The 144,179-nt window shown below is 42.7% G+C and overlaps 1 non-coding gene and 1 pseudogene across 1 annotated transcript; both read right to left on the reverse strand.

Moving 5' to 3' along the window:
- Positions 1 to 30,801: 30,801 nt before the first annotated feature.
- LOC133759081 (S-phase kinase-associated protein 1-like) lies at positions 30,802 to 113,391 on the reverse strand (annotated as a pseudogene).
- An 8,701-nt stretch (positions 113,392 to 122,092) lies between these two features.
- LOC133761313 (small nucleolar RNA SNORA68) lies at positions 122,093 to 122,220 on the reverse strand. The gene has a single exon (XR_009866116.1). It is a non-coding gene; the product is annotated as a small nucleolar RNA SNORA68 (small nucleolar RNA).
- Between the last annotated feature and the right edge of the window lie 21,959 nt (positions 122,221 to 144,179).

Here is a 144,179-nt window from a genome sequence, read left to right on the forward strand (position 1 = left end):
AGACCTGAGTTCTCATCCCGACCCCTCTGCCCTGGGGCAGGGTCCTCTGCTCTTCCCATCTGCGCTGTGAGGGTCATAACCCCAGTGCTGCTTCCTCGCAGGATGTGGGGAGGTGAGACCAGGACCACTCGCGGTGCAACGTCCAGAGAGGATCCGAGTGGGGGCTCCACTCGCAGGGCCAGTGGGGTCCTGCCCGGGGATTCGCTCCCCTCCTCCAGCTCGCTCGTGGGGGACTCAGAGAATGTTAACTATTAGGCCCCAGCCCACCTGCAGAGCCTCAGATGAAAGCAGGCTCAGCGTGTAAAGTCTAATCGATGCCCTGCGCCTGCCGGCGGGGCCTCGGCTCACTCTGCCTAGAGATGGATCATTAATCCAGACACTCTGGCCTGGAACACTGGGCCCAGGAAGTCCCGAGACATTCCTGACCACCCACGGCTCAGAGCATCAGCTGCATGGGGCAGCCGGCCCTGCCGCTGAGTTGCAAAGTTTTACTATCTCGAAGTTAGATGAGACTCAGAGCATCTGGGCTGGACTCCCACTCAGGGCAGAAATCCAGGCACAGTGTGTGCACTCGCGGCTGGCAGAGAGCACAGTACCCAGAAAGGTATGCTTGCCGGGCAGCCCTGCCCTTGGAGTGGGCGGAGCTGCGTGACCTGGGACCTTGCCTTCTCTTTGTAAAAGTGGGGATGTTAGGGATAAATGAATTTGCTCGAAACTTTTTACTTGGAGATTTATAAAAGTGACACTGACACGCGTGCTGTTATTTTCATTTCTAACATCATCAGCACCTATCTTGGGGCTGTTTTAATTTCTATACCCCTAAAGTCAGCTTTGGCTGATGAGATGTTGATTCTGGGAGATCGCTCTCCTTCTCTCTCCCCACCTCCTCTCTCCCTTCTTCTGCCTTTAATTATTTACTTACTTTCTACTTATTTTTAAAAAACATTTTTATATTTATTTATTTATTTTGAAAATCAGGGTTACAGAGAGAGAGAGAGAGAGAGAGAGAGAGAGAGAGAGAGAGAGAGAAGGAGAGAGGCAGAGAGGGAGAGAGAGATCTTCCATCTGCTGGTTCACTCCCGCAGCAGCCAGCAGCAGGTCAGGTTGAATCCAGGAGCCAAGACCTTCTTCTGGGTCTCCCATATGGGTGGTGGGAGCCCAAACACTTGGGTCATCTTGAGCCATTAGCAGGGAGCTGGAGCTGGAACGTGAACTAGTGCCCATATACGATGCCAGTGTTGCTGGCAGTGGTTTTACCTACTACACCACAATGCCAGCCCCACCTTCTTACTTATTATGTATTTGGAGGGCAGAGAGACCGAGACAGAGATTTTCTATCTGCTGCTTCACTCCCCAAATGCTCACAGTACTCAGGGCAGGGCCAGACCAAAGCCAGCAGACTAGAACTCATCCGGGTCTCCCTCCTAGGTGACAAGGACCCAAGTACTTGAGCCATCGTCTGCTTCCTCCTGGGATGCACATCAGCAGGCATCTGGAATTGGAAGTGGGACCCGGGCACACTGACATGGGGTGCAGGTGTCCCAAGGGGGCAGCTGAGCCACTGTGCCAAATGCCTGCCCTGTCTTTCTGCCTTTCAAATAAAGAAAGGAAAATTAAAATAAAAATAAAGTATTTGTGATCCGTGGGGCCTTAAATATAAAGACCCCTTTCTCTGTATGAGGCCCTGTGGCTCCCCCCTGCCCCCCCCAGAGGAGTCTCCTGCCTTTCCCCCAGCTCTTGCTGCCCGCCAGGTGCAGCAAACTGAGCTTCGATAGCCCCGGCTTGTTCCATGGGAGCTCCTGCCCTTCCCTCCGGGTGATTTCCCACTCACCTATCAAGGCCCTGCTCGGAAGGCCTCTCCCGAGAAGCCCTCCTAATTCCCTATGGCAATCTCTGAGGAAGTTACTTGTTACTTTGCCTGGCTTCTCCTGGCTTGTTGCAGCTTTTACTACCAAGGCGCCAAAGCATATTCTTTGGGTTTTGGCTCTTTTTCTTCTTGAATGAATAAAGACAATTACAGTGCAACCTCCCTGGGAGACCTGGCATTCTTATCCTGGCTAATTACAGCCACGACGATATTGGTCATGGGATCCTTGGCATGGCTGTTTTAAAAGCAGACAAATACCTGGATTCTAGACAAAATGACTGTGGAATCCGACAGGTCTGGGTATGAATTTATGCTCAACCACTTCAAAGCTGGGTGAGATCGGATGTGATTTCACCTTTCTCAGCCTGTTTCCTTGTTTGAACAGCGGGAATTTAGCAAAGCCTATCTCAGAGAGTTCCTGTGTGATGGTGAGCGATACTTACAGTCAATGGTAGGGCATCCTGCCCGAGGCCACGAGGACCTCTCTCTGGCTGTCCCCTCAACTGTCAGATCACAAGGCTCTGCTGTCAGCATCCTTGGTCACATGGTCCTCCCCTCCGGGGCGTGGCCTTCCAGATGGAGGCCATTCTCCCCTGTGTCACACAGTCCCCTTCTCAGTAACTTCCTACGGCGCCTGCTTTCTAAGGGCCTCTCCAGCTCTGGGTCCCTGGAAGGCCACCTTTCTCCAAGCTGGGCAGGGGACCAGGAGAAAGCTGGGATGAGGGGACAAGCGAGGTTCAGGAGGGCGAGAGCGGGTTTGCTCACGTCCTCAGCCAGGGTTTGAGGCCCCCAAGCCTGGGGGAGGTGGAGAGGGCAGGGCTTGTGTTTTGCCTGTTGGATCCCTCAGGCCTTATACAGTGTTTGTCCACGAAGAGATGCCCAGTGCGTGTCTGTTTGAATGGAGAACACAAACGTTCTCAGAATAATGCTTCAGAAGAAATAAACCGAGATGATGTCCGCACCCAGGCTTCCGCGATTGCTTTCTTGGGAAAAGGCCCATCGAATTCCCTCACACAGCAGCTCTATTTCTCAGTGGCCACCTTCCGATCGGGATTAGAACCTTCCTAGAGAGATGAGGGAGGAGGAAGGCTGTGGGAGCTCCCGGTTCAGGAAGCTGCGAAAGACAGAGGTCCTGGGACGCCACTCAGCATCTCAGAGAAGGCACCGGAAGCCCCGGAGGAGAGACGATGTTTGAGAAAGCTCTGTGAGTCCCCGAGCCTTTGTCTCATGTCCTTATTTGTTCCTGTCGCACAGGTGGGCTTTCGGAGGGACTGGCTGTCGACTCTGAAATGGAGAGGGACTTGTGAGGTCAAGTTGCCCCCAGGGACTAGGGGCTGGGAACGTCTTCCCAGAGAGGGGCCCAGGATGATCAAGGACAAGGACACAATTCCAGAGCCGAGTCGTGCAGCAGGCAGAGGTCCCGGGTTTACAGCAAGGAGGAAACACAGGGAGCCATTGGGAATAAGATAACCACCCTCGCCGCTGCCTCTCTGTGGGCTCTTGGAGGTCAGGGCTGGGTCTCAGTGTGGCTCGGAGGACAGGACATGGGGACACATCACTGCCTCTGGGGGCTCAGCTTCGAGTTCCCAAATGCTGGATGCAGGATAAAGCCCGCTTGAACTCAATTTCCCCTCTTCCATTTCACCCTTTTATTTTAAGCTCAAGGTTTCCTCCTCCAGATGGAGTTCTCTCATCTGGTTACAGAAACTGGATCAGTGGAAAGAGAAATCCTAGGATGCTGGAATTTCAGGAACGTTTCTAGGGTGCCAAGAAAAATAGCTCTGGGATGAACCAATGGCATCATGATGGCAGATCTGGAAAATTCATTCGCCTCTGTCTGAGTCACAATCTCACAGGAGCACAGAGCCCTTGAGGTCATCTGGTCTACTGCATGGTGTTGCAGATGGAGGACCAGAGGGCCGGGGAAGGGTGAAACTCCATGGTAGCAGACAGCATCGGGACAGAAGGCTGCAGCCTTTCACCTCACTCTTATCAGATGCCAGGCCTTCTAAGAGCTGTCTCACATGTGTAGCTTTGCCTTATCAGCAGGAAGAAAAGATGACAGCAGGCAGTCTTTCCTGGCCGAGCCTCCATCAGGACCCACATAAATATTTTCCCAGCGTCTGCACGGCCAGCATCTAGTTGGCCAAGTTCCAGGGACAGTAAATTATTCCGACAACTGGTTGCTTCCCGACCACTTCCTCGGGTGTGTGTTCTGACAACTGTGGTTTGTGGAGTCGGGAGATCTTGATGAGGATGGTGAGCTCCACCCTCACTGGGCTCGGAGGGCGATGTCTGGCCAGGAAGGAGGTACCCATGGGGTCTTGATGTCAATGCACTAGGGGCAGAAGATTGCTTTCGCTCAGTCTGAGAGGCCTTTCAAGTTGGGCCAGGAATCAGTTCTGGGGACTGGGATGGGGCAAGCAAAAAGCCAGAAGCAGCCAGTGCGAGTCTGGTGGACTGGGTAAGGTCAACCAAAGGATATGGGGTTGCTGGCAGAAAAACCCGTGGGGAAGAGGAGGGCGGTTTTGCAGCTGGCATGGTCTCAGGCTGTGAGTGACCAGTTTTGGAGCTCAAAGTTCAGAACGTGGGTGGGGTGCATGCGCCCCTCTGTTCTGATGCCTCTTCCAAGCCATGGGGCTGGCGGTGGGAATCCTGGCTGGATACGGCAGTCCTGGAGTTCAGGCTCTGGATGTCCTGCCTGGTTGATAGTCAGTCTTCAGTCAACAGTTAGAGGACACAGACATGGAGAGGAGGGCGGGCGACATCTAGAACGAGTAGTAGGGCTGGGGAGTCTCAGTGCAGTTGAATGTGCTGTGCCGTAGAAAACAAGAAACGTTCTAGATCCTGCCCGCTGCTGGGAGAGCTCCTTGTCACCCCCGTGTTAGATGCCAGAGGCTCAGGATCTGATGGAGTGGGTCTGATGTGCAGTGGGAAAGACCTCTGTGCCGGCAGGGTGAGAGGAACCAGGCTGGCACTGTGGCAAAGGCGCAGCCTCCTGTTGCCAAAGGAACAAGCACGCTGCATCTCCGATGGATACGGGGGCAGGGAGGACCCACGGAGACCAGGTCTTGGTGAGCCCAAGATGTCTCAGCCTCCGGCCCCCAGCCCTAGGTGGCTGTTCTCAGGAGCCCAGTGGAGAGCTCGGTTGCTCTATCCCTGAGGGAAGTAGGCTGTGGGTTTTGGGAGGCCCAATCTGACTTCTTTTATGTAGTTTTTGATAACTAGGAATGAGACTCGACTTCCCAGTATGGCTTGTCATCCAGTCTCTCTCTCTCTCTCTCTCTTCTTAAAGATTATTTATTTTTTTATTTATTTGAAAGTCAAAGTTATACAGAGAGAGGAGAGATAGAGAGAGAGAGAGTCTTCCGTCCGCTGGTTCACTCCCAAATTGGCCGTAATGGCTGGAGCTACGCTGATCTAAAACCAGGAGCCAGAGCTTCTTCTGGGTCTCCCACGTGGGTGCAGGGGCCCAAGGACTTGGGCCATCTTCTACTGCTTTCTCAGGCCGTAGCAGAGAGCCAGATCGGAAGTGGAGCAGCCAGGTCTTGAACCAGCACCCATATGGGATGCCTGCATCTCAGGCCAGGGTGTTAACCCACTGCACCACAGCACTGGCTCCTATCCAGTCTCTTGACAGCACTTTTTTAAAAAGAAAATATTTATTTATTTATTTGAAAGTCAGAGTTACACAGAGAGAGAGGAGAGGCAGAGAGAGAGAAATGTCTTCCATCTGTTGGTTCACTCCCCAGTTGGCTGCAACGGCCAGGAGCCAGGAATTTCTTCCAGGTCTCCTACGTGGGTGCAGGAGCCCAAGGACTTGGGTCATGTTCTACTGCTTTCCCAGGCCATAGGAGAGAGCTGGATCAGAAGTGGAGCAGCCGGGACTCAAACTAACGCCCACTGGCACTGCAGGCGGCGGCTTCACTCTCTTCGCACAGAGCTGGCCCGACAGCACTTTTTTGAGTCTATAACCTAAATCCTACCTTCTCCAGAGATAGGCTATTCCAATTCTTGTCCTCCTAAGCTATGCTGTAAACATATTTGTGCTGATTCTGTCTGGAAATGCAGAGTTGTCAGAAATATGGGCGCTGAAATCCGGGGACTTGGGTTCAGGAACAGGAGAACCAGATGTGTATCCTTGGCCAAATTACTTAACACCTCTGAATCTCATCTTCCTCATCTGAAAACTGCAGAGATGCTCATGGCAAGGCGGAGATGCAGAACTGTGCACCAAGCACAGTCCCTGGCACAAGGCAAAGCTTTCCTAGTGATCCTTGACTTACCCAGGTCGAAGCAAATCAGAGCAGAGTCTGGCTGTGGGCCCTGGGCAGTAGTCTCTCACTCCGAGCCATAGCTGTCTCGTTAGTGATGTGAGGAAAATAACGCCCCCCTCCAGGGCTGTGGGGAGGTTTTAAGAGATGCTTGTAAAAACTCCCAGGCTCTTACTAGGTTTGGGGGGGAAACTGCTTCATTGTGTGCAAGATTTTTTTTTTTTTAAATGAGCTTGCTCTCCTCTTTCTAATGAATGTGAAAGCTGCTGATTGCAGGCTAGGAGCATTGAAAAAATGCTCATTCCCTCCTTTCTTCTCACTCCTTAATTCAAGCCTGGTCCCCTCTCCCTGGGCTGTTATACCTGCTGCCCCCACAGATCTCTCCCCACAGTGCTGGCATCCCATATGGATGCCAGTTCGAGTCCTGGATGCTCCACTTCTGGTCCAGCTCTCTGCTGTGGCCTGGGAAAGCAGTGGAAGATGGCCCAAGTCCTTGGGCCCCTGCACCCATGTGGGAGACCCAGAAGAAGCTCCTTGCTCCTGGCTTCGCATCGGCTCAGCTCTGGGTGTTGTGGTCATTTGGGGAATGAACCAGCGGATGAAAGACCTCTCTCTCTCTCTCTCTCTCTGTCTCTCTGGTTCTACCTCTCTCTGTAACTCTGTCTTTCAAATAAATAAAAATAAATCTTTTAAAAAAAAGTCATTGCATCTCAGTGTCAATTTCACTTCTCTAGATTACCTTTCAGATGCTCTATTAGTTAATACAGATCAGGGAAAACATACGGTATTTGTCCTTTTGGGACTGGCTTATTTCACTAAGTATAATGTTTTCCAGTTGCATCTATTTTGTTGCAAATGACAGGATTTTATTTTATTTTTTACTGCTGTGTAGTATTCCATCTTTATCCAGTCTTGGTTGACAGTCATTTGGGTTGATTCCATGTTAGCTATTGAGAACTGAGCTGCAGGATACAGTGTTCTTCCTCTTGTTTGGCTGTTGGCTCACTCTCTATGTGTTGCTCCCTGTCTCTGAGCCTTAGATTTCCTGTTTGGATGTCAAGGATTGGAATAGATGATACCTCAGGGCCTGCTATGGTTTGAGTGATGGCATACACTCTTAAATTCATGTTGAAACTTAATCCCCAGTGCGAGCGTGTTAAGAGGTGTTACCTCTGGGAGATGATTAGACCATGAGTATGTATCAATGGGATTAGCATCTTTATGAAAGGACTTGTGGTTGATGGGAGCACTCTCTTGTCCTTCCGTCCTCCTCCAGGGAGGACACAACAACCTGTACATCTTGGACGCAGAGAGAAGTCCTCGCCAGACACTGTGCTGGCACCTTGATCCCCCACTTCCCAGCCTCCAGAACTGGAAGCGATACATTTCTGTCCTTTGTAAATTATCCAGCCTGTGGAGTTTTACTACAGCGGCAGCGGCGGCTCAAATGGACTAAGACTGTTTCAGCTTTAAGGTATTTTTAACAAAAACCTGATGTCCTCGGGGGGATCAGAAATTTGTTCTCTTTTTGTCTGTCTCCATACACACATAGACACATGGACACACAGATTCCCACTCACCTGCAAACTGGTGCACAAGTGCACACCTCCTCATACGCGGGGACATGCACTTTCACCACACATCCTCTCTCTCTCTCTCTCTCTCTCTCTCTCTCTCTCACACACACACACACACACACACACACAAGTACTCCTTCATGCACTTTTTCACACACATACAGACACCCTGGTCTGTCCTGCTCACCACCGAGTCCCCAGCCATATCGCTAGGCGACACGCATGCGTACAAGCGATGAGAAGCACACCCGCGAGGCCCAAGTGCCTGCCGATGCATGTTGGATGTGTCCAGCACACTCAGGCCCACCCACGTTCCCACACTTTAGATCTCTCGGGGTCCCTTCAGGAAGCTGAATGAAGGTAGATCCTTTGCTCAATGTCCCATTGAAGGATTCCTTAGAGTCAGGTTTGGCCCCAGGGACACCAAAGGTTCTTGGTCCAAGTGTCAGGGATAACTGCATAGCCTGGCGTCTTGCCAGTGCTCTGTAAGGTGAAGTCGCTTTCTCAGATGATATCCCACCGGCTCCACGCAGCAGACCTGCGCGGGCCTCTGAGCAGGAGGAAGCCTCCCAGTGGCACTGACAGCGCTCTGGAAAGGTTAGCCCATCTGCCCACGGTCAGAAGGCCAGCCAGCCAGTGAATCCCCCGGCAGCACCCGCACAGCTCCGTCCAGGACGCTCCAGTGCCTCTCCCAGCGACTGTTTTAAGAGGATTATTTAGTCTCCAGTTGTTCCCCCCTCCCTAATTTATTTCTTTCTTTATCTCATTTTTTGATCCCCTGTTTCCGCCTGCAAAGAATAGGGTTTCAGCAGGGAGTGAGGGAAGCCAAGTTCACCGTCAGAAGAAAAATCTAAAAGTTAAGTTTTCCTTGTAAAACCCAGCCAAGATTCCTGCCAAATGAAATGCGAACTTACTGCACTCACACGCATCCACCTTTGCAAAGAACTTGCAAAAGGGAAAAGAAAAGTTAATAAAGTTAATATCTGCTTCAGAGAACAGAGTGCAGCCCTCTGGCCATATAATTTGCCAACTAATTAAAACATTATTCACACTGTTTTGTGATTGTTCAGGGTTGCGTCACTTTTTGTTCCCTGGAAGGAACTGGTGAAGTGCAAGCCTATTCCAGTTGCTTTGGCTGTGGGGTGGTGAGGGAGTGTGCATGCGGGTCAGTCTGTACTGCCTCTTTTCTTTTTTAAAGGTTTATTTTATTTATTTGAAAGACAGAGTGCAGAGAGAGGTAGAGAGGGAGAGGGAGAGGGAGAGGGAGAGAGAGAGAGAGAGGTGTCTTCCATCAGCTGGTTCACTCCCCAATTAGCTGCAATGACTGGAGCTGCTGAGCCGATCCGAAGCCAGGAGCCAGGAGCTTCTTCTGGGTTTCCCTTGTGGGTGCAGGGGCCCAAGGACTTGGGCCATCTTCTACTGCTTTCCCAGGTCACAGCAGAGAGCTGGATCGGAAGAGGAGCAGCCGGGACTAGAACCGGCACCCATATGGGATGCTGGCGCTTTAGACCAGGGCGTTAACCCACTGCGCCACAGTGCCGGCCCCATACACTGCCTCTTTTCCATGAGGATGGCACTGTGGGGGGTGAGGGGCTCCCTCCAGGGCTCTGGCCCAGCTCTGAGCACAGCCCCGCTGGAGCCTGTCTCTCCTGATTCCAGGAGCCCTCAGGAGAGATGATGATGTGGTATGACAAGACCACTGCTTTGGACTAACACTGGCTGCTTTGAATCCCAGCTTTGCCCCTTGAAGGCCATGTGGCTACGGACAAGTCACTTAACCTCATGGGTCTTAGTTTTCTCATCTGAGAAAAATCTATTGATACCCCACATTGGCAAGTTGCCGCTAGAAAGAGGACCAGAATATCTAAGGAATCTGACGCATGGCATGGGCTCCATAAATGGTAGAAGCCATCAGACTAACCAGCCTGTATTGGATTTCACGAAGGAGGCAGTGTGGAGTGAGGCAGGTATGGAAGAAGGGAAAGAAAGGCCCCATAGCTGGTCCCACAGTGGAGCTGGGCAACTCTATCCCAGATGGGTATCTCTAAAGGGCTTTCCAGTCCTGGGAACTGTGTGTTGGCTGAGGGCTAAGACTGCATCTTCTCCGATCTCTATCCCTGGACTGGAGCACGGAACAGAGACACACAGCAGCTTCTCAAAGGAGTCTTAGCTGACTGGCCTTGCCCACTGCTGGCCAGCCAGGTCCAGAGAAAGCGTGGAAACAAGCTCAACGCTGTGACACGAGCGAGACGACCTCCCCGTTCTGCAGGGCCGAGTCACTCCTGTCCATTTCATGAAAACTTGTTCCACGACTCTGCTGTTTTCTTCGTGGTAACAGGAAGGTCCCGTTGACTTCAAATCACAAAACATTGCTTCTCCTCAATAATTAACATGTCTTTCCCAGGATACTACTGTTACAACTTTTTGGGTCCAGTTACTGGTTTTTGGTACTGTTACAACTTTTTGTGCTGCGATAATAGAATGCCTGGGACTGGGTAAATTACAAAGACCAGAAATGTATTTCTGACAGTGATAGAGGCTGGGAGGTCTGAGATCGGGGTGTGTGTTTGTGTGTGTGTGTGTGTGTGTAGCAGCATCTGATGAGTGCCTTCTTTCTATGTCATTCCACAGTAGAAGGGTAAAGAGAGGGTGCGGGAGGGCGAGAGGTGGAACTTACAGCCTCCTGCCCTTTGATAATCAGCCTTCATCCCCCCTGGCCTAATCACCTCTCATTAGGCCCCACCTCCCAATGCTGTTGTGTTGTAGATTCAGTTTCTAAGACACGGTTTGGGGCAGGCACATGCAAACCATAGCACTGCTATTAGTGATAATAGTGGTAATCTACTTCAGACTCTATTTAAAAAAGCATTGTTTTTCCTCTCTACCCACTTGGGTTTGGAGCAGCGGCTGGGGAGTCTCCTGCAGTGAAAACAGGGCTCAGTTTCTTCCTTCCCTTTTTTATCGAGCACATCTGCTTCTCCTACCTCTTGCTAAGGAACACGGGTCTTTGATCTTGCCCTGGTCAAGGACAGGAGGAGAGAGAGAAGGAAAGGAGGCAGGAGAGTTTTTACTTGACCAGTATAGACTCGGAGATCCAGGGCTTGTCTGAGCGTGGCAGATATTTAACCTTGTTCTTTCCATGAGTGTTCTTCTGCAGTCTTTGGAGAACAGCTCCCCACCCCCATCCAGGTAACCTCTTGATGTGGGTAAATGCATTTCTATTTTGATTGGCTGCTTTGGACTCCTCGCCAGCCCTCAGCATCTGCCAACATCACCTTGCCTCTTCCTGCTGGGTTTTTGGTCCCATGAGTTGGCCCCCTGACAGCTCCAGAATGACTGAGACCGTCTTCTGCCCGTGTGCTCCTGAGCTGGCTTTGAGAAAACACTTATGCATTTGCTGCCTTGATAAACTCTGAGAAGGTACGTTGTCCTCGGTGCAGCAAACTTCCTGGCTTTATATTTAGCAGTGGGAGTTAGATTCCAGGCCACCATTTTCCTCCAATAACGGAGGCGGGGAGGGGGAATGTCAAGTTGTCCAGTGATCCCATTAAAGGCATTTTCCCCACGCTTGAGTTAAGGGAGGGAGTGGACAAAGATGCACAATGTACTTGCACCTCTTTCCAGAAACCTACATCTAATCCCCTACTCCCACCTCTCCCACCTCTCTTATATCACAGAGGTGGGTGGTCAGCAAAGAGCTACCAAAGCACTTTTCAACACCACCTATTGCAGTCTTTGCATGGTGGTCTTGATTGCACTTGGGGATGTGTTATGTGTTATCTTGGGACCTCACACGAAATCTGGGCTAATGCAGTTAAATTTTAAGATTCCCTTTAGATTTGTTTTCAAGGCAGATATTGCTATCTCTACTTAGTGGATGGGAAAACAGGTTTAGAGAGGCTAAGAAACTAACTCTAAGTACACAATTATTTGGGGTTGAAAACCAGGTTAATCAGATTCCAAAACTCAAGTTCTTTGGATCCAATTGAGGAACAGAGGCATCCCCAATGTAGCAGCTGGAGGAAGCCATGCTACTTGAGGGCCTAACCCAGAGACAGCTTGAGCATCAGCATCAGAATCCAGCCTGATCTCCAGACGCTCATCATCACAGCAGGTTCCTACCCGTGAACCCATCTGTTGGGATGTCAGCCAGGAGAAGCGCCTCCTCAATACCCAGGGAGTCACTTTGAAAGAACCAAGCTCTCGTGCTTGACCCGAGCATTGATTTCCTTTCCCAGTTCTCCTCAAAGCTCTTATTTATGTGTTTTTCTGCTGTGTTAGTTCTGCTCATTATTGTGTTGGAGAGACACTCTAAATTAACATAGCCTTTCTTATCACTCACAACCTGTAGTTAAAAAGTGTTGTTTTTACATCTGCCTCTATCTTATTCATATCTGTGTTTGCAACAGTTCTTAGTAAATGCTGTTCAACCACAGAGGTTAGTTTAATTAATCCATTGGCCAAAGTTAATTTGAGGGTGGGTTAGGAGTTGAGGAAGAAGAAAGAGAAGGAGGGAAAGTGTACCTGTGGGAGCCGTAGCACCAAGGAACAATGGCTTATGCCCCAGAACTGCTGGGTGATCCTGGATCAGTTACCCATTGTCCCTGTCCCATCAGCCTCACCGGGGTGCAAGGGGACCCGCTGGCATGATCATATATGTAGAGAGGAATGAAAAAGTATTAAATGTATGTGTTTGGTTTGGGGAAGCAAACGTCCTGAAGCAGCCCGGGCCTCCTCAGAGAGTGGCCTAGGGGACCCAGAGGACTACCCCGGCCCATGTGAGTTGCAAACAGATCCCTTCTCCATTCTGGGATAAATTATCCACAAGGCGAAGGCGTCAGGGCTGTCTGCTCTCTGTCTGGCCTCCTTGGCCATCTCACTTTGTGAGACATAAATCCCCAAGACTCCCCAGTCACTTTTAATCTTCATCGGTGTTTACTTTTTGGTTTTGTCCCCCCTTTTTCCTGCTCACTGTTTTATAGGGCTATGGGTCAGGAGGGCAGAATCCAGACAAATCTCCCAGCTCTCCCTGCTGAGACAGTCGGACAGACACAGCGAGCTGCAGTGGCCTGGAGCGTCGGTGCCCCCAAGAAGCCTGGGCAAGGCTGGAGGGGTTGACTTGAGGGCTCTTCCTGAGGAAGTGTGTTTCTGGGATTTGATTTTCTGATGTGCCCAGGCCTCCAAGTTCAGGGTCAAGAAAGACAGAGGGGTGTATGCACATGGAGAGGATACCAGCAGAGGGACTGGAATTGTTTCCATCACCGCTAGCAGGTTGACATTGATTAGGCTACTCATCATCTCTTAGCTTCAGTTTCCTCTCTTTTTAAAAGATTTTTATTGGGGCCAGCGCTGTGGTGCAGCAGGTTAACACCCTGGCCTGAAGTGCTGGCATCCCATCTGGGCGCCGGTTCTAGTCCTGGCTGTTCCACTTCCGATCCAGTTCTCTGCTATGGCCTGGGAAAGCAGTAGAAGATGGCCCAAGTCCTTGGGCCCCTGCACCCGTGTGGGAGACCGGGAAGAAGCTCCTGGCTCCTGGCTTCAGATCGGCGCAGCTCTGGCCATTGCGGCCAATTGGGGAGTAAACTATCTGATGGAAGACTTCTCTCTCTGCCTCTCCTCTCTCTGTGTAACTCTGACTCTCAAGCAATAAATAACTAAATCTTTAAAAAACAGATTTTTTTAAATGTATTTGAATGAGTTAGAGAGAGAGAGAGAGAGAGAGAGAGAGAGATCTTCTATCTGCTGATTCACTCCCCAGATGGCTGCAGGGGCCAGGGCTGAGCCAGGCTGAAGCCAGGAGCCAGGAGCTTCTTCTGGGTCTTCCATGTGGGTGGTGGAGTCTCAAACACTTGGGCCATCTTCTACTGCTTTCCCAGGCCATTAGCATGGAGCTGGATTGGAAGCAGAGCAGCCCAGGACATGAGCTGGTGCCGATATGGGATGCTGGCGCCTCAGGGGGAGGCTTTACCTGCTCTGCCACAGCGCCTGCCGATTTTCCTCTTCTTTAATGGGAATGACAATAACTAGTTCCTCAAGTGACTGTAGGGATCACCTGGGATGCCCCTGGCCAGTGTGTCTGGCACACTGATTGGCCCATGGGAGGCTTTCAGTACATGTCTGTGACTCTCTTAAGTCACCGTTATTGGGAAGTGATGACTCCCTTGTCTAACCTTCCTCCAGACCCTCTTGGAAGTGTGGTGCTTGGGGGCAGGGCTTTGCCTGGCTTCACCAGCCCGGGAACTCTAGCACCTAGGAGAATGGCTGACATATTATCTGTGCTCGATAACTGTTGACGGAATGAAGAATGAAGCCAGGGTCTCCGTGTGACTTCTGTGGGTACTGAGGAGTCTCCACGGAAGAGAGCATTGCCCAGAGATGTAAAGACGCCAGAATCAGAATGGGCTTTAGCACAGGGGGCAAACCGCTGTCTTCATTGTCAAGAGGAAGGCACTGAGGCTCAGGGAGGGGAGGGGGCTGGTCAGGATCACCGAGACATCACGGAAGGATCTAGGACTGGACCCAGGCCTTCTTCCTCTCTACCCGATGTTCTTAATCCTGCAACATGTGATCAGCCATGTTTTTAAGATAGAACAGAGGGGCAAAGACTGAAGAGAAAGACAAATCCAAGAGAAGGAAAGTTAGGGGAATAAAAGCATTTCCTCTCAGATCAAGAGAAGGAGAGGGGAGCAGAGAGAGATGAGAGAGAGAGATGAGAGAGAGAGAGAGAAAGGGAGGGGCGAGGGAGAGAGAGAGAGAGAGAGAGAGAGAGAGAGAGAAATAGACATATGAAGAGACAGGAGACTCAGGGCTGGTGCCTATAAAATATTAAATCCAAAACAGATCAAGTCACATGAAAAATAACCTGAGTGTTTCTTTGCATAATGAGAACTCTACTCTTTTTTTTTTTAAAAAAAATATTTGAAAGTCAGAATTTCAGAGAGAGAGAGAGAGAGAGAGAGAAAGAGAAAGGAGATCTTTCATCTATTGATTAATCCCCTAGATGGCCACAATGGCCAGCACTAGGCAAGGTCAAAGCCAGGAGCCAGGAGCCTCCTCCAGGTCTCCCACGTGGGTGGCAGGGGCCCAGGTACTTGGGTCATCCTCTGCTGCTTTTCTCAGGCCATCAGCAGGAAGCTGGATTGGAAGCAGAGCAGCCTGGACTTGAACTGGTGCCCATATGGGATGCCAACAATGCAAGCAGCAACTTCTACCCACTGTCCCACAATGCTGGCCCCAAGAACTCTACTCTTACTTGGGGTCAGCAGTGCATCTGGCCCTCGTCCATGAAGGCCTTGGAATGGAGTAATATTGGTAGGTAGGAGTGTGGAAACCTTGACTTCCACTAGAAGTCAAACAATAAAAGGTATTCAAAGTGTTTGTGGAAATGCACATTAACAATTTCAAATTTTTGCCATCAATGTAAACTCACATTAACTTGTTACAATGTACTTGAATAGGATAAAATCTGAGGTATTAAGAAGATAACACATCCATTTGAATAGAACTCTCCTATCAGAGCAACACAAATCCTATTAAAACTGAAGCAAGAACAAACACCAGATTGATGGCAAAGTTTGGAGAGAAGAATGGTGACATCATCGATGGTTTACGAAAGTTTGAGAGGAAAATCCTCCAAAGAAGCCAGCAGTTTACAAGTGGGTGACTCATTCTCAGAAGGGATGGGATGATGACGCTGAAGCCTGAAGCGGTAGACCGTCCACATCTGTTGGTGAGAAAGCAATTCATCTTGTCCGTGCCCTAATTGAAGAGGACCGATGACTGACAACAGAAACAATAGCCAACATAACAGACATCTCAGTTGGTTCAGCTTGCACAATGCTATCTGAAAAGCTAAGCTTGGACAGACTTTCTGCTCACTGGCTGCCAACACTGTCGTGCCCAGATCAGTTGCAGACAGGAGCGGAGCTCTCAATGGAAACTGGAAACAAGTGGGATCAGGATTCTGAAGCATTTCTTTGAAGACGTATGACAGGAGACAAACATGGTTTTACCAGGAGGATCCTGAGGACGAAGCACCAGCAAGACTGGCTGCCGAGAGGCCGACGTGGCCAGGTCAAAGCAGACGTGGGCTGGTCAAGAGCAGAGGTCATGGCGGCAGTATCTCGGGCTGCTTGAAGGATTACCATTTGCTGACTTTCTGGAGCGTGTTTTGAGGAAGTTAGCCAAAGCTGAGGCAGAGGAGTGCCCAGCAAGTCTTCCCTGGAGAGTCCTTCACCGCCACAGTGCTCCAGCTCACTCCTCTCACCAAACAAGGGCATTTTCATGAGTGTTTCCCTTGCAAATCCGTGAGCATCCATCCTCCAGCCCTTGACGTCTCCTTGTTTCCCAATCCTTAAAAATCTTTGAAGACGCCCATTTTTCTTTAGTTAACCATGTCAAGGAAAGCACTTTGCCTTGACATGCTTAAGTTCCCAGGAGCTTCCTTAGGGATGGAGCGTTCTTAGGGATGGATTAAATGGTGGGAATCATTGCTTACACAAGTGACTTGATTTTGATGGAGTTCATGTTGAAAAATAGAGCTTACATCTTAATTTTTTATCCCATTTTCCACAGTTTTTTAAAAAGTCCTCCTGTACGTTATTATTTCAACCTCGTTAGCAAGACTTTGCTTTCCTCATAACCTATACAATGATGCTACTATAAGTACTACTATTCCATGAATGTCTCTATTACTACTACAGGAGTTAGTGACTTGTGGATGTTTGTGTTTTGTGCCAGGCACTGCTACACACATTTTACAGATGAAGAAGATGAGGTTGAGTAATCTGCCTGTGATCATCCCATTAGCAAAGGGAGGGAGCAGCAAGGCAAAGCCCAGATCACTCACCGGGGTCGGAACCCAGTGCGGTCTGTTCTCACAATCCCCTCCAGCCTTTCTCCTGCTGTTCTAGATGCCATCTTGCTCTCACTGGGTCCAAACAGGTTCCTCTAACTCCATTCAGACATGTTTTCCCCATTCATCCATGTCTGCAAGTGTCCCAAGTAAAGCTCCACCTCAGGCCCTGTGCCAGGTGCGGTCTAACGGAGGGGCTTCATCTAAATGGATCATCACAAGTTGGGGCTTCAAGTACGAAAGGGAAGTGCAACCCGACGCCAGCCTCTGGGCATTACAGTGGAGTTCCTGGAGGAGGAGAAGGCGGAATTTGGGCCACATCCTGGGGTTGAGTATGTGAGTATCAAACGTGGGAGGGATCATTGCTGCCGAGGGAACAGAGTGCAAACCAAGACGTACTGATGTGATACAGCACACTGGGGGAGGCAGCCAGACTCACAATGCAGAGGGCCAGAATGTGAGACTGAAAAGGTTCTCGGAGTCAGAATGCTGAAGACTGGCAGATCAGGCTGATGGGTGGCTTTATTATGAGACCTTCACCAACAAGACTTCGTGTTATCCTCCGTGTTGACTGGCACATGGTAGGTGCTTAGCGAAACCATCAGAATGGCTGAGAAAGGCGTTCATCAAAACCTCACCACGGCACCTGCAAACTTATGGGAGTCATTGCTACGGAAGGCCCAGGCCTGCTGTAACGGTGAAAAAAATCTTTGTGCCCTCAATTTCCTCCATGCTAGAACTTTGCTGCTTCTGGAAGCAGATGGTGCCCCTGGCTCCTGGATGTGTTGGCCAAGAATTTCTGCCAGCCCCCGGGGCTTCTTATGAAATCTGAGATCTGAGCCGGGCCCCAGTTTCCCAACACATGCCTAAATCACTTCCACTGCTCTGAAGCCTATCCCACCTTCCCACCACTCGCCACAGCCAGAGGGGTCTGCAGCCAAGTTGGGTAGGATCAAAACTGCGCGCCCTGGGAAGTGTGGAGCTGGGACCAGGCCTACAAGAGATCGAGGGTCCACCCTCAATCCTGGAGCAGCTTTAATAACTCAGGGATCTCCTTGCAGACGTAAACCCTCAGTTTTATTTTGCTATTTATAGTCACTTATAAAATAAATAACACCCTTGATTGGAGGTTGTTAAATTGGTCCTCAACTCTTGCCAAGGGCCTGGAAGCCTGCTTGGTGTGACCGCTCTGGGCATTCAACAAAGAGCTTTGATTGCTCTTCTTTCCACCCTGCGTCTGCCATGCTCTTTCCACACAGTTGCACTCACACCTGCGGCCTAGTACTCCCTCCTGCAGCTTTGCCCAGCACTGGCCTCCCTGACTTCCCTCTTCCCAGAACATCTGAGAGAGGGTAGGGTAGACAACGAAACTTTCCACTTCTTAGAATCATAGTATTTCAGAATCTAAGGCTCTTAAGCCTAGATTATTAATGTCTAAAAATATTCAGATGATACATCGCGAGACACTTGGAAATCTAAACCATCTGTAGCTTAGAAGTAAGGAGAACCAGAAGATCGAAGGATGAGAACAGCAAGTAGTGAGGAGGAGCTCAGCTCGAGTCCGGGCCTCGGTCACCGGTGGACGTAGCTGCCTAACTGATGCGGGGGTCGGTGGGGGAATGGGAAGCAGCGAAGTGACGGTTGCGGTGGATGGGTAGACCTGGCAGGGCAGTAGGGAAGGGCTGCTACTGCACAGAGGTGCTGCTGGCTAGCTGACTGTGTTCACAAAGCTGTGCAAGAAACCTACGGAGCCCCCGGAGGCAGGAACCATTGACAAATCTGAATTATTACTATTTGTAATCCCCTTCAATTCGAGTTACACTTAGGACCTTAGACTTTTTGTGGCTTTAGTATTGCAGACTTTATAAGTCTTCTAGAAATTTAGACTCCCACATATTTGGACTAGAATTGAGAATCTTAAAGATGTAGGTCATCAGAATCATAGATTCCTAAAATTTCAGGATATTATAACTTGAGGGGCCCAAGACTGTATCTAGTTTAGTCTCTGGTGGAACAGGGTGGGGTTTGGGGAGAGTCTGGGCTTAAGAAGACCCATGGAAGCCATTGCAACTTTCACAAAGTAGACCAGCATCCAAAGTATGGGCCAGCTGCCACCAGAGATGGAGGGAGAAGCAGCAGCACGTGGTTACCGTTACCAGGAGATGTATAAACAGGGTCTTAATTTAATGCATCTCAGTGCAGCTAACAGAAAATTAGAAGAGAAGCTTAATACAGTGTTCCTATTTGTCTTGGTCTGCTGTCTCTGCTACAACAGAATACTCCACACTGGCTAATTTATTAGAAACTGAAATTTATTTGGCTCATGGCTCTTGGGGTTGAGAAGTCCAAGAGTGTGGTGCTGTCATTTGACATTGTCCTGCCAGCTGCGTTGTCCCATGGCAGGAGGACAAAGGACAAGTGAGAGACAGAGACAGAGAGATAGAGGATAAGAGAGCGCTAGATGGCTTATACAGCACACCACCCTGGAGCTAACTAACCCCTCCCATGGTAATGACGTTGATTCATTCGTGAGGGCACAGCTCTCACCAGCCATTCACTTCTGATTAGACCCTATGCCCTACACTGCTGCACTGGGGACGGAGTTTCCAGCACAGGGACTTTGTGGGGCCACATTCAAACCATCGCACTACTTGATATTGAGGAAACGGAAGTCTGCAGGAGAGAAGCGATTTGTCCAATTGGAACTAATCAGTGACAGAGCTTGACTTCCTGCCGGTTATTTCCCACCCACTCCTTGTCTGCTGCTCCTGGACCGGGGGCTCTCATTTCATCCCCCTGACAGCTTTATGGGAAGCAGTCAGTATATTACCGGCTTATTTGGTAAATGGAAATACAAAGGACAATGAAGAAGTGATGGGAGCACTGGGCAAAATTTACAAGTTAATCCAGGGTGAGACTGCGCCTTACCCTTCTGTAGCCCGATTCTGTTTTTCTGTCATAGACCAACCCTTGAGCTTGGCCAAAGGCTGAACCTTGACTTAAATAATACAGTGAGATAGAGCAGTTCGTGAGAAAAGGAGAATGCAGGCTTGCTCCATGCTGAGCAAAATACAGACCTTTTTCTGCGAGGGGCCAGATTGCTTGGTGCTGGGGAGTCCGTGGGCTTTGGAGTCCCCAGAAAAGAGGCCCCTGGTTTCATGGGGAAGGATTTCTAAGAAGAAGGCTCTCCCACCAAATACATTGCATGTTTCTCTCCCCCATCGATAATACGTGGCTCTTCCGACTGGTGAATTTGGGTAGGATTTCTGGGCACAGAGCTCTGTTGTGCTACTTTATCTTAAGAGCAGTCACCCCAGAGGAAGCACACTTTGTGTAGTGGCTCCCAGGTCTCGTCCTTGCAGGCAAGCTGGGCCCCTGGCTCAGTACTGTTTCTGGGGCTGATTTAGCCACACTGTTGATCAGGACAGATCAAGAGTGAAGAAGCAGCTACCAAACCAGCTTGCAACAGAAGTCCATGTTCGGCTCCCATCACTGACCAGCGTGGAGAGGGTGCTCTGCTCCGTGCAGTCATTCAGGTCCCAGGTTCCCTTCATCGTGCAGCCCCGCTGCGTTCCAGAGCAGCACTACTCAAGCAGGCTTTGATTTTGCCTACAGGGGACTTTGGAAAGGTTTGGAGACTTTTTTGTTGTTGTCAGAAATGGGGAGTGGGGGTGCTACTGGCATCTATCACATAGAGACCAGAGGTGCTGCTAAATATCCTACAATGCACAGGGAAGCTTCCAACAAAGAATTATCTGGCTCCAAACGCCAACAAGGCTGAGGTGGGAAAATCCAGTTCTAGGGTCTTTTGGGGTCGTTCAATCAACAGATGAGGAAAAGGAAGAGGAAGAGACAATTACATGTGGGAGGAGTCTGCAGATCTTGCTGGGAGATGGTGTACACCAGCACCTCCACTCACGTTCCGTGGTTCCGTGGTCTAGATCTAGAACCAGGTTAGCCACACACAACAGGAGATCGAGGCCACGAAGAAGAGGAAGCAGGTTTGCTGAGCATCTGCCCAGTCTCTGTCGTAAGATGCGTTTGTCTCCAGCTCTAACCTATAACTGTAGTACTTTGGCCTCCATCAATATTCTCGTTTATTTATTAAATCATTTGGATTTAATCAGCGATGAGTTCAGTTACTGCCTAGGGAAAGCTGCTCCACTCTTTGGTGCAGGAGTTAATGTGTTTGGCCCAAGCTAGCTAGTGCAGGACCTGGATGTAGTGCAACTGGCCTCACGGGGCTGGCGTGAGGCTCTCCCCCACTCCATCCTTGTTACCCGCCTCCTGACAGGTGGCTCCTTGCAACCACAGGAAGACTCTGACTTGCCCCGTTCCACAAAAGCACATTTCACCCTGATCATGAGGCTCAGTTCTTTAAGAGAGGTCAGGGAAGAATTTTCCAAGAAGACATTTCCAGCCCCAAGCTTACTCAAAGCAGAGTGCTGAGCAATCTCTGGGTTCCGCAGAAATCTCCTCTGACAACAAAAGCGGCTGTGGGGAAGGAGCCCGTGTCGGAGGCGGGCACCTGACATCGCCCTGGACGCATTCCCTCTCTGACCTCAGGGCCCTTGCCATGCAGTGGGCTCCAGCGTCAATGTCCACCTATCTGCGGCTTCTCTTGGTCCTTCTCCCCCACCAAGCTCCCCCCTTTCTTGGCATCAGTATCCAGTTAAAGATCTCGTTTGTCAAGGGAGGGCCCAGGGGAGGTGGGTGGCTTAATGACCATCTCCCCTCCCAGGTATCCTGGTTGGCAGAGGGAAGTCCTTAGGAGGCTGTCATAAATAACTAGCCCTTGTCCTTACTCCCTTTGAAGGAAATCTGAGCGGTGACTGCTGTGGCTCATTTGGGCAAAGTTGGGAGCCCAGAAAAATTCTCACTGGAAGATCTGCTTGTAAAGTTTCATGTAACCCCAGCCTGGCTGGGAGCCAGGAGCTTGGATGTTCTTACAAGGCTCGCCCAAGTCTCCAAGAGGAGGCGGAGAGTTACACGCCAGGTGAGACGAGAGGGGTCGGTCTCTGGGGATGGAGAGGCAGGACGGGCTTTAGATGATGACTCTGGGAAAACCACCTAGAGTTTCGGATGGGATCCTTGTGAAAACTGTTTCCCCTCTTTCTTTCATTTCTCTTGGAATATCCAGAACAGGACTCAGCATACAGTAGGCATCACTACAACTGACTGTAACGGGCATGATATGGGTGGGATTTGAAGATTCAGATTGTTTTTGGTCAAGGATAAGCAACTGTGTGTTAAAAATTGTATTCACAATGGAAAAAAAAATCAGACATAAAAGATTGTCTGCATCTCCCAGGTCAGCAATCCTGAGCTTGAGAGGAGGAGCAGGGGAGGGAGGAAGAATGTGGGGGAAGAGGCCAAGACGAAACTCTGCTGACTTCAAGATCTGGCTGACCCAGCTTGTGAGTTCCCCGAGAGAGAAGTCAGTGAAGATTTGTTGACTTAGTTCAACGTGTGGCGTGGAGCTTTCTGGGCCCACAGCTGCCCCTACCCACTTCCCACTAACACGGTGTCCTCTTGCAGGGCCTGAGCTGCGGATCAGCAAGACTCACTCCCTCCAGCAGAGCAAGAGGTCGCCCCGCCACTGCCAGCAGTGCAGGCCAGATACCATCTGGAGGTAAATGTCTGCCGATATCTTCCCCGCAGCTTTGCAGCACCCCGGTCGGTACAGCAAGAAGCTCAGGAGAGAGGGTAATTGCCAGCATCGTTGAGGGAAGCGCAATGTTTATAGAGAGGGAAGTCCCCTAACTTAACCCACGTGAGAGAGGAGGTCCTGGGAGAGACGCCCCTAGAGACTGGGTATGCCTACAGGAAGAGGGGGCAGGGAGAAGTGTATTTCCTGGTTGGATGCTTGCTGATGTCTGCATCTACATGCCCATTCCAGACCTGCAAGGAACATAACAGACTCCGACAGGCACGTTCTAGAAAGAACTTGGTCTCTGTTCACTAAGATTTGAGGGCACATATGAAGCAATAGCATTTGCTACTGATTCTTTTTTTTTTAAAAAAACAACTTTATTGGGGCCGGCATTGTGGTGCAACCCCTGCAACTCTGGCATCCCATATTGGAGTGCTGGCTCAGGTCACGGCTTTTCTGCCTCCAATCCAGCTTCCTGTTGATGTGCCTGGGAAGGCAGTAGACGTGGCCCAAGTCCTTGGGCTCCTGTCACCCATGTGGGAGACCAAGATGGAGTTCTGGGATCCTGATTTCTGCCTGGTCCAGCCCCACCCATTGTGGCCATTTGGAGAGTGAATCAGTGGATGGAATGTCTCCCTGTGTCTTTCCTTTCTCTCTGTCACTCTGCCTTTCAAATAAATACATAAATAAATATTTTTTAAAAAGATAACTTGGGGCTGGTGCTGTGGCACAGAGTGTTAATCCATCACCTGTGATGCCAAATACCGTAGGGGTGCTGGTTCTAGTCTTGGCAGCTTCACTTCTGATCCATCTGCCTGAATACACCTGGGAAAGCAGTGAAAATGGCTCAAGTTCTTGGGCCCCTGTACCCACATGGGACACCCAGATGGAGTTCAGGCTAACTGGCTTTGGCCTGGCCCAGTTATGGCTATTGTGGCCATATAAGGAGTGAGTAAGAGGATAGAGGATCCTCTAGCCCCAGAGCCTCTATGTCTCTCTCTCTCCGTGTAACTTTGCCTTTCAAATAAATAAGTCATTTTTTTTGTTTTATTTGAAAGAGAGGAGACACAGAGAGAGATCTTCCCTCCACTTTATCACTCCCCAAATGGCCAAAACAGCTCAGGCTGGGCCAGGCCAAAGCCAGAAACCAGAAACTTTTTCTGGGTCTCCCACGTGGGTATAGGGGCCCAAGGACTTGGGCTACCTTCCATTGCTTTCCTAGGCACATTAGCAGGGAGCTGGATGGGAAGTGGAGCAGCTAGGACTCAAACTGTTGCCCATATGCGATGCCAGCATGGCAAATGGTAGCTCCACAGCATTGACCCCAATCTTTTTTTTTTTTTTTAAAGAAAACTTTATTGCAGCATAATTGAAAAATTGCATATATCTAAAGTATACATTGTCAGGGGGCCAGTGTTGTGGCATAGCAGGTAAAAGTGATGCCAGCATCCCATATGGACACCAGTTCAAGTCCTGGCTGCTCCACTCTCATCCAGCTCCCTGCCAATGGCTCAAGTGTTTGGGCCCCTGTCACCGACGTGGGAAACCTGGAAGAAGCTCCTGGATCCTGGCTTCAGCCTGGCCCAGCTCTGGCCATTGCTGCCATCTAGGGAGTGAACCAACAGATGGAAGATCTCTGTCTCTGTCTCTCCCTCTCTCTCTCTCTCTAACTCTGACTACAATGTCGTAAGTATTGATGTGTAGATATACTCCTGAAGCCACTGCAAGTTTCCTTTGAACAAATTCACCGTTTTGTGATTACTCCCCCATCCCATGTCCCACCCACACTTTCCAGGCAATCGGTGGTCTTCCTGTTGTTACAGATTAGGTTGCATTTTCTAGAGCATTATAAACACAGAATCGTGCCATATGCACTCTTTTTATTTTTTTTAAAGATTTCTTTTATTTATTTGAAAGAGTTACAGAGAGAAGTAGAGACAGAGAGAGAGAGCTCTTCCATCCGCTGGTTCACTCCCCAGATGGCCACAGTGGCCGGAGCTGCGCCAATTTGAAGCCAGGAGCCAGGAGCTTCTTCCAGGTCTCCCACGCGGGTGCAGGGTAAAACTGCTATGGTTATTCATATGCATGTCTTGTATGGACATATGTTTAACCTTCTTCCAAGGAATGGTTAGGATGTACAGTAACTAACTACCCATTCTAAGAAGCTGCCAAACTCTTTTCCGAAGGAGTTCTACCTTTTTACCATCCCATGAGTAGTGTACAGAATTTCTGTTCGTCCACATGCCTGCCAGTGCTTGGCATGATCAGTCTTTTTGATGATAGCCATTTTTACGGGTGTGTAGTGGTTTCCCACTGTGGTTTCAAAATTGCTACTAATGATGAGCACCTTTCTACATGCTTATCTATCATCCCTATCCATCCTCTGGTGAAATGTCTGTTCACACATTTTGCCCATTTTTTACTGGGTTACTTGTTTCCTTTTTATCAGGTTTGAGAGTTCTTTATAGATTCTGGATGTAAACCTCTCTAGTAAGTCTTGAAATCAGGTAGATTTATCCAACGAATGCTATTCTTTTTCAAAGTTGGGCTTCTTCTTGGTCCTTTACACTGACATGCAAATTTTGGGACCAGTTTATCAACTTACACCAAAAGCCTGCTGGGATTTTGACTGAGATTGCATGCATCTGTCGACCACTTTGGGAAGAGCTGACATGTTGAGGGTGAATCTGAATCATGAGAAGGTGTGTCTCTTTACATCTGTTTTCCCTCGGTGATATTTTGTAGTCTTCTGAACACAGGTCTTTCCTATCTTTAGCCAGATTGAACTCTAGGTGTTTAGTATTTTTTGATGGATCTTACTGTAAACTTTTTAAACATTCCATTTCTGATGGTTTGTTGATAGCATATAGAAATACAATTGTTTTCGGACATTGATCTTATATCCTGCGATCCTTCTCAATGTACATATTGGTTCCAGCTGATTTTTTGCACATCCTGAACTTGCATTGGTTTCTGAATATTAAATTCACCTACATTCCTTGAAAAAATTCCACTTGGACATGATGTATTATCCTTCTGATATTTTGGATTTTATTTGTTAAAATATAATATGGGTTTGATTTGCTAAAAGTTTGCATTTTTTTAAAAGAAATTGATTTGTAGTTTTCTGGTAACATCATTCTCTATTTTCTCTCAGAGAAACAGTAGTATAAAATGATGCCATGGGTAGCATTCACCCTTTAATTATCTGAAATAATTTGTGTGGAATTAGCATTGTTCTTTTCTTTATTATGTAAAAGAATTCACAAATGAAGAGACTGGAGTTTTCATAGAGAGGAAACTTATTTCTCCTTCTGAAAAAAATTTAAACTAAAAATTCAGTTTCATTAATATATACAGATATTAGAAAGATTATCTATTTTTTTGTGTGTGTGTAAAGATTGTTAATTTGTGTCTTTTAAGGAACTGGTCCATTTCAGCTGAGTTGTCAAATTTGTGGGTATATAATTTCTCATAATAGTCTCTTTTTTAAAACATTGTGGAATCTGTAGTTACAACACCTGTGTCATTCCTAATTTTGTAACTTGTGACTTTTATTTTCTGTTGAACCTGTCTAAAGATTGATCACTTGTATTGATCTTGAGGAATTAGCTCTTGGTTTCATTGTTGTGCTGTTTCCTGTTTCATTGGTTTCTGCCATGATATTTATTATTTCATTGTTCTTACTTTATATTTAATTTGCTGTTTTTCAAGTGTCTTCAAGTTTGTTAATCTTTTCTTCTTAGAACATTTTTTATCTAAGAACATTGTGGTTTTCATCTTTAGGTCTTATTTGAGGATTTTTTTGATGGCTTCCATGTTTCAACTTAAATTCTGAATGTAAAGAATTCAGTTACAACAGTTATGTTGGCGTCTTAGTCTTGCCAGTTTTAACCCTGTCTCGGGCCCTGGATTGTTCTGCATTGATGTGCTCCCTGTGTTTTCTTGCTCCCTTGCCTACCTGGTGCTCTCCGATCAGATGCCAGGCACTGGCATCTATTTCTATCCCCATACAAATCTCCCAAAGAAGAAGGTGCTCTGTTCTGTGTCCACCTCCCCCAACTTGACGTCAGCCCTCCTAGAGTGAGATTTTTATTTTCAGAAGTCTTCTTGAGCTTTGCTCTGGGCTGTCCTGAGTCACGTAGAAGCAGCTTGTGTTTTTGAGGCCCTGCTCTGGTGATATTTGGGGGACATTTCTGAGCAGTCTGGGGCTGTGTTCCCCACCACTGAGCAAGACCTGCTTCCACACTCCACCAGTGCCCGGAACTCTGATTTCCCCAGGCTGGCTGAGAGCAAGAAATGATGTTGGCAGCCATGTGTGAGCACCTGCTCTCTTATTTTCTCAAGCGATTTCCCCCCATTCCCGGGTTTTTCTGCACGTGCATGTGCTAGTTAGTGCTTGGCTGAGTATCAGAGTAGGGTCCTCTGCAGATCTTTCCTCTTTACTGCTCTGGCCATAAACTTGAGACCACATGATGTCTCAGCTCTCCTGAACTCAAGGAGGCTGCTGGGCTCTGCTCAGCTTTCCTTTCCCGCCCTGCGGCCTGGCGCCTCACTGAAGGCAGCCAGCTGGGACGATTGCAGGGCTGACTTCGCTGGTTTCGTGTTATCGCGTGCTTACATCTTGAAAAGTGCTTTCTAACATTTTGCCTGTTTATTGTTTGTTTGTTTTAGGTCAGATGGATGCTAACTCCAGCTCTTGTAACTTCATTGGGGTCAAAAATGCAAATCTTCTGCCATCTGCTTCTTCCTGAAGGTTTTGCTGTCTGGCAGCTTGGTGGAGCAGCCACTTGAGAAGGGAGTGCAGGGTCCCAGGGAAGTTTTCCAAGGCAGAAGAAGATGCTCTGTTCTGTGTCCACCTCCCCAACTTCACTTCAGCCCTTTGAGGGTGCAGGAGACCTCCATGTTTAATGGGGCGCAATTATCAGGAGAGAGGAGTTAAAGGAAGCCCTGATTCCTGGGGACCCTTGATACCCAGCCAGAGAGCAAGCTGGGGGCATGGTCAGCTGCTGGGACAAAGCAGGGCCATGGTTCCTCCTCTCTGTGGGGCTCTCAGTGATGGAAGGGACTGGCATAAAGATGAACATCTGCCTCCAAACCCGCATTCAAGGATGCTTCAAAAAGCTTGTGGAATAACGGGATCAAAAGAGTCTTTTATTTTGGTGCAAAACATTAAAATTCATGCATTTTTTCATAATGTGCATTTCCATGAACTTTGGAAGACCCCCTTGTAACTCTTTATGTCACATCTAATGGGGGACCAACTTGTTGGCAGAGGCCACCGACAGTGGGGGAGCAGATCAAGCCAGTGTGAGGGCAAAGAACACGGACAAGCAGACTCATCTAAGATGACCTCCGCTGTCCCTCTTATATTCCCTTCTTCCCTCAATGTGACGGCCCCTGGACCCAGTAAAGGAGGAGAAGACGAGGCCATAGCCCCTGCCTATTATTGTTGTTTGAGGTTCAGGTTCACAGACTTTACATGGAGGCCAGGAAATGCTATTGAAATTGCCTTGGGGTTAGGATTGTGAGCTGGAATGGCCTTCTGGTATCTGTTATGGATAAGAATGTGATGGCACCTGCCTGGAGATAGGAGATGGACTGAGGTGCTGGACAGTTCACGGTTAACAGGAGTAGCTGGAGAAAATGAACTGGACTACAGTCAGGCGACACACAACTTTCAATCCATGACAGACTGCATGGATGATGCTGGTCCCCAAACAGAGTGGAGCTCAAAACTTGCTGTTTGGTGTTGCTGGCAGTCATAGCAGACTATTTGAGAGTTGGTGATGATGCTCGTGTAACGCCCGCACAGTACGGAACACCTGACCATCAGCCGCTTGGTTACTGCTCACACACTTAGATACATACGCCTTTACAGCGTACTTCTGCTTACTAAAGCCGTGTGCCTTGTTCCACTGGCAGCAGCCTCACAGCTCTCCTGTTTAGGGAGAGGCCACAGGGAGGGACTGACCTGCGCCGCTGTCTTGGTGTGTGTAAGTGCACTCTGTGAACTTTGCACAACCACAAAACCACCTAACAACCCATTTCCTGGCATGTGTCTCTGCTGCCATGTGACACGTGACTGCCCCTGTCCTCCTAGGAATGGAAGCTTCTCCATAAACTGTCATGTCTGCTCTGCTGACAGCAGCTGCTGACTATGGAGAGAGGCACTGTGCTGAGTGCTGCCCAAACTTGAGCTCGATTGCTCTTTACAATCTGTGAGATGGTAACGCTTTCACACACCCATTTTACAGAGGAGGAAACTGAGGCACAGTTCCCGTGCCTAAACAAAGATGCAGACATCTCACCTGTGTCTGTCTGGTCCACAGCAAGCTCCATTCTCCTCAGTTCCCTTGCTGTCGCCCCTGACGTTTTCCCAAACACTTCTGCTTGTGTGTCCAGAGTGCTTCCCCGTTCCCTAAGAGCCTCTCCACCAACCCACTTCGTGATGGGGCCAGAACAGCTCACATCCATTTTTAAAAAAAATATTTATTTATTTATTTGAAAGTAAGGGGTACACAGAGGAGAGAGAGAGAGGTCTTCCATCCACTGGTTCACTCCCCAATTGGCCACAATGGCTGGAGCTGCGCCAATTGGAAGCCAGGAGCCAGGAGCTTCTTCCAGGTCTCCCACACAGGTGCAGGGGCCCAAGGAACTGCTATCCCAGGCCATAGCAGAGAGCTGGATTGGAAGAGGGGCAGCTGGGTCTCGAACCAACACCCATATGGGATGCCGGCACTGCAGGACGCGGCTTTACCCGCTATGCCACAGCGCCGGCCCAGCTCACATCCATTTTATGCAGATGCAGCGCTGCCTCAGAGCTCTGAGAGCCGTGTCCAGGGGAGTGGCACCAAGTACCTCTTCGCGCCGTGTGACGTTAATGGTTCCTTTCTCCGTGGCTTGGTGTATAGACAAAGCGTTAGTATAGACAAAGCGCGCCATCGTGTCCGCGCCTGGTCTGCTCGGCCAAAGGATTAGCGTCGGTGCCACCTGCTCTTTACTGCCGGGCAGGCTCTCTGGCACCTGGAAAAAAAACTCTCAATGAACGCAAACACGCCCGCTTCTCGTCTCACCCACGTCCTGCGGGCCCCCTTTCCTCACCCTGGCTCTCTGTTAACTCCGAAAACCATCTCCGCATCACACAAGGACATTCCCCCACCGACAACAGCAAAGGGGGAAGTTATTTTTGCTCTTCCTGGAGAACCCCCGCATTTGGCGCTGGATTCCTGCCCGGTCTTTGTACGCGCCCCCGGTTCCACTACCCGAGGCCGAGAGAGCCCGGCGGGCAGTCAGGCGGGTCTGAGCGGCGCGGGCCCGCGGGTCCCTGCAGTACCGTCTGTGCGCAGCAGGCGGCAGGCGCGGCCTCCGAAAAGCAGGTGACGGCTGCGCTAGCGCCCGGCTCACCGGGGAAGTTTGCCATCGTCGCCTGCGCGCAGCGGCGCCCTGGAGATTCGGAAGCGGTGGGTTTGCGGGGCGACCCAGGAGGACGCTTTTTTTTTTTTTTTTGAAAGCTCCAAGCTCCGCGAGTGACTGATTCAGGAAAAAGGCTTTGCAGCGCGTCGGTCGGGATGAAGCGGACCCGGGACTCGGGAATGAAGACCTGGCGAGGCGGAGATGCAGCCACTGCCCCGGGAGCTCTGGGAAGGGGAAGCCACGGGAAAGACCCGCTTCTTGAGGTCGCCACAACTGCAGGCCCCAAGAAGTCAAAACGTGCGGAACGCGCTGTTCCTCGAATCCAGACTGCTACCTGGGCGACCTGCTGTTCTCAGCAGCGCCCCGAGGCTGCCTCCTGCCACCCGACCGCGAGGGTGCTCTCTTGCTCCTAGCCGGCCAATCCTCCTGCCCTGTCCTGTCTGCTCGCCGTCCTTGGGCAAGTCAAAATGCCCCTGGGCCCGGGTTTCTCCTGTGTGAGCCGGGATGATCCACTGGGAGAATGAATGGTAGGCCTACGTGCAGTCGTGGAAAGAATTAGAGCTTTCTCCTGGGCGTGCTGTTTTCACACTGGAGGCCAGGGGCCTGGGGAAGCACATAGCCTGCACCCTGCCTTCCCAGAGGACACGCAGCCTAGAAGGCTCAGCAATTTCCCCAGGGAGGGCAGGGATGGAGGCCTCCTGACTGCCAGCCCAGCCCAGCCCAGCCAGTCTCACCGCCTCTCCTGACCAGCTCTGGTCTCCTTTCTTCCTCCTCTCCTTTCATCAACATCCAGCAAGCACTTGTTTTATTGGTCTATCATACAAGGGCATTAGATGAATGTTTGGTGGTGATCGGCTCCGTCACTCGTTTAGCAACAAGCACTTGCTTTGTGCCAAAGCCATCCCAGGGAGATGGTGAGGAGCCTAAGAGAAGCGGGCCGTGCACGCTGGGCAGTCAGTCGGCCCTGGGCGGAAGGCGAGGCAGGCGCCAGCAGGGCTGTGCACAGCACGGTGGCAGGCTCGGGGCTAGGAGGTCTGGGGACGCGACCTTGCCTGCTGCCTCTGTTGCCCTGCCCCGTGACCGCACTTTGTCGGCCGATTCCTCAGCGCCTCCGGCTGCGAAGCTCTGGTGTGACAGGTGCCTCCCACCTCACTCTCTTCTCACCCTGGGTCTTCCTGGAGTCGGAGCCTTTTCCCTACTTCAGCTGTCATCGATTTCGCGCTGGCGCCTACATCCCTATCTTGGGATGAAAGCGTTCCTCTGAATGTTCCCGAGAGCACAAGAGCTCCTTGTCCCAGAGTGAGTTCGTTTCTCCGCCCACCTGCTTTCCTCTGTGAGCGCCGCGCCGCTCCCTTGGCCTTGCTCCTCCAACATCCCAGGATCCCTGTGTTTTTCAGATCACAGAGTTGGGGAACGCTAAGCATCCCCGCCCCGATGCCTTTGCGCCCACGTTTTCTGCTGCTGTCGGGCTTCCGGTAGGACCAAGACTCACCTGGATTGTCACAGCGACATTTCCCTCGCTGGTCCTCTCCCTTTGGATTGTGCTCACCCCTCAGTCCTCCACGTGAGACCTAGGACAGACAAAACTCCACCAGTCACAGCCCTTCAGCGCTTCCTCTGCTTGCAGAGCCAACCTCCCCTGACAGCAGCCCCTGGGACCTCTGTTGTGGATCAGATCGTGCGCCCCCAAAACTTCGGCTGGAGAATGTGAACTGATTTGGGAATGGAGCTCTTGAGATGTGACTGGCTAAGATGAAGTCATCCCAGAGGAGGTGGGCTCTTGGCCCATCCATGTGGGTAGAGGGGACTTTGGACACAGCACAGTATCGGAGGGAGGATGCTCCTTGTGGAGTGGAGGCAGAGACTGGAGTTGTGTTGCTACAGAGGATGAAAGCTTGCAGGAGCTCCCAGAAGCTGGGAGACGCAAGGAAGGCTTCCCCGCGAGGGCTTTGGAGGAACTCGCCCCTGCTGGTGCCTTGATTCCTGACTTGCAGCCTCCAGCACTGGGAGGCAATAAGCCTCTGTTGTCCTCAGGCACTCGGTCTGTGGGACTTTAGGGCCATGCCAGCCTGTGCTGACCTAGCTATCAACCATCTTTCCAGCCGCGTCTGCAGTCACCTGCCTCAGCTCACCCTGCTCTCTCAGAGCAGTCCCCGAACTGGACGCTGGGCCGTGCACAGCCTGAGGACCTAGCACGCCCTTTCTCCACCTGCCCGCCTGCCCGCCTCCCAGCTTCTGCCCTCCTGCAGCAGGGTCTGTGGGAACGGCTACTGCTGGTCTCCTGCATGTGCTCAAGGCCTCCGGGAGAGCAAGGACTCTGCATCTGTCTTCTCTTTCCACAGGGCCTTAGCAGTGGAGGCTGATCTTGTGTAAAGCTTAAAAAAAAAAAAAAAAGTGCATCTGGTCACAGGTTCTCCTGGAGGGTATGATACCAGGGTGGCAGGATTCTAAACACTTCTCGCTACTCACTGGGCGGCCAGAGAGGGCGCTACCATGGTTTCCCCAGCTACTAATTAACCATGGGGCACGCAAGCCCCAGGGAACCCGCACCCAAACTGCCCAGTGCTGTTGCCTCGGCTCTGGTGCAGGCGTGAGGGAGATCCCTCCGAGGCCAACACCTAATCACTGTCCCTCTTCAGATGAAAAACGGGAAAATGCTGGCTAACTGTTGTTTAGTGACCCCACCCCCCCAGCCCTGTAAAATAAACACTCTTTTCAATTAGGAAGATTTGTCACCGGGGACAGTAATTCCGTGTCCTACCAAAACAAACACAGTTGTAATTAGTTTTATCCAGGAAGAAAATTAACTCTGTTTATCTTGGCATAATTAATCATTGACCTCTTTCTGTCCGGGCAGCTTGGGGGAGGGCATGGGAGTGGGGGGGGGGGGTTGTGATCTACAGCGAAAGGGATTCCGGGACCCATCTATCTCTCCCCTTGGTTACACAGCTGTCTGCGTGAGTTATTGGAGATAATATTCCTAGCCAAGGGTTGTGGAGCTGCCCTGGAGCTAGACCCAGAGAAACACCAAACAAGGCTGTGGTTGGATGGCTTCAGTCTGCAGGGAAGTCTCGATGCGTCTCAGACGGGCTTTAAGGCGCACTGCAGGAGCCAAGGTGTGCTTGGCTTCCTCTGTCCCCATCGCCCTGGCTTCCACAGACCTGGGGACGGGCAGAGGAGCAGGGTCTCAGTTATGGGACGGAGCTGCTGCTGCAGAGGAAGGGCTGGCTCGGGGGTTAGGGATTTGGGTCTTGGTCCTAAGTTGACTCTGGGCAAGACTATTACCTCCTAATAATAAAATAAAACAACAATACAATAAAACAACAACAAAACCAGGATGTAGGGGTCAGGGTTATTCATCTGCACCCACAGAGATGAAGTAAGGATTAGAAGTGAGGTATAGGTGTGCTGTGGTATAGAAGGTAAAACCCCTGCCTGCACCGCTGGCATCCCATGTGGGCCTCGGCTTGAGTCCCGGCTGCTCCACTTCCAATCCAGCTCTCTGCTATGGCCTGGGAAAGCAGTGGAAGACGGCCCAAGTCCTTGGGCTCCTGCACCCACGTGGGAGACCCGGAAGAAGCTCCCGGCTCTGTCTCGCCCCAGCCCCGGCTGTAGTAGCCATTTGGGGAGTGAACCAGCAGATGGAAAGTCTCTCACTGCCTCTGTCTTTCCTCCCTCCTCCTCCTCCTCCTCCTCCTCCTCCTCCTCCCCTCTCTCTGTAACTCTGCCTTTCAGAAAAATGAATACAAATTTTTTTTTGAAAAAGAAGTAAGGGACACCAAGCCCTCAGCACACAGGGCCTGGGACCAAGTAGTTGGTCGGTGAATGTGGGAGGTGTTGCTATGCTCCCCTGAGCTGACCAAGGGCCCAGGGTGGAAGGACACACTGACAGGCTTCTCCTGTTTCAGTAGACCTGCTCTTCACAGAGACCTTGGTGTGTGCTGGGTTCCTCTTAGGCTGTGGAAATAAAAAGAGGGGTGCTCACAGCCTGTGGGGGGGAGGCCTCCCCAGATAGCCTCAAGGTGCTGCAGCAAATGGGGGGCACACACACAGCCTAGAGAGCCTGGTCAAGATGCACGCAGAGACAAGGGGGCTCGGTGTCCCAGCTCTGGGCCATTCTGCTGAGGTTCAAGGCCTTGCTGAATCCTCACGATAACCAAGTTAAGCACAAGGTAGGAGACACAGGACAGGGTAGTGGGGACTCGCAGATGGTGAGTCGATTGGACCCCAAGTACATAGCTAGAAAATGGAGCAGCTGGGCTGGGAACCAGCGTCCTCACCCGTGGAAGCCTGTGCTTCATCAGTTTCACCTTGGGAGTCCTAGTTGAGCTGTAGTGGCTGGAGTCCCACCCCAAGGCCCCAGGGCCCAAGGCAGGGGCATCACAGCACCATGGCCTCCGGGGCCAGGCTCAGGAGCCCCCAGAGGTAGCAGTGCAGCTTGCTGGGCCCCCAGAGGTAGCAGTGCAGCTTGCTGGGGCTCACTGCGGCTCTTCTGAGTCAGGAGCTCTCCTAGGAAGATAGTTTGCACCAACCACTGAAGGTGAGTCCGATGCTCTCACCACCCCTAGAGTCGTACAAATCTACCCCTTTGCCCATTGCGTGGAGATGGCTACTCCCAGACAAGTGCTCAGGGTGGGGGTAGAGGTTGTCCTCTAGTCACAAGGCAAAGATAACCACGAAGCCCAGAAGGCCCCTGTCCTGAGCCGAGGGGAGCAGACAGGGGGGTGTGAAGTGGGCCAGGGCCCCTTAAGAGCCAGCTGAAGGGCTCACACAGGGGTGTGTCTCTGGCTGCAGGAAACCAACCAGGCACCTGCTTGGAGCACAAGGCCCCTATGAGCAGGATCCTGCAGCAGGAGAGAGCTGCCAGGTCACTTCTCGAAGCCAGAGAAAGCTCAGAGCGGGGGCAGCATCTTGTGCTCACTGCACGTGCGTGAGTGGCTGGCAGGGTGTGGAGTTTTGTCCTCTGCAAACCTAGCTGGTAGTCGGAGCCAGGAAGCCAGGACAGAGAGCAGCCACAGCTTCGGAGGATGCTGAAACTGGGCTTTGGGAGCAGTGTGATGCCTGGTCCTGCAAGAGGAACCCCGTGCGAACAGGGAAGAAGCAGAGGCTGGCGAGTCAGAGGAGTATATTCTGTGTCCAGCTTCTGCCAATGGCAAAGCTGTGCAAACTCGGGAAGCAACCTTCCCTTCTTGGTCCTGCCTCAGGTTCCTGGTCTGTAAAATGGGGATAAGAGGGTCTGCCCTGTGAGACTTGCAGAGGTAACCATGCTGTGCGCAGCACCTGATCTAATCTTCACTACAATCTTTAAAGGAGGGAGGGAACCGGGTGGCTTCCCCAGGGTCACCCAGCTTTCTTAATGGAAGAACCAAGGTCAAATCCCAGCTCTGTCTGACTTAGGAGCCTTTGCTTTGATCATCTGCTGTAATTCCTCTTGTCTAGGAACGAGCGAATGAATGAATGGCTCTATGTAGGCAGACTTCAGAAAGCTGATGGAAAATGGAATGAGAACACGAGATGAGATGCCTAGTTTTTTCATACTATTCACTGTCTACGAACTTCTTGAAGCCCCTTTGTGCAGCCACTCAGCCTCTGGGAGGTATCTACAGCCATCGTCGCCTCCCCAAGAAACTGGGCATGGCTTCGCCTTGCCACTGCCTGCCACAGTGCACACATCTGCTGTCATGGCTGGGGAGTGCCATTTCTTTCTAAGATTTATTTATTTGAAAGACAGAGTTACAGAGAGGCAGACAGAGAGAGAGAGAGAAAGAGAGAGAGAGAGACAGAGACAGAGAGAGAGACAGAGAGTTCTTCCATTCGCTGGTTCATTCCCCAGATGGCTGCAATGGCTGGAGCTGCACCAATCTGAAGCCAGGAGCTTCTTCCGGGTGTTCCACACAGGTGCAGGGGTCCAAGGACTTGGGCCATCTTCTACTGCTTTCCCAGGCCACAGCAGAAGCTGGATCGAAAGTGGAGCATCCAGGACTCGAACCAGCGCCCATATGGGATGCAGGCACTGTAGGTGGCGGCTTTACCAGCTATTCTACAGCACTGGCCCTAGTGCCATTTCCATTCGCTCGGGGAACCTGTCATTGTTGCCAGAGCTGAGGCAGGCCCAGAATCAGGCAGACCAAGCTCTGTGGGTTCTGGCTGACAGGCACCAACCTGTGTGTATGGAAGAGACAGAGGGAGCAGCAGGGGCAGCAGGTGGGGATGAGCTATCACTCCCAGCAATAAGCATCCAGTGTTAGGGAGCCCAGGCTCCTGAGCCATTCACAGAAAACAGTCTGGGAAACAAGGTGGCACCAGGTGTACAAGAAAGAGCAGGCTGACCTGCTGCTCCCAAGTTCATGCAGGCTAGGCCGCAGCAACAGGTGTAGGGAGCTCAGACTACGGCCGGAAATAGTCCCTGGCTCACCGCACTGAGCCAGGCATCTTCAGGGGTGCAACCAGGAAGTGGGAGAGCTCTCCCCAGAGGTGTCGGGGCTGCCGGTAGAAGTCTGCTGGAAAGAAGATTCAGGGCCATTTCTCTGGCTTCAGCTTTCTGCAGGGCCAGAGGCAGATGCCTTCGTGGAGAACCAGGTGTAGCTCAAAGCTGGGGCAGCCTTGTGGGGCAGCAAGTGTTCAGCAGAGGCCACAGACGGCTCATCAGTGGGGTTGGGCGCTCAGGGAGGTCTGGGGAGGGGTGAGCTGGGGCACTGCAGGTGACCCTGTACTGCTGCCCTGGCTCCCCTGCCTGGAGGGGTATCTGGTACAGGACTGGTGACGACAACACCGTTGGAGCAGTGTTCAGAGCATGTGGCGTGCAGAGTGTCTGGGGCGGGCCTGTGGCAGGGGAGGTGACGTGGTGAATTCTACCCCCAGGTGGAGTCCCTGTGACCAGGCCTCCCCTGGATGACGTGGCTTCTGGGCAAACGGCACGAGTGTAGGATGAGGATGTAAGAAGGTGGGAGAGCAGGGTAGGAGGGCATCACAAGGTGGAGTCCAAGCTGTGTCCCAGGTACACTCTCGTGCCTGGCCCCCCTCTGGGGGTGGTTTTACAGATGATGGCAGAGGGGAAGCACTGGCCAGAAAGGCTCTGGGTGTGCCGGGCGTGCACAGTAAGCCGTGTCCGCCTTCCAGTGGGCAGCCGGTCCTCAGGCTGAGAGGTTGGTCAGAGGTCTTTTTTTCTTTTAAAAAGCCATGTGTCTTCTTTATCAAATACATTCCATTATAATCCTTCTGAAATACAGAAGACAGAATAAATCATACCATAAAAGAGGGTAAGATATGATAATATGACGGTGGCCAATTAATACACGTAAATCTATTTTTTTTCTGGACAGCCATCCATTACTTAAGAAGATTAAGAGATAATTCTAGAAGTAACACGACCTGGAGGATTACTAGAGAATTAAATACTGACTTCCAAATTGCTAAATGGGCAAGTCATGCAGCATTTGTCATCAAATGCGTGTGAGACCCAACAGACACGGCTGAGTGTCACCACTGTGCCTACAACTTAAATAAAATCCATCTAGTCTAGTTGCTCTCCTGAAATGATCTTGACAAAAATTTCTAAAAGTGTGGCTTGCACTTTCCTTCTTCAGACACGCTCTGCTTCGTTTCACAGTCTTAGCAGGCAGTGCTAGGGGAGCTGAGTGGGGGTGAGGCCCTGTTGTTTCTTACATGCAGAATATGGGGTTTTTCTGTTTGGTTCCATCCGCTCCCAAGCATTTCAGGCCTAGGAAGTGAGAGTTCCTTCACTGCTGACACTTAGCTATTTCTAACTTATCATCGACCACCTTCCCAGGGGTCCTTCTTGAGCCCCCCTGAGAGCCTGCAGGGTTTGTCCACCACCTGGGTTTCTGGAGAAGAGTATGGCTGTTTGGCTCCCCCTTGTGGTTGAATTACTCAGAAGGTGTTGCTTGCAAGGGCACAATGCCTTATTTCGAGTGAAAAAGTGTGCATAGTTGGGGGCAGAGCGTGATGACTTGATACGTGCATACCCTGCGGAAGGATCAAATCTGAGTCGCCAGCATCGCCTGGTACAGCGATCATTTCCGGCTGTTGACCGTGGTCACCTGGCTATTGCTAGTACTTGTCCACCTATCTATTCCCAACACCTTTTAGGAATGCTAAGAAAACCGTGCAGGGGGGAAGGGCGTGGCAGACCTAAGACGACGGAGGATGTCCCGGGCGTGGGGTTTCCTGCCATATGGTAGGTGCTCCACACAGGGCTGATAAATCTATGGGCGAAGTCATGATCTGGAGGCAGGGATGGGCTGTTGGGGAAGAAGGAACCGAGGAGAGGAGGCCCAGGGTGTGGCGGCCTGGAGGAAAGGTGCCAGCTGTGTGTGTAGGGGTGCCATGGGGACTCAGTATCACCAGCTCCAGCCCCCCGCCCCCGGTTCTTGACGACAGGAGCAGTCACCCGGGGAGGGGAGGTTAAAAGCAGCGCCGGTGAGCGGGCCCCAGCTCGGAGAGGCCCAAGGCGGGGGTTTTAAGAGCTCCGGGGTGTGCGTCTCTGAGGCAGAGATGGCTCAGGTGCGGTTTCTGGCCCCTGGCAGCTCAGGGTACTGTGATCCAGAGATTGTTTTCCAGGCCTTTCCCTCCGTGTAATTGGTGTCCTGTGGCAGTAGATGATGTTATTGCAGCCTTAGGACGATGGCTGATGTTCATCACCAATAAACCCAGAGATAGGGCAGGACGTCTGCGTGCAAGAGGTGACCCCGACAACAAGCGAGGGGAGCGTGATTTACTCCCCGGGCCTCTAATGTAATTAAGTGTGCATTATAGAGAAAGCTGCGCTGTGCAGATGCAAATTAGCAGCGACACTTGGCCTTCCCGTGGCCATTGTGTGGAGGCGACTGCTGTTGTTCCAGCACTCAGAGTGCATTACTCCCGGAGCCAGCGCGGGAGAGCCACTGGGAGAGAGCACAGCACACTCACGGGAAGGCACGAGGCCTCTGGACTTTGTCACATCCCTGAGAACTATTACTTCATTCCCTGCCCTGCTTGTTCTCCCGTACACAGTGCAAGACATTGAACGCCAGATGGAGGAAAAGGAACAGGAGAACTTGCCTGCAGCCCGGGCAGCTCCTCTGTAGGCAGCTGTGTGGATGGAGCAAGGGCTTCCTACGGGACATGCACAAAGGGCAAGCGTTTTATTTCAAGATGCTTCTCTGCAGGGGAAGCATGTGAAGAGCATTTTAGAATTCTGAGTCGTGTCTGTGTTGGCAGCCTGGCCTGGGTCCCTGCCCTACAGTCTCTCCCTCCAGCCTGGTGGGGCTCTAGTGAACATTCACAGATGAGGCTGCTGCCAGATCCCATGAGCTTTGGACTGGATTAGCAGGAAGCCAGGTGGAACAGTAAGAGGAGCGGGGAGAGCTAGCACTGGCTGAGGGCTGCTCTCTTCCAGGTGCCCTGCTGGGCGTGTCTGCGCTGCCTTTGTACAGTTTACATGGCCCCTTCACCAGAGCCAGGTGCAGAGTAGGGTGCATCACTTTCACTTTCCATTTAATGGCTTTGGAGCTATGTTTCTTGGCTTTTCCAAGAACACTGTGTAGGATAAAGGGTTTGGTGATGTTTTGAAATGTACTCAATCCATTAGAGTACATCTTTTTTTTTTTTTTTAAGATTATTTATTTGAAAGTCAAGAGTTACACAGAGAGAGAAGGAGAGGCAGAGAGAGAGAGAGAGAGAGAGGTCTTCTATCCACTGGTTCACTCCCCAATTGGCCACAATGGCCAGAGCTGTGCCGATCTGAAGCCAGGAGCCAGGAGCTTCTTCTGGCTCTCTCACATGAGTGTAGGGGCCCAAGGACTTGGACCATCTTCTACTGCTTTTCCAGGTCATTGCAGAGAGCTGGATCGGAAGTGGAGTAGCTGGAACTAGAACTGGCACCCATATGGGACGCTGGCACTGTAGGCAGTGGCTTTACCTGCTACATCACAACACTGGCCCCAGAGTTTCCAATCTTGATGATTGCCAGAGGGAAGAAATTGGTGCAATGCTGTGAAAATTTAGCCCTTTCTCCCAATTAAGCACATCCTGGGATGTTTTGCAAAAGGCAGTTTTTTAAGTATTAAAGATTCCTGTGACAATAACTCCACATCTCAGTGTGTACCTTGTGATTTTTCATTTGCAATAACTAAGAAGCACAACTGAAGCAATCAGAGAAAAATCAAAGATGTATTTCTTTTCTTTCCCAAAGAAACCTTTTATTTAATAAGTACAAATTTCATAAGTACAACTTTAGGAATTTAGTGATTCTTCCCACCATACCCGCCATCCTGCCCCTACTCCCACCCCATTTCCTCTCTCCCATTCCCAGTCCCATTCTCCATTAAGATTCATTTTTAATTAAGTTTATACACAGAAGACCAGCTCTATACTAAGTAAAGATTTCAACAATTTGCACACACACACACACACACATACACACACACTGAGAACAAGTTTTACCATTAATTCTCATAATACAACTCATTGAAGACAGAGATCCTGCCTGGGAAGTAAGTGCACAGTGATTCCTGTTGTTAACTTAAGAATTAACACTCTTATGTATGACATCAGTGATCATCTGAGGCTCTTCACATGAGCTCCCAAGGCTATGGAAGCTTTTTGAATCCACAGTCTCTGTCAGTATCTAGATAAGATCATAAACAAAGTGGGAGTTCTCTCCTCCATTCAGAGAAAAGTACATCCTTCTTTGATGGCCCCTTCTTTCCACTGGGGTCTCACTCACAGAGATCATTCATATAGGATGTATTTTTTTTTGCCATGGTGTGTTGGCTTTCCATGCCTGAAATGCTCTCATGGGCTTTTCAGCCAGACCAGAATACCTTAAGAGTTGATTCTGAGGTCAGAGTACTATTTAGAGTGATTGTCATTCTATGAGTCTGCTGCATGAACTGCTTCCCATGTTGGAACATTCTCTCCTTTTTAATTCTATCTATTATTATTATCAGACCATTGATCTTAATTATATGATCCATTTAACTCTTAATCCTATCTATATGATCACTTTAGCACTTAATATGATCATTTTACCACTTAATATGGCATTTTTACCACCCAACTTAATGGGATTTGGGGTCCCATGGCAAGTTTTTAAACTGTATCCTTAGATGTAAATCCATAGGAATGTATACAGAACTACACAGCTTTATAGTTACAAACTTCCTCCTCCCTCTCTTATTTCCATTCTTATTTTTTACTGAGATCTATTTTCAATTAACTTTACACACATATGACTAACCATAACAAATACTAACAAATAGTATGAAGAAGATAAAGGGGAAAAAAAGGAAAAAAAAAAAAAACTGTTCTTCACAGTCCAGACAAGAGCTGCTCAAGTCATTGCTTCTCAAAGTGTCAAGTTCGCTTTTACAGATTTCCTTTTAGGTATTCTATTAGTTATCACAGATTAGAGAGAATATATGGTATTTGCTGTATTTTAGGTTGATTTCATGTCTTAACTATTGTGACTTGAGCAGCAATAAATATGAGAGTGCAGATAACTCTTTTATTTGCTGCTTTCATTTCCCTTTGGTAGATTTCCAGGAGTGGGATGGCTGGGTTATATGGTAGGTCTATATTCAGATTTCTGAGGTGTCTCCAAACTGACTTCCATAGTGGTTTTACCAGTTTGTGCATTCCCACCAACAGTGGATTAGGGTATCCTTTGTCCCACATCCTCACCAGCATTTGTTGTTTGTTGACTTCCATGTGAAAGCCATTCTAACTGGGGTAAGGTGAAACATCATTATGGTTTTGATTTGCATTTCCCTGACAGCTAGTGGTTCTGAACATTTTTTCATGTGTCTGTTGGACATTTGGATTTCATCTTTTGAAAAATGTCTGTTTAAGTCCTTGGCCCATTTCTAAACTGGGTTGTTTTTGTTTTATTGTTGTTGAGTTTCTTGATCTCTTTATATATTCTGGTTATCAATCCTTTGTCAGTTGCATAGTTTGCAAATAATTTCTCCCATTCTGTTGGTTGCCTCTTAACTTTCCTGAGTATTTCTTTCGCAGAACAGAAGCTTCTCAATTTGATGTAATTTCAATTGTGAATTTTTGCTTTGATTGCTTCTGGGGTATTTTCTAATAATTCTTTGCCTGGGCCAATGTCTTGCAGGGTTTCTCCAATGTTCTATAATAATTTGATGGTATCAGGTCATAGATTTAGGTCTTTAATCCATGTTGAGTGGATTTTTGTGTAAGGTGTAAGGTAGGAATCCTGCTTCATTCTTCTGCATGTAGAAATCCATTTTCCCAGCATCATTTGTTGAAGAGACTGTCCTTGCTCCAGGTGTTGGTTTTAGCTCCTTGGTCAACTATAAGTTGGTTGTAGATGCTTGGAATGATTGCTGGCATTTCTATTCTGTTTCATTGGACTATGCATCTGTTTTTGTACCAGTACCAGGCTGTTTTGATTGTAACTGCCTTGTAGTATGTCTTGAAATCTTGTATTGTGATGTCTCCAGCTTTTGTTTGTTGTATAAGATAGCTTTAGCTATTTGAGATCTCATGTGTTTCCATATGATTTCAGCATCATTTTTTCTAGACCTGAGAAGAATATCTTTGGTATTTGATTGGTATTGCACTGAATCTGTAAATTGCATTTGGAAGAATGGACATTTTGTGGTATTGATTCTTCCAATCCATGAACATAGAAGATTTTTCCATTTTTTTGTATCTTTTATTTATTTCTTTAATGTTTTGTAGTTCTGCTCATAGAGATCTTTGACAACCTTGGTTAAATTTATTCCAAGGTATTTGATTTTTTTTGGTAGCTATTGTGAATGGGATTGATCTTAGAACTTCTTTCTCTGCCATGGCATTGTCTGTATATACAAATGCTGTTGTTTTTTGTGTGTTTATTTTATATCCTGCTACTTTACCAAACTCTTCTATGAGTTCCAATAGTCTTTTGGTGGAGTCTTTTGGATCTCCTTATATCTAGAATCAGGTCATCTGCAAATAGGGATAGTTTGACTTCCTTTTTCCCAATTTGAATCCCTTTGATTTCTTTTTCTTGCCTAATGGCTCTGGCTAAAGCTTCCAGGACTATATTGATTAGTAATTATGAGAGTGGGCATCCTTGTCTGGTTCTGGATCTCCATGGGAATGCTTCCAACTTTTCCCCATTCAATAGGATGCTGGCTGTGGGTCTGTCATAAATTGCATTGATTGTGTTGAGGAATGTTCAATTTATACCAAATTTGCTTAGAGTTTTCCTTATGAAAGGGTGTTGTGTTTTATCAAATGCTTGCTCTGCGTCTATTGAGATAATCATATGGTTTTTTTCTTCAGTTTGTTAATGTGATGTATCACATTGATTGATTTGCAAATGTTGAACCACCCCTGCATATCAGGGGTAAATCCCACTTGGTCTAGTGAATGATCTTTCTGACATTTTGTTGGATTCGATTGGCCAGAATTTTGCTGAGGATTTTTGCAGCTATGTTTATCAAGGAAATTGATCTGTAGTTCTTCTCTGTTGCATCTTTTCTGGGTTTAGGAATTAAGGTGATGCTGGCTTCATTGAAAGAATTTGAGACAATTCCCTCCCTTTTAATTGTTTTGAGTAACTTGAGAAGAAGTGGAGTTAGCTGGTCTTTAAATGTCTGGTAGAATTCAGCAGTGAAGCCATCTAGTCCCGGGTTTTCCTTTGTTGGAAGGGCCTTTATTACTGATTCAATTTCTGTCTTGGTTATGGATCTGTTTAGTTTTTCTGTGTCTTCATGGTTCAATTTATGTAAGTTGTATGTGTCCAGGAATCTATCCATTTTTTCTAGTTTTCCCAATTTGTTAGCATACAGCTCTTCGTAGTAATTTCTGATGATTCTTTTTATTTCTGAGGTGTCTGTTGTTAAATTCCTTTTTCATCTCTAATTTTATTGATTTCCATTTTCTCTCTCCTTTTCTTTGGTTAGTTGGGCCAATGATGTGTCTCTTGTTTACTTTTTCAAAAAACCAGCTCTTCATTTTGCTGATCTTTTGTATTTTTTTTTTTTTGGTTTCCATTTTTTGATTTCTTCTCTAATTTTAATCATTTCTTTTCTTCTACTAGTTTTGGGCTTAGTTTGCTATTGTTTTTCTAGATCCTTGAGATGCATTGATAGCTCATTTATTTGGTGCCTTTTCAATTTTTTGATGTAGGCACCAATTGCTATAAACTTTCTTTCTTTCTTTCTTTCTTTTTTTTTTTTTTGACAGGCAGAGTGGGCAGTGAGAGAGAGAGACAGAGAGAAAGGTCTTCCTTTGCTGTTGGTTCACCTTCCAATGGCCGCCGGGGCCAGTGCACTGCGGCCGGCGCACCGTGCTGATCCAAAGCCAGGAGCCAGGTGCTTCTCCTGGTCTCCCATGCGGGTGCAGGGCCTAAGGACTTGGGCCATCCTCCACTGCACTCCCGGGCCATAGCAGAGAGCTGGCCTGGAAGAGGGGCAACCAGGACAGAATCTGGCGCTTCGAGTGGGACTAGAACCCAGTGTGCCAGCGCCGAAGGTGAAGGATTAGCATATTGAGCCTTGGCGCCGGCCTAAACTTTCCTCTTAACACTACTTTTGCTGTATCCCATAAGATTTACACTTGATCTTAGCCAAAAGGCTAAGAAATGATGTATCCCATAAGTTTTGATATGTTGTATTGTCATCTTCATTTGTTTCCAGATATTTTTTGATTTCTTTTTTGATTTCTTCTATGACCCACTGTTCATTCAGGAGCATGGCGTTCAGTCTCCATGTATTTACATATGCTCTAGAGATTCCTGAGTTGCTGATTTCCAGCTTCATTGCATTGTGGTCTGAGAAGATGCATGGTACGATTTTGATTTTTTTGAATTTGCTGAGACTAGCCTTATGGCCTAGCATGTGGTCAATCCTAGAGAAAGTTCAATGCAGTGGTAAGAAAAACACGGCTGTAGGGTGGAAGGCTCTGTAGAGATCTGTTAGGTCCATTTGGTCTATAGTGTCAATTAACTCTGTTATTTCCTTATTGATTTTCTGTCTGATTAATCTGTCTATTGCTGAAAGTGGGGTATTGAAATCCCCTGTTACTATTGTATTTGACTCTATCTTCCTTTAAGTCCATTAACATTTCTTTTATATAACCAGGTACCCTGGAATTAGGTGCATATATGTTTATAACAGTCACATCAAAGATGTATTCCAAGGTGATAAGATTTACACTGTTCGTCAGATGAAGTCACTGGCAGATTCTTTTAATGAAAAAAATTTAAATTCTCTCTTGCCTGGCAGTCAACCACATATATGTACATAATTTGATGCTCGTCACTATTTTGCAATGCAGATGAGTTAATCTCATAGTTAGAATTGCTGTTATTACCATAGCAATAGTAAAAAAAAATAAAAAATCAAAATTTTATTTTTTAAACAGATTAATTTATTTGAAAGGCAGAGTAACAGAGAGAGGTAAAGGCAGAGAGAGATCTTCCAGTCCCTGGTTTACTCCCCAAGTGGACACTGTGGTCCCAGGCAGACCCAGGCTAAAACAGGAAGCCTGGAAATCTATTCAGATCTCCCATATGGGTGCAGGAGCACAAGTGTTTGGGCCATCTTCTGCTTTTCCAAGCACATTAGCAGGGAACTGGGTTGGGAGTGGAGCATTTGGGCCCTAAACCACTGCTCATATGGGAAGCTGGTGCTACAGGTAGTGGCTTAACCTGCTATGCCACAATGCAGGCCCTGAAAGCGAGATTTTCTTAGCATGTTATGTGTTCCAGGAATTATGCTAGGCTGTTGTGCTAGCCAGCTTTTTATTACTATAACGAAGTAGCCAATAAAACTACCTTTATAAGAGAAGAGGCTTCTTTTGGCTCAGAATTCTGGGGGTTCACAGTCAAAGCCTGGGCAGCCCTCCTGGGTGGCCTTTCACGGGGGATGGAGGATGGCGAGGGACTTACTGAAGGAAGACGCCCTGATGAGCAGGGGAGCAGAGAGAATGGCTGGGCTCATTTCAGCCTTTTGTAATCAACCCTGAGCCAGAACTGCTGTCTGGGAGCAGGTGCCAGAGACCTAAGGCCCTCCCACCAGGCTTCACTTCCAATCACTTAGTTGGATTGTTTCTAGTTTCTACCCTCAGTCTCTCTAAGTGACTTTAGGGTTTAATGCCTGTCTGAGGTAGGGAGTCATATCCCATTCAAACCATAGCAGTTGCACATGGCTAACACATACACTGCTAATCCTTACCACAAGGCAGGCATTATCATTCCATTTAACAAACCAGGAAACCAAGTTTCAGAGAGCTCAAATACTCTCCCAAGTTTCAGTAGTTTGCACATTCTATAAATGACAGAGAGGATTCAAGGGCACATCTGCTGACTAGAAAACCTTTGCTTTCCACTACACAAAGTCATGGCTTGCAGCTGTCCACATGGCCTGGGGACGGCGGCATGTGCTCTTCCAGAGTATCTGGGTCAGCCGTGGGTAGAGAGCACATTTCAGAGATGGTGTAGGGTGCTCCTGCCAAGGGCGGGGTTGGCGGAGGTAGACAATGTCCCTTCCAGACAGGGCCTCACTCTTGAGTCAGCTGAACTGCACTGCTGACAGAGTCTGGTGTAAGGAATATGGCCGGAGAAAGATGTGCTGAAGAGACAAGGTGCTCTGATTTAGGTCTAGTAAAAAGTGGGAGTAATCACATGAAGATCTGTCGGAGGCGGGAGGTTACTGTGGTAGGTGCTGGGCAGGGAAGGTAGTGGCAGATCGTGACATGGGGGGAAAAACTTGCTCACTGCCAGTCATAGGCTGCAGGGGAAGATCCATCGGGGCTCCCAACACGTAGGGTTCCTGGAGCCCATTTCTCTGTCCTTTGTATGAGCAGCCTTTAAAAATGCTGCAATAGCAGTTTTACCTCTAGGTGGCAGTCGTGTACCTTTAGAGCTTCTGCTTAGATTTCTTAGAACACAGCGGGTTCTGTCTGAACTTTGTCCAACTTCAGTGTGTTTCTCCAGAATTGGCATCCATCCATGGTTAATAAAATACCGGAGGACAAACGCATTACTGTTTTATTTATTATTAAATCATTCACATCACTGTCTCTCCGTCTAAAAGGGACTTAGCTGCACTACCAGTCTGTCATCCTATATGTGAATCTGAGGCAGACAGCGCAGGTGCACTGAGACAGTCCTGTGGCCAGAGCAACTATCGTCCTCTCTGAATGCTTGCAAAGACTGCCGCAAGGGGAGAGGGTCCTGGCCCAGCCCTTCCCCGGGGTAAAGCACCAACCAGCCTGGTCTCAGCAACAGGTGGAGGAGACTTGTCTTTTTAGACCCGCATTTCTGACTCCTTGTTTGCTCCTCCCCTTCCTAACGTGTGGAAACTCAGAGAGGTAGACTGGGGGGAGGGGGCAAGGCAGGGTCAGGATGCAGTCATAAGCAAGCACTGTGTCTGGAGAGTGGTCCTGAAAGGGACCAAAGATCTATGACAATCACCAAACTAAGAGCATCAGAACCAGAGGTGAGGAGACGTTTGCTGAAAGACAGATTATATCATCCCAGGTTTCTGAGGTGTGGAGAGGGGTGAGTGAATTTGAGTCTTTTTAAAGATTTGTTTATTTGAAAGGCCGAGTGATACTCCTCAAATGCGCAGGGCTGGACCAAACCAAAGATAGGAGCCAGGAACTCCATCCAGGTCTTCCACATAAATGGTAGGAACCCAAGTACTTGGGCCATCATCTGCTGCCTTCAAGGCACATTAGCAGGAAGCAGGATTGGAAGAGGAGCAGCCAGGACTCAAGCAGAACTTCAATATGGGATACAGACATCGCAGGAGTTGGTTTAACTCATTGTGACACAACATATACCCCACATTTGGGTTTTGGAAGTGAAGTTCTGGGAATGGGACTAGGACTGGGCTAGTTGAAAGTTAAAAAAAAAAAGATTTATTTATTTGAAAGGGACAGTGAGGGTGGAGGTAGAGGGAAAGAGGGAGAGGGAGAGGGAGAGGGAGAGAGAGATCAAGAGAGGTTGAAAGACAGAGAGATCAATCTTCTACTTTTATACCCTGCTGGTTTACTCCCCAAATGGCTAAAACAGCCAGATCTGGGCCATGCCAGGAGACAAAAACTCCATCCTGGTGTCCCACATGAGTGGCAGGGATTCAAGCACTTGGGTCACCTTCTGTTGCCTTCCTTGGTGCATTATCAGGAAATTGGACCTGATGCAGAGCAGCCAGGAATCAAACCTGCACTCTGATATGGGATTCTGGCAGCTTAACCTGCTGTGTCACAACACCAATCCCTGGACTAGTTGAATTTTGACTTGGAGCTGAAGCATTTCTCCTCACCCACCTGCTACCCAGTGCCCATATGACCATGTCTTTATTCAATAAATATCAGCACTTCTCACATTGTAGGTGTTGGGAGAGGCACTAGGATTAAGACACACACACACAATGCTCTTGCTTAAGAGTTTACAAGTTAGTAGAGGACGTAAGTAACAACCCAATAACAATCATTTCAGATGATGGTAAATACTCTGAGGATAACATATAGTAAACCATGACAGACACTGGTTGAGGTGGGAGGTGGGGTTTATTTAGAAAGTGCTGTCATGGTAGATTTTCTGGGTGATGTTGGAGCTGAAACCTGAGCAATCAGAAGGAACTAGTTTTCTATTGACATTCTTAATTCCAAGGAAGCTTCAGCTAAAAGCAAAGACTTGGGAGTCTGCATAAGAAAAAATGGGAATTAAAAATGAGGGGAAGACAGGAGCATGAGTTGAAGTTTGCATCTGTAGCGATTGGCTTGCTCTCTTACCCTCATGCACAGAAATGTCCCTAGCCAGTACGTACACGTTGGCAGCCAATTCAACAGACCACAAACACACAAAAAGCAGAAGCTTCCTTTGAAAAATACTGAACAAGCCATTCGTGGAAATCCAGGATAGCAAGCTTAGCAGTTGTTGACCAGTACAAAGGCTTCCATATCCAGGTGCTTTTGTGGGGCAGGGGTGTTCCAGAACAAATGGCTGGCTTGCTGGTGTCTGGTAAAGTTTGAATGTCCGTAAGTCTTACTCAACTAGCAGAGCTCTGAGCTTGCCTTTCATTTTCTTCAGTCTTAAATATACTTTGGTATAAATGATTGCAGGATACTTGAGAAAAGTGCAGTGTAAAAGAGAATAAGATTAAAAGGTGTTTGGCATAGTGGTTGACACCTCCATCCCATATAGACCATGTAGAGTGTGTGACTTCCTTTTTTTTTTTTTTAAGATTTACTTATTTGAAAGTCAGAGTTATACAGAGAGAGGAAGTGATAATGGCTCAAGTGTTGGCTCTTGCCATCCACATAGGAGACTGGACTCCCTGCTTCCTGCTTTGGCCTCAGCACAGCCCTTGCCATCGTTGTGGATATCTGGGGAGTGAACCAGCAGGTGGGAACTTGTCTCTCTCTCCCTCTGCCTCTCAAATAACTAAATAAAATATTTTTAAAACAGAAAGAAACAGATAAATTTAGATAATAAGTGTACAAAATCAAATAGACACAAATATGAAATAGCCCTCCTTTCTCTGCCAATATCAGACCATGCACTGTTAAACATTAAACAATTAGAACAAATCACTGGAAATCAAGATTTGGATTTTAAAAACTTTATTAGAAAGTTAGGAAGACAAAATAAAAGTTTCTATACACAGAGAGAAGGCAGTCATCTGTAAGCCAGGGAGAGAGCCCTCACCAGAACCGGCGGGCTGGCACCCTGGTCATACCTCCCGCCTCCACTACTCTGGGAAAATGCGTTTGTGTGCTTGAGCCACAGACTCTGTGGTGTTGTGTTACAGCAGTCTGCGCCAAGGCAGATGAGTATGTGGTCGGTTCAACAGAAAACTGGAATTTAGAAAAAGAACTAAGTGGGGATTTAAAAACTGGAAATAAAATCTGAAATTAACAGTCAACTGAGAATAAGAAAGACTCCATATTCCAGCTGAAGCACAGAGAAATAAGAGTACAAAACACATAATAGAATGTCAACGAGTGTTGAGAGTGGTATAGAGGCTAAAAGGAGTGTGATGATAATCACAGAAGGACAAGAGTCAGAGGATGGGAGAAAAGCAGTATGTGGAGAGGTACTGGCTGAGAATTTTCCAAAACTGTATATAAAACTGGAAGTGTACAGTAGGCATTCTGTTCCTCTTTTTTTTTCTGTTGGTCTTGGCTTCATTAATTCAGCACAAGTGTTTTGATGTTCACCCCTCTTACTTTGTGTACTGATAGTTCATTATGTCTTGTTGCTGAGCATGTCACTATTACAATCATACACTGCAGTCTGTTTATCCATTCATCTGTTGGAATTTTAGGTTATTTCTGCTTTATGGCTACTGCAGACGAAATTGACACAAACATCTCTGTGTGTAAGTCTTTGTATAAAGATATCCTTTCTTTTCCCTTGTTAAAAATCTTATTTACAAAGAAGTTGTAATTTTTTACATTCCTATCAGCAGTGTGGCAATCGCCCCTTTCTTGCCAAACCTTGATTTAGTCAGTCTTTTCAACTTTAGCTGTTTTAAGACTTGTGGGGCCAGTGTTATGATGTAGCCAGTAAAGCTGCCGCCTGCAGTGCTAGTGGGCACTGGTTCGAGTCCCAGCTGTTCCACTTCCAATCCAGCTCTCTGCTATAGCATGGGAAAGCAGTAGAAGATGGCCCAATTCCTTGGGATCCTGCACCCACATGGGAGACCTGGAAGAAGCTCCTGGCTCCTGGCTCCTGGCTTCGGATCCATGAAGCTCTGGCTGTTGTAGCCAGCTGGGGAGTGAACCAGCGGATGGAAGACCTCTCTCTCTCTCTCTGCCTCTCCTCTCTGTGTAACTCTGACTTTCAATTAAATAAAATAAATATTTTTTAAAATAAAGACTTGTGATGTTATTTCACTGTGATTTTAATTGATATTTCTATTAATTGCTTACTTGGTGAAATATCTTTTTAAATCTTTTTTATTGTCTTCTTATTTGTAAGTATTAACAGTTCTTTACATGTTTAGTACTTTGCAAATATTTTCTCCCAGTCTGTCATTTCTCTTCATTTTTTTAAAAGATCTTTTTATTAATTTGAAAGTCAGAGTTACACAGGGAGAGGAGAGGCAGAGAGAGAAAGAGGTCTTCCATCCATTGATTCACTCCCCAGATGACCACAACAGCCAGAGCTGTGCTGATCTGAAGCCAGGAGCCAGGAGCTTCTTCTGGGTCTTCCAAGCGGGTGCAGGGACCCAAGAACTTAGGCCATCCTCTACTGCTTTCCCAGGCCATAGCAGAGAGCTGGATTGGAATTGAAGCAGCCGGGTCTTGAACCTGCACCCAAAAGGGATGCCGGCGCCTCAGGCCAGGGTGTTAACCCACTGCACCACAGCGCCGGCCCTTGTCTTTTCATTTTTTAAAGCAATATCTTTTGCAGAGGAGTTTCTAGTTTTAGACAGTCCAAATGATCAACTTGTTCTTTTATGGATTATGTTTTTGGGTTTCATATATAAGAAATCTTTGCCTTACCCAAGGCCACAAGGATTTTCTCCCGAGTTTCCTTCAAGAGACTTTATTTTGAATTTTTTATTGTGGTAAAAATTATGTAACATGGAATCTATTCTCAATAAAATTTTAAGTGTATGGTACAACATTGTTCACTATAAACACAAGGTACATCAGATCTTCAGAAAAATTTCTTTAAAAATTTTTACTTATTTATTTCCATTTAATTTGAAAGGGAGAGAGGGAGAAAGGGAGAGAAAGTGTGAGAGAGAGAGAGAGAGAGAGAGAGAGAGATTCCAGCTGCTGGTTCACACCCCAAATGCCTGCAACAACTGGGGCTGAGCCAGACTGAAGCGAGGAGCTGGGAACTCAGTTTGGGTCTGCCACAGCCTGGAAACCATCACCTGTTGCCTTCCAAGGGCTGGATCAGCAGAAAGTTGGAATCAGAAGTAGAGCCAGGACTCCAACCCAGGAACCTCAATATGAGATGTGGGTGCCCCACTGACATCCTTACTGCTGGGCTGACTGCCTGCCCCTGAAACTCTTTGATCTTGTATAATTGAGACTCTACACCCATTGACCAGCAGCTCCCCATTCCTCCTCCTCCAGCCCTTGGAAACCACCATTCTACTTTCTCCTCCTGTGGGTTTGACTAGATTAGATGCTTCATGCAAGTGGAATTGTGGACTGTTTGTCCTTCTGGGACTATCTTCTTTCGCTTACCATAACATACTCAGTATCCACCCGTGTTGTCACGTATGAAAGGATTTCCTTCACCGGTGGGGATGGGTAATATTGGATAGTATGCATTGTCCATTCGTCTGTCTATGCACATTTAGTTTACTTCCTTATCTTGGCTATTCTGGCTAATGCTCCAGTGAACATGATGGTGCAAATATATGCTCAGACCCTGTTTTTAATTCTTCAGAATAAATATTCAGAAGTGGGATTGTTGTCACATGGATACGGTAGCTGTGTTTTTAATTTTGCAAGGAACCTCTATATTGTTTTTGACATTTTCATCAATGGTGTATAAGTGTTGAGGGGGATTCGTTCTGACAGGAGAAGCGCGGAGGGGGCAAGAGGTGTGGAGTCACCACACAGACACTGGGAGTCAGGTGAAAGCAGGCGAGAGGCAAGCAGCCCACAGACTCATTTATTTCAGTTGGTGCAGCAGCTTATATAGCCAAGGCAGCCAATCCAGTCAAGGGATGGTTTATGCCCTAACCAATCACTGCCTGTTGCCAGGCAGGCTCCTTTGGCAGATGGGTTTCAAAGCCATTCCTGAGTAACTGACTCTCGCTTGCCAGCTGCCATCTTGGCATGTCCTTCTCATTCCACCACATATAAGGGTTCGTTCCAATTCTCTATATACCTTGTCAACACTTTTTATTTTATTTTTTTTGATAATTTTATTGTAGCAGGTATGAGGGAATATGTTATTGTAGTTTGAGTTGCATTTTTCTGATGATTTTCCTGAGTCCTTTTCATATGACTGTTGGCTAGTTGTACAACCTCTTTTGGAGAAGTATTTCTTCAAGTACTTTGCCCACTTTTTAATTAAGTTTTTTTTTGTTACTGAATTTTAGGAGTTTTTAATAATGTATTTTGTTTATTTATTTATTTTAAAAAATATTTACTTATTTATTTAAAAGTCAAGAGTTACACGCAGAGAGAGAAGGAGAGGCAGAGAGAGAGGTCTTCCATCTGCTGGTTCACTCCCCAGTTGGCTGCAATGGCTGGAGCTGAGCAGATCTGAAGCCAGGAGGCAGGAGCTTCTTCCAGTTCTCCCACATGGGTGCAGGGGCCCAAGGACCCAGGCCATCCTCCACTGCCTTCCCAGGCCACAGCAGAGAGCCAGATCAGAAGTGGGGTCGCCAGGACCTAAGCCGGCACCCACATGAGATACTGGCATTGCAGGCAGCATCCCTACCCACCATGCCACAGTGCCAGCCCCTTAATAATATAGTTTAAAATCCACACAACCATTTTTGTATTTTGGTTGGAAAATTTAATGTATTTACAATTTATGTAATTATTCATAGGTAAGGACTTACTACTGTCATTTTGTCAATTGTTTTCTGAAACTGTTTAGTTTTCCTTTGTAGCTTTCTTGCTCTCTTTCTGTCTTCCTTTATGATTTAATAACTTCTTTTGTTGGTATACTTTGATTTCTTTCTCTTTGCTTATCTGCTACATTTTTTTTGTTTTGTGGTTACTATAAGCATTATATAAAATATAATATAGTTAAAATTTCTCATTTTAGGTTGATAACAACTAAACTTTGATTACATACAATAACTACATTTTTAATTCCCCCATCCTTACATTTTAGGCTATTATTTTTACAGTTTGCATCTTTTTATATTGTGTATCCACAAACATATTATTGTAGCTATTTTTAATTCATCTGGTTTTGTTTTAGATTTATTTATTTATTTGAAAGGTAGGGTTACAAAGAGGCAGAGGGAGAGAGAGGTCCCCCATCTGCTGGTTCACTCCCCAGATGGCCATGAGGCCAGAGCTGAGCCAATCTGAAGCCAGGAGCTAGGAGCTTCTTCTGGGTCTCCCACACGGGTGCAGTGGCCCAAGGACTTGGGCCATCTTCTACTGCTTTCCCAAGCCATACTAGGGATCTAGATTGGAAGTGGAGCAGCAGGGACTGGAACCAGCTGCAGGTGGCGGCTTTATCTGCTACGCCACAGCGCCGGCCTCAACACATCTGTTTTTTTTTTTTTTTTTTTATACTAGACTTGAAAGTCATTAATGCACAACCATTATAATATTAAAGAATTCTAACTTTGAGTATACGTTTATCTTTAAAAGTGAACTTTGTTTATTCCTGGGTTTCTACATTGTTAGTAAGCATATTTTATCACAGATTAAAAAATTTCCTTTAGTATTTCTTACAAGGCATGTCTACTGGTGATAAATTTTCCAAGAGTTTGTTTAGAGAAGTCTTGATCTCTCATTCATTTCTGAAGGACAACCTCACCATGTACAGTATTACTAGTTGGCCATTTTAAAATTTCAATACTAGAATCTATCATCCCATTCAATATTTTGAACATATAATCCCACAGTTGAGTGGGGTTGGAGGCCAGTTTCCAGTTAGATGGGTCACTGGTTGGGCTTCCTAGGTGGGTGGGACTGCAAACTGTGCTCCTTAGTTGGTCAGGGATGCTGGCTTGGTTCCATGCTACGTGGGGCTGACAGCTCTGTTCTGTGGCTGTGCTGCACCACTAGCTGGGCACTCCTGCTGGGAAGAATTGAGAACAGTGCTCTCTAGACAGAAAGGGCTACTCACTCATTTTGGTGAATGTTTGGAGCCACTGATGGGGCTCTCTGGTTGAGCAACACCACAGGCATTAATATGGTGCCACCACCAGGATCCATGGGCTAACTTTTGTGAGCCCTGGCCTCATCTTTGCTCCCAGTTGACCTTACATGGTGTAGCCCGGCTGATTTCTCCAATGTTCTCTGTGAGATTACATAAAAATGGGCTTTCTGGAAAGTTCCCTGGGATATTGGGGAAGCTGGATATCTGTCCAGGCTTTCTTTTCCATCCTGGAGAAGCTGTAGGCATAGGAGAATACTCTCAATCTGGTACTGTGCTAGCTTAGACAAGGTCACAGCAAAACCACCCCTCTTCTATTTGTACCTTGAATTTTCTCATTTCCACTAAGCCAAGGGGGGGGGGTGCACTACTGCCTTACCCCTGGTTTCTTTTACTTTCACAAATGAAATGTCTCATTGAGAAACTGTTGTTTGGTCTTTTTTGTGAGGGCAGCTAACGTTGGGAACTTCCAATTCCATCATCTTGCTAGAGTCATTTTTCCTTCACTTTTAAAGGAAAGATTTGCCTGATATAATGTTTTTTGTTGGTTAGTTCTTTTTCCCTGTCAGCATTTAAAGTATGCCATCCTCTGTCTTCTGCTCTACAAGGTTGCCACTCAGAAATTTTCCATTAATCTTAAGGAGGCTCCTTTTTATGTTATGAGACACTTCATCTTGCTGCTTTCAAAATTCTTCATAATTTTTGACAATCTGATTATTTTATGTTTCAGTGTGGACTTGGGTTCATTCCACTTCCATCTGTTGTGACTCTTAAATCTTTTTTTAAGAAAGCTTTTATTTAATAAATATAAATTTCATAATTACAACTTTTGGATTACAGCAATTCTTCCCCCCCATACCCACCTTCCCCCAAACCATCCCACCTCCTACTCCCTCTCCCATCCCATTCTTCATTAAAATTCATTCTTAATTATCTTTATATACATAAGATCAACTCTATACTGAGTAAAGATTTCAACAGTTTGCACCCACATAGACACACAAAGTATAAAGTACTGTTTGAAGACATGTTTTACTGTTAATTTTTATAGTACAACAAATTAAGGACAGAGGTCCCACATGGGGAACAAGTGCACAATGACTCCTGTTGTTGATTTAACAATTGACACTCTTATTTATGACGTCAGTGATCACCCGAGGCTCTTGTCATGAGCTGCCAAGGCTATGGAAACCTCTTGAGTCCACAAACTCCAACATTTAGACAAGGCCATAATCAAAATGGAAGTTTTCTCCTCCCTCAGAGCAAGGTACCTCTTTCTTTGATGATCCCTTCTTTCCACCAGGATCTCATTCACAGAGATCTTTCCTGTATGCCATTTTTTTTGCCACAGTGCCTTGGCTTTCCATGCCTGAAATGCTCTGATGGGCTTTTTAGCCAGATCTGAATGCCTTAAGGGCTGATTCTGAGGACAGAGTGATGTTTAGGGCTTTTGTCATTCTATGTGTCTGCTGTGAGTCCTGCTTCCCACATTGAATCGTTCTCTCCTTTTTAATTTTATCTATTATTATTAGTGGACACTTGGTCTTATTTATGTGATCCCTTTGACACTTAATCCTATCTTTATGATCAGTTATGAACTTAAACTGATCATTTTCACTAGTTACATGGCATTGATACCTGCCAACTTAATGGGATTTGGAGTCCCATGTCAGGTTTTTAGTTTTACCCTTAGGGGTAAGTCCAAGGGAACGTGTGCCGAACTCTACATCCCCTCCCTCTCTTATTCCCAGTCTTATTTTTAACAGTGATCAATATGTGTAGGTTTTGATGTAGATTCAGAATGAAATCAGAATAAATATTTAGGAGTCCCCTTGCTGGATCCCATTATAAGAGTGTGTTAGTACTATAGGCTGAACTCTCTATGTAACACAGAGTTAATTATATGTATTTTAAAGCAATTGGAAAAAGATACCAGCTTAAAAAAAGGGAGGGAATAAGAGATGGAGGAGGTAGTCTAAAACTGTAAAAAAGTATAGTTATGCATACAAGCATATAGACTCACCTCTAAGGGTACAGCCTAAGAACTAGTCATGGGACTCCAAACCCATAAGAATTGGTGGTATAAACACCATCTTCAATGTTACAATGATCAACTTAAATGTTAAAGGCAACAGATAGATCAGTCTAAGTTTAAAAGGGATGACATAAACAGCATCAAGTACCTGGTAAAAATAATAGAATTAAAAAAGGAAGGAAGGACCAACATGGGAAGCAGTCCACACAGCAGACTCCTAGAATGACTTTCACAGTAAATAACACTCTGACCTCAGAATCAACCCATAAGGCTTCCTGGTCGGGCTAAAAGGCCCGCAAGAGCATTTCAGGCATGGAAAGACAAGACTCTGTGGAAAAAAAAAAAACAACCTTACATGGAGGATCTCTGTGAGACCTCAGGGGAAAGGAAGGGTCATCAAAGGAGACACTCTTCTCTGAAGGGAGAGAACATCCTCTTTGCTTATGGCCGTGTCCAAATACCGACGGAGTCTATGGTCACAGAAGGCCTCCATAGCCCTGGCAGCCTATGACAAGAGCCACGGATGATCACTGACGTCATAAAAAGAAAGTGTTATTGTTAAAGGGACAACAGTAGTCACTGTGCACTTGCTCCCCAGGTAGGACCTCTGTCCCTATTGAATTGCAATATGAGAATCGACTGCCAATTCTCTCCCCAAACTGTACTCTATATGTTGTGTGTGGGTGTGGGGACAAATTGTTGAAGTATATGATTAGCCATAGGATACAGTTGTGTGCTTATCAGTTTTATTGATAGGGATGACTAGTTGGTAAAATTTCCATATTTCCATAAAGGTCAATGGAACCTGTATAAATATGAGAATAATCCAAAAAATTTGTGGAAAAACTGAATTCAAAGTATAAAATTATTTTGCTACAAAGGTAAAAAAAAAGAAATCTATGATTAGCATAGAGATGGTCCTCTATATATAAAGTCATACTAAAAATGATCCATAATGAAGAAGGAGATGGGAGAGGGAATGAAAGGTGGGAAGGGAGCGAGATGGGGGGCATGAGGGAAAGAACTACTGTATTCCTAAAGTTGTATCTATGTAAAAATGCATTCATTAAATAAAAAAAGAATGTTAAGTTTGTAAGAAAGTAACTATCAAACTGTCTTCCAAATGGTTGATACAATTTTGCATTCCACTAGCTTAGGAATGAGATTTTCTGTGGCTCCACGTCTTTGCCAGCATATTGTGTGACCTGTTTCCTTTGAATTTTAGTTATAGTCTGTGGCTCCACGTCTTTGCCAGCATATTGTGTGACCTGTTTCCTTTGAATTTTAGTTATAGTCACAGCTGTGCAATAGTATAACACTATTTTAATTTTTGGTTCATTAATGATAAATAAACATCTTTTTATGTTTGCTTATAATAGTCACTTTAAATGAAAAGACACATTTATGTCAAGTAATAGGATGGGGAAAGATTCATCAGGCTTTCATTAAAGATGGCTGTACTAATGCCAGACAAAGTAGATCTTAGAACAAGAAATATTACATAGGGTGGAGAGTTATTTAATAATTGAGAAAGGGACATTCATGTAGGAGATTCAAGATTTTCAACAGGAGTGGATGTTGTAGTGCAGTGAATTAAAACTCTACTTTGGACATCCGTATCCTACACTACAGTGTGGGTTCAAGTCCCAGCTACTCTGGTACTGATCCAGCTTCCTGCTAATGCATCCGGGGAAGCAGCAAATGATGTTGTAAGTGCTTTGGTCCCTGCTACCCACACAGGAGATCTGGATGGAACTCCTGGCTCCAGTCTTTGGCTAAGCCCAGGCCTTGCTGCTGAGATTTGGGGGAGTGAATCAGCAGATGGAAGATCTTCCTCCCTCTGTCTCTCTGTACTGATGTACCTTTCAGGTTGATAAAAACAAACAAATAAATATCTAAAAATAATTGTAAACATTAATGCACATAACACATTATTTAAATATATGAAGAGTACTGATAGAACAAAAAGGAGAAATAGGTAAATTCACATATTTATTTGAAGATCACAGTAGGTGGTTGAGTGAGTAGTCAGACGATCAGTGGAAGATCTAACGACACTGTGACTTAACCAGCCTGGTTGACATGCACACACCGTTCCAGCTCGCCGTAGTAGCAGGCATGTGGACGAGCTCCGGCTGTGTGTGTAGTCACACTCTTCACCAGCAGCTGCTTCTGAGGAACTCTGTCCTCGCCACACTGTGTGGCACTGGCAGATGGCTTCAACAGAACCGTTCTGGTCCCTCACACCCTTCTTCCACACCGGGAAGCTTCTGCAGGATACCTCCACACTTGCCATGTTATCAGGATTACTGGGCCTCTTGCACAGAGCAGGACTGGCCAGTGGCCTCTGCAGAGTGCATGTATCTGTGGTAGCCATGCCCTTTCCTAGGAGGGCTGAGTCTAAGCCTTAGCACGGGGCACTGTGTTACTCCTCGGTTCCTTTATTTTCCATTGTTCCTTAGTCTGAGATACAAGGCTGCTCCGCTGCACCCACTACTTACAAACCCCTGAGTAATTAATTGCCTTCTGTCTAGGAAATATTTTTACTTAAAAATTTCCCCGTTTGAACATCTGGGTTTTTTTTTTTTTTTTTTTTTTTGCCTTCTGACTTGACCCTTCCTGATACCACTGAACATCTTGTGAATGGCAATGTACTCAGCTAAAATACTATCTTTTGCAGAAAAGGGGTGGTAAATGGATGTGGAGTGGGCTTAGAAGAAGCTTTATAGAGGTACTCGAGCTGGCTGTCAAGTGCCATTTAGCTTTCTCCTATTCTTGATTCCCAAACGGAGAACACAAAGGCTTAAGCTCTAGAAGTCATCATATGATCGTGAGGTGACCTTGAGGATGAAAGCCGAATGCTTCCAGGGTAGCTGAGTAGAAATATTAAAAGGTCTTTACCTCCACTGACTTAATGGGGTCCCATACAACATCTGAAATGTCTGCCTCTCAATTCCATTTTCATAAGAAAAATAATGACCTGTGTTAGAGAAACACTTGTAACACAAGAATACGATTTGGAAGAGTCTTAGGTGGTTTCTATAATCTTATCAATTATTAAGGACTGAACAGGATTTGGATCCCCAAACGTCTGCAGATATTTAAATCCCACGATCTTACATTAACAGTGAATGGATTAATGCTAACATCTGATGGATTATGGCACAGACTTGATCCAGTTATGGTGGTTGATGTGGAGCTTTCGGGAAGTGATTGAATTGGATTAGACTGCTAGGGTGAAGCCCTATGTTTGAATCACGATGGCCTTTAAAATATTTATTTATTTATTATTAAATGTTTAAGATAATGTGTTTTCATAGTCAAAGGCTTAATGCTCAAATAAAGAGTTCAACAGACAAAATGCAAAAAGACCATAGTTCAACAGGAACACAGGCAAGGTGCATAACCAACAATCAAATGTAAAGATATCATATTCAGCAAAATACAGTGAACTTCAAGGTAGTCACAGATCATCACGGCTTTCTTTTTTTTTTTTTGACAGGCAGAGTTAGACAGTGAGAGAGAGAGACAGAGATAAAGATCTTCCTTCCATTGGTTCACTCCCCAAATGGCTGCTACGGTTGGCGCTGCGCTGATCTGAAGCCAGGAGCCAGGTGCTTCCTCCTGGTCTCCCATGTGGGTGCAGGGCCCAAGCACTTGGGCCATCCTCCACTGCCCTCCCGGGCCACAGCAGAGAGCTGGACTGGAATAGGAGCAACCAGGGACAGAAACCAGCGCCCCAACCGGGACTAGAACCTGGGATACTGGTGCTGCAGGCAGAGGATTAGCCAAGTGAGCCATGGTGCCGGCCCATCAAAGCTTTAGAGTACTTAACTCCTAACAATTTCCTGACAAAGATTCAAAACAAAGTTTGACAAAGTACTAAAATCATAGCCAAACTGATACACAGAGGCATTTCTTGCTTTCTTTTTAACTCTTGCATAAGGAAGAACATGCACAATTTGTCTTTCTGTGTCCAATTTATTTCACTCACAATGATGTCGTCTGGTTGCAACCATTTTGATATAATCATAGAATTTTATTCTTTTTTATAGGTTATTAATGTCCCATTGTATATATAAGTATAATAAATATAAACATAAAAATGTGCCACGTTTTTTATCCACTCATCTGATGATGGACACCTTGGTTGATTCCATGTTTTGGCTATTGTGAACAGTGCTGCTATAAACATGCTAGTGCAGGAACCTCTTTAATATAACGTGTTCATATCTTTTTGGGTATATACCAAGTAGTGGGATTTCTGGATCATATGGCAAGTCTATTTCTAGTTTTTCAAGAAATCTTTGTACTGTTTTCCACAATGAATGCATTAATTTACATTCCCACCAGCAGCATATAAGAGTTCCCCTTTCCCTACATCCTCTCTAGCATTTGAACTCTCTGTCTTTTGGATATCTCAGTATTTGCATTTACTTGGTGGCTAATGATGTTGAGCTTTTTTTCCAACATGTTTGTTGGTCATTTAGATTTCTTCTTTCAAGAACTACAGATTGAGGTCCTTTGCCTATTTCTTAACTGGAATTTTGTTGTTGTTGTTGTTGTTGTTATTGTTGAACTTTTGGAGTTTCTGATATATTCTGGATATTAATCCTTTGTCAGACAGGTAGCTTACAAATATTTTCCCAATTCTATTGGATGCCTCTTCATGCTATTGATTATTTATTTATTTATATATTTATTTTTTTGACAGGCAGAGTTAGACAGTGAGAGAGAGAGACACACAGAGAAAGGTCTTCCTTTTTCCGTTGGTTCACCCCCCAAGTGGCCGCTATGGCCGGCACGCTGCGCCGATCTGAAGCCAGGAGCCAGGTGCTTCCTCTTGGTCTCCCATGCAGGTGCAGGGCCCAAGGACCTGGGCCATCTTCCACTACCTTCCCGGGCTACAGCAGAGAGCTGGACTGGAAGAGGAGCAGCCGGCACAGAATCCAGCTCCCCAACCGGGACTAGAACCTGGTGTGCTGGTGCCACAGGCAGAGGATTAGCCAAGTGAGCCACGGCGCCGGCCAATATTGATTATTTCTTTTGATGTGCAGAAGCTTCTGAGTTTGATGCAATCCTGTTTGTCCAGTTTTGTTTTTGTTGCCTGTGCTTTGGGGCTCATTTCTGAGAAGTTGACCCTACACCACTGTCTTGAAGTGTTTCCCCAACATTTTATCTAGCAATTTCATGTCTCAGGCCATAAATTTAGGACTTTGATCCATCTTGAGTTGATTTTCACATATGGTGTGTGGTAGGGATCTAACTTCATTTTTCTATATATATATCATCAATTTTGCCAGCACCATTTGTTGAAGGTTTCATGATGGCTTCATAAAGAAGGATCACACAGAGGTTTGAGGACAAGCACACTTCCATGTCTCTGCTTTCTGAGTCACCGTGTGATCCTCTCTCCACACCTGCTCTGCCATCAGATGCCAGAATACTGGGGCTGCCTAATCTTAGAATGTGAACCTCCAAACTGCAAGTCAAAATAAACCTTTTTTCCTAAGAAATTCCTCCTGAGTATTAACCTAGTTTTTGTCCTCAAACATGATTCATATTCTAAGGAAATTAGGGGGCTGAGAACAAGCATTTTAAGGTTTTGATGTGTATTCTATAAGTTCTTGATTTACATTTTTGGCTATTCATTTTTTTCTACTCAGATGGGCATTATTCTTATTGATTTTCAAGTGTCCCTTCATATTGTGTGTGTTAATTTTTGCTACATATCAGATGATTACATTATTAGTTATTAAGCTAGCACAGATTGAGAACTTTATAGTTTCCATAGGTTAGGAATCCTGGTGTGGTTTATGTGAGTCCTCTGGTTTGGGATCTCTCATGAGCCCTTAATCAAGATATCACCAGGGTGGGGTCTCACACGAAGAGTTGAGAGGGAAAATCTGCTTCCAAAATCACTTGCATGGTTGTTGACAGCATTCAGCACCTTTTGGGATACTGGATTGGGGACCTCAGCTCGTAGCTGTTCATTGGAGACCCCCTTCAGTCCCCTGTAAGTCTTCCTGGTGTGGCAACTTATTTCTTCCATGCCAACAAAGAGGGGAGAACCTCAGCAGACGAAAGTTAGAATCTTGCCTTAACTGGTTACCTAAGTGAAATCCCTTCAGCATTGAAGTAGTCCATTGGTGGAGGCAGACTTATAGACTAGCTCACATCCAAGGGAGGGGATTACACAAGGGAGTGAACATCAAGGAGTGGGACCACCATACAGTTCACCTTCCCACACTGAAGAAAAGTATATTTCACAGATTTTTTTTAACTTCACTAATGGCAACTTGGAACATACTAATCATCTTTCTCCTCTAGAACTTCAGGTGGAAATTGTTCAGAAATATCTGAGATTTGTTAGGATAGAGAATTGGGGTTTCCATATGATGCTATGACTGCTAGGATGCCTCACTTGCCTGACCACCCTTCCTCCCAATGGTCAATCCAACACTGTGCTATTGGGGAGATAAAAATTGAATTCCTTTAACATGGTTCTTTGTCCATCCTTGGAAACCGTCATAGTGCAGGTAACAGAGCTTTTGTGGTAGACTTTTTAAGTGGACTGTGGAGCTACAGGCCACCATCAATCACCTTCCTACTTTGGCCATCATCTGAGGCTCTCACAGCAGCTTCTGGCAAGATGAGATTGGCCCAAGGAGTAGAAACCCTTTGCCTGGCCCGGACACCCTGGAGGCTAAAGATGATTATTACTGGGTTCACTTAAAAGCCCATCTACTACACTCTGGGAAGCTCTGCCATAAAGATTATCACTCTATGAATAGCATAATCCAAAGCATGCTATCTGTACTCTCACTGATCATTGAGAAAAAGGAATTTCTCTGATTTTTATACCTGATTTGAAATACTCCATTTTTGTGCTATTGTGTCATTGAATTTCCTGATTTCACAAGGATCATAAAAACTTCCCAACTTATTACAAAGTGGTTTTGCTCTTCTTTTGGGTGCTCCAGGACCCTTAAAAAGCTATGAACATAAAATAAGATTAAGAGGAAGAAGACAAACTATTCAAGATTCCAACTTATGCAAGGTGCCAAAAAATAAAATACTATAATGAATTGCAAACATTGTGCCATTTAATTCACAGTTACTTTGTTTACTACCTGGAGAGGATAAATGTCCCGTTTCTGAGACAGAGTCTCAGAATACACACTGGAATATAAACAACAGCAACAGCAACAAAACACCTTTTGATAATGCTGGCCCCTTTCTGTCAATCATATGACTTACTACGCCAACCTTAATACCAGCGCACAGATGCGAATGTGAAGTTGGCAGTCCCAGCCACAGGAAAATCTGAAATTGTAATTCATGATGATGTGCCTTTCATGAGAAATGAGTGATTAGCTTATTATCTAAATCTGGAGAAATTACTGTGCTTGCCAAGAATTTTAGAAATTCAGATATAAAATGCAAGGAGAAGAAGAACAAGAAAGTGGAAAAGGTTTAACTGAACTTTAACTGACAGAATACATAAAATTTGGTAAATATATTCATTGAAGCTACACTCACCTGTATGTTCCCCTGTATGTGTGTGTGTAATATGTGTGGCATTTATAATTGCTATGTATTCTTGAAGTATTGACCTTTTTATCATTAAGAAATACCCTTTTATGTAAATAATAATATATGTATTCTAATGTTTATTTTGTATACCACTTGTCTTTTAGAAAGGTCAGGACTAGATTTATTGAACACACTGTGAGGAAGAAGCAGGCAAGCAGTTAAGGTAGGGGCCGACACTGCTGCTAACGTGTGTCTTTTATAGATTAAGTACAGCTGAATCATGACTTCTCACTCAGGCTGATAATCTCGGTTTTGAATGGAATGATCAATGTGCATTTAATGTGATTTTTAAAGTAACTGAATTTATAGGTGCCAATTGGCCATTTATTTTTTATGCATGCCTAATATTTTGTTACTCTTTTCTTTTCCTGTGTGGGAGGGAGCGACTGTAGGGTAGGAAGTATCACTATATTCTTAAATCTGTATATATGAAATACATGAAATTTTTATAGCTTAAATAAAATTAAAATAGCAGCTGTATTGAAATTTAATTCACATACCCTAAAATGCACCATTTAAAGTGCTTAAATTGATGGTTTTAGTTTATTTACAGAGTTGTACAACCATCACTTCATCAATGATAGAACTGTTTCATGAATCCCAAATGAAACTATACTCATTTTTTCTCTCCAAAAAGTCAGATTAACTTTAAGGGGATGGCGCTGTGGCGTAGCAGGTACAACTGCCGCCTGAAGTGCCAGCATCCCATATGGGCACCGGTTTGAGTCTGGGCTGCTCCACTTCCCATCAAACTCTCTGCTATGGCCTGGGAGGGCAGTGGAGGATGGCTCAACTTTTTGAGCCCCTGGGTCCTGAGGGGGACCCAGAGGAAGCTCCTGGCTCTTGGCTTCCGATTGTCGCACCTCCAGCCATTGTGGTCAATTGGGGAATGAACCAACGGATGGAAGACCTCTCTCTCTCTCTCTCTCTCTCTCTCTCTCTCTCTCTCTCTTCCTCTCTGTGACTCTGCTTTTCAAATAAATAAGTCTTAAAAATGCCCCCAAACTTTAAATGCCTAAAGACTAATAGATGACATCTTAACAGAACTAGTGGAATCCATAAGTCAGTGTGCTGAGTTCTGTCAAGTGCTAACACACAGATGCCCCGTGCTTGCACCAGGCTAAGATTCTATTCTATCAGTAAATAGATTGTTCAAAAAGTAAAACTGAAAGGGAAGCATTGCTATATAAGCAAAAACCGAGGGAGTCTGTGATCAGCAGACCTGCACTAGAAACAACACTAAAGGGGTTCAGGCAGAAAAGGTGAAACCAGTTGGAAATACAACAAATAGCAAAGAATGAAGAACACGAGTGGTAAGTATATGGTTAAGTGATTCAAAGCAATCATTTACAAGTGTTATAGAGGAGAATATATATATATATATGTGAAAATAGAAAATAATAATGAAAAAATGAAATTGAAATGTAACCATTCTAAGGTTCTTTAGACACATATTTCAGTTCAGCTGGTCCCAGGGGCTAGGGGCTAGGCAGATGGGTGGGTAGGTACTGCTCATAAGCCCACTTGGTTCTTACACTAAGGCAGTGATTTTAAGTCATAGAGATTATACTTCATTAGCCTCAGGCATCATTGGAAAGTGTCCCACCTATCTGAAATCTTATGCTACAAAATAGAAATCTCTGACTGTAGCTTTGCACCCTCAGGATTTTTCACACATTTTCCCATAGAGCTACTCTTCTGTCATTAAGACTTTGTCCTAAGTGCTTTCTGTGCTTTCTTATCATAACTAATGCTGAGTGAACCGAGTCTCAAAGAGGTTCTGACGTTGCCTACGGTCTGAAGCATTTATGAATCAGACATCTCTAGTAAGACACTACTTAGGTTGGGACGTCCTTGATGGACATGAATGACTTGGACCAAGCTCCAAAGGGGAAAAGGAGATAAATCCTCTGTCTGCTGTGACCATGTCAATGTCCTAAGATGCACTAGGGCATGAGCCGTGAGACACCTGGTGGTCAAATGTGGTCATTCTCAATGCCTCATAAAATGTTTCATCCTCACTCTGAGTTAAGAAATAATACTATACAGCAGTCAAAAACAATGAAATCTGGTCATTTGCAACAAGATGGAGGAATCTGGAAAACATCATTCTGAGTGAAATAAACCAGTCCCAAAGGGACAAATATCATATGTTCTCCCTGATCGGTGACAACTAACTGAGCACCAAAAAGGAAACCTGTTGAAGTGAAAGGGACACTATGAGAAACAGTGACTTGATCAGTTCTTGTCCTGACTGTTGATGTACAATTTAATACTTTATCCCTTTTAGTATTTTTTTTGTTCTAGTTAATACTATTGGTTGAACTCTGTAATTAACACACAATTATTCTTTGGTGTTTAAATTTAACTGAAAAGTGATCCCTGTTAAATACAAAAGTGGGAATAAGAGAGGGAGGAGATGTACAATTTGGGACATGCTCAATCGGACTTGCCCCAAATGGTAGAGTTAGAAACATGCCAGGGGATTCCAATTCAATCCTATCAAGGTGGCATGTACCAATGCCATCTCACTAGTCCCAGTGATCAATTTCAGTTCACAATTGATCACACTGATAGGACTAAGAGTCAAAGGGATCACACAAACAAGACTAGTGTCTGCTAATACTAACTGATAGAATTAAAAAGGGAGAGAACAATCCAACATGGGAATCGGGATACACAGCAGACTCATAGAATGGCAGATGTCCTAAACAACACTCTGGCCTCAGAATCACCCCTTAAGGCACTCAGATCTGGCTGAAGAGCCCATGAGAGTATTTTAGGCATGGAAAGCCAAGACACTCTGGAAACAACAACAACAACAAACAAACAGCAACAACAACAACAAACCTAAATGAAAGATCTCTGCAAGTGAGATCCCAGTAGAAAGAACGGGCCATCAAAGAAGGAGGTACCTTTCTCTGAAGGGAGGAGAGAACTTCCACTTTGACTATGACCTTATCTAACTATGATTGGAGTCGGCGAACTCGAAAAGCTTCCATAGCCTTGGCAACTCATGACAAGAGCCTAGGGTGATTACTGATGCCATAAACAAGAATGTCAATTTGTTAGGTCAACAACAGGAGTCACTGTGCACTTACTCCTCATGTAGGATCTCTGTCCTTAATGTGTTGTTCAATGTGAATTAATGCTATAACTAGTGCTCAAACAGTACTTTACACTGTGTGTTTCTGTGTGGGTGCAAACTGTTGAAATCTTTACTTAATATATACTAAGCTGATCTTCTGTATATAAAAATAATTGAAAATGAATCTTGATGTGAATGGGACGGGGGAGGGAGCAGGAGATGGGAAGGTTGCAGGTTGGAGGGAAGTTATGGAGTGGAAAAAGCCATTGTAATCCATAAGCTGTACTTTGGAAATTTGTATTTATTAAATAAAAGTTAAAAAAAAAAGAAATAACCCATTTTTTCCTACTGCTTTGACTGTAAGTACCAGGGAATCAGAATCCTGTCCCTTCTCTGAGTAAATCCATTTTTCAAACCTAAAATACAATGTTTTTTTTTTTAACCTTGTATGTACTCTTAGCTTTCTGTATTCCCCATCTGCTACATCTGCAGATTCAACTGACTGTGAATCAAATAGCTAAAGAAAAATTGCATTTGTACTGAACATGTATGAACTTTAATCTCTCGTCAATATTCCCTAAACATTGCAGTATAACAGATATTTATATGACATTTACATGGCTTTAGGTATTATAGGTAATCTAGAGATAATTTAAAGTATCCAGGAAGATTTGCACAGGTTATATGCAAATACTACAGCATTTCATTTAAGGTATTTGTGCATCATTAGATTTTGATATCCACGAGGGGTCTTGGATCAATACCACATGGATACTCAAGGAAGACAATATTTCAGAAAACAATGATAATCGATTGTACAAACATCTTGTTTTAGAGGAAAAGGAGTTATGAGATGTAAATAAAACGCCAAGTGCACCTATGGCACTTATTGTGCTAATATAAGTTTCTTCTATAAGATGAAATTGCTGATAATTTTTATTATGAGTGGAGGTTCACTTTGTAAGATGCCTTTTCTGTATCTATCAAGATGATTATTATTTTTTATTTTGTTAATGTAGTATTTCACATTTATTTATTTGTAATTCAGTTAAATTTGTCCAGGGATAAGTATCATTTATTTAATAGCATTATATGTAATCCTTTCAATGTGCTGCTGAATTCAGTTTAGTACTAGGTTACCGAAAAATCTTGCACTCATCTTCATCAAGGAAATGCACTTACAATTTTCTTTTCTTGTGGTGCCATCGTCTGACTTTGGTATAAAGGTGATGTTGCCTTCATAAAATGGGTTTGGAAGTATTGCCTTTACTCTGTTGAAAGAGTTGAAGCATGATTGGTATACTTTGTAGAATTCACCCCTGAAGCATCTTGTTCTAGACTTTTCTTTGTTGGGAATTTTTGATTATTGATCAGTCTCCTTATTTATTGTTATTCTATTCAGGCTGTATTTCATCTTGAGTAAGCTTTAGTAGTTTATATGTTGCTAGGAATTTATACATTTCTTTTAGGCTCTCCAATTTGTTGGTGCGTCTTTGCTTATAAGAATGAGTTATGATTCTTTCTGTTTCTAAATCACCTGTTGTAAAGCCTCATCGTTCAGTTCTGATTTATGTATTTGAGTGTTCTATTTTTTCAGTCTGGCTGAACAGCTTTTTAAAGAACTTTTCATGAAATCAAGTCTTGGTTTTGTTGATTTTTCCATTCTCTACTTGATTTATTTCTGCTCAATTCTTTATTGTCTCACTTCTTCTGCTAACTCTAGGCTTAGTTGTTCTTTTTCTAGATTTTGAAGTTTTAAAATTTGAGCTCTTTTTTCTTTTAATAATTTTATTAATATAATGGGAACGTATTTCATGGATATCAGGGATTCAGGTCTAAGAAGATAATCACACTTCTCTCTCTACTTCACTCCTTCTCTGAATCCCCCCTCCTTCATTATTTTCCTTTTACTTTTTGCCTCCTTGTTACTGATTTTGCTTCCTTCCTTATATTTGGTAACTTGTATTTAGACTTTAATTTGCCTTGAGATATTTTAAAAGTTCCCTTTTAGTTTCCCCCCTTTTTTTTGGACCCAATGGCTACTAAAGACCATGTTTAAAATTTCCACATTTGTGGATTTCCCTGCTTACTTCCTGTTATTTAATTCTAGTTTCATTCCATTGTGGTTGGAAAAAACATTTGGAATTATTTTCATTCTCTTTATCTTGCTAAGATGTGCTTTGCGGCCTAACTTGTGATCAGGATAGCGAGCGTTCCAGGCTCGCCTGAGAAGAGTCTGCATTCTTCGACTGTTGGGTGGGAGGTTCTGTGTATGTCTATTCGGTCCATTTGATCTATGGCATGTTCAAGTCAGTTATTCATTCATTTTTCATCCAATATATCTTAATATAATAAAGATAATATGTAAAAATCCCAAGAAATTTTTTCTTTTAAGATCTGAAACAAGGAAAGTATACCCATTCTTTTTTTTTTTTTTTTTGACAGGCAGAGTGGACAGTGGGAGAGAGAGACAGAGAGAAAGGTCTTCTTTTGCCGTTGGTTCACCCTCCAATGGCTGCCGCGGCTGGCGTGCTGCGGCCGGCGCACCCCGCTGATCCGAAGCCAGAAGCCAGGTGCTTCTCCTGGTCTCCCACGTGGGTGCAGGGCCCAAGCACTTGGGCCATCCTCCACTGCACTCCCGGGCCACAGCAGAGAGCTGGACTGGAAGAGGGGCAACCGGGACAGAATCCGGCGCCCCAACCATGATTAGAACCGGGTGTGCTGGCGCCGCAAGGCAGAGGATTAGCCTATTGAGCTGTGGCGACGGCAGTATACCCATTCTTGAAACTTCTATCCAACATATTACTCGCAGACCTACCCAGAGCAATTAGGCAAGAAAAAGAAATAAACATCCAACTTGAAGGGGCAGGAATAAAGCAGTTTCTGTGTGTGGATGACATGATCATCTATTTAGAAAAATCCAAAGGCAATTTGGAAAATATTAGAAGCAGTAATGAAATTCAGTGAAGTTGCAGAACAAAAATTTGACATACAAAAATCACTTGTTGGGGCCAGCACTGTGATGTAGTGGTTAAAGCCACTGCCTGCAATGCTGGCATCCCATATGGGTGCTGGTTTAAATCCTGGTTGCTCCATTTTCAATCCGGCTCTCTGATGTGGCCTGGGAAAGCAGTGGAAGGTGGCCCAGGTCCTTGGGCCCTTGCACCCACATGGGAGACCCAGAAGAAGCTCCTAGCCTCTGGCTTCAGACTGGCCCAGTTCCGGCTGTTGCAGCCATTTGGGGGAGTGAACTAGCAGGTGGAAGACCTCTTTTCTCTTTCTCTCTCTGTCTCTCTGTCTCTCACTCTCTTCCCCCACATTTCAAATAAAATAAATAAACCTTTAAAAAAATAACTTGTTTTTCTACATACCAATCATGAACAATTAAAACATGAAATAAGAAAAGAGTCTCATTCATAATTGCATCCAAATATACTTAAGAATAAATAAAACAAAGGAGACAAAAAGACCTGTACACTGAAAATCATAAAACATTGATGAAGGAAATTAAAGAAGAGAGAAGAATGGACAAATTTTTATAGATTTGGTCTGGAAGAATTAATATTGTGACATGCCTATACTAAAATGATCCATAGATTCAGTGCTCCTAATCAAGATTCCAATGGTATTGGTACAGAAACAGAAAGATCCAAAAAATTCATAGGGAGCTACAAAAGAGCCTGGCTAGCCAAAGGAATCTTGAACAAGAGCAAAGCTAGAGACCTGTCACTTGCTGATTTTAGAATCTATGCAAAGCCATCGTAATCATTAGTCTGATAGTGGCATGAAAGCAAGCATATAAGCCAGTGTAACAGAACAGAGATCACAGAAATAAATCCAGACATTTATGCTCAACTGATCTTGGCTAATGGTGTCACAAAACACAGTGGGGACAAAACTGTTGTCAGTAAGCGGTGTGGAAAACAGTATGGAAATTTCTTAAAAAAATAGAAATGGAACTTCCATATGATCCAGCAACACCACTCCTGGGTATATACCCAAAAGACATGAACTGATTGTGTCAAAGAGATGCCTGCTCTGTCATGTTTATAGCAGCACTCTTCGCAATAGCCAAGATATGGAACCAACCCAGGTATCCATCATCAGATGAATGGATAAAGAAAATGTGACTTGAGGTTCCCCAAACACACACACAATGGGATACTATCCAGCTATAAAATTAAGGAAATCCTACCATTTGTGGGAAAATGGACGAATGGATGGAGCTGGAGAGCATCATGTCAAGTGAGCTAGGCCAGACACAGAAGGACAAATACTACATGTTCTCCTTTTTATGTGGGAACTAAAATAATTTATTTTTAAAAATCACCCACATTCTGAACAGAGAATGTTGATTACTAGAAGTTAAGAGGGGTGGGACAGATAAAAGGAGCTTGGATAAACAAAATAGGATGTGGTTCAATAATTGTGACAAGTATATTCATATGAGATGTTAATGGGGAGATGGGTTGCAGGATATATGGGACCTCTTTGCATTGCTATGTCACAATTTTTGTTTTGTAGGGTGAAAACCATTCTGAAATAAAATTAAAAAAAAAAACTCTCACGGGAGTAAAAATAGTATTTTGAGAAAATTATAGATGCTCCTTAACCTCAAACCATAAAACTACTAGAAGAAAATGAAAAAAAAAAAGCCTCCTTCACATTGGTCTGGGCGATGTCTCTGATAATCAAAGGGAGCAACCGACATAATGCAAAGGCAGCATATAGAATGGTGGAGAAATACTTGTAAACAACACATCTGTTAAGGAATAAACATCCAGAACACATATTGGACCCATGTGTTTCATAGCGGGAGAGATACAGAACCCTATGAAAAAGTAGATAAAGGACCTGCATGCACATTTCTTGAAGGAAGACATACAAATGGCCAACAGGCAGATGAAAAGGTGCTTAACAACATGTTCTGGGAAATGACGATCAGAATCACAATGAGACCTCAAACACCTGTTAGAATTTAAAAAAGAGAGAGATAACAAGTACCTTTCTCTGAAGGGAGGAGACAACTTCCACTTTGACTATGACACTATCGGAATAAGATCAAAGTCAGCGAACCCTAAAGGCTTCCATAGCCCTGGCAACTCATGACTAGAGCCTAGGGAGATTCCTGACGCCATGAACAGGAGTGTCAAATTGTTAAGTCAGCAACAGGAGTCACTGTGTACTTACATCCCATGTGGGATCTGTCCTTAATGTGTTGTCCAATGTGCAGTGATGCTATAACTAGTACTAAAACAGTATTTTTACACTTTGTGTTTCTGCGTGGGTACAAACTGATGAGATCTTTACTAATTATATACTGAATCGATCTTCTGTATATAAAGAGAATTGGAAATGAAAAAAAAAACCTGGTGTTAAATTGGAAATGGCATAGAAAATTAATTAATTTTTTTAAAAAATATTATGTAGGATCTCTGTCTTTAATGTGCTGTACACTGTTATTTAATGCTATAACTAGTACTCCAACAGTATTTTTTTCACTTTGAGTTGCTATATGGGGGCAAACTTGAAATCGTTACCTAATATATACTAAACTGACCTTCTGTATATAAAGAGAATTGAAAATGAATCATGATGTGAATGGAAGGGGAGAGGGAGCGGGAAAGGGGAGGGTTGTGTGTGGGAAGGAATTTTTGGGAGGAGGGCAGCCATTGTAACCCATAAGCTGTACTTTGGGAATTTGTATTCATTAAATAAAAGTTTAATAATAAAAAAAGTATGGAGCAAAGGAAACCCTTGTGTGCTCCTTTTGGAGATGTAAATGGGTATATCCATTGTGGAAGACCACAGCTGAGAGCCAGAATTCAACATGTGAAATAAAAAAATACAGTGTAAGCCTTAAAAACAGACTTGGTGAGGGAGAAGAAAGACTATCTGAGCTAGAAGACAAATCTTTGGAAATTTCTCAGACCAAAAAGAAAAAAAAGAAATTAGAAAAATTAAAAACATATGGGTCTAAGGAGTTCTTGAAGATGTGGAAAGAGATACTGGATTAGAAGGCCTACTCAGTGAAATAATTACAGAAAACTTCCATAATTTAGAGAAATAACTCCTAACAAACATAACCATAAAATATCTTCACCATGACATATTGTAGCAAAAACTTTCAACAGTAAAGTATAAAAAAATAGATTCTAAAATGTGCACAAGAGAATGCCAGATTACATTCACAGGATCTCTCATTGGACTCATAGCTGATTTATCATCAGAAAACATATAGTCTAGGAGAGAATAGAGAAACTTTGTCCAAGTTCTAAAAGAAAAACTGTCAAGTCAGAATGCTATACCCTACAAAACTCACATTTATGCGTGAAGGTGAAATAAAGACCTTCAATAACAAACAGAAATTGAAAGAATTTGTCACCCTTCATCCAGCCTTACAAATGATGCTTAAGGGTGTGCTGCAAACCAGCAACAGAAAGACAGTCATCATTATGAAAGAATCTGAAGGCAGAAAATTTCCCAGTAAAAGCACAAAAGAAATCCAAAGCAAACAATAGGAATACTTATGGGAAAATGGCAGAGCCAAGTCACTACTAATTAATAGTAACCTTGAGTGTAAATGGCCTAAATTTTCCAATTAAAAGATACAGACTAGCTGAATGGATTAAAAAACAAGACTCATGTGTTTGCTGCCTACAATAAACACACCTCACCAACAAAGATACATGAAGACTGAAAGTGAAAGGATGGAAAATAATATTCCATTCTAATGGAGAGCAAAAATGAGCAGGTATAGCCTTCCTAATATCAGACAAAATAGACTTTGACACAAACACTATTAAAAGACACAAAGAAGGGAACTATGTAATGATTAAAAGGTCAATTCAACAGTAAGATATTACTAAAATAAATGTAAATGCACTCAATCCCAGGGTGCTAGGTTGTTTAAAACAAATGTTAACTGATCTAAATGGAGACAAAAATTCCATTACAATACTAATGGGGACTTCAACACCACACTTTAAGCAATGGACAGATCAACTAGATAATAAATCAACCAAGAAACACCAGACACTATGGACCAAATGGACCTAACTGGTATCTACAGAACCTTCCATCCCACGATTGCAGAGTACACATTCTTTTCATCAGTGCATGAAACTTTCCCTTGAGTAGAATTATGCCAGGCCATAAAGCAAGTCTCAGCAGATTAAAAAAATCATACCATGCATCTTTTCTGACCACACTAGAATGAAGCTGGAAATTAAGAACTCAAGAATCTCTAGAACATATGCAAACACTGAAGACTGAACAACATGCTCGTGAATGAACAAGGGGTAATAGAAGAAATGAAAAGGTAAATTAAAAAAATTTCTGGAAATGAATGAAGACAACAATACAACTTATCAAACCTTAGGGGATACAGCAAAAGCAGTGTTAAGAGGGAAGTTTATAGCCACTGGTGATTATATCAAGAAATTGAAAAGGAATCAAATAAATAAGCTACCAATGAATCTCACAGGCCTAGAAAAAGGAACAACAAACCAAATACAAAATAAGTAGGAGAAAGAAATAATTAAAATTAGAGAAGATGTAAACCAAACTGAAACAAAAAAATACAAAAGATCAGCGAAACAAAGAGCTGGTTTGAAAAAATAAACAAAATTCATTTATCATTGGCCTGCAAAATGAGGGAGAAGAAGCAAATAAATAAAATCAGAGATGGAAAAGGAAATGTAACAATGGATATCACAGAAATAAAAAGTATCACCAGGGGACCAGTACTGTGGTGTAGTGGGGTAAAGCCACCACTTACAGTGCTGCCATCCCCTATGGGTGCTGGTTAGAGTCCTGGATGCTCCACTTTCAATCCAACTCTCTACTATGGCCTGGGAAAGCAGTAGAAGATGGCCCAAGTCCTTGGGCCCTTGCACCCATGTGGGAGACACAGAAGAATCTCATGGCTCTAGGCTTCAGATTGACACAGATCTGGGCATTGGGGCATCTGCAGAGTGAACCAGCAGATGGAAGATCTCTCTCTCTCTCTCTCTCTCTCTCTCTCTCTGTTTCTCTGCCTCTGCATCTCTATTACTTGGACGTTTTGCTGAAGCTACCCTTCCTCTTACAGCGGAAGATAAACAGTTGCTTGCACTAGGAAACAAAATGACTTTGGAGTGAGCAGCCAGGGCTCTCTGCAGAGTAAGTGGCCTAGGCCAAAGGGCAGATGGATTAAGTGAGTGTTGGGATGTGCATCACTTGGGTGTAAAACACCCTGAAGCATTTATACACCACAGCTGCTCTTCACAATAGTTTGATGAAGACAGTGAGCCAAGTAAAATCACAAGGAGAAGGGAGACAGGAGAATTCCAGCAGGGTTGACATCTGTGGTTTGACTGTCATTTGGTGATCTTATCTCAAAAGATAGGATTTCAGAATTGTCTGTACTTTGCTTTTGTGCTTGTTTTGTCTTGTATTACTGTTGTTCTTGTTGCCCAATCCTACAATTTCTTTACAGGTATCGTGGAGCCGGCCTGGTCCTCTTCATCTGGATACTTCATAGCCCTCCTTCTTCTACAGGTAGCAGTGCTCACAGCAGGTGGGGATACCTGTTTCTTTTTCATAGTGATCACATCTACAAAGAAAGATTATGGTGGCAAATGTAATTGAAGGAAATGAATAATCTTATTCACTGGCAATCCACAGATTCTACCATTTAGTTGTAGTTTTGAATATAAAAATGAGGGCTAAAACAATTTGGGATTAAGAAATGTTGCTTAAATTACTGTGTCTTTCTTAGCCCCAATGACATGGCACTGTGTTGCAATGAGGAGGATATGCATCTAACATTTCCTCTTGGGAAGTTCAAATTTTTACTGGCAGACAGTAATGAATCTCTTACATTTAATGACACAATGTATATTACCACATGAATTATAATTTTAATAGTACCTCTGATAAAAAGAAGTTGGTGTAAGCAGGAGCTGTCCACAAATTTTTTCTTAGAGTAACGGGCCATTAAGTTTGCTAATTCAGATTCTTTATGTTGAGACAGAGATACATACTCTTGGAAGAGACAGGAATGAATTTATAATAGTTGAGAGAAGCAAAAACTAAGGTTATAGGGGAAGCTGTGTGATAGTTGTATATAAATTTATAACAAACTATCCCTCAAATTAGCTATTGAAAACAAAACTTGTCTGTACTTTCTTTTTTTAAGATTTAACTATTTCTTTGAAAGTCAGAGTTACACACAGAGAGGAGAGGCAGAGAGAGAGAGAGAGAGAGAGAGAGAGAGAGAGAGGTCTTCCATCTGTTGGTTCACTCCCCAAATGGCCGCAACAGCCGGAGTTGCACTGATCTGAAGCCAGGAGCCAGGAGCTTCTTCCAGGTCTCCCACATGGGTGAAGGGGCCCTAGGACTCAGGCCATCTTCTACTGCCTTCCCAGGTCACAGCAGAGAGCTGTATGGGAAGTGGAGCAGCCGGGACTTGAACTGGCGCCCACATGGGATACCGGCACTGCAGGTGGCAGCCCCACTCGCGACGCCACAGTGCTGCCTCATCTGTACTTTCTCATAATTTTGTGGTACAAGAATTTTAGTCAGTGCTCAGCTGGGTGGTTCTTTTGCTGCATGTGACAAACCAAAGCCATTTGGTGTTTTCAGCTGGTGAGCTGGGTGATCTGAAGGCACAATGTGGCTTCATTCACATTTCTACCATTTAGCAGCTAGGTTGGAAGGCTGGACTCGGCGGAGATTTTTGACAGGTTTGATATACGTGGCCTTTCCCTGATGGTGGTCACAGAGCAGTCAGACTTTGTATGTAGCATATCAGGGCTTCCAGGAAGACTTTTACAAGTGAAAAGAATGGCAGTTGTTTCTTAAAACAAGTACAGAAACTGCTGCAATGTGTTCTCTTCCATGTTCTGCTGAACAAAGAAATCCCACAGCACATGGATTTAAGAGGAAGGGACACATACCCTTTCTTTTCACAGAAGTGGAATAAAAAATTTATGGCCACTTCTAATTCATAAAAATCCCTGATATTGGAAAAAGTAGCTGGTGATTTTTCATGTAAAGACTGCTTTCAGCAATCATGATCCACATCCCACCTCTTGAAAATGGGAAGATTCTCCGATACTTTTCCAAATATTTAGAGTTTCTACCACACTCTGCAAATGTTTTATGCACTGGGGATATAAACTAGAATAACATAGAGACTCTCACATTGCATGACTTACAATCATTTTAGTGGAACACTGGGAAAATAAAGGAACATTAAAAGTATCAGGTAGTGATATGTGCTATCAAAACATGTTTAGGTATCATTAGAATGGGTGACCATAAAGCATTTCTCTAAGGAGTTGATGTTTAATGTGGGAGCCAAGTGACAAAAATAACATAGGAAAGAGGAAAGAACACTGAAAGCAAAGTTCTGAAGATAGAAAGGACTTGGCATCAGGGACCGGAAAGAAAGCGATGCATCTGGAGACAAGGGATCGAGGTGCCGCACTTTGATGTAGCCTGCAGGTTAAATCTTGGGTCTCCGATTTTCTCCCCAGGGCAGTTCACCGTGAGAAGCTCTGTTAGCCACCGAGGGGCCATGGTAGGCAGGCAGGCTGAGTTCCGAGGCCAGAGGTTCCCACCACAGAGTGCACAGCACATGGGACCTGGCACTGAGCACCGGGATCGCGACTCCCAGTTGCTTCATCTTCATGAGCATGGGGAAGAACACGTGGAGAAAGCACTCCTAGCTATCTGGACCGTACAGTATTCCTGAAGGATGCCTTGGGAGAGGACAACATGACCTTCAGGACATATAATACAAGTATTTTTGATGGTAGGAAGCACCACTGTTTCTATGAAGATGGTAACACATGTCAAGAGGCCTTTGTGGGTCTGAGAGTGGCAGGTAAGGACAGAGGAGAGTCACCTCCAGGTGTTGTTGGTAACGTGACTCTGAACGAGTGTTGGGCACCTCTTTTTAGCCACTGAGAGCTCATGTTACAAATTTTAATGATGATGGTTATGATATAGGAAAGTTAAAGAAATATTCAGTTTCCATTTTTTGCTTTATTGGTATTTACTTTCAAAATTTTTATTAATATAAAGAGAATAGATTTTGCATATTTCATAGATAGAATTCTAAGAAGATAACAATACTTCCCTTCCTCTCTCAATACCCCCTGCTTCCTTCATTTTTTTCCTCTAATTTTTGAGTAAAAATCCTTCTCAGGATTCAAAGTTTACAGTTTAAAGAATCCGTATTTCGAAGCGTTTCTGGGTGAATGTTTGGCTCACTAGTTAGGATGTTGCTAGGGACACCCATCTCCCGTGCTGGGCTCCCTGGGTCCGGTCCCAGCTCCCTTCCAATCCATTTGCCTGACACTGTGCATCCTGGGAGTCATCAGGAGACGGCTGCAGTCCTTCTGTCCCTGCTACCCTGCTACCCGCGGGGAGACTGTGCTTGTGTTCCAGGCTCCTGGCAGGGCCCTGGCCTAGCTCCGCCTGTGTGGGCATTTGGGGAATGAAACGCAAGATGGAACATCTCTCTCTGTCTCTCTGCCTTTCATGTAAAGTGACACCTTCCCCCCAAAAATTTCTTTCTCTAGCTACTAAATCATGAAATTCACCTGCCACAGGCAACTGAAGTGATTTTTAAAAAACTTTTATTTAATGAATATAAATTTCCAAAGTACAGTTTATGGATTACAATGGCTTCCCCCCTCCCATAACTTCCCTCCCACTCACAACCCTCCCCCCTCCCGCTATTGTTAGATTTTTTAACTTAATAACATAATTTTGAGGTGATTGATATCAGCATACTGATTTTTCCTGTTCTTTCTTTTTCTTTTAAAGATTTTTATTTTCTTTCAAATTAGATGTCTTCTGCATGGACTGTATGAAAGAAGTTGCTTTGCATATTTGCTGCACTGCGTCAGCCTCTTACTAAAAATGTGAAATGAAAGGGCTGCTATACACTGAAACGCTTAGATCTATCTGAAACACAGGTGATATTCACTTTTGATGGTCTTCCCATTTGTCCGGGTTTTTGTCTCTGACGTCTGTCATCAGTATTTAGAGGGCAAGAACAGAAAGTAACAGGTATAAATAACATTTGAAAAAACGTAATAGCTTTGCTGTAGTCACCATAAATCAGAACACTGTCAGATTCATTCTGATGACCAGAAGTGGTTACAAAAAAACAAAAACAAACAAACAAACAAAAAACCAACCATGGTAAAGAAATCTTTTTTTTTTTTTAAAGATTTTTTTATTTATTTGAAAGGCAGAGTTACAGAGAGAGAGAAAGAGAGGGAGAACTCCATCTGCTGGTTCATTCCCCAGATGGCCTCAACGGGCGGAGCTGCGCTGACCTGAAGGCAGGAGCCAGGACCTTCTTTCGGGTTTCCCATGTTGGTGCAGGGGCCCAAGGACTTGAGCCATCTTCTATTGCTTTTCCAGACCATAGCAGAGAGCTGGAACTGAAGTGGAGCAGCCAGGACTCGAACTGGTGCCCATTAGGGATGCCAGCACAGCAGGCAGCGGCTTTACCAGCAAAGCCACGGTGCCAGCCCCAAGTGGTCCTTTCCTGTCTTAGCATTTATTTTGTTCGGTAGTAATATGATTATGCCAGCAATATTTTGATTTGTTTTCATTGTATACTTTCCTAACTTTTTATTCAAACTTTGAAGATTGTTTATGAGCTTTTCTGCATAATTGTGCTTTTCAACACCTCTTGCAGAAAGGATATAATTAGATTTTAATTTTTAATATATTCTGACAATTATTGTCATTTAAATGGATCATTTATCTCTTTTGCTTATTGATGTCTCAAATCTATAACATTATTTTGAGCCTACTTGGCCTTCCTATTCTGAATACGTATTTCCATCCCTGTCTTCATTTTCACTGTGTCATGTATTTTTAATCATTCCATTTCCATTTTTATAACTTTGGTTGTTCCGTCTATCTTCACTTATAATTGGCATGCACTCTATACAGTGTTCTCAATCATTTTAATGGTTTCCTTAGAAATTACAACATGTATGCCTAACTATCCAATCTAAATTCAATTAATATCAAAACATTCAAAGAAGATAAGAAATAGGTTGGATTGGTTTAATACCATTTGACCCTGTTGAGATATATATTATGATTGTTGGGGATTTTTAATTCCATGTTATTTAAACCTCAATAGTATGTTGTAATTATTATTTATGCAGCACTTTTATTTGTATTTACTCATGTATTTACTGTTTTTTTGCTTTGATCCCTTCTTGTATGTCAGAGTTTATAAATGCTATCACATTATCTAGGGCTTTTACCTCACCTTTATTTTGATGGCCACAGAATTGCAGGTTCAAGATACTCCTTTCAGCGCATTGAACATATTATTTCACTATTTTGGCTTTCGCTGTTCCTACTATTCAGAAGTCTGCTTTCAGTCTAAATCGTTATTGAATCTGAGCTGTCTTTTATTCTGGCTGCTCAAAACAGTTTTCATTGTGTGAGTGTGTGTTGTGTGTGAGAGTGTGTGTTGTGTGTGTACACACTGCAGTGTGAAGTTCTTTTATTTTTCATAATAAGGATTCCTTGTGCTTCAGAGTTTTCTACATTAATGTCTTTTATCAGATCTCAAAAATTCTATCAATATTTCAAATACTTCCTTTTCTCCATTATTTAACTCCTTTTACAGGTTAGGATAAGCACTGATGGGAATTTTCTATATGTCTGCAACCTTTTCTACATTGTCTATTTTTTCCCTCGATGTTAATGTCTTCCAATTTATTATTATGTTAATATCGTTATTATTTAAAGATTTTAACATTTTATCTGATAACCAGAGTAACAGAGAAAAAGGCAGAGACACACAGAGATCTTGCATCTGCTAGTTCACTCCCCAAATGTTTCTAACAACCAGGGCAAAGCCAGGCCAAAGCTATGAGCCAGAAACTTCATTGGGTCTCCCACATACCTGACAGGGTCCCAGGGACTAAATAAATACTTCAATGTGGCCAATATATTGAGGAAAATATCTTTTGAATTCTTAATTTTATATATCATATTTAAATATCATTGGTTCTGTTTACTTAGTTTCCAACTATGCCATGTTTTGTGTTATTTTTTATAATTTTCTACCCTATGGATATTTTCTAGCTTATCTCCCTAAATTTTAAAAATATAATATATATAGATGTTTTACAGACTGTCTCATAATTGGAATATCTAAAATTGCTTGTCACTTATCTGTCATTGTCACAATATCTGGCTTGTCATTTCTGTTGAATGCTTGTTTGTAGTTTTGTTCCATTTAGCCGATCTTTGATAAGCGCCTGTGCTGTGACAGGCACATTTCCAAGTTCTGCGCCTCCAATAACGAGCCAGAAAGTGTTTTGCATTAATGGAATCAAGGTTCCTATCTAGAGTCTCAGCACTCTGAAAATACTTTAAACATTTGAGTTTAGTGACCATGTCCCAACTCCTCCCATACTGTGATCATAGCCTATGTCTGTTGCATATTAAAGCTCCTTCTCCTACCTCTGAGTTGCAGTTACAAACATTATTGACTTGCCCAACTACTCAGGGCTGAATGTATTGTCTATATGACATTTTCAGAATAATTTGTCTCTGTAGCTCCTAAACAAAGGTAAAAATATAAACATGAGTGTGTTTTGAGTTACCTGTGAGAATTACTGTTGATACTGGCTTCTGATATAGAATTTGACTCTACAAAATACACACTTAAATATAGGTTATTTTCTAGAAAATGTAGGTTTTGACCTTGATCTTGTTGTCCAATGGATGCCAGTAAATACCAGTGTGGCCTTTGACGTACACAGAATTTTCTCTCAGATTGGAGACTAACTTGTCTTTGTTTTAAAAATCTTCAATTTGCAGGAACTTATTTTTGAAAGGAAGAAAAAAATGGAGAGCAAGCTTCCCAAGTTATTTGGCAAAGCTAGCATATAGTTTATTGATATGCAAATATGTCAAAAATAGCACAAACACCCATATGCTTTTTGAAATTTTTGTGTTACATTTTTAATATTAGCGAGTAGAATTAACCTTGTATGAAACATATCTTCTAGCTAAATAGAGGAACAGTATTGCTGTGGGCTATGGGGCTGCTAGTGAGGCATATTGCAGGCTCTTCCTCCATATGTGAACGAATTCGAAGGTGGAGGCATAAAGAGGTACAGGAAAGCAGGATTTATTCAGAGAAGAGCAGAAGTGCCAATTTAAGAACCCAGTGTTGGGATGGAGGTTGTGGAGCAGTGGGTTCAGCTGCAGTCTGCGAAGCCAGTATTCCCTGACTGTTGCAGTCATCTGGGGAGTGAACCAGGGGATGGAAGAGCTCTCTCTCTGTCTCTCCTTCTCTCTCTGTAGCACTGCCTTTCAAATAAATAGATGAATAAATCTTTTTAAAAAAGGAACCAAGTAGTGTGTGAACAACCAGCCAAAATCCAAAAAGTCTCCAAAGAAAAACACTTCAACAAGGAAAAACATTCAACGTGAAAAAACCCTCCATGAAGGTGAACACCCTAACAAAAGACAAATCCCGGTCAACAGGTTTAGAGAGAGCCCTTTAAACCCAACAGAGGCACTGGAGGGGATGTCTGAGGTGGAGCCCAGCTGAATATTCTGAAGGGGGTGGGGCTTTGATGGAATTTGAGCACCTCTAATTCCTGTGCCCTTTTTAGGAAATACGGGAAGAGTCACAGCATTAGGTACATTCTGGGAGTGAGTGTGCCCACCATGGTAATTTTATTATAATGATATTATAATGACCTAAAGGTCATGGTGGGGGGTGGGGAGAATACATCCTGCAGCCATGTTGGATATTTCCAGCTAGCACTGGTTCCAAGTCCACAACATCATGGAACTGGTGGTTTCTGCTACATGGAAATAGGGAGGGAGAGCTGGAGTTGCTGTGCAAGGAGGTGGGCTTGCACGATGCACAGAAAAGGAGGTTTGGGTTGTGCACAAAAAGGGAAGGGTGCACAAAAGGGGACTTGTTATGTGGGCTCGTCTGGCTGTCATGTGGGCTGGCTGCAGCTGGCCGTGGCTTGTTTACCCCCATTGCCCAACTGTGAATCACCGAATCACCTGGAGCTATCAGTTACTGAACCCACATGGGTTAAGGAGAAGCTATCAACAGTGGTTTGGCCAGAGCTGTCAATCACCCACAGGCACTGTCATGCGACTCAGCAGGGCGCTGTTCAACTTCAGTTTAGCTAGAGTTGGCAGGCCTCAGCGTGGCCAGAGTTTTCAGTCAACCTGTGCTGCCCTGTGGTTGGCAAGGAGCTGTCAGGCCTCAGCTTCTCCACCAGCTACCTATAATCCCACAACAATATGATACTTTAACATTAGTAAACTTTTTAGCATAACATACTACATCAACAGTTCCAGTGAGAAATGTAATAATAACAATAAACCCAACTGATGCCCCAAAAGTTGTTACAAAAATTTCAAATCTCTTCCTCATTCAAAACTAATTGGATTTAAATTGTCTATTTAATGCTATAAATATTAACTTTCAAAAATACAATGTATTGGAAATATTATGCAGATTGAGCATCTTTAATCAACAAATACAAAATGTGAAATGTCCCCGTTTGAAACTGTGGAGTGCTGAAATGTTTCACCTTGTAATTTTGGATTAGGAGTGTTTGTTTGACTGGTAGCATCTATGCAAGTTTTCCAAACTCCTGAAAACTCCAAAAATCTAAAATGCTTCTTGTCCCCAGCATTTTGAATTAGAGATATGTAACCTATAATTGGAGAAAATATTGCTTTCTTTAATCATTGACCCACTTGGGAAGACAGGTGTGTACTACTGTAGGACACAGGGGAAGGACTGAAAAAGGCGGACCTGCCAGGAGTCACAGACCTGGGTAGCTTTGAGACGTTGCTGATAGGAAGTACCACTGGCAAAACTTGGAAGCAGGTAGGTATCTTAGTTCATTTTTCATCACCATAATAAAATATCTGAGGCAGGCTGACTTTATAAAGAAAAGAGGTATATTTAGCTCACATTTTTGGAGGCTGAAAGTTCAAGCAGCACAATGCTAACTGTGAGGAGGGCCGCCTGGCAGATGGCAGGAGCATGTATGTGAGATGAGACCACATCACTAAATGGAAGTCAGAGAGAACATGTCCCATAATCCTTTCTCAGGGCATGCCCTAAACTGACCTACGGCCTTCCCAAGGCCCCACCTCCCAACACTACCACACTGAGTACCAAGTTTCCCACATATGAACCATCAGAGAACACACTTCAACCCTATGTGTACCATAGTGTACACATTGGGTGGGTTGACTGGATGCTACACTTCTTGTTCAGGCTGCAGTGAATGCTTTAGATTCTACAGACACCACAGGAGTCCTGTTTCTTTTGAAACTATGCCTTCACCAAATCAAGAAGATAATTACAAACCGATATTCTAGAAAAATAATTCCAAAAAGATAGTATCAAATAATATAAAAGCAGAAATAAATAAATAGAAACATGTTCAAATGTTCTACAACAGAATTCATCTTTTCTCCCAGACAAATAAACACAGCATTGTTAAATTATCTTATGGGGGGGGTAAAGACAGGGCATACAGAAAAACAAAAGAGAGAAGAATGGAAGTTTGCCTTAAGCCATGACAGAACAAACTGTTTGCAAGATCTTCTTTGTAAACCACTCAAGAGGATGAGTAAAACATGCATTTATAATGATCTTCAGGATATCAATGAAATCCCCAAAAGAGGTGGGCCTTTGGGCTTGTGGCTGCGAGGCCCATTAGGATGTCTGTGTCCCACATCAGAGTAACCGGGCTTGGTTCCAGGCTCTGGTTTCTGTTGCCAGCTTCCTGCTACTGCAGACCCTGGGAGGCAGCAGAGATGGCTCAGGTAGTGGAGTTTCTGGCACGCACATGGGAAACCAGAGTTATTTCCAGCTCCATGTTCAGTCCCTCTGGCCATTGTGGGTGTTTGTGGAGAGAACCAGTGGGTGCAAGTGCCTCCCCTGACTCTAAGAAATCTTTTAGAAGAAAAAAAAGAAAAAGAAATTCCAAAAGTTCTTCCCTGTTACAGACTGAATGTTTGTGTCCTCCCAAATTCATGTGTTGAAACTCTAACCCCTGGTGAGACTCTATTTAGCAACAGGGCCTTTGTGGAAGTAATTAAGGTTAAGGGAGGCCAGAGGGTGGGGTTAATGTAGTTATAAGAAGAAACACAAGAGATATGACTTTGTCACCCTCTGTGCACACCCAGGGTATGATGTCATGTGAGTACAGATAGTGACCTCCTACAGTGCAGGAAGAAAGATCTCACCAGAAACTAACCATGTTGGCATCCTGAGCCCAGTCCTTGAGCCTCCGGAATTGTGAGAAAGGAAATAGCTGTTGTCTAGGCTGCTCAGTCTACAGAATTTTCCTTCCAAAATCACTAGTACATTCCCCCTATAAAACAAAAATTAAATGTGGGGGAAAAGTCAGAAATAATTTTTTCCCAGAACTTTGGAAAGTAACCAAAAGCTTTCAGTAATCACAGATGGGTATTTAGTAAGAAAAAGTTGAAGTTTGGCAAGAACACTGAACTTTATGGAATTTTAACTGTTACCTTGGTCCTAGCCCCAGATCCCCAGCTTAAAAGTAGCCTTGAAATCAGCAGCCAGAATTTTCCTATGGGCACAAGAAGAAGGAGCAACATTATGGAGACTATACTTCAGTTTCGTCAAATTCACACAATATGAAGCTATCAAATTTCCTTAAATCAAAATTTTCATGTTTTAGAGTAGATAGGACCACCTCAACATAAAGTAAAATAAAAACACAATATTAGCAAACCCAATGAACTTACAGTTGATTGAGATGATGGAATGAGCTGATAGGTTTAAAGTAAGCTACAATTGATTCATGCAAACTTGTATAGGAAGAAATAGGTAACTTTTCCATAGAAGTGGAATCTACAGAAGGAGAATACTTGGGGATTCTAGAAAAAGAAAAGATAATCTCAGAAAGAAAAAAAATACTCACTAAGAGTCACACAGCAATTTAGGAAGACAGCACATTAGATTTGTGAATGGGAAGTTTTCAGTGTAAATATCCAAACTGGAGAACAGAAAGACAAAACAACAGAAAATAAGGAAAAAAATAGAGAGAGAGAGAGAGATAAAGAGACACACTATACTTTATACAAGCAAAACTCCATGGAATGTGTGAGAGAATGGAAAATTAAGGTGTGGGCTAGCCATGGAAGAAACATAAAATTGGAGCATGCTGGATTTATGGACCTGGGCCCATGAAGTAGAGAGTCTACCTTCAGTGTTAGACATCAGGAATTTTAAAAGGGCACTAGCAGTTTGCTTAGTTCACTGAAACACAGATTAAAAGATGACCCAGGAGGAGCCAGTTGAAGATTCCAGTCTCCCTTGATTTAACAAAGAGAGAGTGATTCGAAAGCTTAGGGAAATGGAAGTGCTAGAGTGGATTTTTTTTTTTTTTACCTAAAACCCACTCCTCACACTGGGTCCAGAAGACAGCCTTTCCACAGTACTCTGAGAAATCAGTTTCCTGAAGGCAGTCCTAATACCCCCGAAGCACTCCACAGCTGTTTTCTGAAGGGCAGACTTTATAGTGTGAACCACAGTAACTCACTGGAAAAATTAAGTGCAAGAGGAGTAATTAGATTCCAGGGTGGTAGGGGCCAAGCAGTGGCCACAACATCCAAAGGTCAGGTGGATGTCATTATTGTAATGGACAGAAGTTAAACAGTAATCAAAATAGCCTGACATACATAGACCTGTGGCATTGTGTAGTTAATCACAGTGTTCCTAGAAATGAAATAGGAAGGGTTCTGAACTGGGACTTTATTTACATAAGCATAAAAATTTAGGCTAAGCAACCAAAAGTTTAAGTCCAATAATAAAAACAGAAACATGGCTCTTGCATTAATTCCCGGACTTGAACCAGTTTAAAGATGCAGAACTTACAGAGTTTTATCTGGGATCTGACTTTTGGGGTCCAGTGTGTCCCTGAAACTGTTCTGTGGTTATTTCCCCAGTTCCATAGTGCACAATTGGAATAGATATACCTAGTGGTTAGCAAAATCCCTACATTGACTTCTTAACCAGGGCTATTGCAGTAGAAAAGGCCAATTGGAAGGAGTTACATCTGCCTCTACCCAAGAAATGTAAGTAAAAATCCATACTGTGCCTCTTGGGTGGGGGGAGGATAAAGGAACTGGGAAGATTAGTGTCATTATCAAGGTCTTAAAAGATGAATATCCTCGTTATTCAACTCTTATTTGGAGAGTTGAGAGAGGTGGATTTTGGAGATCAATAGCAGCTTAAAATCTAACTAAATTGTGACTCCAATTGCAGCTGCTTTACTGGATTTTGTTTCACTGCTTGAGCAAATTGACACACCTACTGGTACATGGTAAGCAGCTCTTGATTTTAGCAAATGCCCCTTTCTCCACACCTATTCAAAAATACCCACCAGAAACAGTTTGCTATAAGCTGGCAAGACGAGCAAAGCGCCTTCACTGTCCTACATCAGAGATATATCAACTCTCCGGATATATGTCACGATTGAGTTCTCAGAGATCTTGACTACCTTTCCCTTCCACAAGATATCACACTGGTCCTTTACATTGATGGCACTATGCTCAGTGGACCTAATGACCATGAAGTAGTAACCATTCTGGACTCATTGGAAAGATACTTCCAAGTCAAGAGAGTGAGAAATAAATTTGATTAAAATTCAGGAATTTGCACCTCACTGAAATTTCTGTTGGTCCAGTGTTGTGGAATGTGCCATGATAGCCTTTATAAGGTGAAGGAGCAGTTATTGCGTTTGGTCCCTTTTAAAACCGAGAAAGAGATACAGTGCTAGGTGTATCTATTTGGACTTTGGAGGCAACACAATCTCCATTTAGGTGTTTTACTCTGGCCCATTTATCAGGTGACCTAAAAAGCTGATAGTTTTGAGTGGAGCCCTGAGCATATGAAGGCTCTACAACATGTCCAGGCTGCTGTATGAGATGCTCTGCCCCTTGCCCCCTATGATCTGGTAGATCCAATGGTACTTGAGATGTCACTGGTAGACAGAGATGCTGTTTGAAGATTCTGGCAGGCCCCTATCTTGGATCGTGGCTCAGGCCCTTCAGAGTTTGGAGCAAGAGGCTACTTGCAGGAGCAACTACTTTCCATTTGAAAGACATTTGTTGGCATAAATTATTACTGCTGAGATAGTCTGGAGTGTGGGTGGGAGGGAGTGTAGGTGAGAAGTATCATCATGTTCCTAAATCTGTATATATGAAACATATGAAACTTGAATACCTTAAATAAAATTTTAAAAAGAAATAATCTGATAATAATTTGATTTTATTTTCTTGTTTTAAAATTTATTGCTTTATCTAGATACTCACAGGATTTTTTTTCTTTTACTTTAAAGTCCAGCAATATTAATTGCATGTGTCTTGTGCTTGGTTGCTTGGGTCTGTATTCTCTTGTTTATAGACTTTTGGTCAACATATAGGTCAAAATGTTTTTTTAATATAATAATAGTTTAAAAAAAATTATAGTTTCAGGCCGGTGTAGCCAGTAAAGCTACCTCCTATAGTGCCGGCATCCCTTATTGGCACTGGTTTGAGTCTCAGCTGCTCCACTTCCAATCCAGTTCTCTGCTGATGTGCCTGGGAAGGCAGCGGAAAATGGCCCAAGTGCTTGAGCCCCTGCACGTGAGAGACCTGGAAGAGACTCCTGGCTCCTAACTTCGGATCTGCCCAGCTCCAGCCATTGCGGCCATTTGAAGAGTGAACCAGAAGATGGAAAATCCCTCTCTGTCTCTCCTTCTCTTTCTCTGTGACTATGCCTTTCAAATAAATAAATAAATTTTGGAAACAATTAATTTCTAGTATTTTTTCTGCTCTATTTGTTTTCACATTTCAAGGTTTACTATTGTGCTTATTTTGCATCTTCTTTGCCTGTATTTACTAGTTCTTACTTTTTTAAAAAATATTCTTCTGTCTTTAATTTGTGAGAATGCATTGTCACTTAATTTCTTGCTGGTCATGTTGTCCAGTGGATTTAGCTTAGCTATCTAGTTTCTCTATTATGATGCAGAGAAATAGGTTATAGCTTTTATTTATAACCATCTTCTTTACTTCTCATTGTGTAGTCCCTTTGCTTTCAGCAAGCATCTTGGATGATCACATTTCTTTATTTGGTGGAGTGACCCAAATCTTCATTCATGAAGAATTTCTTCTTTTTTTAACTTTTATTTAATGAATATAAATTTCCAAAGTACAGCTTATGGATTACAATGGCTTCCCTGCCCCCATAACTTCCCTCCCACCTGCAACCCTCCCCTTTCCTGCTCCCTCTCCCCTTCCATTCACATCAAGATTCATTTAAAATTCTCTTTATATACAGAAGATCAATTTAGTATATATTAAATAAAGATTTCAACAGTTTGTACCCACACAGCAACACAAAGTGAAAAATACTGATGGAATACTAGTTATAGCATTAAATCACAATGTACAGCATATTAAGGACAGAGATCCTACATGAGGAGTAAGTGCACAGTGACTCCTGTTGTTGACTTAACAAATTGACACTCTTGTTTATGGCGTCAGTAATCACCCTAGGCTCTTGTCATGAGTTGCCAAGGCTATGGAAGCCTTTTGAGTTTGCCGACTCTTATCATATTTAGACAAGGTCATAGTCAAAGTGGAAGTTCTCTCCTCCCTTCAGAGAAAGGTACCTCCTTCTTTGATGACCTGTTCTTTCCACTGGGATCTCACTCACAGAGATCTTTCATTTAGATCATTTTTTTTTGACAGAGTGTCTTGGCTTTCCATGCCTGAAATACTCCATGAAGAATTTCGTTATTGTATTTTCACATTGACCTTAACTACAGGGCATATTAATAGTAAAAAACACCATGAAGAATTCCCTATATTCCAAGTAGCTTTCCAGATCTGTCACCCCAACCACCCCAGCCAACATTGCAACTCCCTTCTTAGCTGTCCACTCAGGTGTGAGGAGTTCATAGTAGCCAGATAACTAGACATCTTCTAGTTCAATAGAATCACTGTTGTGTCTCCTGAAAGGACCTTTCTTCCTCTGGGTCAAAGACATATAGACTAGCAGAGCACAAAGTCATGGAAACAAAAAAGAAAAATTTCACTAGTGGATTGCTAGAGGTAATGGTGAGTGGACCACTCCTGATTCTACCACATTATTCCTGGACCTGTGGAGAAACAGTACCCTATATTAGACTCTGAGTCAGGCATATACAATCTTCTAGGGAACTCTGTTCCAGCTCTGCCTGGTGTTGTCACTTAGATGGCACTATAACCAAGACTGCAGGAGGCCGTTCCATGGTTCTATCAAGCCACCTGCTTCAGAATGGTTGGAAACATGGTGAAACCAATGGATTCCAAGAGTGCAAGCCCATTTCTTTGGCTGTGAAGTGAGTTGTCTGATTAGAAGCAATGCTGTGCAGAATGCCATGAGGATGGTCATAGATATGTTAGTATACTATGTGCACTTTGAATATATTATCTTATTATCTCTGTCCTCCCTTGTTTTTTTTTCATGTTGTTGGATTTTATTTTATTTTTTTTAACTTTTACTTAATGAATGTAAATTTCCAAAGTACAGCTTATGGATTACAATGGCTCCCCCTCATAACTTCCCTCCCACCCGCAACCCTTCCCTTTCCCACCCCCTCTCCCCTTCCATTCACATCAAGATTCATTTTCAATTCTCTTTATATACAGAAGATCAGTTTAGTATATATTAAGTAAAGATTTCAACAGTTGCCCCCACATAGCAACACAAAGTGAAAAATACTGTTGGAGTACTAGTTATAGCATTAAATAATAGTGTACAGCACCTTAAAGACAGAGATCCTACATGATATTTTTTAAAAATTGATTACTTTTGTATGCAATTTCCAATTTAACACCAGGTTTTTTTTTCATTTTCTTTTTTTTTTTGACAGGCAGAGTGGATAGTGAGAGAGAGAGACAGAGAGAAAGGTCTTTCTTTTTGCCGTTGGTTCACCCTCCAATGGCCGCTGCGGCCGGCGCAGTGCGCTGATCCAAAGCCAGGGGCCAGATGCTTCTCCTGGTCTCCCATGCGGGTGTAAGGCCCAAGGATTTGGGCCATCCTTGACTGCCTTCCCAGGCCATAGCAGAGAGCTGGCCTGGAAGAGGGGCAACCGGGATAGAATCCGGCGCCCCAACTGGGACTAGAACCCAGTGTGCCGGCACCGCAAGGTGGAGGATTAGCCTGTTAATTTTCAATTATTTTTTATCTTTATATACAGAAGATCAATTCAGTATATGCTAAGTAAAGATTTCATCAGTTTGCACCCACACAGAAACACAAAGTGTAAAAATACTGTTTTAGTACTAGTTATAGCATCACTTCACATTGGACAACACATTAAGGACAGATCCCACATGAGACATAAGTACACAGTGACTCTTGTTGTTGATTTAACAATTTGATACTCTTGTTTATGGTGTCAGTAATCTTCCTAGGATCTAGTCATGAGTTGCCAAGGGTATGGAAGCCTTTAGGGTTCGCCGACTTTGATCTTATTCTGATAGGGTCATAGTCAAAGTGGAAGTTCTTTCCTCCCTTCAGAGAAAGGTACCTCCTTCTTTGATGGCCCCGTTCTTTCCACTGGGATCTCACTTGCAGAGACCTTTCATTTATGTGTTCTTTTTTTTTTTCCAGCTTGTCTTGGCTTTCCATGCCTACAATACTCTCATGGGCTCTTGAGTCAGACCCGAATGCCTTAAGGGCTGATTCTGAGGCCAGAGTGTTGTTTAGGACATCTGCCATTCTATGAGTCTGCTGTGTCTCCCATTTCCCATGTTGGATCGTTTTTTCCCCTTATGATTCTATCAGTTAGTATTAGCAGACACTAGTCTGGTTTGTGTGATCCCTTTGACTCTTAGACCTATCAGAGCCATCAGTTGTGAACTGAAATTGATCACTTGGACTAGTGAGATGGCATTGGTACATGCCACCTTGATGGGATTGTATTGGAATCCCCTGGCACATTTCTAACTCCACCATGTGGGGCAAGTCCGATTGAGCATGTCCCAAATTGTACATCTCCTCCCTCTCTTATTCCCCCTCTTACATTTAACAGGGATCACTTTTCAGTTACAATTTAAACACCTAAGAATAACTGTGTGTTAATTACAGAGTTCAACCACTAGTACTAGAACAACAACAAATACTAAAAAGGATAAAGTATTACATTGTACATCTAGAGTCAGGGCAAGAGCTGATCAGGTCATTGTCTCTTATAGTGTCCATTTCACTTCAACAGGTTTCCTTTTTGGTGCTCAGTTAGTTGTTGCCGATCAGGGAAAACAAATGATATTTGTCTCTTTGGAACTGGCTTAATTCACTCAGTGTGATGTTTTCCAGATTCCTCCATCTTGTTGCAAATGACCAGGTTTCATTGTTTTTGACTTCTGTATAGTATTCTATGGAGTACATGTCCCATAATTTCTTTATCCAGTCTACTGTTGATGGGCATTTGGGTTGGTTCCAGGTCTTAGCTATTGTGAATTGAGCTGCAATAAACATTAATGTGCAGATGGCTTTTTTATTTGTCAAATTAAATTCCTTTGGGTAAATTCCAAGGAGTGGGATGGCTGGGTTGTATGGTAGGGTTATGTTCAGGTTTCTGAGGAATCTCCAGACAGACTTCCATAGTGGCTTAACCAGTTTGCATTCCCACCAACAGTGGGTTAGTGTCCCTTTTTCCCCCGCATCCTCTCCAGCATCTGTTGTTGGTAGATTTCTGAATGTGAGCCATTCTCACCGGGGTGAGTTGAAACCTCATTGTGGTTTTGATTTGCATTTCTCTGATGGCTATTGATCTTGAACATTTTTTCATGTGCCTGTTGGCCATTTGGATTTCCTCTTTGGAAAAATGTCTATTGAGGTCCTTGGCCCATCTCTTAAGTGGGTTGTTTGTTTTGTTGTTGTGGAGTTTCTTGATTTCTTTGTAGATTCTGGTTATCAACCCTTTATCTGTAGTATAATTTGCAAATATTTTTCCCATTCTGTCCGTTGCCTCTTCACTTTCCTGACTGTTTCTTTTGAAGTACAGAAACTTCTCAATTTGATGCAATCCCAAATGTTAATTTTGGTTTTGACTGCCTGTGCTGTTGGAGTATTTTCCAGGAAGTCTTTGCCTGTGCCTATCTCTTGCAGGGTTTCTCCAATGCTCTCTAATAATTTGATGGTTTCGGGTCGTAGATTTAAGTCTTTAATCCATGTTGAGTGAATTTTTGTGTAAGGTGAAAAGTAGGGGTCTTGCTTCAAGCTTCTGCACGTGGAAATCCAATTTTCCCAGCACCATTTATTGAATAGGCTGTCCGTATTCCAGGGATTGGTTTTGGATCTTTGATAAAATATAAGTTGGCTGTAGATGTTTGGATTGATTTCTGGTGTTTTTATTCTATTCCATTGGTCTATCCATCTGTTTATTTTTAAGTGTGGTTCCCTATTATGTGATAAGTATTTTTTTCTTCCTGCTATCAAAATTTTATTTTTATCTTTCAGTAGTTTGACTATAATATGTGGATCCTTTTGTATTTATCCCTTCTGGATTTTGTCAAATTCCTTGCATCTGCAGATTCATATTGTCCAGAGTTTCTGTTTCAGATAGTAAAATATCTACTACACAATTCTATGTGCGCCAGTTCTTTCATCTACAGGGTCAGTTCTGTATTGAGCCCATCTGGTAAATTTTTCATTTCAGTTATTTTACTTTTCACTTCCAAAATTGCCAATTGCAATGATAATTTCTCTCTCTTTCCTTCTCTCTCTCTCTCTCCTATCACCCCCCATATTATATTTCCATTCAGAAATGCAACAAATACCTAGTCTAATAAGGGCATAATAAATTTTAATCTGCCCTTATAGTATCATAATTTTTATCAGTTATTGACAATTTTCTAAGTTGTTTGTACTGATTAATTTTCAAATCAAGAATGCATGTATTCCTATTTCCCTTAACAACCATAGAAACTTGATGCTTTTAAACATCTGCTACTCTGATAGCAGTAAGATGAATTCTCATTGTTTTGAATTTAATTTACCCTGAATAGTGGGTTTTAAGAATATTTTCTCAAGGGCCAGTGCTGTGGCATAGTGATGCTGTAGTGCCAGCATCTCAGATGGGTGGCAGTTTGAGTCCTGGTTGCTCCACTTCCAATCCAGCTCCCTGCTAATGTGCCTAAAAAAGCAGTGGAAGATGGCCCAAGTCCTTGGGCCCCTATACCCGCATGGGAGACCTGGAAGAAGCTACAGGCTCCTGGCTTCAGATCGGCCCAGCTCCAACTGTTGCAGCCATTTGGGGAATAAACTGACAGATGGAAGACCTCTCTCTCCCTCTGCCTTTCTGTAACTCTGTCTTTTAAATAAATAAATATTCCTTTTTAAAACAAGAATATTTTCACATATTATATTTGCTTTTATTTTATAAATAAATTTTCCTTGGTTTCATGACTTATGATAATTGTTGTGAAATATTAAATCAGATAATCATTATTAAGATTTATGAGATAATACCTATTATTTAATCTTCCAATTCCTAAAAGATGTGCATTAAAATTGTGCCAATGAGCATGGAAGTGTATGTTTTGTTTTTTTTTTTGAGTTTTTTTTTCTTTTTTTTTTTAACTTTTATTTAATGAATATAAATTTCCAGTGTACAGCTTATGGATTACAATGGCTTCCCCCCCCCATAACTTCCCTCCCACCCGCAACCCTCCCCTCTCCCGCTCCCTCTCCCCTTCCATTTGCATCAAGATTCATTTTCAATTCTCTTTATATACAGAAGATCAATTTAGTATAAAGATTTCAACAGTTTGTACCCACATAGAAACACAAAGTGAAACATACTGTTTGAGTACTAGTTATAGCATTAAATCACAATGTACAGCACATTAAGGACAGAGATCCCACATGAGGAGCAAGTGCACAGTGGCTCCTGTTGTTGACCCAACAAATTGACACTCTAGTTTATGGCGCCAGTAACCATCCTAGGCTGTCGTCATGAGTTGCCAAGGCTATGGAAGCCTTCCAAGTTTGCCGACTCTGATCATATTTAGACAAGGTCATAAAAGACAGAGTGAGGATAGTAACCAATGATCCTAAGAGTGGCATTTACCAGGTTTGAACAATTATACAGCATTAAGTGGGGAAGAGGACCATCAGTACACACAGGTTGGGAGTAGAGCCATTGGTGGTACAGGTTATGATTACAAAGGAACTAGGCCCAAGTGCACTAGACAGGGCCTAGAACAAAGGACAGAGTCATTATTAGAGGAGCTAATAAAGGTGCTGTCTAAGCTACAATGAAGTTTTCTGATTGAGAGGCAAATAGAACCTGATAGAAGGGGCTTGATAATAATCTGGTGGGCTTCAGGCCTTGTAAATTCAGAGGCCCAGACCTATCTATCTCTTCACATGGGGTATATCCTAAGGGAGGTGTGAACCTCCTAGGGGAAGGCACTCTGTTGACTTTCATTACTTGGCTGGCCTGGGAGGAGAGCTGGCCAGGTAAAGGCAGGGGGCATCTCTAACAAGAAATTGACAGTTCTGCCTGCAATGTTGCTGACCCTACTTGACCATCCCCTCAGCTGCAGTGGTCACTTTGGAAGTTGGGCTGAGTGAAGGGCTTTTCAGCTTAGAGCCAATAAGATCTGTGGCTCTGATCTGGGCATCCTTCGACTCCAGGGCAGGTCCATTTCCAGTGATCCAACTCTTGGCAGAGCTGCCAGGGCTCTTCACAAGCTGACTTCTGCTGAAGCCCAGGCTTACCACATTGAAAGCCACTGCAGTGGACTGGCCTGTTGGGTCTCCTTGAGGGCAGATCACTGTAGAGATGAGCCATTAATAGACCTCCCACCCATTGCTTCTGATGCCTAGCTTTCTTTTCCTTCTGGTTTGTGTTAAAGCAGACCAGAGGATGCAAGTCAAGGGAGTGCCCGTTTCCCATCTCTAATCTTCGGTGGCCTGAACTATAAGTCTATAGTCACAGGCATGTTCTGTAGTAGTTTTTCTAAGGTAGACAATGCCCATGAGGAAAATTATATTCTCACTTTAAAACTTTCTTTCCCTTTGGTCTGAAAGGGAGGTTTTTTCTACTTACAGTATACTTCGCTGATGGCGAAGTGAATCTAGCTATGAGATTATTATTTGAGTTCTTATTTTGGCTATGCCATTGCAGAAAAATGTTAGCCATCTCTTTTATAAGGTCTAAAGATTAAATTGTGCATCCTACAGATTCCTTCATAATAGAGTTAGTTTCCTACCTTGAAGAGAATAGAGAAATGAAAGAACAAGTTGGGCTTAGAATAGAGAAATGAGGGAGCAAGTCCTAGATCGCTTGCTGACAATTTAAAATTATAAACTCATCAACCAACAAGAGGCACTTGCTTACTTCACAGTATTTTTGAAAGCACCTGTAGGATTTTACAAGTATTTAACCCTTTAAGCCTCTGGGGCTTTCTCATTAAGATAACTATCATGTCTCCAAAATATCTGGTTGAAATAAGATTTCTTAAAATCATGACATAACATAGACCAAATTTGATCATTGTTACAAGGTGATTATTCAAATTTTTGAAAAAAGCACATATTTAAATAACCCATAGCTCTTAATAAAAATTCAGCTGTTTTTGAACCATTAGAATTTAACAGACATCAAGAGAACATAATAGATTACTTTAACACATTGCTTTAACAGAGCATCAGAGTTTAATTCTATGTCAAAGAGAAATTGAGCTTCCTGTGATCTTTTGCTGTGAGGTTTCCTTCCTTTACCTTCTTTCATATTGGTGACCATGTTTCTGTGTTTCTGTGTGTAACACATCTTTAAGCATCTTTTGCAGGGCAGGATGAGTGGCAACAAATTCTTTCAGTTTCTGTTTGCTATGAAAAGTCTTAATTTCACCTTCATTCACAAATGAGAGCTTTGCAGGATATAGTATTCTGGGCTGGCAGTTTTTCTCTCTTAGTACCTGGGCTATGTCTCGCCATTCCCTTCTAGCTTGTAGGGTTTCTGATGAGAAGTCTGCTGTGAGTCTAATTGGAGATCCTCTAAGAGTGATCTGACGTTTCTCTCTTGCACCTTTTAGGATCTTTTCTTTATGTTTCACTGTGGTGAGTTTGATTACAACATGTCGTGGTGAGGATCTCTTTTGGTCATGTTTATTAGGGGTTCTATAAGCTTCCTGTACTAAGATGCCTCTGTCCTTCTCCAAACCTGGGAAATTTTCTGCTAGTATCTCACTGAAAATGCCTTCTAATCCTTTCTCCCTCTCCATGCCTTCAGGAACTCCTAGAACCCGAATGTTGGGTTTTTTAATAGTATCCTGTAGATTCCCGACAATATTTTTTAGATTTCTAATTTCCTCTTCTTTTCTTTGGTTTGCCTGTTTCCTTTCCTGTTCTCTGTCTTCTAAGTCTGATATCCTCTCTTCTGCTTCGCCCATTCTGTTTTTAAGGCTCTCTAATGTGTTTGTCATTTGATCTATTGAACTCTTCATTTCATTATGATTTCTAGTCACTATCAGAGTTTCTTGTTCCACTAGTTGTTTCATTTCATTTTGATTCCTCCTTAATATTTCACTTTCACGAGAGAGATTTTCTATCTTGTCCATGAAGGATTTCTGTAGTTCAAGAATTTGTTTTTGAGAACTTCTTAATGTTCTTATCAATTTTTTGAGATCCGCTTCTTGCATTTCTTCGATCTCATCATCTTCATAGTCTTGAATTGGGGTGTCTTTTTCATTTGGGGGTGTCATAGTGTCTTCCTTGTTCTTGTTAGCTTGGTTTTTGCGTTTGTTGTTTGGCATGTTGGAGATATTTGGTTTTTTCACTGTGGTGTTTTTTCTTGTTACACTATGGCTCTATATTAAGTGGACTGTCTGCTTCGGGTGGAGCCTTAGAGGCTTGAGATGAGTGTGGACTGAGAGCTGTGTTTGGTTCCTCAGGGTTGAGGGTGTGTCAAGGATGACACTCCCAGGTTAGGTGTGGTAAATCTCTCTTTCTTTTTTTGATTTAAAAGGGAAGTAATTCCGCACAGCTGAACGTAATCGGAGGTAGTTAGCAGGCAAATGATATACCCACAGGAGCCAGAGATCGGAAGCTCTTTCCCAAGGACCACACAGGGAATCTCTGCTGCCCTCAGTGTGGGCTCCGATTCTCCTGCAGTCTCCCACTGGGTTGCCAAGTTAGATGCTAATCTCCTGTTATTTCACCCCTCCCCACAGAGTCAGGTTTTTCTGCTAGGCTCAGGGCTGGTGCAGACCTGAGGTCGCCCTGCTTATGACGTATGTCCAAAATGGCGCCTGCTCTGTCTTGCTCGCCTTTGAGAGGTGAGCGGAGAGAGAGAAACTTGTGTCCGTATCAGTCACTTTTTTTATTTTTTTCCTCTCTCTCTTCTAGTTAGCCTGGTGAACTTTTCCCCACGGAGTTTCAAGCCTCGTTCCCTCTAGCCTCCTCTTTCTGCTTGCCTGCTGGTATCTCGGGCTATTGAGGTTCGGCTCACCTCGCGTTCCAGCGCTGGTGCGTTGAGTCTGCCGCTGGTGTCCCGAACTTGGGCTCCCACGCTCTCCACGCAGGTCCACTGTGAATCTCTAGTTCCGGAAGAGTTTCCTCTGCTGTTTCTTCCCCTACTCTTCCTTGACCCTGCAGTATCTCCACTTATATTAAACTTTCTCTCCCCCCGGACTAAGTGTGCTTCCTGCCTATTCCGCCATCTTGCCGCCTCTCCGGAAGTGTATGTTTTTATTTTAACATCTTTCAATATTGCCTTCACAGATTTCAAGACTTATTAGTGCATATGTACTATACAAAAACTTCAAGAATGTTTCGATGTATGGCTCTTATCTTTATTTTGCATTGGATTTATCTTATCTTTTATCCATAATAATTTCTTTTTAACTATCTTTTTTGCCTGAATACAAATATATTTTTCCACATTTATTTGCTGTAATTTGATAGTATTTGTCTCTGTATTTCTATATTTCAATATCTTAAATTTTAGTTGTCTTTTTAAATATAATAGATTTGAGAGTACTTTTAAACAACACTTTTAATAAGTCATCAATAAGTCATAAATGTAACATTCAATTATTGATATAAATTTATTTCTAATTTCAGCGAGTTTGTTCCATATTACTCCTTAGATTATTGGTTTGATTCTCTTTATTCCTCTAACTTACCTTCTGATTGTATTTCCACTTTTTTTTTGAGTAAACATAGTTCATATTAGAGCTACAAATATAAGCAAATTTGAATATACAAATATTTTTCTCTCCACGGTGCAATTATTTGGTCAAGTGTAAAACTGTAGAGCCACAATGATTTTCTTTGTGGCATATTATGCCAGCATAGTCTCTCTCTGCAGAGTTTCAGATGAGATGCTTGAAGCTCACCCATTTGAAGGAAACCTGTTCAGGAAACAAAAGTTATTCAAGGCTTGCAAATTCAAATCTTACTAAAGGCAAGGAGTTGAGATGCGAACATGTTGTAGAACACATGATGTCTGCTATGCCAAAGATATTTTCGGAAAAATGAGAAGCACTTTTAATTTAGAAATCAATGCACTTAAATCCTGTAGCTTAAATCAATAAGAGGGGGAAAAACGCTAGGAGGAAGTCCGCAAGAAAAAGAAAGACATTCTAGAAAAGGTCCTGATTTAACTTGCATATAATTTCTTCGTTACTTAAGTTAATAGGTACACACTTGAAACTATAATTAAAGAATTCTCTCTCTGTGTAGTGAATCGTTATATGCTGTGTTTGGTGGGTGAAGGCTATTGCAAACAAAATGGTACTCATTATCACAAGATACATCAGAAATTGCAGGGGCTCTGTGGATTTTCTTTTTTCAATTTTCTTAAATATTCTTATGCATCTTCTTGACATTCTTGAATGTGCAAAGTAAAAGACACAGAATTGCAATAATCAACTTTTCAATATATGAAAAGAGCTAAACTGATTCACTGAAAGGCTACAGAGGATCTAGCTACTGAAAAAGCAATGAAATATATACCACACCCCATTCAAATTTTGTAGATCTGAAAAAACATTAAGAAAAATGCATATGTAGGGGCCGGTGTTGCAGCACCGTGGGTCAAGCATCCCATATGGGCACTGGTTCATGTCTCGGCTGCTCCACTTCCAATCCAGCTCCCTGATAATGGCCTCTCTCTTTCTCTGTTACTTTGACTTTCAAATAAACACAAGTATATTTTAAAATATATATTATATATATGTCTATATACGTATGGCAATTATTTTGTTCCTGTAAATGAAAATTGATCTGAGTACAGTAGTTGGTTAATTTGTTAAATCAAAAATTTAGCATATGGAGAATACCTCTCTCATCTCTCTCTCCATTTCCAACAAATAAAAAAGTAACAACTTAAAAATAAACAACAACTTACCAGCTAATTTAGGATAAATTTCAATTTATACTCAGTTTTGATCACTTCAAATTTTGGCTGTTGCGACACGCCTATCATATTAGCAAAGTGACACACATTAGTAGAGCCTAAATGGTGGCAAACAGAAAGGCATAGTCTTTTTAGACATTGCACTATGCAGTCTGTAGTCCAAATCAATTAATGTATTGTGTTAACCTTCCTCCCCCTCCCTTCCCACCTAGAATTCTGAGAGAAGCACATGAGGAAGGTTTATAAAATCTAAATGACTCCTTCATTGATCCCATGAATGGGCCACGGATGTGCAGCATAAACAGGGGCCCTTGCAGCTCCATGCAGCTGGAAATAAGTCTGGTTTTTCATTCAGCTCCTCTGGTCTCCTCCACTGGGAGGCAGTTAAACTTCTCTGAGTCTAAGCCTGCTCTGAATTCCACTGGATCAAGAGGGAAGTGTGACTTGACCTGAAGAATACTGGCTACAGGCTTTGTTCTACTTCCCTCTATGATCATTCCATCCCTGTGGAGGCAGAAGTCATGAAAGTGTTATTCTTCGTAGGAGAAGCTAAGTGCAAGGAAGACACATCAGCGTCGTAGCAAGGACGTGCACCTGTCTGATTCATCTGTATGAGTTGGAAGTTTCTCAAAGTCAGCCACCTAGGTAATTAGAGGTGTCCGAGTCCTGGTCAGTGCCCTGTGTGTGACCCTGTGTGGCCCAACATGGGAAATGACAGGGGTTTTGCACAGTAGAGCCCAGACAGAAGCTGCCCTCCCTACAGCCAGTACGCAGCAGTTTCTGGAGAGAGCTGCAGTCCCCAGCTCAGTCTCCTACACTCTGCTCATTTTCACAGCCTCATTCTGAGCCGGGAACCTCTTTTGGAGGCCTCTTTGTGGGGGCCTCACCTGAGGCGCTTCTCTGTCACCTGTGCTGAGGCTTGTGCTTTGGGGAGTGTCTTGACATAACCCTCTTCTCTCTGACTCAGTGCATTTCCATTCCTAGCCCTTGCCTGCATCCCCTTGCCCCACCTCCTACTTTATGCCATGGCAGGAACCTTTTGTAGCTAGATGATTTCCCCTACTTGCATTGCACATCAGCTGACTCATGCCCAATTTACTTCAGAGGGAAAACACAACAGCAGGGAACAGGCACCCCTTTCCTTTTTGGCTTCTTACACTACTGAGTAAGAGGGAAAGGCTATCAGTGTGGCTTGTCCAAACTGATCAACCCAACACCAAGCAAGATCCAATAGGTAGTCTAGAGAAAGCAAGAGTGAATGGACATGAAAATGAAAAGACAAAGTAGATCATTTTTTTTTTTTGGTTCTAGGGTATGGGGGGGGTTCTTTTTGCTTAAATAAAAGTAACATCTTTATATTTTCCATGATATTCATTGCCCATGGATATGCACCGTTTTTGAGGAGAAGAGCCCTCTGGTAATCCAAGCAGCATATAAACATTTAGCTAGCATATCCTTGTAAATGAAACTTTTTAGGACTGCAGATCATTGGTGGAATACAAAAATCCAGTATTAAAATCATCCTTCTGGGTTATGGTTCTATATTCCCCTCCATGTGCATAAGGAAGTTCAATTTGAAGAACAAAGCCAGGGCTCTTCACCTCTGGGAGTTAAGGGATGTTTCAAAGCTATACGGCCTTCTGTGAAAGCGGATTCACGAAAGTGTCCTAGTCCAGCCCTTGTGGGCATTTACATGTTCCTGAAAGAGGAAACTACCATATAAAATTCTCAGTTTTGCCTTTGATATCAGAAAAGAAGCCTTGCAAAGAGCTCAGTATAAAAGGGTATTTCAAAAAGTTCACGGAAAAATGGAACTGAAAATGAAGTGCATTTTTGTGCAACACCTTTTAGAAACCAACTATTAGTTTTATCATATATACATTTTTTCATGAACCTTTTGAAGACCTGTCATACAGAAAACTTTAGTGAATGCTTGTGGAGGGAGCACAGCAGGGACTTCCACAATCACCTGGGAGAGCGGCTGCAGATGTGCAGTTGGAGTTAAGACGGTTAGTGGCATTCAAAGCACTGGTGTTGGCCTTGCTAGAACCCCTGGGAGCCTCAAAAATGTTGCAACCAGGAAGCATTTATATAGGACATAGTCCTTTCTTCTTCCTCCAGGCACTGAGACACAAGGATGAGAAAGTCATTCCTCTGGACATCCGGAGGTCTCTCGGAGGAATGATGCATCCAAGGTGTGGCCGTTCCCACTCCCACTTCCCTCTCAGTCTGAAATAAATAAAGGAAGACAGCATGGCAGTGAAGGCCATCAGCACACACAGGATCACACTCATATCTTCCAAGCACATAGTATCCAGCTGGATAAGAAAAGAAGAAAATCAGGTTAGAAATGAGTTATGTTTCACATCACAACATGAAAACAGGGCGGTGTCACCCCAGTGAGAATTTAATATGTATCACTAACTATCTTACAAGGATTTAGGAAGAATTAAACATGCATATTCACCTCAGTAACTGAGACATTGGAACAAACAATAAATTTCCTGTATTCATGCAGGTCTCTGGGACTTTTGGGGGTAAAATGATAATGATCTGTGGAGCTTATAGGGTGAGAAACAAATAATATAACTGAGACCCTTAGAGCCAGTGTTTGCACAAATGTAGTGGTGCTCTGAAATGCCCTAAGTTAGGGAGAGATAAATGACATATTTACAAATCCAACAAAAGTTTGGGAAAGTTATGCTTTGACAAGTCCTGTATGAAAAAGAGGTTCACAGAAACTGAGTTGTTAACTGAGAGCTTCCTCCAGGAGCACTGGACAGAGACCATGCACTCGCGTTATACAGTCTCCACATATGGCTGGAATGGAAGGTATCGCTTTCATTGACTCTACAGTCTGCTCATGTTAACCTTTGAATTTCTCTAGTGAATTTTTCATTTCACTTGCTGTATCTTTGAGCTCAGTTTCTCTTTTAGGTTTTCTACTTTTTTGAAAAGCAAGAAACTCTGAACAGCTAAAGCAATCTTAACAGAAGCAAAGCTGGAGGCATCACAATGCCAGATTTCAAGACATATTATAGGGAAATTATAAACCAAACACCCTGGTACTAGCACAAAACTAGACATATGAACCAATGAAACAGATTAGAACCCAAGTGATTAATCCACACATCTACAACCAACTAATCTTTGACAAATGAGCTAAAATCACGCCCTGTAGAAAGGACAGTTTATTCAACAAATGATGTTGGAAAATTGGATCTTTGCATGCAGAAGTCTGAAATAAGACCTCTGCTTTACACCGTATACAAAAATCAACTCACAATTGCAAATGATCTAAACCGAAGACCTAAACCACCGAATTATTAGAGGAAAACATATGGGAAACATTGCAAGACCATTGTCTAGGCAAAGACTTCCTGGATAAGACCCCAGAAGAACAGGCAATAAAAGCAAAAATAGACAAATGGGATTACATCAAGCTAAGAAGCTTCCACACTGCAAAGGAAACACTGAAACTGAAGAAGCAACCAACAGAATGTGGGAAAATATTTGTAAACTATACATCCGATCAAGGATTTTTTTTAAATTATAACTTACTTTTTTTTCATTTATTAAACTTTTATTTAATGAATACAAATTTCCAAAGTACAGCTTATGGGTTACAATGGCTTCCCCTCTCCCATAACTTCCCTCCCACCCGCAACCCTCCCCTTTCCCGCTCCCTCTCCTCTTCCAATCACATCAAGATTCATTTTCAATTCTCTTTATATACAGAAGATCAGTTTAGTGTATATTAGGTAAAGATTTCAACAGTTTGCCCCATATAGCAACACAAAGTGAAAAAATACTGTTGGAGTATTAGTCATAGCAATAAATAACAGTGTACAGCACATTAAAGACAGAGATCCCACATAATATTTTTTAAAAAAATTAATTAGTTTTATATGCCATTTCCAATTTAACACCAGGTTTTTTTTTTCATTTCCAATTTTCTTTATATACAGAAGATCAATTCAGTATATAATTAGTAGAGATATCATCAGTTTGTACCCACACAGAAACACAAAGTGTAAAAATACTGTTTCAGTACTAGTTATAGCATCACTTCACATTAGACAACACATTAAGGACAGATCCCACATGGGATGTTAGTACTCAGTGACTCCTGTTGCTGACTTAACAATTTGACACTCCTGTTCATGGCGTCAGTAATCTCCCTAGGCTCTAGTCATGAGTTGCCAGGGCTATGGAAGCCTTTAGAGTTTGCTGACTTTGATCTTATTCCGATAGGGTCATAGTCAAAGTGGAAGTTCTCTCCTCCCTTCAGAGAAAGGTACCTCCTTCTTTGATGGCCCTGTTCTTTCCACTGGGATCTCACTCACAGAGATCTTTCATTTAGGTCTTCTTTTTTTTTTCTTTTCTATGGTGTCTTGGCTTTCCATGCCTACAATACTCACATGGGCTCTTCAGCCAGATCCGAATGCCTTAAGGGCTGATTCTGAGGCCAGAGTGTTGAAATTATAACTTACTTTTATTGAAAGTATCTCACATTCATAATGGACGTCTTCTGGATTTTGCCACATATTTTAATATTAAAGGTTATTTTTGACATGCAAGTAGAGTCAACAGTGTCTTCCATATGGGGACAGTGATTATAAAAAGATGACATAACACATGAATTAAGTGTCTTTTTTAATTGAAAAGCTAACAAACTGTCTAGTTACATTTCTCCCCACCCCCAAAACCACAAACCAGCCCCAAATGCCATTTTCTATCAAGAACCCACAGTTCAGTTTTATTCAGAGCAAAGTAAACAGGAACTTTCAATCATACTAGAAGAAACTCGGGTTTGGAATCTGTACTCAAACTACACATGCAGTGAGGACAATATTCTGCTAAAACAAATGATTTGCTGCTGCATTTGTCTATGTTTGCCTAATATTAACAATTATAAACAGAGCAGTGCAACTAGTATTTGGAACTATCCTTACAGTGTTACAGTGTCAGGTGCAATGTTTCACTTCTCTTCACACCACTGGTTCTCTTTGTGTACCTGGGCTTCTTCTTCTTCAGTAAAGTCATTCTTTTTATTTTTATTTTTATTTTTTTTTATTTTTTTTTAACTTTTATTTAATGAATATAAATTTCCAAAGTATAGCTTGTGGGTTACAATGGCTTCCCCCCTCCCATAACTTCCCTCCCGCCCGCAACCCTCCCCCCTCCCGCTCCCTTTCCCCTTCCATTCATGTAAAGATTCATTTTCAATTCTCTTTGTATACAGAAGATCAATTTAGTCTATATTAGGTAAAGGTTTCAACATTTTGCCCATATAGCAACATCGAGTGAAAAAACTACCATTGGATTACTAATTATAGCATTAAATAGCAATGTACAGCACATTAAAGACAGAGATCCTACATAATTTTTTTTTTCAAAATAATTAATTTTCTATGCCATTTCCATTTTAACACCAGGTTTTTTTTTTTTCATTTCCAATTCTCTTTATATACAGAAGATCACTTCAGTATATAATTAGCAAAGACCTCATCAGTCTGCGCCCACACAGAAACGCAAAGTATAAAAATACTGTTTCAGTACCAGTCATAGCATCACTTGGCTTTAGACGACACATTAGGGACAGATGCCGCATGGGGTGTAAGTACACAGTGACTCCTGTTGCTGACTTAACAATTTGACACTCCTGTTCATGGCGTCAGTAATCTCCCTAGGCTCTAGTCATGAGTTGCCAGGGCTATGGAAGCCTTTAGAGTTCGCTGACTTTGGTCTTATTCAGATAGGGTCATAGTCAAAGTGGAGGTTCTCTCCTCCCTTCGGAGAAGGGTATCTCCTTCTTTGATGGCCCCGTTCTTTCCACTGGGATCTCACTCACAGAGATCATTCATTTAGGTCTTTTTTTTTTTTTCCCCATGATATCTTGGCTTTCCATGCCTGCTATACTCTCATGGGCTCTTCAGCCAGATCTGAATGCCTTGAGGGCTGATTCTGAGGCCAGAGTGTTGTTTAGGACATCTGCCATCCTATGAGTCTGCTGTGTATCCCACTTCCCATGTTGGATCTTTCTCTCCCTTTTTGATTCTATCAGTTAGTATTAGCAGATACTTGTCCTGTTTGTGTGATCTCTTTGACTCTTAGACCTATCAGAGCTATCAATTGTGAGCTGAAATTGATCACTTGGACTAGTGCGATGGCATTGGTACATGCCATCTTGATGGAATTGTGTTGGAATCCCCTGCACATTTCTAACTCCACCATTTGCGGCCAGTCCGATTGAGCATGTTCCAAATTGTTCATCTCCTCCCTCTCTTTTTCCACTCTTAGATTTAACAGGGATCACTTTTCAGTTAAAATTTAAACACCTGAGAATAATTGTGTGTTAATTACTGAGTTCAACCAATAGTACTAGAACAACAACAACAACAACAAATACTAAAAAGGATAAAGTATTACATTGTACATCTAAAGTCAGGACAGGAGCTGATCAGTTCATTGTTGCTTATAGTGTCCATTTCACTTAACAGGTTTCCTCTTTGGCGCTCAGTTGTCATCGATCAGGGAAAACAAATGATATTTTTCTCTTTGGGACTGGCTTAATTCACTCAGCATGATGTTTTCCAGATTGCTCCATCTTGTTGCAAATGACTGGGTTTCGTTGTTTCTTACTGCTGTATAGTATTCTATGGAGTACATGTCCCATAATTTCTTTATCCAGTCTACTGTTGATGGGCATTTGGGTTGGTTCCAGGTCTTAGCTATTGTGAATTGAGCTGCAATAAACATTAATGTGCAGATGGCTTTTTTATTTGTCAAATTAAATTCCTTTGGGTAAATTCCAAGGAGTGGGATGGCTGGGTTGTATGGTAGGGTTATGTTCAGGTTTCTGAGGAATCTCCAGACAGACTTCCATAGTGGCTTAACCAGTTTGCATTCCCACCAACAGTGGGTTAGTGTCCCTTTTTCCCCACATCCTCTCCAGCATCTGTTGTTGGTAGATTTCTGAATGTGAGCTATTCTCACCGGGGTGAGATGGAACCTCATTGTGGTTTTGATTTGCATTTCTCTGATTGCTAGTGATCTTGAACATTTTTTCATGTGTCTGTTGGCCATTTGGGTTTCCTCTTTCGAAAAATGTCTATTGAGGTCCTTGGCCCATTTCTTAAGTGGGTTGTTTGTTTTGTTGTTGTGGATTTTCTTGATTTCTTTGTAGATTCTGGTTATCAATCCTTTATCTGTAGTATAGTTTGCGAATATTTTTTCCCATTCTGTTGGTTGCCTCTTCACTTTCCTGACTGTTTCTTTTGAAGTACAGAAACTTCTCAATTTGATGCAATCCCAAATGTTAATTTTGGTTTTGACTGCCTTTGCTGTTGGAGTATTTTCCAGGAAGTCTTTGCCTGTGCCTATATCTTGCAGGGTTTCTCCAATGCTCTCTAATAATTTGATGGTTTCGGGTCGTAGATTTAAGTCTTTAATCCATGTTGAGTGAATTTTTGTGTAAGGTGATAGGTATGGGTCTTGCTTCAAGCTTCTGCATGTGGAAATCCAATTTTCCCAGCACCGTTTATTGAATAGACTGTCCTTATTCCAGGGATTAGATTTGGATCTTTGGTCAAATATAAGTTGGCTGTAGGTGTTTGGATTGATTTCTGGTGTTTCTATTCTGTTCCATTGGTCTATCCATCTGTTTCTGTACCAGTACCATGCTGTTTTGATAACAACTGCCCTGTAGTATGTCCTAAAATCAGGTATTGTGATTCCTCCGGCTTTGTTTTTGTTGTACAGGATTGCTTTGGCTATTCGAGGTCTTCTGTGTCTCCATATGAATTTCAGCATCATTTTTTCCAGATCTGAGAAGAAGGTCTTCGGGATCTTGATGGGTATTGCATTGAATGTATAAATTGCTTTTGGGAGGATAGACATTTTGATGATATTGATTCTTCCAATCCATGAGCATGGAAGATTTCTCCATTTTTTGGTATCCTCTTCTATTTCTTTCTTTAAGGTTTTGTAGTTTTCATCGTAGAGATCTTTAACGTCTTTGGTTAAGTTTATTCCAAGGTATTTGATTGTTTTTGTAGCTATTGTGAATGGGATTGATTTTAGAAGTTCTTCCTCAGCCGTGGCATTGCCTGTGTATACAAAGGCTGTTGATTTTTGTGGATTGATTTTATATCCTGCTACTTTGCCAAACTCTTCAATGAGTTCCAGCAGTCTCTTAGTAGAGTTCTTTGGGTCCCCTAAATAAAGAATCATATCATCTGCAAAGAGGGATAGTTTGAGTTCTTCCTTCCCGATTTGTATCCCTTTAATTTCTTTTTCTTGCCTAATAGCTCTGGCCAAAACTTCCAGAACTATATTGAATAGCAGTGGTGAGAGAGGGCATCCCTGTCTGGTACCAGATTTCAGTGGAAATGCTTCCAACTTTTCCCCATTCAATAGGATGTTGGCCGTGGGTTTTTCATATATTGCTTTGATTGTATTAAGGAATGTTCCTTCCATACCCAGTTTGCTTAGAGTTTTCATCATGAAAGGGTGTTGTATTTTATCAAATGCTTTCTCTGCGTCTATTGAGAGAATCATATGGTTTTTCTTCTGCAGTCTGTTAATGTAGTGTATTACGTTGATTGTTTTGCGAATGTTGAACCATCCCTGCATACCGGGGATGAATCCCATTTGGTCTGGGTGGATGATCTTTCTGATGTGTTGTTGCATTCTATTGGCCAGAATTTTATTGAGTATTTTTGCATCTATGTTCATCAGGGATATTGGTCTGTAATTCTCTTTCAATGTTGCGTCTCTTTCTGGCTTAGGAATTAAGGTGATGGTGGCTTCATAGAAGGAATTTGGGAGGATTCCCTCTTTTTCGATTGCTCTGAATAGTTTGAGAAGAATTGGAGTTAGTTCTTCTCTAAATGTCTGGTAGAACTCAGCAGTGAATCCATCTGGTCCTGGGCTTTTCTTTGTTGGGAGGGCCTTTATTACTGTTTCAATTTCTGTGTCAGTTATTGGTCTGTTTAGGTTTTCTATGTCTTCCTGGCTCAATTTAGGGAGGTTGTATGTGTCCAAGAATCTGTCCATTTCTGATAGATTTCCCTGTTTGCTGGCATACAAGTCCTTGTAGTAATTTCTGATGATTCTTTTTATTTCTGTGGCGTCTGTTGTTACGTTTCCCATTTCATCTCTGATCCTATTGATTTGGGTCTTTTCTCTTCTTTTTTTAGTTAGTTGGGCCAATGGGGTGTCAATTTTGTTTATTTTTTCAAAAAACCAGCTCCTCGTTTGGCTGATTTTTTGTAATGTTTTTTTGGATTCAATCCTGTTGATTTCTTCTCTGATTTTAATTATTTCTCTTCTCCTACTGGGTTTGGGTTTGGTTTGCTGCAGATTTTCTAGATCCTTGAGATGACTTGAAAGCTCATCTATTTGGTGCCTTTCCAATTTCTTGATGTAGGCACCTATTGATATAAACTTTCCTCTTAACACTGCTTTTGTTGTATCCCATAGGTTTTGGTATGTTGTGCTGTTATCCTCATTTACTTCCAGAAAATTTTTGATTTCTCTTTTAATTTCTTCTATGACCCATTGTTCATTCAGGAGCATATTGTTCAATCTCCATGTGTTTACACGTGCTCTAGGGATTCCTGAGTTGCCAATTTCCAATTTCATTCCTTTGTGGTCTGAGAAGCTGCATGGTATGATTCTAATTCTTTTGAATTTGCTGAGACTTGCTTTATGGCCTAGTATGTGGTCAATCCTAGAGAGGGTTCCATGTACTGCTGAGAAGAATGTAAAGTCCTTAGATGTAGGATGAAATGTTCTGTAGATATCTGTTAGATCCATTTGGGCTATAGTGTCATTTAAATCTACTGTCTCCTTGTTGATCTTCTGTCCTGTTGATCTGTCTATCTCTGAGAGTGGAGTATTGAAGTCCCCCAGTACTATTGTATTGGGGTCTAAGTCTCCCTTTAAGTCCCTTAACAAGTCTTTTAAATAAGCTGGTGCCCTGTAATTAGGTGCATATACATTGATAATCGTTATGTCTTCTCGTTGAATGGATCCCTTAATCATTATATAGTGCCCCTCTTTGTCTCTCCTAACAGTTTTTGTAGTAAAGTTTATGTTGTCCGATATTAAGATGGCTACGCTCGCTCTCTTTTCATTTCTGTTGGCGTGGTATATCTTTTTCCAGCCTTTCACTCTCAGCTTGTATGGATCATTGTTGGATAGATGGGTTTCTTGTAAGCAGCAAAAGGATGGGTTTTGTTCCTTAATCCAATCAGCCAATCGGTGTCTTTTAACTGGACAATTCAAGCCATTAACATTCAATGTGACTATTGAGAAGGAGTATCTTTGCCCTGCCATTTGCCAAAGATATTTTCTAATATCTGGTTTGAGATTCCTGTGATCTTTTGCTCTGAGGTTTCCTTCCTTTACCTTCTTTCATATTGGTGACCGTGTTTCTGTGTTTCTGTATGTAACACGTCTTTAAGCATCTTTTGCAGGGCTGGACGAGTGGCGACAAATTCTTTCAATTTCTGTTTGCTGTGAAAGGTCTTAATTTCACCTTCATTCACAAATGAGAGCTTTGCAGGATATAATATTCTGGGCTGGCAGTTTTTCTCTCTTAGTACCTGGGCTATATCTCGCCATTCTCTCCTGGCTTGTAGGGTTTCTGATGAGAAATCAGCTGTAAGTCTAATTGGAGATCCTCTGAGAGTAATCTGTCGTTTCTCTCTTGCACATTTTAGGATCTTTTCTTTGTGTTTCACTGTGGTGAGTTTGATTACGACGTGTCGTGGTGAGGATCTCTTTTGATCATGTTTATTAGGGGTTCTCTGAGCTTCCTGTACTAGGATGTCTCTGTCCTTCTCCAAACTTGGGAAATTTTCTGCTAGTATCTCACTAAAAAGGCCTTCTAATCCTTTCTCCCTTTCCATGCCTTCAGGAACTCCTAGAACCCGAATGTTGGTTTTTTTAATAGTATCCTGTAGATTCCTGACAGTATTTTTTAGATTTCTGATTTCTTCTTCTTTTCTTTGATTTGACTGTTTCCTTTCCTGTTCTCTGTCTTCTAATTCCGATATTCTCTCCTCTGCTTCATCCATTCTGTTTTTAAGGCTCTCTAATGTGTTTGCCATTTGATCTATTGAGTTCTTCATTTCATTGAGGTTTTTTTTCACTATCGCAATTTCCTGTTCCACTAGTTGTTTCATTTCATTTTGATTCCTCCTTAATATTTCATTTTCACGGGAGAGATTTTCTATCTTGTCCATTAAGGATTTCTGTAGTTCAAGAATTTGTTTTTGAGAACTTCTTAATGTTCTTGTGCATTTTTTGAAATCTGCTTCTTGCATTTGCTCTATCTCTTCATCTTCATAATCTTGCATTGTCATGTCTTGTTCACTTGGGGGCGTCATAGTGCCTTCCTTGTTCTTGGTAGCTCCGCTTCTATGTTTCTTGCTTGGCATGTTAGAGATAATTTGTGGTGTTTTTGTTTTTGTTTTTGTTTTTTTTTCTCTCGTTATACTATGCCTCTAAGTGAGCTGTCTGTTTTGTTGGAGCCTTAGGGGCTGTGATGGGTATGGCCAGAGAGCTATGCTTGTTTCTTGAGGTTTAAGGCTGTGTAAAGAGCGACTCTCCCAGATTATTTGCTCCTTGCTGGGACGCTCTCTCTCTCTCTCTCTCTCTCTCTCTCTTTTTTTTTTTTTTTGACTCAGTTGGGAGTGGAGTTGAGGGTAGTTGAAATCTAGCCTCTGTGAGTATTCGTTTGATTTACCCCTGGGACCACACAAAGAGTTTATGCAGCCCTCAATGTGTTCTCCAGTTTCGCTAAAGATACTGAGTTTGGCTGAGCTTTACATATGTAAAATCGCGGTGCTCTTTGTTTTGCTTGGTGAGTGAAGGGAGAGGCCTCTGTTCCCCCTCCCCCCAATGTCTCGGACTTCTCAGGTCTTTTGTCTTTCTTACCCTCCTCCGTTCCCGCGCTGGCGAGATTCTGTGGCTCTGCCTCCTCTCCCGCCGCTGCCGCTCGGCTTGTCTCGGTTGGTTTTCCACGCGGTGGGTTCCCTGTAAGTCCTCTGTGTTTCCTCCACAAGATCCGGAAGCGATTCCTCTGCAGTTTTTTTCTTGAGTTTTTTCCTGATGCTACAGTAATTCCGCTTTTATGAAAGTTTATTTTCCCAAACTAAGGCACACGTCCTCACTATCCGCCATCTTGGCTCCGCCCCCTATTTTTATTTTTTTTAATTTTTGACAGGCAGAGTGGACAGTGAGAGAGAGAGACAGAGAGAAAGGTCTTCCTTTGCCGTTGGTTCACCCTCCAATGGCCGCCACGGCTGGCGCGCTGCGGTCGGCATTCTTAATGTTGAAGGTCTTGCGAATCTCCTCAGGAGTCTTCCCCTTGATCATATTGGCAACAGTCTTGCATGTAACGTCCAGCAAACCTTTGATGTCTAAGTAGTTTGCAGCCAGAATAAGCTCAAAAAGTGTTCCTTGGTCAACTTTCAGGAATTCCTGGTCTGAAACAGGGATATCATCCATTCGCTTTTCCTTGTTCTCGTCGTCTTCAGGAGGAGGAGGATCATCCTTGTTGTGAGTGCACCACTGAATGACCTTTTTTTAATATTGCTGCATTAACATTTGGTAGAGGAACCGGGTCATCATCTCCTTCATCATCCATCCCCAAATCTTCCAACATGGTCTTGATAGTCACAGACTGTTTGGCAATTTCTACATCAACTTCAAAAATCTCTTCATCAGAACTCTGCAACTTTATTGAAGGCATGGTGTTCGGGTTTGAGGAGCCGGTGGGGGGGAAGGCTGACGAGAGAGGGGCAGCGTCAACGCAAGGAGAAGAGAAAGGTGGACGCAAGGCCACTCCGATCAAGGATTAATCTCCAGAATATACAAGGAGCTCAAGAGACTCAACAACAACAAAACAAACAATCCAGTGAAGAAATGGGCTAAGATTTGAACAGACATTTTTTAAAGGATGAAATACAAATGGTCAATAGACACATGAAAACATGCTCGGGATCACAAGCCATCAGGGAAATACAAATAAAAACCACAATGTGGTTTCACCTCACTCCAGTTAGAATGGCTATCATCCAAAAATCAAAAGGTAACAAATGCGGTGAAGACGTGGAGAAAAAAAAATCACCCTAATATACTATTGGTGGAAATGTAAACTAGTACAACTATTGTGAAAAAGTATTGAGATAGCTCAGAAATAGGAAAATAGATCTACCATATGACCTAGCTGCCCTCCTCCTTGATTTACCCAAGTGAAATAAGCATATGAAGAGTTGTTTGTACCCTGATGTTTATAGCAGCTTAATTCACAATAGTTAAGATATGAAATGTGAACAAACTAATTAATGGATAAAGAAATGTGACCCCCTACACACATACATTATGGAATACCACTCAGCCATAAAAAAGAATGAAATCCTGTCTTTCACAATAAAAATTGTTGCAATCAGAGACCATTATGCTTAGTGAAATAAGCCAGTCTCAAAATGACAAATATCACATATTTTATGGTAACCAATATATAGACTACAAAGAAGTGAAGAATATGAGTGAAAGTGACATCTTGATATTTGATCATCGTTTATAACCATTGTCTACACTCCTGAGCAACAGCGGTCTTTGTATTTACTACTTTTTGAATTCTTTATTTAGTGGAGGATTAAGCTTGTGATTATAAAGTAAATTGAAAGTATGTCATCACAAGAATTAAAAGAAAAACAAGAAAGGAAGGAAGTGAAAGGGAAGTATCATTATGTTTTTAAAACTATGTATATAAAATACCTGGAATCTGTTCCCTTTATGTAAATAAATGTTTAAAAATTACTTTAACAACACCAAAAAGTCCACAAAGCACATAAGAATTTCATATATATATAAATAATTGTTATATCATTTTACTCTTTTCTTCCAGTACTGATGGATGATGTAATGTTTTTTGTACTACTACTCTTTTTTATTTTAAAAAAAATTTTGACAGGCAGAGTTAGACAGTGAAAGAGAGAGACAGAGAGAAAGGTCTTCCTTTTTCCATTGGTTCACCCCACAATGGACGCTGTGGCCGGCGTGCTGCAGCTGGTGCACCACGCTGATCCAAAGCCAGGAGCCAGGTGCTTCTCCTGGTCTCCCACACAGGTGTAGGGCCCAAGCACTTGGGCCATCCTCCACTGTACTCCCAGGCCATAGCAGAGAGCTGGACAGGAAGAGGAGCGACCAGGACAGAATCTGGCACCCCGACCAGGACTAGAACCTGGGGTGCCAGCGCCGCAGTTCGAGGATTAGTCTATTGAGCCGTGGCGCTGGCCACTTCTACTCTTAATCTGCAAGGTTCAAGTACAGGCTTTCTTAGAAAAAAATACAAAAGTCACTTCAACTTGGTTTAGTTTAAGGACCTTTGTGTCTTCATTTCACAGGAGAAAATTAATAAACAAAATATTCTGAAGTGTCCAGCTCTATTCTATAAGTTATGCATTGTGATTTTGGCTATAGTTCCAGTTTACAATAATAAAGAATTATTATATTTTTCTAATCATTGCCTTTTATATACAATTTCCATGGGGACTTCAAAGATAGGGCAGATTTCAAATATATTGTGTTCAATTTCCCAAAATTTTCACAATTACCAACTCAATCTCAAAGACAGTGTTCATATAAATACTGAAATTGAGTGAAATTTGTATGTACATATGAATTATTTTGAGAAGAGAATCAACTTTGTTTTGCATCAGCCTCTGAATAAAATATGTCACCCCTCAAATTAAAAATATCCTTAATTATTTCCTCCTCTAGGCTTCAAGTGTAGGAAGATCAGCATACTGCATTAGGTGATGTGGCTGGATTTTAGGGGGGCAAATAAAGCTATTATGGAATATCCGCATTTTGTAGTTAAGCCCACAAAATTCAGGAGGTTGTGGTGGAGGTGATGTCATCCATGGTATATGACAAAGTCACAGCTGGAGGAGGGAGAACTCTGCAAAGCCCCTAACTAAAGGGAAGCCATTGTCTCTGTTGTTTTTATTAGGCTTAATAATGATGTAGTCTTTGATTCTGGGTCTGGGAATCTCGTTACCAATGTAAGCGAAATTGTTGCTTCTTACAAAAGAAAAATGAGTTACAGGAGGTGACTGGAGAAATAAGAAGGGAATGTCCTAAAATTTGTCTAGAACAAAATGTTATTAGGAACATGAGTAATGGGAGTTCTGTGAGGAAATAGAACAGAAAGAGCATGCTGGTGCTTGTTCCCACAGACCCCCGCTTGCCTCACACAGCAGGGTATGACGAGAATGGTAGGTACGTAGTTAATATTACAGCAAGTGGATTGATGTACAAGCACTGCCATTCTTACAAAGGTTAGGACGTTATGCCCCTGCTTGGAAATGTAGAACAAAGGAATAAGGAGCTCTTACGTTAGGCAATGGAATAGGTTTTATAAAGAACAAAGCTGTTGGGGGGGGGTGATTTACCTTTAGAAAAATAGGATATAATCATTAGAACTTTCTCCATACAGTTTAAACCTTATAAAATAAATAGATTAACCTATAAAACCTTAGACTTTTTGTCTGTCACCTTTAGATAGTTAAGCAAGTTTCTTATAGCTGAAGCATCTACTATGAATAGAGAAAAGATTAATGGGAAGTTTACAATGAGGCCATGAAAAGAAAATGCAACGAAACAAGACTAACAGAGAAAGATTATGCATAGACTATCACTTGTGATGTGTTCTTTATCAGAGAGAAAAGAGGCTTAGGAGGAAGAAAGCTTAATGAAAAATATGTGTCAAAAGAGTATAAAATAAACCTATGAGGTGTAATGGCAGAATGATGCCTTCCTTTGCTGCCTAAACCATTTCTCCTCCTCTCCTTTCTTTGCTGATGCCTCCCCTCCTTCCGGACCCCTTGGACCTGCCGAGGCTGGACCATGGCAAGGTTGGAATCCAATTCCTATGACATGCAGCCCAGGTGTCAATTGTTTCTGTAGTTCAGACAACTATCATTCTTCTTTGGCTAATTGGAGACTGGGCATTGGGGAAAGGAGGTATTTTCAGAAAGTTCTCATCCTCTAACCCCACATACCTCTTTCTTTTAGATGCAACCAGTTAATAATTGGGATAGTTACAGTCACTGAAGCAATGACTATAATTATTCCCACAAACCAAGGAGAAAAGTATTTCCAGAAGTCACCCGAGGAAAAAGAAATGCCACAATCATCAGCTGTTGGTGTGGAGAAACTTTGGGTCATGGAAAAGTGTACCAAAAAAGTGATAACGATAGTTTGATGCCAGTCCCTCATTCATTTGGAATAGATCTAGGCTTAAGTCTGAAGTATCAGGGAAGTGTCAGTAACAGGGACATGAAGCAGAGCTGTTTCTAGGATGGGACAAGTTCAATGTTTGGAGGAAAGCAGTGTTTTCTCTCTGTCCATCTCCCATCTGTTTTCCTGATGCTGTGATGAGGGGCCTCTTCTCAGCCATTTCTGCCATGTGCAAGAAAGGATTCTATTTTCTGACCCTGAAGGAGTCATTGGTTCCTTTCAGAAGTCAAGTGAGAAATATGCAGAAATTGTGTTAGGTGTTAAATGTTAAAAAGCCTTTCCAGTTTGCTTGGAAATCTGTCACCACAGAATAAGAGGGTTGAACCCTGACTGAGATACAAAAAGTCCCAGCTTTCAGATAAACAGCATCGTCAGCAGCCCCAGCAGTAAGGGAAGAATATGTAGGACCCAGGGATGGGTAGAGGGCACATGTCTAACATATGTCCCGAGAGCTTAGAACTTCCTGAGCAGACAGGCTTCAGAAGTAAGGGTCCTGCAGCTTCAGCTTGTACTTCCCACTTTGTATCTCCAACCCTTTAGCCTACTGACTTTGCAGTCTGACTTGCAGCTTAACGCTCGGCACCATGGTGAGGACCACCAACATAGCTAGACCGGCAATCAGAATCATTTTCCGAGTAGAGTTCCATGGAAATAGTTTATCTGAACCAGAGAGTCACAAATCACATCACTTGGAATGACAATTCTTCCAAAGCATATTTACATTCATGACCCCATCACTCTGGAATACTACATCAAGGTCAGTGTGGGACGTGCATGATTGGATGGGTGAAATTCGGGTAGGGATAGTGTGGGGTTGGTGTGATTTGGTGTGAGACTGGCATAAAGAAGAACCTCTACTCCTTCCCATTCATTCTGGCTCAAGCTTTTCCTGACAAAAGGGAAGAGAGGGAGCAAGCTTCCCTAGGTCTCAGAACAGGCTTCCAGGGGACTACAATAGAGTCGGTCTGAATGTAAGCCTTTAGTCCTTTTTCTAAATTATCAGTACTACTACAGTCCTTAATTCTCCAACACAGTCATTGTGTTTGGCATTAATCTTCCCAAATACATTCGGAGAGATAGAAGTTTACGTGACCTTTCCTCCCTGATATGAACAAGTATCTGCTTTGATCTACTGGTTTGTGCATGATGGGCATGGATATCTGTCATTTTGCCTGGGAATCGCTACCCTGTGACATTACAAAACAATCAACTGGGGCCAGCGCCATGGCGCACTATGTTAATTCTCCGCCTGTGGAGCCAGCATTCCATATGGGCGCTGAGTTCTAGTCCCTGTTGCTCCTCTTCCAGTCCAGCTCTCTGCTGTGGCCTGGGAAGGCAGTGGAGGATGGCCCATGTACTTGGGCTCCTGCATCTGCATGGGAGACCAGGAAGAAGCTACTGGCTCCTGGCTTCGGATTGGCGTAGCTCCGGCCATTGGGGTCATTTGGGGAGTGAACCAACAGAGGGAAGACCTTTCTCCTGTCTCTCTCTCTCTCACTGTCTGTAACTCCACCTGTCAAATAAACAAAAAAAATTTTTTTTTAAATAATTAGAAAACAATCTAATCCCATCAGGAGCATTCCATTTTGTCCCATACTGCTGAACAAGGAAATGAACCTAAGAAGCCACTGTAGAGTCAGTCAAGAGTTTCATCAGCCCATTTAAAATATGCCTGGTATAGGCCGGTGCTGCGGCTCACTTGGCTATTTCTCTACCTGCGGTGCCAGCACCCCAGGTTCTAATCCCGGTTGGGGTGCCGGATTCTGTCCCGGTTGCTCCTCTTCCAGTCCAGCTCTCTGCTGTGGCCCGGGAAGACAGTAGAGGATGGCCCAAATGCTTGGGCCCTGAACCCGTTTGGGAAACCAGGAGGAAGCACCTGGCTCCTAGCTTTGGATTGGTGCAGCGCCGGCCATGGCAGCCATTTTGGGGGTGAACCAATGGAAGGAAGACCTTTCTCTCTGTGTCGCTCTTGCTCACTGTCTAACTCTGCCTGTCAAAAAAGAAAAAAAAAAAAGGAAAAAAAAAAAAGAAAATATGCCTGCTGTAGTCTAAACCTGGAGTGAGTTGGTGTTTTCAGTGCATGGAATTAATAGGACTAAGAGCCCCCTGGCTTTAGAACCAGTCCAGTACCCATATATGCTCCTCCAGTCCACAACTTAATGAGCTCAAAAAGACCACTGGCCAACTCATAAATTAGGCAGGAAAAAAATTCCATGCGAAATTAAATTTGATCATTAAAGTTTCATTATCATAATTTTTTGACCCTAAACATGTTTTCTGACACTCAGTGAATGGAACATAAGATCTTTCTGAGATGTCTATTTCCCAGGAATTGTAACCCACTGCCCTGAGTTTGTGTTTTTTAAAATTCTTTAAAAACATGCTTTGAAAATGCATATTCACATTAATTCCATGGACGAACAGAAACACTGATAGATGCATGTATATTTTCTGGAAGTTTGCAGGACATCCATTTGGTTTTATCACAATCATTTAAGAAATCAATTATGTATTTTCATTTTTTAGAGTTGGGGGTATGTAAGAGACAATAAACATAAATACACTATATGAGAGGTACAAATAAAATAGTGAAATGTAAAAAAGAAAAATTAAAGAGTTTGAAGTGATAGAGACTCTTGTTTGGAGGCCTGGGAGTCCTAGGGGCAAGGTGATTTGTCCAGGTAGACCTTAGTTAGAACGTGAGAGTTGAGCATGGATAGAAGACGATAAGGAAGTTCATAGAGTTTAAGGCGTTCTAGGAATTAAAACCAACCACAGTGAAGACCTTGAGGCAGGAGCCTGGCTAGCATGCTGGGGAACAGCACGGAAGGCTATGTACAAAGGAGTGCAGTATGATATGGAGTCAGAGAAACAACATTGTGACGTGTTTGACTCCATCAATGGGGAACAATCGTGGGGTCTTGAACAGAAGGTGATGTTTTGTGCTTTGTTTTTTTTTTTAAACTTTGATTTAATGAATATAAATTTCCAAAGTACAGTATATATATATATATATATATATATATATATATAAAGATAATTGGAAATGAAAAAAAAAACCTGGTGTTAAACTGGAAATGGCATAGAAAATTAATTATTTTTTTCATTTATTAAACTTTAATTTAATGAATATAAATTTCTAAAGTACAGCTTTTGGGTATAATGGCTTCCCCCTTCCCATAACTTCCCTCCCACCTGCAACCCTCCCCTTTCCCACTCCCTCTCCCCTTCCATTCAATCAAGATTCATTTTCAATTCTCTTTATATAAGGAAGATCAGTTTAGTGTATATTAGGTAAAGATTTCAACAGTTTGCCCCCATATAGCAACACATAGTGGAAAAAAAATACTGTTGGAGTACTAGTTATAGCATTAAATAACAGTGTACAGCACATTAAAGACAGAGATCCTACATAATATTTTTTAAAAAATTAATTAATTTTCTATGCCATTTCCAATTTAACACCAGGGTTTTCCTTTTTTCATTTCCAATTATCTTTATATACAGAAGATCAATTCAGTATATAATTAGTAAAGACCTCATCAGTTTGTACCCACACAGAAACACAAAGTATAAAAATACTGTTTCGGTACTAGTTATAGCATCACTTCACATTAGACAACACATTAAGGACAGATCCCACATGGGGTGTAAGTACACAGTGACTCCTGTTGCTGACTTAACAATGACACTCCTGTTCATGGCGTCAGTAATCTCCCTAGGCTCTAGTCATGAGTTGCCAGGGCTATGGAAGCCTTTAGAGTTCGCTGACTTTGATCTTATTCCGATAGGGTCATAGTCAAAGTGGAAGTTCTCTCCTCCCTTCAGAGAAAGGTACCTCCTTCTTTGATGGCCCTGTTCTTTCCACTGGGATCTCACTCACAGAGATCTTTCATTTAGGTCTTCTTCTTTTTTTTCTTTTTCATGGTATCTTGGCTTTCCATGCCTACAATACTCTCATGGGCTCTTCAGCCAGATCCGAATGCCTTAAGGGCTGATTCTGAGGCCAGAGTGTTGTTTAGGACGTCTGCTATTCTATGAGTCTGCTGTGTATCCCACTTCCCATGTTGGATCTTTCTCTCCCTTTTTGATTCTATCAGTCAGTATTAGCAGACACTTGTCTTGTTTGTGTGATCCCTTTGACTCTTAGACCTATCAGAGCCATCAATTGTGAGCTGAAATTGATCACTTGGACTAGTGAGATGGCATTGGTACATGCCACCTTGATGGGATTGTATTGGAATCCCCTGGCACATTTCTAACTCCACCATGTGGGGCAAGTCCGATTGAGCATGTCCCAAATCGTACATCTCCTCCCTCTCTTTTTCCACTCTTAAATTTAACAGGGATCACTTTTCAGTTACAATTTAAACACCTAAGAATAATTGTGTGATAATTACAGAGTTCAACCACTAGTACTAGAACAACAACAACAACAACAACAACAATAACAATTACTTAAAAGGATAAAGTATTACATTGTACATCTAGAGTCAGGACAAGAGCTGATCAGGTCATTGTTTCTTATAGTGTCCATTTCACTTCAACAGGTTTTCCCTTTGGTGCTCAGTTGTCGCCGATCAGGGAAAACAAATGATATTTGTCACTTTGGGACTGGCTTAAATTAATTAATTTTTTTAAAAAAAATTACGTAGGATCTCTGTTTAATGTGCTGTACACTGTTATTTAATGCTATAACTAGTACTCCAACAGTATTTTTTTCACTTTGTGTTGCTATGTGGGGCAAACTGTTGAAATCTTTACCTAATATATACTAAACTGATCTTCTATATATAAAGAGAATTGAAAATGAATCTTGATTGAATGGAAGGGGAGAGGGACAGGAAAGGGGAGGGTTGCAGGTGGGAGGGAAGTTTGGGAGGGGGGAAGCCATTGTAACCTATAAGCTGTGCTTTGGAAATTTATATTCATTAAATAAAAGTTTAATAAATGAACAAACAAATAAATAAAAGTATGTTCTCTGCATGATAAAAAAAAAAAGAAGTGTTGCTTGACTTTACCTGTATAGTAATCTCAAAAAAATCAAATTAAAGCCAAGATGGGAAACCAGTATACAACAGTCTAGTGAATGACTAAAATTATAAAGACTAACAGAACCTACTATTTTTTCTCCTTTTTTGTGCAGGCGTGTAAGACTTCCAGATTCACTTCCAGTGGCACAGCCTCGGCCCCAAAGGCGATGAGACCCACTTGCTGTGCATACCTGTGTTTAAATCACTGCTACACAACTGTGATTCTTGGGTTTAGTATGGGCAGAATCCAATATTGAAAAGCAGGAGACACAAGTGCTCTTATTTGTTTTTGATGATATATGAAATGGCAAGGTCATTTCAGCAGTTTCTTATAAAAGCAAACAAACACCTACCATAAGATTGAGCTTAACTTCTAGGTATTCATGCAAAAGAAATTGCTGATCACAGCTAGGTAAGTGTCACTGAACTTGAAAAACCATTGACAAGTGAGAGAAATTTATATTGGCTTCCTCTGGTTCTTGCAATCACTCAAAAAATCTCTGTCTTTGTCCCTTGACCCCACACATCAGCTCCAACAGAATCCTTAGGAGTGAGTGCTAACAATTGAACTGAAGATATCCAGGGAAATTTTGGATTAGGTGCTTTATAACTTTTCCCACATTGAACCCAGGTGCTTGACTTGCTAATATTAATATTTCATTGTGATATGACTTTTTGTTTACTGATTTGATAAGTTCTGCAATCCTTTGTGGAAATGCTTGAAATACAGGCTTATGCATGCTGTGACTATAGGCCTTTCTAGAAAGGAGATGAGAAGTGGGAGGAAGACCAGCTTTAATGATAACCACTTTAAATTTCTGAAATTTTCTTTGTGGTTTGGAAGCAAGTAAAATAAAGTATTTCTTTGTCTTGATTGGTGATAACTGTCCTATATACACATTTCCCTTATAAATCTCTAAATAATGAACAGTTGTTAAATCTCAAGATGCTATTTTTGAATACCATATTAATTCATTAATTTCACCTCTGATGGATGGACACATTTCATAAGTAATAGACTGAAGGAAGGATTTCAATGTTTCATAAATGTCCTGAAATTGCACATACCTTTGAAATTATTAGAATTATAACTGGATAGAAACATTTACATTTCATGTCATATTTTTGATGTAAACTCTAAGTCCCAAATAGATAAGAAGCATTGATCTACAGTCACAAATGTACAATAACATTTACGTAAACTCAGAAAACATTCAAAGTAAATGAATGGCTGAGTGAAGCATATTTTCTGAAGCTAGTAGTGAAGGAATTATGCCATTAGTACAACTGAAAACCCTGGCAGCAGTCAGAGCAGCTTCTTGGCACCTACAACAATTTTGATACAAGAACTTAATCCACTAGGATTGTCACCCAACCACTGATCCTCCTGGAAATATTGAAAGGACCACACAGCTTTGACTGAACAGCACCTAAGAAAAAGATTTCCAGGAAGAGGAGAGCAGCCATGGGAAAGTCCACACCCATCAATCTCATTTACCTTCGTTCCGGAATGACAAATATACACCAAGGACTATTGCAGAACAGAACGCAAAACATGAAATTTGGACAGTCCCTGAGTTCAACCCATGAAGACATTGATGTGCATATCCTAGAACAGAGAGAGTTAGAATCAATTAAGAACAGCAGACTGTAGGGAATTACTAGCCTAAGGACTGTCTGAAAGGCAGGACTCGTTCCTCCATGCCCCATAAACCTAAATAGGTGTCAGGCTGTGAGGTTGGTTTGTGAGTGGTGGCAGGTTTCAGTGAGATTGGATTTGCAGAACTAGCAGGGTTATGAAGTGGTTCCTTTCCTAATTCTCACCACCTAATCTAGTGCAAAGTTAATCCTTCGGGGGGTCGTGGAGGAGGCTGTAGGCATCCCCAAGAGATGGGTGGGAATTCTGGAGATTTGGGGTTTGCAGAGAGGTTAGCCTGGTGGCACAGCATTGGACGAAAGAAAAATAATTGCCTTGTATCCACAGAGCAGAAGAGCTAGAAGATCCTGGCTGCTAATGTAGTGCAGGAAATACACTTATACCCTTTACCTTGAAGCTAGGCAGACATCGTTAGGAAGTCTTTCCCATATATTACTAAAGTGAGCGTATGCATCCATGAAATGTTGATCTTTGACTTACATCACCTTCTTGCAGAGAATGACTGAAAAATTTGTGAAGTTGAAGTAGCTGGAGATACATAGGGAAGCTTGTGGAGTGCAGTTATGATCTCAAGTCTCTGAAAGACCTTCATAGGAAAACAGAAAAAAGCCTACTCTTTGTGCTTCCAGAATTGTAACTGGAGCTGTTTTGAGGAAATGATTTGGTGTTCAAAGGGAAGAAAGTTCCCACCATCACTCTGGGAAGGCCGTCTCATGACTAATGGTGTCATTAAGCATGAGGGTATACAATAATCTCGAAACCAAATACTGGAAATAATAGCATAATGACTACAGCATGAGATTTAAGTTCTAATGTGTTGTCCAGTAGTGGATCTGCCACTTATAACCTATGTGACTCATTCCATCTCCATCTGTGAAGTGATGACAAAAATAGAACTGCCTTTTAGGATTAATCTACATAAATTCTGTAAGGAATTTCCAATGACCACATTTCCTAGCATAAGGTGTTGACTCAGTAAATGTGCTACAGGGATTTATGGATTAGGTATAACAGGAACAACAGATTGCAACTTCCTTGACTCAGAATGTTGATCAATGGTAAATGTCAACCTTCCTTTATCACTTGGAATTTATATTGCTATGGTTATCTTATTGCTACTGTTAATACATCTTATTGTTACTGACAGTAAATCATCTTTTCATTCTCTGAGTGCACATTCATGCTATACAGAAGTTTTATTTCCCCATATATGATGTGTTTGCTTGGTCATAAATTGAGAAAAAGATGTTCTTAAAAACACCTGATATCTCTGACAGAGACCATATATTTGATGGATTACTGTATTATTTTGGAAGAATGATTTATTCATTTAGTGCAGCCAAAAAATCAGCAGGAAGGGTCTGATTGTAAGGGATCTACTATTGGTTTATACACTTTTCTGTTTATCATATTAATTTTACTCAAGACTTTGAATGGAGGAAGTTGCAATCTTGAAAACTAATGGTGGCTATGACCCTGTCGGAATAAGATCGAAGTCGGCGATCCCTAAAGGCTTCCATAGTCTTGGCAACTCATGACTAGAGCCTAGGCAGATTACTGATGCCATAAACAAGAGTGTCAAATTGTTAAATCAACAACAGGAGTCACTGTGTACTTATGTCTCATGTGGGATCTGTCCTTAATGTGTTGTCCAATGTGAAGTAATGCTATAACTAGTACTGAAACAGTATTTTTACACCTTGTGTTTCTGTGTGGGTACAAACTGATGAAATCTTTACTTAGTATATACTAAATCTATCTTCTGTATATAAAGATATTTGAAAATGAAAAAAAAAACATTGGTGTTAAATTGGAAATTACATAGAAAATTAATCAATTAAAAAAATCATGTAGGTTCTCTGTCTTTAATGTGCTGTACATTGTGATTTAATGCTATAACTAGTACTCCAACAGTATTTTTCACTTTGTGTTGCTATGTGAAGGCAAACTGCTGAAATCTTTACTTAATATATACTAAACTGATCTTCTGTATATAAAGAAAATTGAAAATGAATCTTGATGTGAATGGAAGGGGAGAGGGAGTGGGAAAGGGGAGGGTTGCGGGTGGGAGGGAAGTTATGGGAGGGGGAAGCCATTGTAACCCATAAGCTGTACTTTGGAAATTTATATTCATTAAATAAAAGTTTAATAAATGAAAAAAAATGCATTCATTAAATAAAAATTAAAAAAATCATGAACTTCAAGTACTTCAAAAATTCTGATGTTTTAATTATGGGTTGTCATTATTCTTATATGTTTTTCTTCTAAAGTCCTCTTCTTAGAGCCTGATAACATCTTCAGTACCAAAATGTACAACCATTACTAAGAGTCACATTTGGTACTTGGTAATGTACTAAGCTCTTGAACATTAACTCATTAGTTTTCTCTTTAGGGTTCCATGTAGACAAGTGAACACTTACTTGCTAGGATGACATTTATTCATTTCCTGTCAGTTGTCAGAGGATTGTAAATACAACAAGTTATATTGTCCTGTGATTGGTTTTGGAGAAGAAGAGTCATCTTCACATCAAATACTTTGGCTCCAGCCTGTGAGTGTGATTTTGATAAATGTGGAACTACTTCTCCCCTGCCATCTCTCCATTCCATTTTGGGCTGTGGGAACCATCGTCTGGAGCTACACTCTACAAGGAGACTTTTAGTGCCAGAAGCCTGAACATGGATCTGGGTCTCCAAGCCAAGTGCTAGTGGAAATGAAAAAAGATATTGTGGTTAAGTTGGAAATGTGAAAGGAAAGGAGTCTCAATCTTTGGTTCTGCAACCACCAAAGAAGAGGTAATTATCAAATGCATATCTAAGTTACAATGCAGACTAACCCTGTACTGTCTATTCATCGCATAGTGTATTTTTGCAGTAGATGTGAGTTTGCTGTTTATAATACTTGAGACATTTTCAAATTCTAAAAGAAGAAAGAATAAAAAGTAATATAAAAATAATTTCCACATATTTCAGCTTTTGGCATCACTAGGGTATTGGTATACAATGTTCCATACTTACCTGCCACACTCAAGTTCATGCTGGCCGCATCACTGAAGTCATTATCTTTAAATGAACATTGGTATGATCCCTCATCAGAAATGCTGATATTATGAATTCTGAGGGTCACCTTGCCCTCTCCAATGTCCTCTTTCACAAACCCTGCAGGATCCTTGTATTCTGGGGCAACTTCTCCATTTATTCATGCTCACCTCTGTAGAGGTGAACAGGTTTGGAATGATTATCCTTGAACCAGCTTATCTCCATGTGCTCTGCATTACGTTGTGGGGACAACTGACAGCTGAGCTCAGTCTGTCCTCCTACCATAGCCACCACGTGTCCCATGGGCATGATCACCATCACTTTTCCGTGGAAGAAGACAGAAGATCAAGTTAAGTCTGAAGCCAAAAACATCCCAGTTGCTACTCATTGATTGGAATAGCATATCAAACTTTGCCCATCTAACGTGGCTCTTCTAAATATTCAAATCTGATTATACTCCTTTCTGCTTAAGCAAATTTTTATATTTTATAAAACCAATGATATGACATCATTTTCTTTAGAATATATTCACATAATCAATTGGAGCCAGCATTGTGCTACAGCTGGTTACAACACCACCTGTGATGCCAACAGCCCATATAAAAGTGTCTCTTTGAGTCCTGGATTATCCACTTCCAATTGAGCTTTCTGTTATTGTGGTTGTAGAAGCCGCAGGAAATGGCTCAAAACTTGGGCCCCTGCCACCAATGTTGGGGACCTGGATGGAGTCCCTGGCTCCTGGCTTCAGCCTGGCCTAACTCTAGCTGTTGTGACCATTTGCAGATGTGAACTAGTGGATGGATGAAAGATCTGTCTTTGTCTCTCTGTGTGTATCTCTCCCACTCTGTCATGTTTACAATGAAATAAATAAATATTTAATATATACCTATATATTTATATTCATTTGAAAGACTTTGGGAATATAATAGAGTAGAAAACATCAGATATCTGTCTTCCCACCTAAAGAACATTTTCACTGGCACAATTTGTCTGCTGTGACTATGTTAGATTGCTTGATTGCTTCTCAGTCTTTTAGCAAAGATCAAGTATGATTACCTTAGAACTCTTGAGGCTTTTGAAGGTTTGCCATTTCCAGGGGAAGACTTGGATGGTAAAATGTGGCTAATTACATTCAACTACAGCTTTTAGTACGACACCAACTACCATCCCCTACCCTCACCCAGGGCAGAAGTTGTGTATATGTTCAGCCTGCACATAGCTTGTGGGACCCAGGATAGGAAGAAAGAATTATATCCTTCACATTCTGAGGGTTTGCTCTCTGCTTACTGATTGTTGCTTCTGTTCACATACATGCAAAGAGGTAGGGGGCCATTGGGTTATACTACCCCCTCACTGTTGCAAAGCCTTCCCTTTCCAGCTGAGGTTATATAAGAGGGATTTAAAAGGCTGGCATCTTTTTATAGACTTTCACTTTTCCTCTTCTTCATTTGGCAGCCAGATATTAAAAACTAGGAAATTCAAAACCAAATGAAAATACAGGAAAAATCAGAAAATGAATATGGATTCCCAGGAAAAGGCATAAGTTCAGAAAGAACTTGAGAATACCTAAAGTTTACACCTCATGGATATCTTGGTCACAGAGTTATCTTATAAAAAATAATCAAACAAAGAAGCTCCCCACCCAAATAAACATCATAATCTTTAAAGCAGCAGATCCTAGAAAAGGGAGAAAGTATGCTTTCTATATTTGAATGCCTGTTTTTTTATTTTAAAAAACACAGAATATATAAAGAAGCAGGAAACTATAAACCATTCAAAGAAAAAAAGTAAATGAAATAAAACTGCTCTACCCCACCCCCCAAAAAAAGAACTGATGGATGATCTACAAGACAAAAATGTAAAATGATTATCAAATATGCTCAAAGAAATAAAATGTGGAGAAAATCAATAAAATGATGTATGACAAATTGTAAATATAAATAAAGAGAAAAAAAGAAATTCTGGAACTGAAATTTCAGTAACTGGGAAAAACTCAATATGTTATTCAAAGGCAGACTTTTACATTCGATGGCTCTGATAGGTCTAAGAGTCAAAGGGATCACACAAACAAGACAAGTGTCTGCTAATACTAACTGATAGAATCAAAAAGGGAGAGAAAGATCCAACATGGGAAGCGGGATACACAGCAGACTCATAGAATGGCAGATGTCCTAAACAACACTCTGGCCTCAGAATCAGCCCTTAAGGCATTTGGATCTGGCTGAAGAGCCCATGAGAGTATTGTAGGCATGGAAAGCCAAGATACCATGGAAAAGAAAAAAAGAAGAAGACCTAAATGAAAGATCTCTGTGAGTGAGATCCCAGTGGAAAGAACAGGGCCATCAAAGAAGGAGGTACCTTTCTCTGAAGGGAGGAGAGAACTTCCACTTTGACTATGACCCTATCGGAATAAGATCAAAGTCAGCAAACTCTAAAGGCTTCCATAGCCCTGGCAACTCATGACTAGAGCCTAGGGAGATTACTGACGCCATGAACAGGAGTGTCAAATTGTTAAGTCAGCAACAGGAGTCACTGTGTACTTACACCCCATGTGGGATCTGTCCTTAATGTGTTGTCTAATGTGAAGTGATGCTATAACTAGTACTGAAACAGTATTTTTACACTTTGTGTTTCTGCGTGGGTACAAACTGATGAGATCTTTACTAATTATATACTTAATCGATCTTCTGTATATAAAGATAATTGGAAATGAAAAAAAACCTGGTGTTAAATTGGAAATGGCATAGAAAATTAATTAAAAAATATATTATGTAAGATCTCTGTCTTTAATGTACTGTACACTCTTATTTAATGCTATAACTAGTACTCCAACAGTATTTTTTTTCACTTTGTGTTACTATATGGGGCAAACTGTTGAAATCATTACCTAATATATACTAAACTGATCTTCTGTATATAAAGAGAATTGAAAATGAACCATGATGTGATTGGAAGGGGAGAGGGAGCAGGAAAGGGGAGGGTTGTGGGTGGGAGGGAAATTTTGGAAGGGGGAAGCCATTGTAACTCATAAGCTGTACTTTGGAAATTTATTCATTAAATAAAAGTTTAATTAAAAATATATAAAATAAAAAAAGAAAGACATTGGAAACGATCAAATATGGGAAATACCAAAAAAATACTGAAGAAAAGTGAACAGAGACTAAAGAACCTGTGGAACACCACAAAATAGACTAAACTGACCGGCCTGGGGATACCCAGAGAAGAGAGCTAAAAGGAAGGAGAAACTAAGAAATTATGGCTGAAAAATTTTCAAATTTTATGAAAGACATGGATATAAACATTCAAGAAATTCAATAAACTCCAAGATGACCTCCGAGACACCCATAATGAGACGTATCATAACCAAACTTTCTGAAGCCACAGATGCAATGCTGACAGCAGCTGGAATAAAGTGACTCATCACATTCAGTGGATCCTCAATATATTTCTTATCACAAATTTGGAAACCAGATTGCAGTGGGCCATTATACTCAAAATCTAAAGAAAAAAATCTATCTCTCGTGATCCTATAACCAACAAAACTATTCTTTAAAAAGGAGGAATAATTGCCGGCGCCGTGGCTCAACAGGCTAATCCTCCGCCTTTTGGTGCAAGCACACTGGGTTCTAGTCCCGCTTGGGGCACCGGATTCTATCCCGGTTGCCCCTCTTCCAGGCCAGCTCTCTGCTATGACCTGGGAAGGCAGTGGAGGATGGTCCAAGTCCTTGGGCCCTGCACCCGCATGTGAGACCAGGAGAAGCACCTGGCTCCTGGTTTCGGATCAGTGCGATGCGCCAGCTGCAGCGGCCATTGGAGGGTGAACCAACGGCAAAAAGGAAGACCTTTCTCTCTGTCTCTCTCTCTCACTATCCACTCTGCCTGTCAAAAAAATTAAAAAAAAAGATTAAAAAAAAAGGAGGAATAATTAAGGCATCTAGTTGAATAATATCTGAGGGAGATTATAACTAAACATGCCTTGCAAGAAATGCTCTAAGGAGTCCCATAAAGTAAAAGAAAGGGCAGTAGAAAGTAATATTAAACCCCATGAAAACAATGTAAATCTCAACAATAGTAAATGCATGGGCAATTATAAAAGATTGCATTTTTAAAAGCTGGTATTATTGTAATAATTGCTTATAATTCTTCATTTTTATATCACTTAAGATATTAATATATTTTTAAGTAATTATTATTCTAAAAGTTAGTGTCATGGAAACTTTGGTTCATAAATTCACAATTTGTTTATAGATTCAAAAGTCTAATGCATTTCAAAGAATTATTAGTTTATGTTTAGGGGCCTATAATGTATAATGATGCAATGTTATGACATCAGAAATAAAATTAGATGAGGGCAGAGTCATGAGTAGAGCTTTGGCATGCTATCAAAGTTAAGACTGTAGAATTTCAAATTAGAGTAGGATAATGTTAGGAAGTTAAATATATCCCTATGTACTCACTAAGACAACAAATATGGAAAATTTATAAAAGTAAATAAGAAATGAATTTATGTACTTTACCACAAAAAATTAGCTATAAGAAAAGAATACACACAATAGTCACAAAAATAAAATATTTAGGAATAAATTTTAATCAAAGAAGTGAATTATCTCCTTAATGAATATTACTAAACATTAATTAAAGAAATTATTAATGACACACACAAATGGAGAGATATTTCTTGCTTGTGCATTGGAAGAAGCAATATCATTAAAATGACTAATGGGTATATGTCCAAAAGACTTGAACACAATGTATCAAAGAGATACCTTCACCACCATGTTTATAGCAGCACTGTTCACAATAGCCAAAATATGCAATCAACCAAGGTGTCCATTGTCAGATGAATAGATAAAGAAAACATGGTATATAACACAATGGAATATTATCAGCTATAAAAAGAATGAAATTTTACCATTTGCAGCAAAATAGACACAAACTGGAGGACATCACGTTGATGGAATAAGCCAGACCCAGAAAGACAAATACCACATGTTCTCCCTTTTATGTGCAAAATAAAATTTAAAAAGCAAACAAAATAGAAAGAGAAAAAAGAAAGAGAAAAAGAAATGTCTGTGTGAATCAGTATTGCTGCAAATACAGTTTTGTAAAAGACAATGGTTAAGAATGTTATGCTAGTATAGTTTTAATGATCTTTGATTACTCTAAAATTTAGTGTATGTGGGCAAAATGGTCATTTTTCCATTCAATTATCATTTATAGCCACTGTCTGTATTCCCACTAAACTAGAGCATTTTTGCTTTTTACTTAGTAAACTTCTTATTTGGTGAAGTATTAGCCTTTTTTAGTGTAATGTACTTTTTTTAAATTTAACTTTTATTTAATGAATATAAATTTCCAAAGTACAGCTTATGGGTTACAATGGCTTCCCCCTCCCAAAACTTCCCTCCCACCCACAACCCTCCCCTTTCCCGCTCCCTCTCCCCTTCCAATCACATCATGATTCATTTTTCAATTCTCTTTATATACAGAAGATCAGTTTAGTATATATTAGGTAACGATTTCAACAGTTTGCCCCATATAGTAACACAAAGTGAAAAAAAAATACTGTTGGAGTACTAGTTATAGCATCAAATAAGCGTGTACAGCACATTAAAGACAGAGATCCTACATAATATTTTTTAAAAAATTAATTAATTTTCTATGTAATTTCCAATTTAACACCAGGTTTTTTTTCATTTCCAATTATCTTTATATACAGAAGATCGATTCAGTATATAATTAGTAAAGATCTCATCAGTTTGTACCCACGCAGAAACACAAAGTGTAAAAATACTGTTTCAGTACTAGTTATAGCATCACTTCACATTAGACAACACATTAAGGGCATATCCCACATGGGCTGTAAATACACAGTGACTCCTGTTGCTGACTTAACAATTTGACACTCCTGTTCATGGCGTCAGTAATCTCCCTAGGCTCTAGTCATGAGTTGCCAGGGCTATGGAAGCCTTTAGAGTTCGCTGACTTTGATCTTATTCCGATAGGGTCATAGTCAAAGTGGAAGTTCTCTCCTCTCTTCGGAGAAAGGTACCTCCTTCTTTGATGGCCCCATTCTTTCCACTGGGATCTCACTCATAGATCTTTCGTTTAGGTCTTCTTCTTTTTTTTTTTCTTTTCCATGGTATCTTGGCTTTCCATGCCTACAATACTCTCATGGGCTCTTCAGCCAGATCCAAATGCCTTAAGGGCTGATTCTGAGGCCAGAGTGTTGTTTAGGACGTCTGCCATTCTATGAGTCTGCTGTGTATCCCGCTTCCCATGTTGGATCTTTCTCTCCCTTTTTGATTCTATCAGTTAGTATTAGCAGACACTTGTCTTGTTTGTGTGATCCCTTTGACTCTTAGACCTATCAGAGTCATCAACTGTGAACTGAAATTGATCACTTGGACTAGTGAGATGGCATTGGTACATGCCACCTTGATGGGATTGTATTGGAATGTACTTTTAAAGTATGTTACCTCAAAAATAAAACATAAAAGAAAGAAAAGAAGAAGGAAAGAGGGTTGGGATGATGAGAGATGGGGAGGGAGGAAGGAAGGGACTATCACTATGCTCTTAGAATTATACCTGCAAATAGCATTGAATCTGATAAAAAATTATATTTTTTAAAAAAAATTTTAAAAAGAAAAAGAATACAGTAATAAAGAGAATGAAGTACAAAACATCTAGAAGGCATACAGAAAACAAAAAGTGGCAGATTCCTCCTTTTAAAATGTGCCTGATTGTATGATTGACAGCTGACGGTGACATGCTGTGTCAGTGTAACTGGTGAAAGGCTGATGTGGTGAAAGGCGTGGGAAGGGAAAGCCTTCCCCATTGCGTGATTAAGTCTCAGGGGGAGGCTGTGCCCATGGCTGTTCAGTACCCACCCCGCACTCCCCCCATAGGTGGGACAGGGTAATTGAGGGCTGCATTGGATTTTTTCCTCCCCCAAGATCAGTTAAAGTCTGAGGAAACCTAATAGGTGAGGTTCTGGTATAGTTTCTGCTGAGGGCAGGACTTCTTAAGAGATATTTCAAAATAGTTACTTTCCCCACCTGCAGGAAGCGTGAAGGGATTTTTCTTCAACAGTCGCTGTGACAGCCTGCTAGAATCCCTGGTTCAAAGGTATGAAAGTGTGCTGTCAGGGACCAGGCATCTGGGAAGCTTTTAACTTTCAGATTGGTCCACACTGGGTGTCCAGTAATTTCATAATTAGCTTCGATTTTCCCACCCCACTAGTGATTCCCTCGGAGGTCTCTTACCACACATTTCTCTGTGTCTACCTGCCTGTCACTCCAACTTCATGGCAACAGCTTGTCCTGCAATGCGTTCTCTTGTATGCATCTAAGAGGACTTGTTGATGTTCAGTTTTTCAGCTTTTCATTTGAAGCTAAGATGGGGTGTTGATACCTAAGGTCCTTAGATGCTGTTCTGGACCCTAGAAACCTATCGAGTTTCTGCCTGAAGCTGTGGCTGAGTACAAAAAAAAAAAAAATAGATGTTCTTACCTGAAGCCGATGACAGCGCTTGCAGGAGAACGCATAAGCAATACCCAGGTAAGGAAGAGGATTTAATCTTCATAGCTAGAAAGGAGACCAGAAGAACCATAAGGGCCCTGAGACATGGGGTGTGGATTGCACAGATACACAAAGTGAAGTTTATAAGAACGGGCAGCCTTGAGACTCTTTCGTTTCAGAAAATTATTCTTAGTGCTCAATAAACATACCACATCCCGCCACATGGTTTGCTCAGGTTCACAATCCGTCTGTCCCACTCTTTCACACCCACATTTCTCTCTTTCACTTTTGACTTTTTTTTATTAAACTTTTATTTAATGAATATAAATTTCCAGTGTACACCTTATGGATTACAATGGCTTCCCCCTCCCATAACTTCCCTCCCACCCACAACCCTCCCCTTTCCCGCTCCCTCTCCCCTTCCATTCACGTAAAGATTCATTTTCAATTCTCTTTATATACAGAAGATCAGTTTAGTATATATTAGGTAAAGATTTCAACATTTTGCCCACATAGCAACGTAAAGTGAATAAACTACCATTGGATTGACTTATTAAAGGAGCAGTTTCCCCAGCTGGCAATATTCCAAGAGGAAGACTGGGAGGATGGGACCAAATGGCAAACACAAAGACGCAGGTGCCTAAACACACACAGTAAGGCAAGGGAAGCTTCTGCAGGATTCCTGTGCTTGAACACCTAGGAGGACACCGAGCTGTGCTGTAACTGAAATATCTTGTCAGTGATTGTATACATTATTTCTAAAATAAACAACGGTAAATTTCAACCTTAGTTACTTTCAAGCAGCATTAAACTATTTTCATAAGGACAATTTATGAAAGCATGTTAGCAAACCCAAATGGTTTTTCCATATAACATAAGGTGCTAAGAGTACCAAAGTTTACATTTAGCCCCAACATAGAATCAGGTTGGAAGGTGTCTCAAGTCCAAGACTTCATATCAATGTATACATTCAATAGCATCTGAAGTTGTTGGGTCTAGATACTTGCCTAGAAGCCCCCAGACAAAATTACAATGGGGCAATGGTCACCTGATTAAAAAAAAACCCTCCACTGGGATTAAAAGCCTCAACAATAGTCAAACTCGATGACAGAGGGACGCTGGTGCTTCAGTAAGTAGACCCAAGGACGCTGTGACACTCTGGAAAAGAATTTAATGCACATTGGAGCACACACCTGGTGAGAGGCAAGGACCCGTTAGGAAACAAGGTTCTGAGAGATGGAGAGTCAGAGTAGAGGGGCTGGCACTTTTCACAACTCACTTAGGCTAACTTCTCCATCCTCTAGCTTGTACCCAGGCCAGATGATGGTGCAGAAGATGAGGCATTTTTCTGTAGGGAAATATAGTTGATCTATGCCTCTTAACCTTGAGTCTTACCTAATAGGCCTGATTTTGACAATGAGCCTTCATGGCGGGAGCCTTAGCAAAGGTATTTTTAAGCTAGAGTTTGGTGAAAGAGTTCCAATGCTGGTTACTGCCTAGGTTGGTGACTAAGCAGGCAAGGAATAAAGAAACAGCAAACTTCCCTGAGGTAGGTACTACCTAGGAAGATCCGACAGTGGGACCCAGAAGAGTGGACTCAAGAAGGAAGCAGACAAGTTCAGGCCACATGGTGACTTAAAGAGAGTCTGGATTGACAAGCTACCTGTCTGCAAAAAGGGATAACTGAACTTTAACCCAGAGCTATCGACCTGAATACTGAGGAAATACCTGCTAGAGTTTGAGAATTCGAGTTTGTAGGAACTGAAGAGACCTGGAGAGGTATGGCAAGTATTTAAAAGAGCAGAGAGACACAGAGATCTTGTCAAGATCTGGGGTAAGGGAAAAACTCACTGAGGCATGGAGCCCAGAGCCCTTGGCTTTGCTCTAAGCTGTGCCCCCATCTCACTGACAAATCAATCTCTGAGGAAGGAAGAACCAAATGCAGTTTTCGGCTGGCAGCCTAACGGGTCACCGAGATCTGGTGTCCAGTCAGGGAGTCCTTGAAAAATGCCAGAGAGTGGCCCTGGCCTGAATTTCAATTACTCCAAGCCGCTCTCCCAGTCCCATGTGTTGGGCCAATCCTCACGAAAGGAAGCTGCGTAGGACCAGCCAACATTCCAGAGCTGAGAGGAGAAGTATGAAGAGTGGGGCCCCTGGTTTTACAGCTCATGAGGACTCCCAAACAGCAGAGGACTTGCTCCCTGCAGGGAAGTGCGTTCCCCAGCCCAACACCATTTTGGCTGTCAGGGTCTGGTGCTGGGGCAAAAGACCTTCTGGAAGCACTGGTGTGGAGCCCCAGCCAGAATCCATCAGTTGCCTCAAGTCCTTCTGCCAGTCCCACATGAAGGGCCAATCCACACCAGAGAAGAGGGGGATAGGATAGAGTCTCAGCTCCAGGGGATTGCTCTGGCCTTGGTCAGCATGCTTGACCCCTGAGTCTTTTTTTTTTTATTATTAAACTTTTATTTAATGAATATAAATTTCCAAAGTATAGCTTATGGGTTACAATGGCTTCCCCTCTCCCATAACTTCCCTCCCGCCCGCAACCCTCCCCTTTCCCGCTCCCTTTCCCCTTCCATTCATGTAAAGATTCATTTTCAATTCTCTTTGTCTACAGAAGATCAGTTTAGTATATATTAGGTAAAGATTTCAACATTTTGCCCATATAGCAACATAAAGTGAAAAAACTACCATTGGATTACTAATTATAGCATTAAATAGCAATGTACAGCACATTAAAGACAGAGATCCTACATAATTTTTTTTTCAAATTAATTAATTTTCTATGCCATTTCCATTTTAACACCAGGTTGTTTTTTTTTTTTCATTTCCAATTCTCTTTATATACAGAAGATCACTTCAGTATATAATTAGTAAAGACCTCATCAGTTTGTACCCACACAGAAACGCAAAGTATAAAAATACTGTTTCAGTACTAGTTATAGCATCACTTGGCTTTAGACGACACATTAGGGACAGATCCCACATGGGGTGTAAGTACACAGTGACTCCTGTTGCTGACTTAACAATTTGACACTCCTGTTCATGGCGTCAGTAATCTCCCTAGGCTCTAGTCATGAGTTGCCAGGGCTATGGAAGCCTTTAGAGTTTGCTGACTTTGATCTTATTCCGATAGGGTCATAGTCAAAGTGGAAGTTCTCTCCTCCCTTCGGAGAAGGGTACCTCCTTCTTTGATGGCCCCATTCTTTCCACTGGGATCTCACTCACAGAGATCATTCATTTAGGTCTTTTTTTTTTCCATGATATCTTGGCTTTCCATGCCTGCTATACTCTCATGGGCTCTTCAGCCAGATCTGAATGCCTTGAGGGCTGATTCTGAGGCCAGAGTGTTGTTTAGGACATCTGCCATCCTATGAGTCTGCTGTGTATCCCACTTCCCATGTTGGATCTTTCTCTCCCTTTTTGATTCTATCAGTTAGTATTAGCAGATACTTGTCTTGTTTGTGTGATCTCTTTGACTCTTAGACCTATCAGAGCTATCAATTGTGAGCTGAAATTGATCACTTGGACTAGTGAGATGGCATTGGTACATGCTATCTTGATGGGATTGTGTTGGAATCCCCTGGCACATTTCTAACTCCACCATTTGCGGCCAGTCCGATTGAGCATCTTCCAAATTGTTCATCTCCTCCCTCTCTTTTTCCACTCTTAGATTTAACAGGGATCACTTTTCAGTTAAAATTTAAACACCTAAGAATAATTGTGTGTTAATTACTGAGTTCAACCACTAGTACTAGAACAACAACAACAACAACAAATACTAAAAAGGATAAAGTATTACATTGTACATCTAAAGTCAGGACAAGAGCTGATCAGTTCATTGTTGCTTATAGTGTCCATTTCACTTCAACAGGTTTCCCCTTGGGCGCTCAGTTGTCACCGATCAGGGAAAACAAATGATATTTGTCTCTTTGGGACTGGCTTAATTCACTCAGCATGATGTTTTCCAGATTGCTCCATCTTGTTGCAAATGACCGGGTTTCATTGTTTCTTACTGCTGTATAGTATTCTATGGAGTACATGTCCCATAATTTCTTTATCCAGTCTACTGTTGGTGGGCATTTGGGTTGATTCCACGTCTTAGCTATTGTGAATTGAGCTGCAATAAACATTAATGTGCAGACGGCCTTTTTGTTTGCCAAATTAATTTCCTTTGGGTAAATTCCAAGGAGTGGAATGGCTGGGTTGTATGGTAGGGTTATGTTCAGGTTTCTGAGGAATCTCCAGACAGACTTCCATAGTGGCTTAACCAGTTTGCATTCCCACCAACAGTGGGTTAGTGTCCCTTTTTCCCCACATCCTCTCCAGCATCTGTTGTTGATAGATTTCTGAATGTGAGCCATTCTCACCGGGGTGAGATGGAACCTCATTGTGGTTTTGATTTGCATTTCTCTGATTGCTAGTGATCTTGAACATTTTTTCATGTGTCTGTTGGCCATTTGGATTTCCTCTTTCGAAAAATGTCTCTTGAGGTCCTTGGCCCATCTCTTAAGTGGGTTGTTTGTTTTGTTGTTGTGGATTTTCTTGATTTCTTTGTAGATTCTGGTTATCAATCCTTTATCTGTAGTATAGTTTGCGAATATTTTTTCCCATTCTGTTGGTTGCCTCTTCACTTTCCTGACTGTTTCTTTTGAAGTACAGAAACTTCTCAATTTGATGCAATCCCAAATGTTAATTTTGGTTTTGACTGCCTGTGCTGTTGGAGTATTTTCCAGGAAGTCTTTGCCTGTGCCTATATCTTGCAGGGTTTCTCCAATGCTCTCTAATAATTTGATGGTTTCGGGTCGTAGATTTAAGTCTTTAATCCATGTTGAGTGAATTTTTGTGTAAGGTGATAGGTATGGGTCTTGCTTCAAGCTTCTGCATGTGGAAATCCAATTTTTCCAGCACCATTTATTGAATAGACTGTCCTTATTCCAGGGATTAGATTTGGATCTTTGGTCAAATATAAGTTGGCTGTAGATGTTTGGATTGATTTCTGGTGTTTCTATTCTGTTCCATTGGTCTATCCATCTGTTTCTGTACCAGTACCATGCTGTTTTGATAACAACTGCCCTGTAGTATGTCCTGAAATCAGGTATTGTGATGCCTCCGGCTTTGTTTTTGTTGTACAGGATTGCTTTGGCTATTCGAGGTCTTCTGTGTCTCCATATGAATTTCAGCATCATTTTTTCCAGATCTGAGAAGAAGGTCTTCGGGATCTTGATGGGTATTGCATTGAATGTATAAATTGCTTTTGGGAGAATAGACATTTTGATGATATTGATTCTTCCAATCCATGAGCATGGAAGATTTTTCCATTTTTTGGTATCCTCTTCTATTTCTTTCTGTAAGGTTTTGTAGTTTTCATCGTAGAGATCTTTAACGTCTTTGGTTAAGTTTATTCCAAGGTATTTGATTGTTTTTGTAGCTATTGTGAATGGGATTGATTTTAGAAGTTCTTCCTCAGCTGTGGCATTGCCTGTGTATACAAAGGCTGTTGATTTTTGTGTGCATTGATTTTATATCCTGCTACTTTGCCAAACTCTTCGATGAGTTCCAGCAGTCTCTTAGTACCAGACATTTAGAGAAGAACTAACTCCAATTCTTCTCAAACTATTCAGAGCAATCGAAAAAGAGGGAATCCTCCCAAATTCTTTCTATGAAGCCACCATCACCTTAATTCCTAAGCCAGAAAGAGACGCAACATTGAAAGAGAATTACAGACCAATATCCCTGATGAACATAGATGCAAAAATACTCAATAAAATTCTGGCCAATAGAATGCAACAACACATCAGAAAGATCATCCACCCAGACCAAGTGGGATTCATCCCCGGTATGCAGGGATGGTTCAACATTCACAAAACAATCAACGTAATACACTACATTAACAGACTGCAGAAGAAAAACCATATGATTCTCTCAATAGACGCAGAGAAAGCATTTGATAAAATACAACACCCTTTCATGATGAAAACTCTAAGCAAACTGGGTATGGAAGGAACATTCCTTAATACAATCAAAGCAATATATGAAAAACCCATGGCCAACATCCTATTGAATGGGGAAAAGTTGGAAGCATTTCCACTGAAATCTGGTACCAGACAGGGATGCCCTCTCTCACCACTCCTATTCAATATAGTTCTGGAAGTTTTGGCCAGAGCTATTAGGCAAGAAAAAGAAATTAAAGGGATACAAATCGGGAAGGACGAACTCAAACTATCCCTCTTTGCAGATGATATGATTCTTTATTTAGGGGACCCAAAGGACCCCTGAGTCTTGAGACCAGCATTCATGCTAATCACATTTAACGGGCTGACAGGGACCTGTTGTTTTTGAGAAAATGGGAGTTACTCTGAAGGAGACTGAGGCTCTCTGAATAAAGCTATAGTGGTCTGCGTGCTCACTGGTCTGGCAGGATGATCCGACACTGGCTGGAGTTGAACTCGAGCAGGATCCGTGTCATGTTGGAGTTGTTACCCAAGTCACGGCACCAAAATGTTATAGGGAATGTCAGTGGAGACAATATTAGACCTTGGTTCTTTGTCTCATGTGGAGGAAGAATTTCCAAGCAGACAAGCAGAAAGATTTAAAAGCAAGATTTATTAGAGTCAAAGACCCCCAGCCAGAGTGGCATGGAGGGGGGGTTCCAAGGGAGTATGTGAGCTTCCAAAGGTGTGTGTCTTCATTCCCCAACTAGTTAATTGCCATTACACTATGGTTTCTGATGACTATAGGCACATTCTTAGAGTGGGACAGAGAGAGGGCTGCCCTCTTGTCCTGCTTTGCAAACCCCAGTGGTTCTTAGGCCTGTGGCATCAAGAACTGTAGCTATGGGACTGTGTGACATGGATAGAACCTTCCCATGGCCTGCTGGGTGAACATGATGGATGTTGGGACTTACAGCACCAAAAGCCCTTGTCCTAACATTGGGGTATGTGAAGGGTACCTAACCCCAGTCCTACAGGAGGAATACAGGGGCTGGAAATTGTACACTAGTAGGTATGGGTCTGGAGCAGTGGAATGCAGGTATGTTCCTATAGGGTAGGTTCCAATGACTGTGAGGAATATACTAACAGCAGTCTCAGTCCTGGATGAAGGGAAGTCCTTACCTAGGTTTCACAGGGTGAGTGTCAGCTACTCTGAGGACTGAGGATTGAGAGCTTCCAGCCTGAAGCATAGAAACACAGGTAGGATCCTCCCTCAAGATCCAACAGTTAACTGCAAGTTATTCCTGAGATGGTAGCACAAAGAATGAGTCCCAAAGCTGCAGGGCAGAGGGTACTTCACCAGTTCCTACAGGACATGCAAGGGTGGCGCTGGGGCTTGCCCCTGTGAAAGGGCAGAAGAAGAGAACGTCCTTGGTCTTGTCCTCAGGGAATTTGCACAGTATGCTGCTTGTGCCAAGCCTCCAAAACTGAGGGTAACTTCCCCAGATAATGTGGCTCTGGGGCTAGGGCTCAGAAATCCCGCGTGTGCGGGATGCACAGGGTCTCCTCTCCCCCCTGGGAAGAATCCTGACCTTGGTTCTTGGTATTCTGGTAGTGATGGGGCTGCTTGTTGTCACATAGGCAGAATGGACATTAGCAGTGGCCGGAAGGCAGAAGCTCAGGTCTGGCATGTTGCGGGCAGAGAGACAATATGGGTGTCTTTCGAGGAGCAGAGTCCTTGTTCAGACCCTCATCAGCTTTCTCTGCTGGACTTCGGCAGTAAGAATTTTGGAACTCTCCCGTGGTTAGGGCGGCCAGTCTGTGGTGGTGAGGGGGGCAGTGATGCTTTATTCTGGTCTTTTACCAGCAGGATTCTGTCCCTGCAGTCAGGGAGCCGAGGCAGGAGCTGCAGCACACCTTGTTCCTGTCTCTCTGCTGGCTCTCAGTCACTGTGCTGTTTGTATGGGGTGTAAGTTAGAGGTTTTGTTTCAAACTTCTGCATGTTGAAATACAATTTTCACAACACCATTCTGAAGAGACTGCTCTTTCTCGAAGGAGTTTTTATGTACCTTTGTCAGTGATGTGCTGGACACAGATGTGTGGATTAATTTCTGGTTTTTCTATTCTATTCCATTGATCTATGTGTCTATCCCTATGCCCACATCATGCTGTTTGGTTACAATAGCCTCCCACTCTCACTCAAAGTAATTCAACAGAGAAAGAATAGTCTTTGGAAAATAATTTGCATGAAAAATTATGGATTCATATACAAAAATGTAAAGCACTATAAATGTTGCAACTTATAAAAATCTAAAATGAATCACAGATATAAATATAGATCTGTAAAATATAAAGAAGAAAATATGAAAGAAAATCTGTACAAACCGTGGCTAAGCAAGAAGCTCTTAGACATGATATATAAAGAAATCCACAAAACTGTAAAAATTGATTGGTTAAATCTTATCAAAGTGTGTAACTTTTGATCTGTTTAAGACATTGTATGCAGAAGGGAAAGAAAAGGCACAAATGCAGAAAATATTTGCAGATTTAAACTATGACAAAGCATTCATATCCAAATATATTTTTGAAATTTCAGCAATAAAAAGAATCACATATACAGCTTTTTAACTGAACAAAATGGAATTTCATCAAAGAGAATATGTGGACCAAAATATAGGTGAAAGGGTGATCAAAAAACATTCCAATAGGAGAAAGCAAAATTAAAACTTTAATATGACACGGATACACACTTGCTAGATTTTCTAAATAAAAGGAAAGCACTAATAATGCCAACTGCTGGAAATTATGTAAAGCAGCAAGAAGTCTCATACATTGCTGGTCAGAACATAAAATTGTATAGTAACATTGAAAAATGGGTTGGCAGTTTCTTTTAAGAACACTGACTTAATAATCCAGCAATCTCTCTTCGGGATATATACTATAGCAATACGAAAACTTAGGTTCACACACAAAAATTCTATACATGCACAAGATATATAAATGAAATGGATAAATTTCTGGGAAGGCAGAAACTATCAAAACCAACTCAAGAATAACTGTAAGGTCTGATTAGATCCATAACAAATGGATGTTGAATTAATAACCACAAACGTTCCATAAAGAATAATCAGATGGTACAACTGATAAATTTTACTACTTATTTAAAAAAGAATTAATACTAATTTTTCATTTAACCTTCCCAAAAAACAGAAAAGGAGGTAATACTGGCTAAAGCAGTCCCTGGCCAAGGCAGCTCCTGCCTTGGCTCCCTGACTGCAGGGACAGTATTCTAGAGGCCTTATTTTCCTACTACCAGTGCAGTAAAGAATATCACAGGAAAAAACATTTATACATCAACATCTCTTATGATTGCAAACATAAAAATTCAGCAAAGTAGTAGTAAACCAAATATAGACACATATAAAAAGACTATACACTATGACAAAATGGAATTTATCCCAGGGATACAAGATTGGTTTACTATCTGCAAATCAAGTAATATCATATATCCTATCAATATAATAGACAAAAATCACATGGTCCTCTCAATAGATCCATAAAAGCACTTGACAAAAATCAACATCCCTTCATGATTAAAAAAACACTAACTCTCCAAAGTGTGTGTGTGTACATATGTGTATGTATATTTGCATATGTAATATCTTTGGCACTTCAAAGAGAGATACTCCAAATTTGACTCATAGCTGATAAAAATACAAGTTTAATCATATATATCTTACTTGGATCTGGCAATCCTAGTTTACCTCCAAGTCAGAACTATATTAGTTGCTTTACAGGGTCAGTAAATCAAATAAGCATACAAGTTAACAACAAAAATATAGCTCAAAAAATTATATCTTAAAGAGAAATGTAGCACTTTATTCAAACCATAGCTATGTGCTAGAGAAAGAAGTCAAGATCTGAAGGAAGAAGTTCCTATGATCCTGGACACTAAAACAGCCTAATATTGGGGGAAAGTGAAAAAGGTCTCTTTGACCTTCATACAGTCAATGTGAAAATACTTAAAATAACATGCTGTATGCCTGTATTTTAC

Source organism: Lepus europaeus, chromosome 5 (assembly GCF_033115175.1).
Source record: "Lepus europaeus isolate LE1 chromosome 5, mLepTim1.pri, whole genome shotgun sequence".
Lineage (NCBI taxonomy): Eukaryota > Metazoa > Chordata > Mammalia > Lagomorpha > Leporidae > Lepus > Lepus europaeus.